Below are 144179 nucleotides of genomic sequence, written 5' to 3' on the forward strand. Positions count from 1 at the left end.
ATTCTACTCCTGTCTGAGCCACATAATGAACATCTCGAAAACAAAAGCACCAGCAAACAATACGGTTTTGCAAATAACAAATCGCCCAATTGGTGCAAAAAGACACCATGTGCCGTCTAATTTCAATGTCACATGGTCCCTTTTAGCACCAAGGGGGGCGAAATGATGGTTACTTGGTAAGACAATGTCGAGCTTTAAATCCAAGAATTAAATTGCTATAAAATAGTTGCATTTGTTTAGTCATTTGATTAGGCTAGGTAAGTATTAGGCTAGGTAATTTAAATTTCGTCACAGTCTCATGGGTTCCCTAAAAGTCGCGGAGCCCTGAGGCAGTTGCCTACTCTGCCAAATGGGTAATCCGGAACAGCTTAGACCTGGTTTAGAACGCCATAGGATCATCATTCTGTCGTCATTGAACAGAAACTTGGAACTCGAAAACAAACGAGGCACAAAGAAGAAGCAAATCTTGCAGTCTCCGTTGAAACGCACATACATTTCTCTTGGTCAACTTGAGGTACATAAAGTCCAACTTGTTGACGCTCTCAAATATTAAGCTACTTTTTATATTGGTAATATTAGTAAAGAATTTAGCCCATATAAAAGTATCTCTAAAATCTTTGCGCGTTTTATAAATAAGACTAAGGTTCATACAACCAAATTGTTGTCCTAAGTCTAAACTTATGCTCCCGATGTTACCATCTCCATTATCACCTTTTAAAAAGATTAACAACGTTTCTGTCGTGTTCTACAACATCGCAGCGCACTTCGTCATGCGCGGTCCTGATCCGAAAATGTGTTTATGTTTGTGCTAAAATAAACAGAAACAAATATAATATAAAATGACATGCAATTGGATCTTCTCTAGGAATAAAATAAACAATGGGGTGTCACTCGGTTTGCACGTGTTGTTTTAATTAAAAGAGTGGCTTCCCTTGGTTCAGTTTAACCATTTGCCATTACGCGTTCCATAATGAATGGTTTGTTATTCACAATAAACATTTGCCTTATTTTGTAAATGACATATTCAGTATATTTACCAAGATATCTTGCTTTTTGTGCATAAAGTGAGTACAGTTTTGTATTACATAATTACACAATAATGATTGATTTGAACAAATCTGTATGAAAGCAGGGAACCAAATTGCACAAATCAATATATCCTATAAATTATCATCATATAAAATTGATAAAGTTATAAAGCGTTACAAATGCGAAATTAATGAATACTTTTGGAATGATACTGTCGTTTTTGTTATATTTTATTACAACACATTGATTACTAAAATCAAGTATACCATCACAGAGTGTAACAGTGTCAGTGAGGATGGCTTAGTGTTAATAGCCTTTAAATCTAAATGACACTGGTTCGGCCTCGCCTGGAAGCCTTTTAAAAGTTTTATTTCTAAGTTAAATTGTATTCTTGTTATTATAATGTAGCTCTACAGACCTGTGGTTAAGATCTAGAAATTAAGGCATTTAATGACACATGAAAAAAGCCGCAATCTGTGGACAGGTCCGTTTAAACATTGTAAAACATTGTAAAAGTATGAAATGGTCAATTATTCTATACTTGTGAATATATATAATTTATTTAAATATATGGGGGATAGAACAAATATTTCAGGAAATATAGTGATACATCATAAATTATAATCACTTATCAGAGCTATGTATAGCAAAATAAGTTTGGCAATATTGGCAAGCTACTTTTTTTATTGGTAATATATGCGCTGGTTCCAATGGGAATATATGTCTCACTTTGTGTTCAACGTCTCATTTAGTGGACAAAAGAGCTCTTGTGCCAGTGATATTACTACTGACTACTGTCAGTGTTTTTTTTCATTCAAAATCAGGTCAAGTATTCGGCCCCATTCCCAATAAATAAAAGTATATATTTCTCTCAGATGGGACCTAAAAATTCCCATTAAAAAAAATAATTGTGTTTATCTCCCATCCAGCTATATAAGTTTACCCTTATAGTAAATATAAACTGAAAACACTTTTATTCTCAATTTGAAGCATTGTTTTGCAAAACATCAGCAAGACTAATGTCCAAATTTTAATTCAAATGCTGCAAATTTTCTTAATCCGGGTCCTATGAAAATGTGCATCTTTTTATATTGACAAATGTAAGGCGGATTAGTCATTTAATAAAAAATTTACTTAGTTCATTAATTAAACCAATATACCACCAAAAACAAGAGTATCACGTTATTGTTTAGATAATTTGAATCATGATGAAATAACTTATAGCTTTCCAATAATCATTGTATTATGTCTAAAGCATTAAACGAACAAATTCTGATTGTAAAGCATTTCTGTCAATCAAGGTTAAAAGAAAAGTTTTAAGTATGAAACTCTGTGAATTCTGGATGAGATAACTTATAATAAATTAGCTGTTAAAAAACGACAAATTTACTAAAATCAAAGGCCATAACTCTGCAGTTCATTTAGTGGTTTGGGTGATCATGTTATTTTATTATCTCAAATGTTTTAATTAAATTAATTAATGATTGAATGAAAACTCACAATAGACCAAGAACAGCTCACATACTTACATGTATGTTAGAGACTTCAAGTGACAGAACTATACAGTAACGATAATGATTTGGATGCTAACCCAAACTGCATGATTTAATTCTATTCATAATTTAATACCCTTCATACAATGATTAATTTACTTAAGTGAAAATCAGATGAAAACTTAAATATTAACAGGAATTGGAGATATTTCAAGAAAAATGAAAGCTTAATGGCCAAGTAAAAAAAGCCAATAAGATAAGCAAAAATTATAATAGACTCAAACGGTGAAAATAAAACCAAACAACAGACAATTCAACATGAACAAACTGAAACAGATATTATACAAAACGCCTTTAGTAGGGAGCATAAAAACTGCCATTCTATTGTCACTAAATGGCTCGTGGGACGCAAAACTCATTTGTTACAATTGTTAGTCAATACTGTCATGCTTAGAAGATTGGCTAAACAAGACATATCTTGAAAAACGGACAATTATCTGAAAATGGGATGTACAGCGTCTCTTAAACAGGTCTTTAATCCCAAAAGAAGACATTCCAAATTGCAGGTTATTGCCATCATGGATGTAACATTTTGTTTGAATAAGAAAATTAGTGTATTCAGTTTTCTTTGAGTAAACATTACAAGTTTAATGAAATGCTTAAAATTCAAATAAGTGTTGTATAGGCATGTATTCATTTTGTATTGCTACCCATAAGAACTCATAGTTGCTGTTTTTGTGCCGTGTCAATATGTGATATACCAATTAAAAGACTCATTTTCATTATACTGACTCTTTAAGATTGCCACTTTGGCTGTTAAAATGCTATGTTTGATCACCTTACAAAATGTACAAAAGGTTAATTATTGTACGCTATTGACAGATATTGTGCAAACTAATCATCATCTATAGGTGTTTATTTCTCTATTTGCTATATGAAATTGGATTAGGTAGTCAGCGTTGTATAGAACATGCAAATGACAGCTTTACAGCATTGAAAAGGCTTTTATAATGATGAATATTTGATCTGCCATTAATAATATTTTAATATCTTACAAGCATGTTGAAACCTCTCCCATTATGGTTTCTTATCGGGAATTTCATGTACGGGTATTAAAGACATGCATGATTCCATCTGGTAAACTTAAATAATATTTGTAAGCACAATATGTTAATAGAAACTCCTCTTTTTTGTGCACAGGCTTACCTGGGAAGATACTTAACGCACATTAAGCCCATAACAAGATATAAATACCAATGCATATAAGGAAATGTGTTATTCATGACAGCCAACATCCAGCTGAACAAGCATATTAACCCACTTATGCCTAGTGGACTCTCCCATCCCTTCTAAATTGGATCAATTTATTTCCAAAATTAGGGATGTCTAGTATATTTATTTCTATATTTCGATTATTTCTTACAGAAATTCCTCTAAGCAAACAGCGGAGACCCAGATGAGAAGCCGCATCATGCGGTGTCTCATATGGGTCTACGCTGTTTGCCAAGGCCTTTTTTCTAGACGCTAGGCATAAATGGGTTAAGGTTCTCTGGTAGTGGGTTCAGTGACTTGATAACTAATGGCGATTGACAATAATAATGTTAATATGAGTTGCCGATAAACAGTTGTCACTATAGGTGGGAGCAGTGTGATTTGATATCACAACCTCGGCACATAGTACTTGTATGAAGGCATATCTATATAATTTATAGAATAAATATTGTTTGAAGTAATAATGTCTATTAACCAAATGGAAGTATTTGGCTGAATATGTTTAAAACATAACAATATACGTATTATCAAATCATTAATCCAGATGTGAAATAGTTGGTAATTGTACTATTAACAGATGCACTCTGACTATTGAGATATTTGTAGAAGCAAAATGTTAGGCTGGGGATAATAAACGCTTTAAACATTTTATGAAGACCATATGCTTTTCTTTCTTGCATTCATTGAAGAAGCATTATATGTATTGAAGCACTTAAAGACTGTAGTATACCATACATAATTTCACTTTAATAGCATTGAAGCAGCCAATATGTAGCCAATTTTGGCTTTGTTTATTACATCAGAAATGTGATTATCATTGAGTCACAAAATTGATGATAATTATACATTGCAAACTTTTTTGTCTTTATTATTCTACTTGTCTTTATACATGATTGTTTAATTCAGGGGTAATGTATTAATTGAATCACGGCTGATCAGGTTTAGCGTATTTCAAGATATGAGCTTGATAAACTTAATGAGCCACTGTCTGGAAAAAAATGGTCTTTATGCATATTCATTGTGTCCTACAAGATTAGCCTCTGTAGGCTAATAAGGGACAGCACTTTTCCCTTGTATAGTATTTTTTGTTAAAAAGATGTCTTCTTAGCAAAATTCCAGTTTAAGAAGAAAATTTTGTTCTCATGTAACAATTTTGAGTATATTGACAGATGTGTATTGTGAAGGGCATTATGATACCAATGGGTTGACATCAAACATAGAATAAACTTGGTTTTGCCAACATTCATATGAGTTTTAACCTAGGAACTACAACAATATGTCTGACTGCAAAGCACTTACAAATGATTTTACATAAAGGTTTAAAATATTAGAAAGGCTTACATGACAAGGCTGCAAGAAATGATAATTTTTTTATATGTGAGTGGGTTGCTAATGGATTGTTTAATTTTTACTATTTAGCTTTTATAAAAAAAAAACACACCCAAGATCAACCTTGGGATCTGAGTTTAACATGGAAATGCCGTAACAAAACTACAAGACCTTTGACATTTGTTGAAAAAAAGAAACATTGATCTGCATGTTATCTTGAAAAGTAATGAATTCACTGAATGAATTAGTTTTACCTCATTTCTACAAAAGCAACAGAAACTTCTTCATTCTTATAAAATCTCTTCACTTTATATGCGGTATTTTTTTCATTTCGTGTGTAAGTGATATTCTGAATGAACTTCAGATGGTCATTTCTGGTGTTAATTTACAAAAGTGTACCATTACTTATATGTAGCACACTCAAGCACAGATTTGTTTTAAAGGGGCCTTTTCACAGATTTTGGCATTTTTTAACTTATTCATTAAATGCTTTATATTGATAAATGTAAACATTGGATCGTAAAAGCACCAGTAAAAAATCAAGAATAAAATTAAAAAAAGGAAAAGAACATTGCCCGGAGCAGGTTTCGAACCAGTGACCCCTGGAGTCCTGCCAGAGTCCAGAAGTAAAAACGCTTTAGCCTACTGAGCTATTCCGCCGAGTACACATTCTTGACGTATTTTATACCTTATATAAGCAATCTTCGTAGTTTCACAAAATTTAACGACAAAAACAGAACTCTCCAAATTATTCAATCGTTTCGCGTTGCAACGCTTTATAATTTTTAGGTTTTAAAATCGTCAAAAGATGCATATAATGGCTATATTAGAGCATGGTAAATGTTCAGTATAACTGTTTCCTCACAAATATCAAAACTAAAACGAAAATTTGCGGATCTGAAACAACTTTTTTCAATTTTGTCAATTTACCAAAGCGTGAAAAGATCCCTTTAATTGTATATTTTCAAATGCCAGACATCAAAGTTAAGGTATTATATGTTTAAGTACTAACAGCGTCTAGTTGATGATTTCAGCGCGAGCCCCCATAACCCTGGATGATGCTGACACATGCTTACAATTGCAATAATGATTTCTTCCTGGCAGTGAAGACGCTTTGAATCAGTGTTTTAATGTTTCTTTATGTTATTTCTGCACCAGTTATGCTACAAACTTTAAGTTGTATTTGATCCATTACAATTTAACAAGGCACTGAAGGCAATAATTTATATGCCAAATCGTTTCCAAAAATAAAACCTGAAACCACACAAATTTAAATTGGTTGAAGAGTTACCCGTTTGGAATGTTTTAACAACTTACATGATTGCTATTAAGTACATTATTTTGCTGTTATGTTCCAGGTGGAATAATCTTTCAAAACATGTGCAACAATATGCAAACATCTTCTCCATGTTTTTTTTTCAGTTTTGTATTTGCCACTGGTTGCACGATGAGAACAGGTCCTCAAATTCAGGCTGTGGATAGGCCACAACCACATGAACCACCATCTATTAAAACCTTGTTTAGGATTGACCAGTTAGACCAAAGCCCCTGTCCAACTGGCACCATGACAACAAAACACTTGCTGCACTTTTTCCCACAACATGACAGCCTCAGGAGCCAGGATCTGAGTGGAGGAGACCACAATGCAAGGGATGTTCTAAGGCAGTCTGGAAGACTTGCAGCAACCTTTACGCAGAGAGCCGGCGTGCCCATCAAAGTGATTGACAAGAAGAAGACATTTCAGTTCATCACATGGAGGAAAGTCAGAATGAATCATTTTACAATAAGGGTTTACTCTAAGGTAATTCTGTTATCAAACTTTAACTCTTTCAGTGCTGGAACCGAATTTTGAAGGCCATTGCAAACAGTTTGGATCCAGATGAGACGCCACAGAACGTGGCGTCTCATCAGGATCCAAACTGTTTGCTATTCTGATAGTATTCTTTGGAAAAAAATCGAAGAAAATGCTAATTTTAGAAATTCTGCAGACGACATTTTAGCAAACGACAAATTTCCCAGCATGCAAAGGGTTAATGCACTTACCAGTGAGTTACCGGGGAAGCATAGGTATAGACATCAGGAAGATTTCTCTGATTGAATATCACTTAAAGTGGGAAATAACTTCAGTGTATCATAAAAAGGGTTCACAAAAACTTGAGTTTAGCCGACTTAATTACTTTATTTTTAATAGATGTTAGTGGAAACAAACTTGTTTTTTCACCTTAGCCAAAACTATTTATTTTGAACACAGTCATATATCCATATATAGCGCAGTCATTAAAATTGTCATGCTTTCCATAAAAAAGATGAAAACATGAAAATGAGCCTTACATTCAAATCATATCATATAGAAGTCAATCGATTGTCAGAAATTCAGCCAAATAAAATTATGACAAAAATATTTTCAGTATGCATTGGATATTATGATTTCTGGTAATCTATGCAAACCATCCTCTAACTGCTGCAGCAGTTGCTTAACATGGGAATTGTCAGCCATAAAATGCATTATTTCCAATTTCTGTTCATGTAAGTTCGTCTTCAACGATGGCACATTGACCCTCTTGTTCTGATCCAGACACAATTACAGCAGCTTGCGAGACAAATTTGTCTGCTAAGATTTAGTAGAGTTTCACCTTTTTAGGCAAATTTCTTAGGTGTTATAATGGTGGACTTAATCACAACTGATCACAATTTATGGTGTTGTCTGCATATAACATTTTTCAATGGCATTTGTTGAATGAAGGTCGAAAGGCACGAGTTGAAAAATAGTGCTGTGCTGGCATTTTTTTTGCAGTTTGTCCACCATTTTTAGAAACAGGTCAGGAGTTCCATCTTATGAAAAGAACCGTGCTAAATTTGAGTATTTTTACGGTATGTATGTACAACTTATCCCAGTACACATGTTCACAGATGTTATATTTCAGTCTTCAGAGGCCATAAGCAGTAAAGCTATTTTTATGCCCCCAGTAGGATGGCATATAGCATTTGCACTGTCAGTCCGTCCGTCCGAAAACTTTAACATTGGCCATAACTTTTGCAATATTGAAGATAGCAACTTGATATTTGGCATGCATATGTATCTCATGGAGCTGCACATTTTGAGAGGTGAAAGGTCAAGGTCAATGTCATCCTTCAAGGTCAAAGGTCAAACAACAAATCCAAGGGAAGTAATAAGCTTTAAAGGGAGATAATTATCTGTACCTGGCAAATGATAATTTTTTTTTAATTTAACTCAAAGCAGCACAGTAGGGAGCATTGTGTTTCTGACAAACACATCTCTTGTTTTGTTATGTGAATGAAACATATTTACAATTTCTCTTACTCATAGTTTGTTTGACAATTTTCTGTAGATACATCGCTTATTTCTTATTTCTTTGTATACTAATAACTTTGATACCTATCTCCTAATCATTGTAGTACTTTCCGCTACTTACGTTTAGCACACTAAAATTATGTGTGTAGTATTCCATTCACGCATCATGTTTTGGTATTTATGTATTTATTTTCTGTTTGCATAATTTTTTTTAAATAGTTTCAGATGCGGGCTTGGTTTGTGATTAATTTTGGGGTTGGCTTTGGCAGGCCCTCAACCCAGTTAGAATCCACATCCCACTGCAATGAAGGTTCGAATGCGGTGATCTCAGTTTAAATCCTTTTATGTTTATGGTAAGTGTTCTGTTATAATAGTAGTGGGTAAGAACAAGAATTTCGCTCTTGAAAGAGTTTCTTGAGTTTGATTTTTTCATAGGTTTTTATTTAACATTATTTATTAATCATTTACCATGCCTGCCCAGCTCAGTTGGCAGGGCCCTGGGTTGGCCATCATTGATTTGTTAGTTTAAATACATACCATCCCTCGTAAATTGTGAGCGGCCATGAACGTCGGGTTTAGTCAGTGAAATGATTTCTATGGTAATTCTTCCTTTGCAATGGTTAACAATTTAAATACGCTTATTATCTCAATGAAAAGTGTTTGCTGTATTGACTTATGATAATGACTGAAATATTAACACACTTTGCAGAAATTCTAAACAAACAAACATAATTTATTCATTATTAAACCTTGAGATTTTTTGTTAGGTTCATCTTTCAACAAAGACATGATGTAATTTTACTTTTGATTAATCGTGTATGCTACCAAATGTTCATCCTTACACAATTCTTCAGTTTCTGCAGAAAAGTCTGTTTAGTGTATGTTCAGAATTTAACAAATAAATTCATTTCAGGAAAAATCTTCATCTTAAAATGGTTAATATTTATTTTCCTACATAAGACATGATATAGAATGTGCTTTCATTAAACATTTAAATAAATACCAATCTTTAAATATGAAATTAATTAAAATTAAATAGAATTTGATTAAACTGGATCACATTTTGATTGATATGTCAAGTCAAGCTGATTCCATAATTCAACTTAAAAGTAACGATGGACAATCTTATCTGTGACCATTAACTGCTCCAAACCCTGCTAATCATTCACCAAATTAACATCTTAACAATGTTTTGTTACAGAAAAATGGGCTTTTAATGTGAAAGGACGTGTATTTGCTTAAAGGCCTGGCTTCCTTATGAATCATTTATCAGTTTTGTTTTGAACATGGCTTACTAATTGTGCAAATTAATGAAATCCATAGGTCAGAGTGAGGATTTTTGTCCGGAGGCATGTTGAATATACTCTATTAAAACGCCTTTCCTATCTTATTTGTATATATTGTGATAAATATTCCCCACCTTTTGTCATTTGATCGTGCTTAGTTAGTTTTGGATTTGTCATACTTAGTGAGTTAGTGGCATATACTGACTTTTCTGACTTCCCTACAACGGTTGTTGCAAGGTTTGTGTTATACATGTATTCAGTGATATGTTTTTTGGCAATTTACTTTTTCAGTATCTTTGAGTAATATTTTCTGTTGTTTTTGTTACATTTAATTAGAAATATATTGTGAATTTTAGTACTTAAATTCATTATTTTAGTGATGTACTTTTTATGTGAAAAATATATTAGCACTGTATGAGTTTTCCAACTGATATAAAAATTTATTATAAATAAGTTTACACAATTTATAGAAAGAAGAGCTTTGTCACAAAACAGCTGTCCCTTACTTTGTTAATGTTGTCGCAGTTAAAGAACGTTCATAAGTTTTATTAACCTAGCTTAACCCTTTACCACTTCGATTCGTTTCTTTACGCATTTGTAGTCCATTAGAAAGTTAAATTTAATTAAAGACTTTTCTTACTAGATACAAATTTTAAAGGCTTCATTTCCAACCCTAAGATACTGATGAGCAGCAAAAAGCATAAAACCTGAACAGACTGCGAGTTACTCGCACGCTGTTCTGGTTTTATGCTGTTTGCACATAGCCCTTTTCACTTTGCTTCTGAGAACGAAAGGGTTAAGTACTGTCTAAGTAATGTCAGGATGCAGATCTTGGGTTTCAATGATCTTTGATACCAAAGAAACCCTAATTAGGTCTGATGAAAAAAAAAAGAAAAAGCCTACTGTTTAACCATATTGCAATCTGTCCACACACTGACTTTTATCAACTTTGCTATTAAGTACTTCTTGATTTGTCAATTAGTTGTCAGTGTGTTGCCAGATGCAATTTTTCATTCAAATTTTGAATAAGATTTAAGCAGTATGTAATGCAGCTTGATAAAACAGTATTGCGTATTATCTTTGTTAGCATTTTATGTTATTATTTCATGCTTTTTTATTGGACAAAAAGTGTTTTTTTATACCACCCATTTTAGAACAAAACATCCAACTATTGTATCTTGACATATTTTTCTTACAAACGTCACCAGATTATATTAGATATGGGGTCGACTTTAAGTATTAAATTGATTATTCATGTTGTATGCCTTTTTATGGTGATGATTATCGATGATAACAGAAAGGAAGGCTGAACTGAAGCAAAGAATCATCTAAATCAGGGTGGTTGTCTATAATGACTAATTTAAGGTGCAGAACTGCCACAACAATAATGCATTTTAGGTAAATCTTTTATTTTCAGCATATTTATACAGAGTGTATCAAATAATAGTAATTGTTATGTCCGTCTGTCTTTTAGCCAGAGTCTGAGGCTGAGGTTCTACCGTTTGGTATTTAACTTAGTATCACTGCTCACTATTGCAGAATTTAAATTGTATCTGTTAATGTCTATTAGTCATATCAAGGAATGTACGCAAACTATTTGGGATTTTAAATTAACCAACAGTGTACATTAATGAGTTTATAACTGTACAAAAGACAATAATTTGTTATTGAATATACCGGTAACTCTTATCTCATTTATTTTCCAGTTGTACTTTTTTCTGAGCTTTCAATTTAGTTTTTTTAGTCATCAAAGTTTTATCAGTTTGAACAAAAAGTTATTAGATTACATATAAACGCTTTAATTTAAAAAAATGGTCTAAGACAAGTCAAATGCATGAAACGGTATATCTATTTTGTCCTGTTTTTGCATCATCTGTTATTGACTCTCACAGAACATCTCTCATATGTCGATTATAATTGGTTCCCATTGTTGGTCTTCCAGACACAGAACACGTCTTTCCGATCAAATTAGTTAACCTTGCAGGACATTGCACTGGGTAGGCAACTGGGTCTCCATTTTATGTCTCACCTAATATACAACAGTTATTGGTATTCACAGATGCTACCTGAAAAGTACAGCAGTCAAAGGAAATAAAGATTTGTTAACAAGTCCCTTTACTGTAAAACTAAATGTTTTGTGGTACCACTGGCTGTAAAAGAGTTTTAGGTTATTTCATGCGCCCCCCCCCCCTCCCAAGTATTGAATTCAGTGCAGTAACAACAAAAAAACGACAAAAAACAACAAACAGCAGCAATGTGAAAATACTAGTTCAATACCGGGTATTAAGCTTTGAAAAACATTTGTATTCTTAAAAAGACATTGTATGTTTTCTTTCCTGAATTGCATTGGCCCTTTACAGGGTACAATACATTATTTATTAAACGTATAACTTAACTGTTCCTGGTGCATTCTGTTCATATTTGCATAATTCATCATAAGTGGACAAATCAACAAACTTTTTTAAGTATTGGTAATTGTATTTGGAAACTGGGCATAATGGGCAAGAATAGCAAGCGCAAAAGTACAGATGTTACCCAATTTATTTGATCTAATGAATTAATTCTGTTGACAGTGCGCTTTTTGTTGAATTGCTAATGACCACAAGAAAAATACAAGCAATTGTGTTAGTTCTGTAGCAGAATGTTAGTAGAATTGAGAGACTTTGTATGGGTGTTTTTGCAAGCAAAACTTTCAGGTGTTTTTGAGTTATTTATGATTCTTTTTAAAGTTTTTGCACAATCAAAAATCAAAATATAACAGGACTGTTTGTATTGTAGTTGTGTTTTGGGACATCAACTAGTGCAACTTGGACATTTACCAGCCAGCTGCCATTGGTCAACACTTGTGTAATATTGTAGAGCTTTAAAAGTTAAAAAGAAAGGACTTTGTGTTGTTGTTGTTGACTGAATTGCCTTCTTTTCATGTCAGATTGGTTTATTGCTTTTGTTCAGAAAATCATGAAAATCATCTCAACAAATCCCTGTATCAGTCAACAGATGCAAGAAAAGTTTCCAATTTCAGGCAAATTATGTTAGGGCTATATGTGAGTTTCTGGCTGCAGAAAATGCAAATCTGACTGCTGATGGATGTAAATTAAATTTAAAATATTGTCTTGAAATGTCTGAAACTGTTTTTTGTCTGCGTGCAAGATAATGGTGATTTATTTGCTTACAAATCCAGCTTTGTTCTGGCTTTATGTCCTTCACCTTTGCGCTATATAGTGATGATTATTAAATTTGTCATGGCATTTTAAAATTGGCCAGAATAAGCATAGTTTATTTTGAACTCTATGCAATTATTTGCTTGCATGATATGGCTATTCTATTGCCTGAGTATTCCCCCCAAGATGTGTTACGAAAATATAACAGTAAAAACATCAGGTCAATTTTATGTTGTGAAATGGTTTATGATCACACAAGGGACAAATGTTGAACAACAGTTTTTTCTTTCTTTCAATCATTACATTTTATGGGTAGGCATTATTTAACAATTTAGAAGCCCCACAAGATTAGGAATTTAAGAAATTACCAGTATACTGGTTGTTACGCAAGATGCTCTTTAAAAAGTTTTATTTTAGGTAAGCTTCATAAATATGAATCCTTATACCCATAAAGTAGATTGCTATTTCGAAATATAGGTTAAATAATTATTGACATTTAATTCAATGTTTTAAAGAAGTTTTAATATTCTGTTTTTGTAACATAATTATTGATTTAAAAACTAAAGCAATGTTTCAGATGCAGGAATAATAGAATAAATTTAATCAAAAGCGCTATACAAATGTATATTCAGACATCATTTGCGTTCTTAAAAAGTATTTTCAATATGCATTTCATGCACATGAAATGCATATTTTATACTCTTTGGTCGAGAAGGGTATGAAAGTAACCACTTATTTCCCAAATATTTTTCAAAGTATTATAACTATTTAAGCATTAAGAATACTGTTATATCATATAACAAATCTAACTCTGTCTACAAAATGATTGGGTATAAGAATTTTCTGCAATTATAAAAAAAAGTCATGTTATTACATATTATTATTTATTTTTGCACATAAAAAAATGAATGTGAAATAGATCAGGCATTAGAGAATGAAGCAAATACAAAGAATTTCTGACTCATCTCAAATCCTATTAAAGGTCACTAAACTAACTATTGTACCAAGGTTCATGCCATTCAATTTATTAATTTACGATTTTCATAGCATAAAAAGGCAAATTCTAATAGTTATCAATCAATGTTAATTTGTTCTTACAATTTTTTACAAAATTTCAAGATATATAGATCAGATTTCTAATAATGGGAGAACGAAAATGTGATTTTAAAGTGGTTTCTAATGGTTTGATTTTACAAAGTGGAAAATGACCAGCCACCTTGTCAATATGCATTTATCTTTTGGGCTTAAGAGGTTAACCATTAAAAGGTAGGTACTGAAATTGTGCATTTGGTTACCAGTAATATAGAATAGGGAATCTTTCAGCTCTTAATATTGGGAATTGAATCTGATTATTTTATCAAATCATGTAAGTAACGAATGCATATGGATTGGTTTAAAATCTTTGTTCATATCATAATTGTGCACATAATTAACAAAATAAGTTTTAATTACTTATCAACAACATAATGCCAATTTAACAATTTTATTGATAAAAACAAACACAAAAATGTATTGTTTACCTTTAACATTGATGTTTATACAAAAAATATGTAAATATTTTTTTTCATATATGACAGTAAATATAGAACCTGATACCTTTTTTACATGTTACATAATTATGACGTTTATAAGATTATACTTTATTATGCCCCCCTTCGAAGAAGAGGGGGTATATTGCTTTGCTCATGTCGGTCTGTCTGTCTGTCTGTCGGTCTGTCCGTCCACCAGGTGGTTGTCAGACGATAACTCAAGAACGCTTGGGCCTAGGATCATGAAACTTCATAGGTACATTGATCATGACTCGCAGATGACCCCTATTGATTTTGAGGTTACTAGGTCAAAGGTCAAGGTCACGGTGACCAGAAATAGTAAAATGGTTTTTGAATGATAACTCAAGAATGCATACGCCTAGGATCATGAAACTTCATGGGTAGATTGATCATGACTTGCAGATGACCCCTATTGATTTTGAGGTCACTAGTTTATAATGCAAGATACAGCTTATGCATGTATACCTGCTACAGCATGAGATGCAGCAAACCAGTCAACGTTCACTATACTCGCCAGCAGCCAGTCATTATTTGCTAATTACCAACAGCTAAATCATTGTCACATTAGCTGTCAGAGATGTGGTGGTTATGGTGGCTGAGTTGTCATATTTTGGACAATATACGTCAAGGACTGCATGCATGCCTTTGGCCGCAGGTTTCATGCTAGACCAACTGGAGGCTGATGGACATCATGATCATTAAGTATCTGGCGAAAGAAGTATTACAATGCTTATAATGTAGAAAAATAATAAGTGAGGTATTTACTTAAAATGGTCAGTGTGCTGGGATTTTTTTTAATCTTAAGATTCACAAAAATGCATAAACATGAAGAAAAAATCTTTGTCACAATAATCATGTTTGACCTTGCTACAAGAGCTGCAATAAACCAATGAAACATGATGACCATGGTTATTTTTAATGACTATGGAGCACGAAAAGACCATGGTTGGCCACCAAAGCGGCCAAGGAACATGTTTGAACATGTATAAAACATGGTCATTTTAAGGTTATCCATGGTCCTATTATCATGGTACATGTATACCATCTTTTGACTGACAGTGGGTTAATTTCACACGCATCTGCGTTTTAAGGCTGATTTTATTAACTTTTTGGGGTCATATTCCCTATATCTGTGAGTATAAATTAAACCAATTAAGTCTTAATTCCCTATTGGAGGTTTTCAAGAAAAATGTGTTCAGTGTGAATTTGTAATAATTACTGGTTTATTTGTATTCAGACATGAATATTTTATTTAAGTTTCATGAATACTTACTGAACTAATAATAAAAAAACATGATCCCATTTCCGATGAAAAGTTTATTGACACTACAGTTTTCAATTTCTGTGATATAGGTCATAATCCCAAAATGGTGAAAAATGCCCTCATACAATCATTCTCGGGGGAAAAGGACACAATGCACTTGTTTCCATTCATATTACTTCCCAGTGAGGATAAACCTAATTATAAGTTGTTCATTGGACTATTAACTTTTCACTATAATTATTACTCAATAATTAAAGCATACATTATTATATTTTGGCCATTATCAAGCCATGTGAGACTGTGTTCTATTATACCAGCACCATCAGTTCAGTACCCACATGAGGAAAATGAAATTTACCAATGTTTGCCTTGTTCAGGTGTCCCAAATTCCCGAGTGGAACATCTGAAATCTACAAAGATGTTTTATTGTTCTCACCGAACTTGTAAAGGAATTCCATTAGCTCTTTATTACAGTATTATTGACCAGTGCATAAATAATGAATCAAAATCCAGAGTTAGTTCACTTAGTTTACATGTCACTGGTATTTCTATTGCTGGACTGGTTGGCTTATTGAGCAGGAACCAGTTTGTTCTCATAATCAACTATCAAACAGAAATATAACCCATTTATGCCTAGCGTCTAGTAAAAAAGCCTTGGCAAACAGCGTAGACCCAGATGAGAAGCTGCATGATGCGTCGTCTCATTAGGGTCTGCGCTGTTTGCTTAAAGGAATTTCTGTAAGAAATATTCTAAATATAGAAATAAATATACTAGAGATCCCTTATTTTGGAAATAAATTGATCCAATTTAGAAGGATGGGAGAGTCCACTAGGCATAAATGGGTTAAAATGCACATTTTAAGGAAGTATATTTTTTAAGGCATTTACACACTAAATATTTTGTCGCCATATTGTCAGAGCTATGAAGCTTTTACTGCACTGCAGAGTGTTTCAAAGCTTTAAAATAGTAAACTACATGACGTTTATTTCACAAGTAATGTAATTGTATGAAAATGCACCTTAATTAGGTCCAAAATACTACATTAAAACATGGTGAACATCTATGGGGATGCAGTTGCTACTTTAGTTTCTATGGTTACCATTCCATGTTGGGGAATGTGTCTGTGTTCCCTTTTCATGATAAAACACCCATTTATCTCTGTCAGCTTTAAGAACAGAGCAGGTTTTTATCAGTTTGATATTTTCAAGTGCAATCAGATCCAAAAAAGAAACATGGATGACAAAGCTGATGTGAAAAATTGTGATTGAATTGTCGTTCAATTATATTGAAACTGGGAGCATCTGCACAGTGTTGATTGTCTAGTACAACGTCCTGACATTGGCAAACTAAAACTAGATACAAGTGCCTGGCCTCAAAAACAAGAGTTTGATGTATGAAAGGTGCACTTTTTTATAGAACAATAAAACTAACAATGAGTTGTTATTTGAAAAAACATCTTATAATAAGTTACAAACAGCGCTTGCCCATTTTGTCCACCAATGATGTATAATTTTAATTCAAATAATATTAAATAGAATTTGGCTATTTTGAAAGATTTTGAAATGTGTCAACTCTGTTTGTACCCCATATTAGTGACTTTTTTCAAAATCTAGCCTATTCTTAAGTTAAGTATATTGCCCACCTTTGTTCAAATGTTTTAATATAGATAATTTTTTCTCAGATTTTTTTTTCGGGCAAACCAAACACTTAAAAGAGGTCATGGGCTGATATGCCACTTCCTAGTGGTACATGTTCATACCTGTTTAATTAAAAATGTAAAATACGGTCTCTTTTAAAATGATGTTCTGCAAAACAGCCATTGCACAAAGTGTTGTGATATATAATTTAAAGTAAAAAGCTATGATATGATGTTGATTTATGAAATATAAAGTGTTTTTATTTGCTCTATGAAATGATTTTCTAAGTTTCTAAAACTGGATCATTGAGTTTGGATTGACACACAGTGTGAGGAGGAAGTTCAAGCACTGGCACTTCCAAAATAATTAGACCAACTGGAGTTGGAACAATTCTTTGCATGTTAGGGGCCAATAAAAGGACCATAAATTCTCCGCCTCCCAAATTCTCCCTGCCAAGCTGTAATTGGAATTCCATCAGCTTTCATATGAAATGGCTAAGTTATGACCATGTTAATTTGATTAGTGGTCCGAAATACATGGAGTGCTAGTTGTCATGACAGGCCATGCCTACAGAAATATGATTCATGACTCTGCTGGTCATTTTTCTTTGCTGGCCTTTGTGTTTTGGGCTGATTTGTCTTCTTTTTAGTGATGAATGTTTCAGCATTGATCTGTTGTCAGTGATCAGAATTGGGTTAATTGAGGTGTGACTTTGGGCTTAATTTGGTCCGCCTGGTGACGTCTTTTTGGTTGTTTTTTGTTGACTCCACTTGTGTACTCTGTCCTTATAGGGCTGTCAGTGATTTGTCCTTTCTTTTTTTGCTGAATATTGTTTCTTTGATCTTTTATTTTAGTATTTAGATAGCATCTGTGATGTGTGCCACGATCTAATACTGCTGTGAATGGACATTATCAATTGTAACCATGATGTATTTTTTGGCAAATTGCTACTAATATTTGCAGGATGCTTGATTTGTAAATTAAATATTACTTGTAATAAATCTTGCTGACTACTAAACATCTCCCTGGAAAAATGAGTTTAACAAACCCTAGTTAATTCAGCAACTAAATAAGGCGGCAGAGTATCAGATTTTGATTTATTATGCTAGGTTGACATAGCAAAGGATAAAGCCCATGTGACTCTCCTTTCTTTGTTCACATATATTCTTCCATACAATGTAATTCTACTAAATGTGAATGCTATAAACCTTGCATGGGTGATTTTAACCCTTTACCACTCAGATACGTATTTCGACGTGTTTGTAGTCCCTTAGAAAGTTATATTTTATTGAAGACCTTTCTTACTAGATTCAAGTTTTTAAGGCTTCATTTCCAACCCTCAGATACTGATAAGCAGCAAACAGCATAAAACCTGAAATGAGGCTGTTCTGGTTTTATGCTGTTGGCACATTGCCATGTTCACTTCAATTCTGTCAGAGAGATAGAGTAAAAGGCCCTATTTCCACTTAGTTGACATACCATCTGAAATTGTAGGACATCAGAGTGTTTTCACAAAGTTGGACATTTTGAACTTTGCATTTTTTCTTTTTCTATGCCCCCGGATCGAAAGTTGGGGGGGGGGGGTTATTGTTTTTGGCCTGTCTGTCTGTCATTCATTCATTGTGTGTGTCCCAAAACTTTAACCTTGGTTAAAGTTTGATAACTTTTGCAATATTGAAGATAGCAACTTGATATTGTCGCAAAATTTAGAACTTCGATGGTAGCAATAAAAGTTAAACCTTGCACAAATTATCTTAACTAAATTTTAATTTAGTCAAGAACCTGTGGTCTTATTTACGGATGCTGCCACCAGTCCATTCGGACAAATTTCCATGTAACTTGTACACTAGCCGAGCTAGTAGAAATTAAATAAGTCATTTGTTTCTACAACTACAGTTTATTTACACATGTGTAATATACACACATTTTATTTCAGCATTTCCAACAAAAGTCAAACATTAGACATTTAAAATATATACACCACGTCAGAAATATGTTAAGTTTAGATACATTCTAAAAGCTCCACAAACAACAAAAACATCCTTTCCAAAATCCCCCTCTTCAATATAACTTCAGGTTTATATACTTAACCCCCTACCCAAACTCTCAGGTTAACCTGAATCCTCGGTTACCCAGAATCCTCGGTTAACCTGAATCCTCGGTTACCCTGAATCCTCGGTTACTTTAAGAGTACCTGAAATTGTACTTAATCATGGACCTGACCATTCAATACCGAGGGTCAGATACCCATTGATAAACAATTATCCCCCATCGATAAGCAATTATCCAGAACTGACCTGATAATGAGTGTTGTGGGTGTACCTGAGTTTACATAATATATTGTAATCTACCTGAAGAACTATCACCTATAGATACATGCACATGTTTTATGTAGTTAAATATTGATACCAGTATTATTGAATAATACCTCAAAAAGTGAAAATAATCATTATTGCTATAAAAACATTTTAGATGCAAAATAGTAAAAGAATCACTAATAAAGTAGCAAATGTATGATTTTTAGATGGTCGCTATAGCGACCGTCTAATGTGCTTGATGTGAAATTCAGGTCGATACGGCCTAGGTATGATTCACCCAATACCCGCTTGCGTATCCGCGCAAGAAAGAGTTGTATAATTTATGCAAGAGGTTTGAGTTCTCCAATTATGTGTATTCACAAATGGAAACATTATATTAATATCGTGTTACATTCAATATTTTCGAACGGTGTTTTATAGAAAAGAATCAATAAACAATGATCGTATTGTACGTGTCGCGGAGGAGATTGTTTATGAATGATTAAAATAGTCCACTTTCTGCTGCGTGTGCGTGACGTAGTATTTTCGCTCAGCTCATTCATAAATCTGAGGCTGGCGATAAACGAAGGGGAGTTTGTGTGAGAATAACGCAATAGTATAAGGTTACGCTTGTTTATATTCACAGGTCTCAGTTAATAATACGTTGACCACGAGTTCAACAATTATTACAGGGATACGATAGACAACATAAAAAAATGTTTCATTATCGCTGAAACTGTTAAAAACATTTAAATATAACAATAATATTCTCTAAAAAATGTAGTCTTGCTGTTTTGAAATAAGGTTTGGAATTTTGTTTTCTAAATAACTTAATTGAAAACAAAAGTTTATTTATAGTGTTTTTTACTTGTTAGTCGCGTATTTACCGCATTATAATGTGTGTTATAATAGGCAAACCATACATAAGTAAAATTCAAATCTGCCTTCGCACATAGAAGGAATGGATCAATTAGGTGCTGCGTTTCCTTTGCTTACTTCAGTTAGCGGTCAATTATTTACGTAATAGCAATCACAAGGCTCCGGCTTCAAAGGAATTGCGGAGCGTTCTTACATAATAAAAGTCGTAGTCGCATGGTATTTGCGTTTTGCGTCCTATTTGGTCACGTGGTTCTTTTTCGCGGGTGTTTTGGCATTCATGATATGAAGCTATTAATAGATGCGCCTGTCGATAAACAAAGGAAAGTTTACGGGTTATAACAACGCAAAAGGTTACGCTCTCGCATACAACTCAATGACGTAGTACAGGTCGTAAATTGAGAGATTCGGGAAAAAGTTTACGCTTATTAATATTCTCAATTTATAAAACGTTGAACATAAGTTCAACAATAACTTCAGCGATATGATAGACAAAACAAAGTTTCATAATTGCTAAACCCGAATATAACAAACAATTTATAATAATAATACGAATGCAATAGTAGAAGGTTAGTAGAAGGTTAAGCTTGTTTATATTCACAGTTCTCAATACATAGACAGTTGGATATGAGTTCATCAATTACTACAGGCATACTATAGGCAACCTCGAAAATGCTTTTTAATCGCTAAAACCGAAAACAACTTAATATATTATATTAAATATATTTATAACAATAAATGTCTTTTAAAAATGTAGTCGGCGTAAAATAAAGTTAGCAATTTACTTTTCTAAATAATTAAATACAATTAAACAAAAGTTAAACTATTGTATTGTGATTTTCACTTGTAAGCTGCATATTCACCGCATGAAATGTGTGTAAGCATTGTCAAACCACACATTAGTGTGAGTAAATAAAAAATATACTACGGGAGAGCACTTCATATGTGTCCTCATATGCCTTGTTATGAGTATCTTTCTTCACTATCGAAATATATCGTATGTTTATATTTGATTTAAACGCAGTTTTCTTTCGACACATTTAAATCACACGTCAATAGCGCCGTCATGCGAAAATGGGTCTTATGCGTTTCGGCAAGCGTTTGTTAAACCTAACCTGTGCTTTTGCGCAGTCAGGCCATAGGCGATGCTGTTCGCTTTAAAATCACTCAATATGTTATGTTTCTCCTAACCAGAAGGAGGGATAGCTGAGTGTGCTATTTATATGATGGGCACATATGGAATAAGACCCATTTTCGCATGACGAGGGTCATTACTTTTTGATACAAAATTGAATTGAAAATAACAAACTTGTTAATAATGGCAGCCTATCCACACATTAAGGAATGATTTCCAGACGTGCTGACCAAGTACGGCAAACATTGTGGTATGATAATTAAACGATTTTATCTTATCGCGACACTATACTATTTCCCTAATGATTGTTTTCTCATCTTGGAGGCGAAAGTGAAATTCTGCGAGATGGATTGTAACGCGTAATTGTAACAGGGCCACAATTTGTGTCGTTTGAGCATACAGAGAGTAGTCCGGAATTCCTTACACTGAACAGTGCTACATTCTTTGAATTGAGCACATACGCAGTGATGTAGCAAAATTTCAGAGGTTGTATCTCGAATCAGCTTTTTAAATATTCGAAAATATTCATGCGTGTCTGTTGGCATTATGTAAAAGTCACTAAGATGAAAACTGAAACAGCTACGCCTAAAAGCGCATTAGTGCTCTATACCTATGTTTATGTTAGCGTTGTTGACACCGTGTGAACTGCTCGGGTAACAAGTAAAGCATAAACAGCAATGTTTATATACTTTTATTCTCCATAAACAAAATACGAAGATTATTGTATATTTTGAATTTGTATATGGTGTCAAAAATCAAAAGTTTTGTTCACGGAACTTTCATTATGAATTTATATTCTTGGTGAGATAGTCATTTGATATTAGAAAAAAATATTCCTTTAATATGATGGTGACTGCAAATTTTCTTTATATTAAGTTCTCGTTACCATTTTCATCATAATTTCTATGCTTTCAGAACTTCTAAAAAGCATGTTGTTTTAATTTTGTCTTAGTTATTTTTATGAAATAATAAGGATGATAAAAAGTGCACACAAAACTCGACCCGTGCGCTATGACACACACTTTATAAAGTTGAATGGCGTGTGTTCATTTCAAACTTGCTATTGATTTTCAAAAATGAATTGCGTGTTAAATTATGCAATAGCGAACATCTTTAGTGCCTTCAGCGCTTTGATTAAAAACTGCAACAATATTTGGCATGCATGTGTATCTCATGAAGCTGCACATTTTGAGTGGTGAAAGGTCAAGGTCATCCTTCAAGGTCAAAGGACAAATATATGGCTTCAAAGGGGCGTCAAAACTTTAACCTTGGTCATAACTTTTGCAATATTGAAGATAGCAACTTTATATTTGGCATGCATGTGTATCTCATGGAGCTGCACATTTTGAGTGGTGAAAAGTCAAGGTCATCCTTCAAGGTCAAAGGTCAAATTTATGGCTTCAAAGCAGCACAATAGGGGGCATTTTGTTTCTGACAAACACATCTCTTGTTTTATGTGTTCTTCAATATGTTCATGATGAAAATCAACATTGTTACTATGTTTGTTTTGAATTAGTCCCTTTTTCTTTTGCACCTGAATCCAATTCATATCCCAATATATGATTGTGTTTGCAAAGATAACTTTTTCAGTTATCGTCACTGAATTACCGACCCTTGAAGTCAAAATCGTGCATCATGATAGCAGGTCTTCCGGAGAAGTACCCAAGACGATAGAATCAATTGAATCAATGTATAGGTATATTGTATTCAGAACTACTGAATTTCAGCTTAGTCCCGATCCAAGACAAAGGTGTGACATGGGAATCACAAGTGCCATTGTCCAAGATTGAAACATATGGATCAAGCATAACGAGTGTCAGTCTGACGTCCACTCAACATTATGTGTCAAGAGCGATATCTAATTTAACACCTTTGAAAAATCATCGAGAATTCACTGATTTTGCAAATATTGATTCCTTTTCCAAACATCAGGAGTTTCACATTCACAAGTGCTCTTTAATAGGAGTCAAAAGAAGCTTAATGGAAATTCAGACATACTTGAAATTTGAACTAGCATAGAAAAACAAATTTAACCAAATTAAATATTGGTGCAAATGTTTTTCTAAGGCATTATGAAGGCCTCTAACTTTCAAATGGCTGACATTTGTGATTTATTTGCCTTTCGGTATGTAGAATCAATTTCTGGGTTTATTATTGAGTACCATTGTTAATTGAAGATCGCCAATACTTGTGTGGGATTCATAGGAAAGCAACAAAACCGATGCTCTTTAAGAATAATTTGTAAATTAAACTGGAGCTGTGTAATTGTGGTTGAGACATTAATTAATATGGTTCTTTTATTACTAGGTGATTAACTGTTTGGCATGTAAGTATAATTCATATTTTCTTTTCATATGTAAATATTTCCAAAAATATGAGTACTAGAAATTGGAGATGTGATTATTTATTTATTTTCAAAATTATTCATGATAAAAATGTTTTATTAATATGAACATGAAGCTTCATTTTAAAACAAATTTATTATGTATTGCGCAGGGTGTGCCTATACAATTTATGTCTATAAAAATTACAAACGTATAATATTCATTTATTCAAATTTCCAATTAGTTTCTGCATTATTTAATGATATTGTAATACAGATTAATTATATCAAACCAATTTCAACTGATTAGGTTTCAACTGATTAGGTGTTATGTTTGTGATTTATTCATAATATTATATTAAACATTTGTTGTGTAGCAGAAATAACACTTCATACCCTATTTTGATACATGAACACCATTTCTTTCCCTATGATTGATACTTGTATCATCTCTAATAGAATGCAGTGGGGCTTGCAAAGATGAAATCAATCATTTATCATTGCCTACATAAATATTGCTGGGCCATGCCATTCATGCCCTCACAAACGCCAATTTGTAACTTTGTACTGGAAGAAAGGTACTCAGAAAGCCCATTATCATTGCCAATATAGAGATTATTTCCAGCTAGCAGCCTGGTCAGAAGTTCATTTTGTGGACAAAAACAGCAAAGAAAACATTTTTTAATTTCCAGAAAGTGCATTTGAAGGGATTCCAGCTTTACCAATTGCTAGAAAAATAATGAAATCTTATTGATTATACATTGATCAAGATCAGTGTAAAAGATGAGTGTCATGAACTGAGTTTTTATCCTCTGTAGTAAAAGTTTACAGAGTCTCATAAGTCCTTTATCATTAGTAAATTATATTGACAGTTTTCATTAAATGGCAGCCATTAAAATTTTGAAATGAAATCTGACTCTTATCAGTGCATGGTAATCATCTGGATGACCACAATGATCTGTGTTATGTAAAAGCTCTTAGGAAAAGTGATTGAAATGAAAGGGCAAATGTCCACTCTCAACAACACAGATATATAAAAGTAATTGGCTCATACGGATGTCAAATGTATACGGATGTCATATGTGCACAAACTTTTACTTAATTATAAATAGTGCAATTTTGTTTACATGTTTGGCTAAGTTCCGAGAAATTAAATGAAACGCCCAAAGAAACACCCAAATAAATTAATTTGTTTTCATCACAAAACAACAATAAAATGCATAAATGGGTAAAATTAAACAAATAACACCTTCATCCTACAGAAATTTGTTAATCAAATGATGATGTATTTAAAAATATGCATGTAAAAAAAAAAATTACAGTCAAAACCTGGCAATTATTTACACCATTTCCTATATATTGTCCCTTTAATTATCCTGAGCCCGTTTTGTTTGATGTGAGTTTTGCATGGACATAGAAACAACAATTATGCCCCAGGAACTTATGATGACACAATGAGTAGGTGGGATTAATTCTATCTCTTACATCAAATGTTAATATGGAAAAAAAAAATTCTGAGTGTTTTTTTTTATGGAAATTAAATGGAGGAGAAATGTCCCATCAGAAGGACAGAATGAATAACTGCAAATTTTGTATTTGTTTAAAGTACCTAAACTAAGCAAAATAGAAAATCATCTGTTTTGTCTTCAACAAGTTTTAGTTAGTGTGAAAAAGTTCTTGACAATCTTTGCTGTGCAATATAGTACTGTGACCTGCCTCTCACCTAGGGCTAGGGTTTAATTCTTGTTTCCAGAAGAATGTGAGTTGGGTTGGTGGTCACCATACCGCTCAGGTGGGGTTTCCTGACTGAGTACCCTGGCTTTCCCCCACATTACAAGAACACACATAAATGAAAAAATATCTTTCAGTAAAAAGCAAATAGCTGGAAATTGCAGCTCTATTTCAAAGTTGTCCCTTTTCTTTCGTGAGTGGAAAAGTGATTAAGGAAGGAGTATTGGGCCACACTCTGAGTCCTCACATATTGCAGCCTTACAGGCGGAAGGACCTCATAAACTTCGAAACACACACATGCAGTATAGAGTTTAAGGATGAACACCCACTAATTGATGCAGATTTAATTCATACCACAAACAGACACAATTTCTGTTTCAGAAACGAATGCATGTAGAGTAACTGCCTTGTTCTAAGAATAACTTACTGTTCTATTGTTGAAATCTCCATATATGGAATCTAATTTTATTTTACTGCCACTTCGCAAAAACATTTATTGTTGTCTTCAAAGAAGCAATTATTCAATGTAAGATATTCATTCGCAAATTAAAATACCGAATTGAAACACGGGGAAAATATGTCAGAAAGACCATATATTGATGTATCATGTTGATTGGCAACCACTTTCATATTCATATAGGATAGTTGTTGAGTGAGTGAACCAATTTTTTTTATTACCATCTTGAGAGCAGAAGTTTCCTGGTGATGAGGGTGATCAACAAACAGAGTGACAGACATCTGGTTCTCCAAGCTTGTTTTCACTGACATTTAAGTATAATCTTTGTTTGGTGTTTACATTTTAGAGAAGAGTCTCCAATAAGATTGTAAAGGTAGCAACATTCATCCTGTTTAATGTATGTGGATGTTATTTGGCTTTGAATTGTTCAGAAAGACTGAATTGTTCAGAAAGACCATCCACATTGACAACATATTTCATAATTATTCGATCTCATTAGATTCAAGTTACAAGTGTTTTTCACCAGCAAAAATAAATTAACGTCAATGCTGCATATTTCTTGTTATTTTCTAAGAATACAATTATTTTTGAGGTTTCAATGAGCTTTCTTGGCTGCTAAATAATGTTCACATATTTAGTATCATTGCTTAATTACGTCTGCTGGTAAAGTCTTATATAAACATTATATTGTTTATGATAATTACAACAAATTAAAATAGTGACTACAGTACACTGTGCAAAAAATACTGTTCATGCAATAATAACCATTTCTTTGTCAGATTGAAAAGTTCTCTCAAGGGCAAGGAAGCAAGCAAAACATGTAATTGTTTGTATGCTGTGGTCATCTGAGAGGGATAGAGGGTCAGCAAATGTTTAGAATGATTGAAATATCTTAAAATACACATTACTAAGTACAAACCGATGTTCTGAACATCTGAAGTATGATTATATGGTAACTTGGCCCTCTTGACTAGGAGCCGAAGAGTCAGTTAATTGTTTGCCTAGATGAGTTAATTGTTTACCTGCCTCTGTAAATTGCATATCTATGATGGGGGGAAGTGTGACCCTCATAAAACTGCCATCAAATTGGCTTTGGACTGTCAACAAAGATGAAAGGGGTGTCTGGGGGAAGAGAAGCTGGAGCAGAGAGAGAGCCACAATGATTGTCCTCTGACCTGTCCAGTAGTGTCCAGTATGACAGTTTACTGCACAGTGGCGTTTGTCGTAATTGTTATTTTGTCACATGTTGGTTTTGTTGTTTTTTGGAACTCCTAATTGTTTGACCAACAGCTGTCGCAAGTCGGTTTATTAGCACTGTGTAACAGGTTGGAATTATTTCACTTTCTGCTTGATTTGTTTTATATTTATCTATTTTGATATTTATTTTACATATGTTTTTAAATATTTTTCCTCTTTATCTGTTGTGTTATTATGCAATACATGGATATCAGTTATGAAAAAAAAACTAAAACAAAAAATAAATTTATTTATTGAGAATATTAACTATTAAAAGTTGCTTCAAGTCAGGTTAGTGATACCAACACAAGGTAATTAAATATATTTATGTTTAGGGGTTACTGTTTCTCTCACACAAAGTTATTTGTTTAAAAGGGCTTTATTTATTTTTTATACTTATTTAAAATATCTTATAAGTATTATGATAAATAAAGCTCAATCGCATTGTGGCATTTGAATGTGTCTGCTAATTTTTTTTTAGCTACATACAAGTAAATACTGGGATCATCAGATATGCATTGATGTTAGAATGTTTAATCTGTTATTAATTAATATTTGGGATTTTGCAACATATTAATTAATGACAATAAATTTTGAGTTTAGCATGAGTGATTTAACTCAGTAAGCAGGGCCTTACATACTTAAACCCTCTGCAAAGCCTACTTTTTATTTAAAAAATTGCTTAAATAGAATGGGGTTTTGAATTACAGATTTACTATAAGACTGAGTGATTCTTTGGACTTAAGTGACTTTAATCCCCTATATGTGCTAATAGACATCAAACATCAATTGTGTCTGCGTATTGTTGTGTGTGGGATTTTGATTCCGACTGGATTAAACATTAATGTAACCTTGAAGATCAGTTCTAAACAGGAATTAATTAGTTGCTCTATTCTTGATCACATAAATTATTCATGCTCATTTGCATTACAATTGGTTTATCAGCTTGCGAGCTAGATGATAACAAAATAATGTACTTATCGAACCTATTTGAAATGATCACAACCAATGGTACATGTTTAATGGAACCAAAAGGCAATTGTAATTCCTCTCTGACTTAATGCGGTTTTAAGAGTATTATGTTGCACTGAATTGTCTGAAGAGTTTGATTGCCTTGTACTGCATCTTTCTTGCATAATTTACATGGTTAAATATTCTGTGTTAAATACTATAGGTTAAACCATATATGTGAGAAAGGTACTGATATTTTAGCACACATTAATCACTGCAGCACCTCAGGTGTGACAATTTTCATTACAATATAACATATAGCAGCCTCTGAAATAATATCAGGTGTGGTAAATGTCACCCAAATGTGTAAAAATGCCATAAAACTGAAATATAACTGCCATTGTTGCTGGACATTTAGCTTGACCTGCTCTGGCTGACATCCTTGGTTTCATATGCGCAAATTAATCCCTTCTTCGTTTTAAGCTCCACTGGCCAGAGGCAAGCGGGGCTTATGTCATGGTCCTGTGTCCGTCGTGCGTGCGTGCTTCCGTGCGTGCGTGCGTTAACTTTTTCTTTAAACATCTTCCTTTCCTAAACTACATGTCCAATTCTGATAAAACTTCTCACAAATGTTCCTGGGGTGAACCTCTTTCAAATTTGTTCAAATTATGCCCTTGGGGTCAAATTTGACCCCACCCCGGTGGTCAATAAATTGAACATATGCTTATATAAAGCCTATTTTGTGCAAACTTTAAAATTCTTCTTGTCCATAACCATTGGGCCTAGTGCTACCACATTTGGTATGTAGTGACATTTAAAAGTTCTCTACTTTGTTTGTTCAAATTATGTCCCTGGAGTCAAATTTGACCCTGCCCTAGGGGTCACAAAAATGAACATATGCTTATATAAAGCGTATTTTGTGCAAACTTATAAAAACTTCTTGTACATAACCGTAGCGCCTAGGGCTACCAAATTCGGTATGTAGTGACATCTTATAGTTCTCTACTTAGTTTGTTCAAATTATGCCCCTGGGGTCAAATTTGACCCTGCCCCAGGGGGTCACAAAAATGAACATACGCTTAAATAAGGCCTTTTTTGTGCAAACTTTAAAAATCTTTGTGTCCATAACCGTATGGCATAGGGCTACCAAATTTGGTATGTTGTGACGTCTAATAGTCCTCTACCAAGTTTGTTCAAAGTAAGCCCCTGGGATCAAATTTGACCGCTCCCCAGGGGTCACAAAATTGAACATATGCTTATATTGGGCCTATTTTGTGCAAACTTTAAAAATCTTTCTGTCCATAACCATTGGGCCTATTTCTACCAAATTTGGTGTGTATTAAAATCTTTAAGTTCTCTACCAAGTTTTTTCAAATTTGACCCTGCCCCGGTGGTCACAAAAATGAGCATATGCTTAAATAAGTCCTATTTTGTGCAAGCTTTAAAAATCTTCTGTTCATAATTATAGAGCCTAGGGCTACTAAATTTGGTATGTAGTGACATCTAATAGTCCTCTACCAAATTTGTTCAAATTATTCCCTTGGGCTCATATTTGACCCTGCTCCGCGGGGTCACAAAACTGAACATATGCTTATATAAAGCCTCTCTTGTGCAAACTTTAAAAATCTTTCTGTCCCTAACCAGGGCCTAGGGCTACCAAATTTGGTATGTAGTGACATCTTATAGTTCTCTACCAAGTTTGTTCAAATTATGACCCTGGGGCCAAATTTATCCCTTGAAGGCTCCCATTAAAAAGTTGTTCAAGAAAATTAGATTCGTAAAAAAATATGGCCACAGGAAGTCGTTGAACTTTGCATGTTTATGCGTTTTTGCTATTTATTCATTATGGGATGAATAAACTATTTTCTTCTCAAACTAAAAGTTTATCAAAATACACTTGGAATAACTTTTTAATTATAAGAGATAAATGCATACATGTCGAGCGTGAAAGGTAGACCAACATATTAACTATCCATAAATGTTAACCCTTTACCAAACAACACATTTAGGACTGCCCCAAATTGAAAGAGATTGCAGACGAGAAATAATATTGTAAAGGACTATTTATAAATTGGCTGGGTGGGGTAGAAATCATTGTGATAAAAGTAGAAATTGCTCATTATGAGCAATTTCTCCTTTTTGAAACCTGAAGTCCTGTTTTCAAAACGAAAACAAACTCTTCAGAAGGAGTGCCCCAGTGGGACAAGGGATAGAAAGAGAAAGTCACATGCTTGAATACATTTCAACCTATGCGCATTGCACGCTTTTTTCGCATAAAAAAACAGTGGAGCGATACAGGGCCATCATGACCCTCTTGTTATATAAATGTTGCCATTTTTTATGTAAATTTCTATCATGTCAAAGATTATACTTTCCAAAGTATCAGAATATATGGTTGGCAAGAAAATGTCATTCCTTTTGGAAAAAAACAACACCATTATTGATTTTTATATGAATTGTAACTCTTCATATTAATAGCTTAGAAATTTACTTAATAGCACTGAGTGGCATGGCATACCTTCAAATTGATAATGAAATGAATAATTTTAACTGTAGTTTGAAAATTCTATACAGCATGCACTCAACCATGGATGCTTTTTTTCAGACTTACAGCATGTAACTGTCGTGTCGGGACTTCCGCTTTTTCTCTGAGTAACCCCTTTCATAATGATAATTTTCAGGATGAGAGATCTGGTTAGCCCTAAAGTAGATGTCATATGAATGTCATGATTGTTGTCTAAGAGGTGAACTTAAATAAACAAATACCAGAATGCATATAAGAAAAATTAAATAGTTGTGTTGGCAACTGCTACCCATGCACAGTAATATCTCCAAAATATTACTGAAACAATTATAATGTTTTTCTTTATTTGTTTTCTTTATTTCATATTATTTATATCAATTCTATTGTTTATAATGTTATAAATCATTACAGTACAAAAACTGTTCTCAAACATGTAATGGTGCATACATGTTTACTGCAAGTTTTCATTTTGTTCTTAAATGATTTATTATATAAATATTTTATTCTAATAAAATTGTCAGTGACATTTTTGTATAAAACTTTTCTTTGAAGTACATATTAGTTTTCAAGTCAGTAGACTTATAATGTGTGAAAGAACTGCGTAAACATTGTATATACCAACTTGTATTCCAGAAATTGTGATAAATGGATTCTTAATGGTGTCGTTAATTGAGCATCATAAAACAGGAGCTACTAGGTAGGAAATTAATCAGGAATTACGCCAAAACAGTTGCTGTAATAGATGATAATGTGATACAGTAATTGCCGCAGCTGATAAGTGGGTACCAGTCTGACTTAATGTGTCAGACTGGTTTTCTACATTGGCTCAAACAAACCTGATAAGCCAGCAGGCTTTTGACAGTTGGAAAACTGTTAAGATGCAATATTATGGTTTATATCTACTTAAATTTGCAATTCTTTGTTGAAATCATGTGCTTATCAGAAGGTTATCAAAGATATGACAGAAGGGATCAGAAAATGAAAGACCTTGTGTCTGTCTGTCCGTACGTCACTCACTCTGTCTTTCACTCTGTATGTCTGTCTCTCTGTATGTCTGTCACTCTGTATGTGACATAGTGTTATCAAAGAAGGAGCTGGATAGCATCACATTATCATCTGAAGAGTTAGTAGTGATTAACCATGGAATGTTATTATATTTATCTGATACCATTACAAAACTTAAATATATTTATAAAAAAATCATTGAGTTTTCTTACCAGTCTGCATCTATTATATTCATGCATATGATGTAGAGATTAGAAATTGTAATTGATTCTCTTAAAGTTTCCAAAAGTGATGTTACTTAATGATAATTAACCCTTTCCCATTTAGAAGCAAAGTGAAAATTGCTTTGTGCAAACAGCATAAAACCAGAACAGCCTGCGAGTAACTCGCAGTCTGTTTAGGTTTTTTTGCTGTTTGCTGCTCATCAGTATCTAAGGTTTGGAGATGAAGCCTTAAAAACTTGAATCTAGTAAGAAAGATCTTTAAATATAACTTTCTAAGGGACTACAAAAGCGTTAAAATACGTATCTAAGTGGTAAAGGGGTAAACAATTCAAAGTAAATGATTATTATTTGATGACATTTCAAAAATCTAATAATGACTACAATATCTGCTTTGCAAGTTTTTTTCATGCTTTAGTGGAATCAGTAAACAGTATAAATTCCATGATGAGTGCTGTTGCAGGATCATATTTTTTTGTAAGAAAATAAAATAAACATATGAGTATTCTGATTGATAGCTTCAGTTGACAAATTATTTGTTTATTTATCTTAATTTACATGAAGGCAGATTCCGTCATTCATAAGACTCAATATTTCAGGCATTTCAGAACTATGATAAAAATCGCGATACTGTTCTGATGTATGCCACTTTGTTCACAGAATTGTCAAAAGGCAGTAAGCAAAAATTGTGAGGGATTCGCCACCCATTTTTCATTGCTAGAGCTATAAATTGCATAATTGCAAGCCTCACTTTGCTTATCAGGTAGATTACCTATTATAAACATCTCTGACATAGCAATAATTCTCACTGCATTCATATCATGTCAATCAGGCGATAAGCACTTTTTTTAAATGGCTGATTCAAATGGTGATTACAAGTTTGTTTACTTGTAGATGTCAGTCATAAATTAAGTGCAAATTAATTGCAGCAGTTTACTGTAGGCATAAAGATGTGCCTTATTTTGGATTATGTTTTGCATTTTTAATCCTAGTTATGCCCCAGCTCAAAGACATTTTGGTTGTTTAGGATTATGGTTTGCATTTTGAAGTCCTTTGATCTCATTTATGTCACAGAAATGATGTAGCCTTATGAGGCATTGATTGATTTATTTTGGAAACAAGCAAAGACAAAAAAAACAAACAAACATAAATTCAAAAGTGTCTCATTTTTTCTTATTTTTGAATGCGCTTTGTCAGAATCACTAACTTGCTCCAAAACTAAAATAAATGTTTTTGTATAATTCATAATTCTTAAAATGAAATCCCCTTAATGTTGGAGGTTTTCAATAAATTGTTGAAGTTGATATATATAAATATATTCTTTTTTTTTTTGAGAGAGAATAGTATGTTATTAAAATTTAAAAATAATTTCAAAAATTGCCTGACCTAAAAATTTAGTTAATTACAATTTCCTTTTGCCAGATCTATATTTCTTTGTTACATCCCACATAATATAAGCAATAAACAAAGATCACTCAGTCGTAAAAAATCTGTTCCAATACAATTTGTATTAAAGGCAGGAATTATATTGCGGTCAGCCACATTATTTCCCATTTGTTTGGCCTCTGTCTCCGACCGGGCGGAAATGTTTGGGATAAGTAAGGCTTTCCTAATATGTAGTTACAAATATCTCTCGGTTTTATGGTGAACACGTGGATAGTGTCAAATCCACCCATCTCTGGGTTTTACACACAATTCACCTTCATGTCTTTGGTGAGAGTTTGCTAATACTGATGCAGCTTTTTTAAAGTATATGAAAGTATTTTCTAATACCGTATTTTACCATGTATAGCGCGCTACCATGTATAACGCGCATGCGATTTTTTAAAGCCAAAATGGAGAAAAAAAAGAATTCAAGACCAAAAACCCGAAAATTTGGCCGAAAATGGCCGCCATTCTTATATTGCGCAATCATTTAATCTGAGTTTTTCGGGCGCTTAATTTTTTGTTTTAAAGTAGGGAGCGTTTTTACGATCAGGGGCATGGGTTGGATAGCACTATATTTTTTGATAATTTTTAAGATTATTCTCTCGTGAACACCGATATGTCCTTATTGCTGCGCACTGCGCATGTTTTTTCAAGACCCCTGCGCGTTAAATTCGAACCACCATTACCTATTACTCACATTTGAACAGTGTAACATTTTCATTACCTGCCGCTCACAACATCGTATGACATCTTCTTCTGCAGACCCGCAACATCGCAATGTCCAATTTTACGCAAATCGTCCGTGGATCCCATTTTATTTTTCATCGACTTAAATATTTCCCCATTAAGAGATGCTCCCCATTAAATCCAGTTTGACCCGGTATTTTGCGCCTTCACTGCGTCTAGTTGATATTATAGTGAGACAAACAATACACCCGAACGCTCAATCCAATACAGTTGGCGTTATCGGCGTAAAGCCATTTGACAAATATCATTTGTTTGTCTCTATTGAAAGAAAATAAAACGAGTCTATATCTCTATTGTTGGTTTGTAACCTACGTAGTATACTCGCACAGTAGCATATTTATGCAGAGATCGGAAAATGATTGATAAACGTATTCGTCGTTTCAATGCTTAGGGCCAAGTAATTTCGGCAAATCGGAACTCAACCTACGTAATACACTTGCTCAATTAACCGTTGAACTCCACCTCCGTTTTCTTCAAAAGGTTCGAAGGCGGAGCTTTGCACGTGCTATTATTTAATTGGACGATTGCCATTGAGGAACAAACACACAATTGGTTCGGCATGTTGATTGCTAGACAAAGGAAGCCAATTTTGTCGGCGAGAAACTTGTCGTTTTATTGCTTCAGACAGGAAGCGGCTTTCCTTTGATGACGTCAAACTGTCAATTCACATAGAGTGCAAATTTTCGGAATTGCTAACATTAAACTTTGGATTAAATTATCAAAATAAAGCAAAAGCGAAGTTGAAAAATATGATTGAAATAATTAGCCTCAGTTCAAATAAGACGTTTTGCGTTGTAAATCAACGAGTTTTCATGACAACAAAAACTACAATACCGCGACGCACGGGGATCGATATAGCTCGATTTTTTTAATGAACAATCAATGAAGAAGTGTGAAAACACCAACAAAGACATTTTTTTCATCTTTTAATTTTTGTCAAAACTGTTAATTCCCCGTTCATTCCTAACCTTTCCCGCTATATGTTGTTTCGACAACGGCCCCTTCAGTCTATAACATTATAGGGTGTAGTTTTCTGCAATAACAAAAATGGCGGCAATTGTGAAGATTTACGATTACGAAATGGATTTTTTGCAATTTAGCAACCAGGAAAGCGTTGTGTCAATGTATTACGCGCACTGAATTTTTATTTTGAAATTTGAAGGTAAAAAACCGCGCGCTATGCATGGTAAAATACGGTAATAATGTCATGATAATATTTAAATAAAACCTGTAGTTGCCGATATTTGATATGGAATGTAAATAAAAAACAAGATAACTTACTAAAACAAGAAAATAGATTAAAAAACTACACTTATGATGATTATTCATTTTAAAATGTACACCGACAGAATTGCATGATTAATCATCATACAGTTTTGTAACAACCTCTAAAAGGAGAGTTGCAATCTTTTCAAATGGCATGTAAGCCTGAATATGCATTTACAGGAATAATACAGTTAAATCAACTGAAAATTTCTATAGCATGAATTGATTGACTGAACCTGAGAAATTTGATAGAGAAATTTCAGAATAAAAACTAAAGCAAGCAACCAAAACAATAGATAGATATTATCAGTGCGCTGATAGACATTATCAATGCTGACATCTAAAAAGATAGCGAAAATGAAAAAACTCAGAAAGAAGTAAGAACACAAACAATTATTTATGGAATGAACCTGTTCAAGCAAAAAGCGCCTGTAGTTTTCATAGAATGAACCTGCTTGCTGGATGTAAATGTTTGTGAAATTAGCTTGTTTTGATGTACCTTTCTATTTTCCTGATGACATGTTTTGAAATTGCATGCCATGATTCCAGAGTAAATAGACTGAAAGATTGAAACATTCATGTAATTCTGGCATGTAGACACATGGGTAGAGCTAGTTGGTGCATTAGGAATGAGGGGATGTTTGTTTACATTTCAAAACAAAAAAAAGATGTGTTCCAGAGAAAAAAGATTTTCCAAATATTTTGCTTTATTATAGATGATTTAATAGGCTGTTGTGTCAAGTTTTGTACTCAAAGTTGATATACATTGAAATGCTGTATGGTAGGCATGGCTGTGTGGAAAAGATTATAATTATAAGCAATCCTACCTGATCATATATTGTTTTACCAGTAATATTTTCAGCCTTCTAAGCTAGGCCTTTTATAATGTATGTGTGTATGTCTTTAGACCTTGCAGTCAAGGATAACCCATGAAAAAGCAAGCACTTATATCCAATGGGGTCCTTTTGGTTTTGCTGAAGAGACAGCAAGCAGAAGAGAAAGTATTGGTATACAAGAAATCCGGGTGCGATACCCTAGCTCTTTGCCAATAGATCCTTTGGTTCTTTTACGTGTTCAGTGTATAGCACCGATACACGCAAGAATAACCTGGGTTTCATACCAGTACATCTCTAAGTTGGGTGGGAAACACTTGAAGCATTTCTGAAATTTCAAGTGCCCCGGCCGGGAATTGAACCGAAGATCTCTGGAAAGGTAGACCAGAGTGTTACGACCACCACACCACCCTGAAAATGCCTTCACAGCATTTTTCTCTGCAGTTTTACGGCAACATGTTTATCTAACTGGACATCAACATCGGTATCTTCTAATTATAAACATTCTGTGCTATTAATGTGTCCTGATTCCACTTGCCACAATTAAAACATTGACCCCCATCCCTGCAATAAAGAACTGTTACCCAATCAAAACTTCACATTTATAGAGCTCTGTTAGAGAGCCCTAATAGCTTTTTATAGGCGAAGTGTTAATGGGTTTTTGTAGTTAATTCATGTAATCACAGGATAACTAAATTGCACTTGTAGATAAACACCATGCTGGAGCCATGTAAATATTTGCAAAAAGAGACACCAGTTTTGTAATAGTTTGTGATTTATAAGATTCATTTATCTGAGGAAGGATTCTGCTGATAGATTTCTAACCAAGAAAATCTCATTGATTGGGAATCTCTCTGATAGCACCATGGTTATTCCCTGCATTTGCTGCTGTTATAGTGTTCTCATTTAGATGATGCCTCACGATCTGCCATCTTCCAGGAATTATTGAACTTTATCATAAGTGATTACAAATGTCATCACATGCTGATAGGGCAATGGAGAAACAGCTATTTGCAATTTGAGTTTGATTCGTCCTGTGTTGCATTTTGTTTTTAAAGTCATCAGAGGAAAAGAATGCTGCTAATCCATGAACAAATTCATGGCTCTGGTTTTTCAAATCATCGGGTGAGATTTATATAAATAATTTTGTTATGAAATGTGTTATTAATGGTCTGTGGTGGTATATCTGTATTTTAACTCGTGTTAATTGTGTGTTACCTAAGTAATCAAAACAATCCCAAGACAGCACACACTTGGGGTCTCTAGCACACTCTTGGGGTCTCTAGCACACACTTGATGTAGTCCATATAAACGGACTCCCAGAGCCTTTGATAATTTTTGCTATGGTGGCTCCGGGAGTCCATATTCACTCGTTCATAAAGACAAAAGCAAATCTGCGCACAGATTTCATGCGCATAACTAAACAGACGTCGTTCGAGACAAATTGAGGAAAATAATGAATAAACTTCATAAACATGTGAAATTTACCTGAATGGCAACCTACGGATGTTATACTTTGCATGCACCCTATAAAAACACGACAATGTTTCAACACACTTTTCTCGCTGACATGTTTATGTTTAAATTTGAATCAGTGTATTCTGTATCGAATACCACATCGTTATCGACGTTAATAGGCTCTAACACATAACCCGATGTGCAAAATATTGGTGTACTGCGACCTAACCAATATTGGTTTAAATTTCCAATATGGCGGATACAGCGTATGAAAGAAAAACTAAGTCAATAAAAAACAATTATTTCTTGCTTTAATGGTACCATTTGGATGAGTTTGTGGTTTAGACAGGTAAACTTTAATAAGTTCTTGCAGTTTCAGTGTTCCTTAACCCTTGCACCGTTGATAACATTTTGCACCCAAGGACAAGAGAGAGCCCATTGCAACTCTCAGCAGCTGTTGGGCTATAAAGCTGAGAGTTGAATTATTGCAACTAACACTTGGGGTCTCTAGCACACACTTGAAGTCTCCAGCACACACTTTGGGTCTCCAGCACATACTTGGGGTCTCTAGCACACACTTGGGGTCTCTAGCACACACTTGGGTTCTCTAGCACACACTTGGGGTCTCTAGCACACACTTGGGGTCTCTAGCACACACTTGGGGTCTCTAGCGCACACTTGGGGTCTCTAGCGCACACTTGGGGTCTCTAGCACACACTTGGGGTCTCTATCGCACACTTGGGGTCTCTAGCTGGAAATCAATGGTTTAGTCAAGCAGCTGTACAAGGAGCTCAGCTCCTTGTAGATGTGAAAAACACTTAATCAGGAATGGGCTGGATTTTGGAAAAACCCGCTAATCTGTGGTAACAAACAAAGCTGACACATTTTGAATCCTCTAAAATCACACACCGTATCAACTGTTAGTATCTGAATGCAGCTATTATGTTCGGATAAAAATGGTCAGCATTTTGTGTTTTATTATTTTTCAAAATTGGATAAAAAAAACATTGCTTAATAGTGGAGCCAAAAGGACATGTGGTACCAGTATTGTCTTATCTACTGAATCTACCTCATTAATCCACTGCAGTTCAATACTACTGCAAATTGAAGATTTAGGAGAATTCAGTAATAAGTCCAAATTTGTCTTATTCTATATTTTATAGTGTCTTGAAAATTTATTAGTTCAGGTTGGTCACTTTTTCTTCCGCCAATAAGACTGAAGCAGCACCAGCTTGGAATATACTTTTGTAAACACAGTGTTTTCTGACCTTTTTACCAAACAATACTTTTAGAGATATCACTTAGTGTTTGCGTTTTATAAAAAATGTTTTTATTTGATATTGATTCCATTTTCATCAACTTTAAATGACATATATGTAAGTGGTTCATTGAATGAAAACCAATTGTGACTTGAATAATATTGATTTGTGAGCCAAAATTGATTTGTGAACCAAATTGTTGACTTTTGCTTAAGTCAGGTACTTTTCAATAATTCTTTCCCAGAGGGGGGGGGGGGGGGGGTCATACATTTATATAATGTTTAAGTCAAGTTACCTGGGGGCCTCCACTGCTGTGACCTTACAAAAGTGTTTTACCTGGAGATCATTTGGAATGTAAAAATTCCAACTGGTTGGAATCTAACCCTTTGCATGCTGGGAAATTTGTCGTCTGCTAAAATGTTGTCTGCTGAATTTCTAAAATTAGCATTTTCTTCATTTTTTTTTAAAGAATACTATCAGATTAGCAAACAGTTTGGATCGTGATGGCGTCTTATCTGGATCCAACTGTTTGCAATTTAGGCCTTCAAAATTCGGTTCCAGCACTGAAAGAGTTAACCCACTCATATACACTGGAATACAAGTAAACTTTACTTCTATTTAATTAGATGCTCATTAAAGAATGATTTCTGGCCAATCTGGCCACTGGTCATTTTCATCTACTCATACATGTAATACTGGCCATCTGGACTTCAACTTGGTACTTAATATACATATTCCTGCGTATTTTATTGGACGTGAATCTAAAAGTTAATTTTATGCTGGGAGGGAGAAGTGCTTGGTTTATTCACATTAGGAACGGCTCTGTGGTTAATTTGGTATCCATTTTGACCAGAATTTCTGTTGAATTTTAAACTAAAACAGAATTCATAGTATGATATAATATACATTTAATTAAGTTTACATAAAATTTCACGCATGCAAAAAATTACGTAATAAATTCAGCTGTATCCTTAATATTTTTAAGAAGTTCTCAATGGCATAATGTTTATGTCCCAGGCCACCACTGTAGTGGGGGACATATTGTTTTTGCCCTGTCTGTTGGTTTGTTGCTTTGTTTGTTTGCATCCAACTTTTACAGTTGCCATATTTTTTGCAATATTGAAGATAGCAACTTCATATTTTGCATGCATGTGTATCTCATAGAGCTGCACATTTTGAGTGGTGAAAGGTCAAGGTCATCCTTCAAGGTCAAAGGTCAAATATATGGGTCAAAATCGCTTATTTAATGTACACTTTTGCAATATTGAAGATAGCAACTTGATATTTTGCATGCATGTGTATCTCATGGAGCTGCACATTTTGAGTGGTGAAAGGTCAAGGTCATCATTCAAGGTCAAAGGTCAAATATATGGGGACATAGTGTTTCACAAACACATCGCTTGTTTTTTATGATATCAGTCAATTATCCATTTATTGATGTTTCAGCTAAAGCCTTAAACATGATACAGTGAGGCAGGGAAATAAGCAATCAAGAAGCCACGCACAAATTAAAGTTTTGTAAGTTTGTTCATTCAATTAGTTTGGATCCAAATGAAATATTATATATATAAGCTGTTATTTTAAACACAGATTTCTTTACACCAAAATGCAGTTGGTAAAACAGTTGGTATTGTCCTAAGCAAACAGATTATTTTGCCTATGAAAGATTGTTATAAAAAATATCGGAGCATTATGCTGTTTAAACACAAATAATGCGTAATAAATAGTATTATACAATATTTAAATGTCAGTTTTTTTAATTATTTAATCATTAACCAAGCTTGTGCTTGAATTTAATACATAATGTGCAATTTAACAGCATGCTTGTGATATAGAAATTAAACAAGTATTTTGAATACTATTAAATAGTCATAGCATAATGAAATAAATAATTGTTGTACATAAAATGGCTGTATTTTATCATTCAATTTCAAACCTAAAAAATTTCAATGCATTGTGTGCAATTAAGCAGCATGATTTTTAGATTAAAGTATGTTTATTGTTACTATTTTTAATAATGTTAAAAATGACAAAAAAGCACCAAGTAGATGGGATTACTCCATGGAGTTGACGTTTGTAATTATTGATGCAGTGCCTAAGTCTGGGCAACATTGAATTTATAGAAGAGCTGCAGTCCTTTAAACCCCACAGGACATTAAACCCCTCAGTTTGGCATTTTATTGTCATACATTTAAATTTCTACATTCCTTCAGAGCTAAAAAAGCGCAAATAGATAATATTTGGAAATTTAGGCATAGGGACACAGCTGATTTGGAATTTAGGCACAGTGGAATTTCTGGGCTTAAACTCTTTACCACATAGGTACGTAATTTGACGCATGTGTAGTCCCTTAGAAAGATAATTTTAATTAAAGGCCTTTCATACTAGATTCAAGTTTTAAAGGCTTCATTTCCAACCCGAAGATACTGATGAGCAGCAAACAGCATAAATAAAACCTGAACAGACTGCGAGTTACTCTGCTGTTCTGGTTTTATGTTGTTTGCACATAGCAATTTTCAGTTTGCTTTTGAGTGGGAAAGGATTAAGGCTCAGGGGAAAGGTGTGAGGTTTGCTCTGTCTAGTTCAAATTATTGCCATCCAAATATTTTTAGCATAGGGGAATACATTTCATCTTGGACTTTTATTCCATCCTTGACATTTAGCAATTACTCGTCCTATGTTTTCATATTCTGATAGCAGATTCACTTATTACAATAAATAAGCCATTAACATGCCTACATAGTTACAGTCTAAATATTAAATTGACAAATGCTTTTAGGGAAAATTAATCATTCTTTGTCTATTATGGATGACAATTTTGGGAGGGCAAATGTCCAGTTGGGCTTTTGTACAGAGGGACTTATGTCAGACTATGCTGAAAATATATGGAGGGCTGATTTCTGAGAGGTGACCAGTGTTCCACATAAAAATGATTCATAAAAGTATGCTGAAATGAATGTCCAACGTACAAAAAGGGAAAAGAGAGCTCAATATTCAACTAAAGCGTGAAAGTAACAACAAATGGCATAATACAAAATGAAATGAAAGCATAATATATGAGCGAACATACTGATAATAAAATGATGCATATAATAACACATGCAAACACATAAATGTAATGCATTGTGTGTAAAAGCGATCATAGAGGTAATGTGAAGTCTCCAGTGTAAAAACAAATGTTGATATAACATGATTATAATAAGTACACGAAAGGGTGGTGGGAAAACATAAACTGACTTGTTTAAGGTCACAGAATGCGGCCACAGGACAACACCATGATGAGCTCGCTGAATTTCACATGGTTTTTAGGCAAGGGCAAGGCAAGTTGCGAAAGCTCAGTAAGGGTCACAATGCGGACATTTGGTTGAACACTATTACCCGTAAATGCTTAATCTTTACTTTTCCTTTTGAACTTTACATTTTGTTCATTCTCTTTGACAGTAATCTGAAAACTTTGCCAAAGAAATATAAATTGGTCGGAAGAAATAAGGACTGCTTTTGAATTTTGTGTTCTGTTTCAGCAGGAAACATTCAGATGACTGAAATTCGTCGACTCTTGAGCATAGTAAGCCTAGATGGAAGTTTTTCAATTATGCGGTATAATTATTATGTTATTCAGTGAAGAAAGCAATTATCAAATGTTTTCTGAATTGATTGAATTGGATTTTGTACTCAAGACAAAGTTGTTAAACAAATCCCTTTTATTACCCCAAATTGGAAAAGAGAGCAGTTATAGAGGCAAGATAAAACTGCCATGGTTACAAATGAGTCTCAATGGAGACCCTTAATTAGTTGAGGCAATTTAGGGCTAAACCTTCCTGTTCCTGGAACACTTCCATCTGGTATGAAGTATTCATTTATTTTATTTCATTAGAAATCCAGAAAAAGGTTTATCAAGATAAAGATGATATTTGGAATGTTCTATTAGGGATTGGTTATCATAAATTATAGGTTAGAAAGCACTCTTTGTAGGTTACAAATGATTGCATGTCGCTAACAAGGTTTTGCTTAAGCTATGTTCATGGAAAAATTAAATTTATTTTTTAAAAGGGATGAGTTTAAATGTGATCAGGTTGTCGGACCTCTTGGCATTGATCAAAGTTTTACTCTCAAGTATTTGCTTTATTGTATACAAAAAGCTTGATAAAATTGACCTGTGACCTTGACCTTGAACTTAGGGTCCGCGTTTAGGTTTCGAAATCTGCGTTTAGGTTTCGAAAAATGCTCATAACTTCTATGTCCCTTGAGATATAACTTTCATATGTGGTATGCATGTGTATATGGACAAGGCCTTTCCATACGCACACAAATTTTGACCCCTGTGTCCTTGACCTTGAACTTAGGGTCCGCGGTTAGGTTTCGAAATCTGCGTTTAGGTTTCGAAAAATGCTCATAACTTCTATTAAGCCTTTATAGGGGGCATTAATGTCATCCTATGGTGACAGCTCTTGTTTTTAAAGTGTAATCACAAACTTGACTGTACATGTAAAAGCCAAAATTTCTAATTGTAAAAATATCACAGAATTCATTTAATTTGAATGCCCTTATCAGTGTACATGCTTTTTGTATGGAAATGAAACACTAAGCTATTGTTTAAAATATTGACCAAATATAAAATATGTGTTTGGCATATACAAAGCTGCATATCTGTTGACAATTCAGATCTAGAGTCAACATTAATATTTACCTGATATTCAACAAATCAGACATAATAGCTGTTGTAAAGGATGGTGCACTTATTCATGAATGTTTTATTACCAATTTAGCATTGATGTGTTAATTTGTTTTTATCAGTGTAGCACAAGATCAGCCATTGTTGTGGATTTGTCAGACTGTTGCAGCAACTTTTATTTGAGCCCTTGTGGCAGTGTATTACATTATCTCATTAGGTGTGCATCTCTCAAATTGCATCCTGTTGCTTTTTATGACCCCCCACCCCCTTGTCCACAACTCCTAGTGTTTGATGGTTTATAATGACTGTCCTGGTGTTCTTCCGTCTTTCTGTCTGTCTGTGAAAGAATCATACTAAAAGTAACTGTTTCTTCGTGCACCACAACTTGAACTTTCTAAAACTCTCAGGGGTTTCACTGGGTCAAAAAAGGTTGTTGCCACTTTTATGTGATGTAAAAAACCTCTACATGTCTATATATCAGACCCTTTAAATATAGTCAATGACATCAATTCAGAAACTGAGACTCTGAATGCCACACAGATGTTCCCTTTATTCTACCCAAGCACCCAAACTCACTTTTGCCTTGACTTCAATTTTATTTGTTTAAACTATACCATAACTACCGTAGGTTTCCTCGTATAGCGCACTCCTGTGTATAGCGCGCAGGCTGTTTTTTAAATGCAAAAATGGAGAAAAAAAATATTGAAAGACAATAAAACCACCAAATCGGACCTAAAATGGCCTCCATTTTACTATTGCACAATCCAATAATTCGGGGCATTTTGGAAAGCTTAATTAAGCATTCAAAATAGGAAGCGTCATTATGATTAGGAGCATGCCAGGGTTGCATAGCACTATACTTTTCTGACAATTTTGTAATTTTCTAGCAAAAGATTAACAGTCCACGTGCATTTCGTGAAAACGTGAGAAAATGATAATTAGTGTACATAGGTGGTTTTTCCTCGGGGAAAGCATTGGCATTAAATTTGAATGTCGCATGGGAGACAGGTATACAGTTGTTCAGGTATGCGGGCGTAGCACTTTATTTTGACAGTTTTAACGAATGTTTGAAACGCCACTGTTGAATGTTCAATATTTATACACACAAAATGCGATTGCATATTTTCACGTTTTCAAGTGTCAATTAGTGTCTCAAATGTCAATTAGCGTCTTTACAAGTCGAGGCACATATTACTCAATAACATCTGCCAATTAATTATGAAGTGCGAAATGACTCCTTTTCACACCTACCGTTACCAGCAAAAAAGACCTCGTTCGCACCTACCCTTGCCTGCTCTCCGGAATGTCGACAACAGTCCCCAGCGGAATTCATCAATAAAGAAGTGTAAAAACACAAACAAAGAAATGTCCGCAAATTTTTTCAAACAAATTTATTTTTTACCAAAACTTCTACCGCGTTCATATCTACCAGTAGCGACATGTTGTTTCGACAATGGCCCCTCAGTCTGTATGATTATAGGGTGGTTGTTTTCTAGAAAAATAAATGGCGGCGGGCCATATTTATTATTTACGATAACAAACAGATTTTTACCAATTTAATTTTAGCAGCCAGGATAGCATTGTATCAATGTAAAGCGCGCACCAGCTTTTTAATTTGAATTTTGGAGGTAAAACACTGCGCGCTTTATGAGGAAACCTACGGTATACCATAAATATGGTATGTTTATACCTGACCCAAGAGTGACAAGTTATGTACATTTTTAATGTTTCATCATACACTTACTTCAGTTAATCCTTCATGCTACAGCATCAACCAAGGGCATACTATTTTTGCTTTTTGTTTTCTTTTATTTTTCGGCGTAAGCTGTATTAAGCCAGCTTTTCACCTGACCTGACCTTTGTAAGTGTCCAATGATATTCAAATAAAATTTCCAGCGGCTAGGTACGAATGAATACACTTCATTTATTCCATTGGCTGATTTGAGAATAACACCAGAACATTGGAAACATATCCACGTCTTTGTAACATTGTTTTACTGCATGAAACAATTTTATCTCTAATGAAAAGGCTCAATAGATAGAACAGTTTAACAATCAATTCTCGACATAAATACAGTTTGTGCGTGCACCTTTTATTTTCAGAGAATTACCAGCGCAAAAGCGTTTATACTAAAGGCTATGTTCTCATATTTAGTACTTACTTCCATATTCATGTCAACATGTTAACATGTAAAAGTATAAAGAGCAGTGGAAGCGAGGCCTCACTTTAATGCATTGCATTTCAACCCGCGAGGTTTCGGTCAATTCGCGGCCAGTGTGTGAAAGTCAGAGTTTATATACAGTTCATCACCGGAGTTCGCAGCCAGTAAAATAATCGTTATATAATAACAGTGAACTAGGTGACCTGGAATTTTCTTTAGACCAGAAATATGTTAAATGAAGATATTCAGCAATATAATTAAGATTTGTCAATAATAGATTATTAATGTGTTTTCAACAATACAATGATAAATATTATTTTAGATTAATTTAACAATAATTATTCCACCATATTGACTATTGTATTAAGCATGAGCGCGATGATTCTCGAAACTGTTAATAATCGAATCATATAGCAATGTCCGACAAACAACTTAAACAGGTTTGTTCAAAGAACGCGCCTATAAATACTGATACTTTGCGTGTGGCCGGTTGACTCATATGTTTTAGTTTAACTTCCATTCTTCTTTTGGTTTTCTGTTTTGTATCTAAAGGTTTATGACCAGCAATATGTAATAATGTAAAATAAGCCGCGAAAACTCCGCGTAACATCCCTTACTGCGTGTGATGCAGCTAAGAACTGCACAGAAAAAGACATTCGCTATCATTGATTTCATTCATTGAACTATCAACGCCGTTCATCTTTGTTAAAGATATTTCTTGTTTTAGATAAAAGTGCACTCAATCTTTACAGTTTCTAAATTATCTTGCATATGAACATAGTATACACATTTCTGTCTGGCGAGTGGGTAGGTTTGATTATTTTTGGCACCTATTTCCTAAGACTAAAAGCCATTGTTACAGATGGTCTCTTACAGTGCAGTGTTTTGTGAAAGCTATTAACCCTTTAAGTGCTGGAACCGAATTTTGAAGGCCTTTGCAAACACTTTGGATCCAGATGAGACGCCACAGAATGTGGCGTCTCATCAGGATCCAAACTGTTTGCAATTCTGATAGTATTCTTTGAAAAATAAGCGAAAAAATGCTCATTTTAGAAATTCAGCAGACAACATTTTAGCAGATGACAAAATTCCCAGCATGCAAAGCTATTAACAAAGGATTGATTGCACATTTTTCCTCCAAAATCAATCCTGGAGGCTCCACCATAATTCTCGAATTACCAGCAAATGTAACTTTTTTTAAGTTGATGTAAGTGAAATTATTACGCCATAAAAAAGAGAAAACATTGAAAAAGACTGTTATAGGTTCGTTTTCATTAACTTCTAATCCATAATGTGTCATAAATACATGTAAACAGCTATAAAAGTGGGTTAGGGTTTTTAAATGCAGTGAAAAAGAGGAATACTTTTAAATTGAATTTCTGTCAATATGTTGTTCCCTAGGAGATGCTCATTTAGCTTAATTGAGTTTTAATTGAATTCACTTAGAACAGTTTGCGGTTTTCAGTGTTTAATTAGTTTTTTAGTCTGCAAGTTTTCCAATGAGCAGAACACTTTTTGCCTTGTTTTGTACTGAATGATTGTGTGAGTTTTTTTGTTGGTCAGTGCTGTTTTTTACGTTAATTGTCATGGTTCAAAGTTTTTAACATCTCAGACAATGTGCTGGATATATTTGCACGATTTTGCATCTAAATAACATTATAGTTCAGGAAACAACCATGAACATTTTATAGTTATTACATTTAAATGTATATTACCAGTATTACATTTACCGGTACGTTCTTTCAGCGCATTTGCATGTAAATAGAATTCTAAAGCCCAATGTAGGAGTTTATAAAAAAGGTTTTAAAAATGATCTTCAGGAAGCTAATGAAGAGGAATTGCATGTTAAATTTGATGTCCTGAACACTTGATGTTATTACTAAATTATAGAATTTGTCAGTTATTGAACTTCTGGTTTCTGCAATTTCTGACATTTATTGTCAAGGTGAAAAGTGCAACTATTGCAAGTTGCTTCACATGTGTACATATGAGGCAGTCTCTAGCAAAACCAGTTTAAATGCATGTGTGTAAAGTATCGTCCCAGATCAGCCCGTACAGTCTGCACAGGCTAATTAGTGAAAACACTTTCTGTCTAGACTTGATTACCAGTATTGTGTACAAGGGACTTCTTTTAAAAGAAAAATTCCATAAAAGCGCAAAGTGTTGTCCATGATTAGCCTGTTTGGATATCACAGGCTTATCTGGAACGATACTTTTAAGGACATGCATTAAGTCTGGTTTACCAAGAGCATGACTCATGTACATGAATATCATTTAGTTAGATCATCCCTCAATATGTTACCATGTGCCCTTCTTTTTCATAAGGACATTTGAGAGAACCTTTATTTCTTAACCCTTTCCCACTTAGAAGCAAAGTGAAAATGGCGTAATGTGCAAACAGCATAAAACCAGAACAGCCTGTGAGTACCTCGCAGTCTGTTCGGGTTTTATGCTGTTTGCTGTCATCAGTATTTAAGGTTGTGAAATGAAGCCTTTAAAATTTGACTCTAGTAAGAAAGGTCTTTAATAAAATTTTACTTTCAGAGGGACTTCAAATGTGTTAAAATATATATCTAAGCGGTAAATGGTTAAGTTGTTTCCCTTTAAAACTATGCATACTGGTATTTGAGTGTTGAAGACTTTACAGAGATTCCTTCCAATTTCACACCAGTAAAAACTATGAAGGAACCTATTGCTAGTGGATTTAGGCCTTAAATTGTTGGAAAACAATTTCAGGATTGTTTATAACTTTATGACGGACTATTCTAAGCTGTTATGGTTTATTGGTGCTACCGTATTTCCCTTGTTGAAATATCTTGGGTGTAATAAATACTGGACAAGATAGCAATCAGATGTATTCTTATTTCATTTATTTCTGATTCCACTGATAAAATCCCATTTGCTGTAAGGGTCCAATTAACGTATAATTAAGGTTCTTAATTGTATTTAGAGGAAATATTAACTCACCCGCTGCTCCTTTCGGGGGCCTCAGTTTGGTCTTATCAGTCACGTGATAATTAGTTACTGGTTTGACCGGCTGATTCTGTCTGGGGAAGTTTGCGCGCAATCTCCGTCAAGGATGCTTGTTTTTTTTGTGTTGCTCAATTGTGTCTTTAACCTATTATCAGTTTTAACGGATTAAGTGTTTTTACTTAAATCTTTGGTGTTGAAAAATGAACAACGATATAGAAGCTACGAGTGGCTTTGCTTTTGAAGCTTGGATTACAGAACTAAATTTACCCCGAAAAGTGTCGCAGATCTTACGTCAGGAGGAACTGACATCAAAAGAAACATTGTCATTATTAAGTGAAAACGACCTTAAAGGCTTAGGATTACCTCTGGGTTGTACGAAGGTGATCCTTGAGCAAGTGAGAAAATGGAAACAGGGCGAGATTAGTGATACTGCTGGCGAGCAACCCAACGATAAAGAAACGCAAAACGAGGTGACGCTGGATGGTTCCGGTAAGTTGCTCGATGAGCTTCTTACTCTCCCAAACATAACACAGCTTCCTTCAAAAGAAAGACACAGTAATGTGCATAATGGGTCTAGCTTTATGGACCCAAGATCAATCCTTACCATGAAAGCAAATACAAAAAAGACAGTTCACATAACACAGTTCCTGTCGGAGAACAGCAAACGACGGAAGAATAATAAAAGGAAAGAATTCGTCTTGCACTCAAGCGAACGTGAAACTATTGTCTTCAAAACTGAAGATGAGCATCCCTATTTGGGCATTCAAATGGAGGAATGGGGGGCAGCGAATATGCGAGTCCTTAACCACCTTCTTACGGTGAACGACATTGAAAGAAGCGAGGTGGAGTTTTACCTCGCATACACTACCAGAATTTTTGAATTTGCAGAGTCCTTCGAGTGGAATAGTGTGCTGAACTATGATTACCACTATCGTGAACTGCAAGCAGAACATGGATTTAAGTGGGGAACATACTCCCCGCATATGGAACTCCAAATGCTAGTTCCTAAACGACCAAAACCGTCAGTTCCGGTCCAAAATCCAGCGCCAAAAGAGGACTGCAGGATATTTAAGGCGAAAGGTGCATGTCCGTTTGGGGATAAATGCCGTTACAAGCACGTGAAGGCTCTACCCTCAAACAACTCTCGCCAAGACGCTACAAAAAACCAGTAGTCCGACCGTCGACCTTGAAACTCCAAGCCTGGGAACAAAATCTGCCGGCGGATTATAAGGATCGTGAATTTATACTTTCAGGAATCAAGAACGGTTTTCATGTCCTGGACATGGGCAAATTTTCTCAAAGTGCAGAGGTGGAAAATTATTCATCGGCCACAAATTTAAATATGCGCGCGCGAACTGAGGCCCAAATTCTCACGGAAGTTGAGAACGGGCATTATAAGATAGTCGATGAAAAACCGCTCATCATTTCTGCACTTGGAGCCATACCAAAATCTGATTCTTCGAAAGTAAGATTAATTCATGATTGTAGTCAGCCGACAGGATTTGCAGTTAATGACTTTGCGGACGCAACTACCTTTAAATATCAATCAATTAAAGACGCCATAAAGCTAATCACACCTAACTGTTACATGGCTAAATTAGACCTTCAAAATGCTTATCGAAGCGTTAATATTCATTCCTCTAATACTCAAGCTACAGGTTTAAAATGGCGTTTTGGAAACAATAAACACTTCACTTACATGGTAGATACAAAACTTCCCTTCGGAGCAAAACTGTCCCCTTATATATTTAATACACTGACCCAAGCTGTACGAGTGATTATGAAAAATAGAGGTTTCAAAGATATCATTGTGTATTTAGATGACTTTCTCTTAGTAGCAGACACATACGACAATTGTCAAAAAGCACTTCATGAACTTATGAAATTAGTCCGCGAATTAGGATTTCAAATCAACTACAATAAAGTGGAAGGACCGTATCAGAAGCTGACATTCCTTGGGCTCGTTTTAAATTCAATTAATATGACTATAACGGTACCGGACCAAAAAATCACGGAAATACACACGCTCCTGATAAATACACTGCACGCAAGGAAAATTACAAAAAGACGGATTCAACAACTAGTCGGCAAATTAAATTGGATAACACAATGTGTTTACGGCGGTCGGTTTCATATGCGTCGCTTAATTGACCGCGCAAATTCTCTTCGCTCTAGTGGACATCGTACTTATGTAAATAAAGATATGAAACTTGATATTATGTGGTGGTTGGACTTCATGAAAGTATTCAATGGTACAATGCAGATGATAGACGATAGAATGCCTGTGTCAGTCAGCATTGACGCATGCAAAACTGCATGCAGCTCGTTTTTCCAAGGGGACTTCATACATGCACCATGGACTCCTCAGACGGCATTACTTCCTATAAATTACTTGGAAGTACTTTCATTGGAAATTGCTACAAGACGATGGTCACGTGCGTGGTCCAACAAATTGGTATATGTACATTGTGACAACATAACCGCATGCGCGATCATAAACAAAGGATCTTGCAAACATCCAACTCTGATGGATTCGCTTAGACGAATCTTTTGGCTGAGTGCTATTTATAACTTTAGAATTCGTGCTGTTTATTACCCTGGCCGTTTCAACACTCTAGCTGACAGGGTATCAAGACTCCATGAACCAAATGGGTTTTCGCGGCTAATCGAAATCATGGAACAATCGGGTTTTTCTCTTTACAGATAGAAGCGGTACAACGGAAGAGTACCTGGATCGGGCCGTTGAATATTTCTACAGTAACGCTCTGTCGTCCAACACGAAACGGACCTATTCAACACATAGATCATCCTATCTCAAATTCTGCGAAAAGTTCGGATATGCCGCTGTTCCTGCATGCACGACGACATTGTGTCGTTATGCTGCCTTTCTGTCAAAAACGTTAAAGTTCAGCTCAATCAAACAGTACATGAACATTATACGCTTACTTCACGCAGAATGGAACCTGCCTAACCCGGTAGCAGACAACTTCAAACTTAAGTACACGATGCAGGGTATACGCCGTCATATTGGGGACATAACTGTGCGCAAACAACCTATAACACCGGAACTATTAATAATCATTCTGGAACGTCCACCTTAATGAATCCCCCTCCCCCCTGAATGTGATACATGCAACTATTGTGTGGCTGGTTTAAGACACTGTGTGGGCTACTGCTATAATTGACATCTTGGTTGATATAGGTTTTTGTACTTATGAACAGTAAATTCATAATTTATGGACAAGTGGTCTGCAGTAGGGAAATCTTTTATTCTGCTTTTTGGTGTACCAATTCTTTATTACACACAAACACAACATAGTTTATTCAATATTTAAGGAAATGTGAACATTTTTAAATTGCGTTATTATTTTAAAGAGGCATGGTATTTTATATACACAAAGAAGTAAGAGCCGCATCGTTCGAAAATGGGTCTTTAAGCGATATGTTGCCATGGTAGCTCCAAACCAGCTTGTGTATCAACTCAGTTTGAACAGTAGCTACCTGATATAAAGACATGTGAGGACTTTCTTGGTCACATTAACTGACAAGGTAGCTCTGTACCAGACTTTGTTTATCGTGCAGGCGGGCTGATCTGGAGCTACCCAGGGCATATATGACATAAGACCTATTGTTGCATGATGCAGGTTATATATAGAGAGTAACAGCTTTCTGCCTGATTGCTTTGTAATATATCAGGTGAGGATTAGAATTAAATACGGCTACAGGGGTTGAAGAATTTTTCCAGAGCCACTCGCCCTGCAGGGCGAGTAGGCCTGACAATCCACTCGCCCTTCACTTTAATCTACTCGCCCAGCATTAAAAAAATAGATATCTATATTTATATTTATGATCAACCAGAACCTTTTAAACCTACTTAACATAGTGACACTAAACTGCAAACAAATTAACTATACTCAAACCCAGTTAACTCGCGGGAAGGGTTGAGTCGCGGTATTTCATTAGCGCCATCTGGAGGTTGTTTATAAACAAACCTGCGTGACCTACTTGTCAAATCTGACAGAAAAATCTCTCGCTACAGATTGGAATTGATTTTTGGTAATTGAATGTCATAAAACTCAGACTTTAACAATATTTGAATTTTTATAGTTCACTTAATTGTGATAACGAAAAAATACGACATTGCCTGAAAATAACTGTGCTATTTATTGTATTTGATGTCTTAAATTCCATATATTTAAATAGTTATATACTTTATTGTTTGTTACTTTGAAGAGTATGTCAGAGCTTTGATAATTCATGTTTAATTTAAAATTGGTGCTGTTAACCGCGACTCTACCGGGAGAAAATATAAACAACAATGGTGGACAGTGGTGTTGGAATTGTTTGTACGGCAGTTAATATTGAAGGATTTTCGCCAAAAAAAGGCAGTTGTCCAATAAAGTTAAGTTAAATATGATTGTTGTTAAAATCATTTATCTGATATATGAAGATGGTTCCTAGACGCAAGTTAATATTCCTCAAGTACCGCGAGTCAACCGTGTTGCAGTATACATTATCAGATGGATTATATTTGCTTTCCTTACGTTTTCTGCACCTCTTTCCTTTTCTCAATTCTTTCCGCTTCTCGATTTGACGACCTTTCTAATTCTTTCTGTTCCCCGTCGCGACCACCTTGCAGATATTTTAAAATAGAACCCTTTTCCATATTTCAGACGAACTTTTACTGAAAAACACGCTTGATTGACAAACGGTTACAATATGGTAAATTTTGCCTAAGGCTTCTGATCACGAAATTTGGAATTATTCTGTTTATTAATATATTTTTTCTGTTTATTTTTAATTAAATATAAGAAGTGTTATAATTAACCAGTGATGTATTATTGTTTGATTGATATTTACATTAAAATTCACGGAACGACCAATATATTTAACAGTTTTATTCATTTTTAATCGATTAGCTAAGAGCACTGACAACGACGAAAAGAGCGCAGCCGATTTCGAGAATTATTTTTACTGTGCCCGTGACGTCATTTTTCATTGTCTAAACGAAAGTGCAGTTTCTTTGTGTACTAAACGTTTTTTTGTTTGTTCGAAAAATTTTCGCAATTTGTATCGATGTGGAAGGAGTTCTGGAACTGAATTTATATTTCTCAACTTGAAAAACAGCACTCGCCCGGTCGGTGGAGTATTTAACAAATTTTACTCGCCCGACCGTCAACTTCACTCGCATATGCGAGCGGTCGAGTGGATTCTTCAACCCCTGGGCTACTTAAAATATGAAGACACAGCAATTTTACTATTTGCCTCTGATGATATTGTTTAATATGTAATAATAAAAGATCCACAAAGACAATAACAATACAATGACTAAAAAGTGATTGAGTAGTCATAGCTGTGTGTATAATAAACTTTTGATTAGTCTATATTTAAACATACTCAAAACAAACATGAACATCTATTTCACAGGTGTTTTCTATGTGGTTAAATTAAACAGAGGTAAAGTCTTAATTGAATTTTCAGCCTCATTAGTAGACATGGATGACTGAATGACTGATCATTGTTTGTTGTTTTCTCAGGCACCATGGCTATCTACTGGATCAGCTGATAAATGCAATGGTCCATTATTTATTCTGTTTGAAAGCTGCCAGGTCCGTTTAGTACTCCTAAGAAATCAAATTGCGTGGCTTACTGACTTTTCATGCCCTGCAGCCATTGATCATTCTATACATAATGATTAATGATCTGGTTGTTTGTTTACCCTTAAAAGGGTAAACTTAAAGGGTTTAAAGGTAAGTTACTTAATTTTATTCCATCATTTTAACAGAAATTAGCAAAAATTTAAAGGACTTGAATTTGTTTGTGTTTTCATCTAAGCTTTTAAATTATTCTTTAAATGTACAATAATTGATTCAAACTTAACAAAGTCTAAAGATCGCTGTGGTGTAGTGGATTTGGAGTTCGTCTTGCAAATGGGAGGTCATGGGTTCAATCCATATTCTGGGAGCTTTCTTTGGTTCTCCCCAAAGACACCAAGTACTGGTTCTACCCATTAAACGGACTCAGAGGTGTTTCAATAAGCTGAAAGCTTTCATGCAATCAAGGTAACATCAATTCTAAGGTTTAAACTGAACTAAACAAATGTGATCATAATTTGTTTGAATATTTTCAACCTGCAATTCACCTATTATTTTTGTATATGTAAGTTACCTTTTTTCTAATAAGTTTATAAAATCAAATGAGAAATATCCACACTTGCTAATTAATTGAAACACTGGACACTTACATTGTTTACCAAATTTTTTGTATATTGTGTTGCCTGAAGCACATTTCCATATGAAGATCTTTGTCCAAAAGTAAAGCAGACATTCTTACACGGACACATTGATGAATAAAGAAGTTACAGACCCCTTAAAGTCCTGGTTGTTTATTGTTGTTAGACAATATGTAATTCTCTAAATGTGAGGTAATTATGCCATTTCTTCCTGTATCTATGTCCAAATGTGATAAAGCCGATGTTCCTTGGAGTGGATATTGACAATTAAAGCAGTAATTGGCCTTATTTCCCATGGATTTTTTTGTGTTACAGAAATTGCCCTGATAGCTAAGAAAGCCTTGCAGTTTCTACTGGTATCTTTGTCTCCGAAGGCAATTCCCGCTAACCCGGGACTATTAACTGTTATTGAATAGGGAGAATGGCAGACGGAAGTGTCAGAGTGCGTCTGTAAGTGGCATGAAATGGACATTGCATGCAGATTGAGTCTTTAATTCAGGCAGATTATGCGTAGTCCAATGTAGAGGCCAGTGTTTTAAGTGCCATTCAATTCATTACTTCTGTAGACAAGACCCATGGGGGTCCTGCATTCAAGATACTTATGCCATTCTTGGAGCACTGCATATTTGCATTTCGTGATATGGAACAAATACATAAAAAAATTCTTAGATGCGTCAAACAATTAAATGGGTGCTTTTTCAATCCCGTGGGATGATACTGTAACAGTTGGTCCCTTGGCATCAGATGGCTGATGTGTTTTTTTTGTAATCTTGATGAGACATTTCTAGCACTTTTATATTTTGATGCCATCCAGAGATATTTTATGATCCAAATATTCCCATGCAAAGGGACATAAAGACTGAAGTCCCCAGAAAACAAAAACCCTGAAACAGAATTGTTTTACTTTTTTCTCCAAGTTAAGTTTTCTTGATAAAGTTTTCACATCTTGCTATCTTGAGAAAGATCAAATTACCATGATGTATAAAAGTAGCCAGAAAAAACCCTTTCCTGGTCTTGTCAGGAGCTAACCTGTCCGCTTATGCCAGTACAAAACCTTGCGTGACTTTATAGGTGACAGGTTAGCTGCATTGGCAGCTGACCAGAATGTCCCAATGTGCCACTGGAATGAAACCCATTTTGCGAGATTCAGGTCATATTTAAGTACAATCAATGTCAGACAGTCACTACTGGGGCAAGTCTAGCTGGGCGGACACCTTGTCTATAATGTTTGACAACAGATTAAATTTTTATTTTATTCAACATTAGGTAGGTTACCTTCGGTAAGGTAGGTCCAAAAAAACTCCACCATGCTTTTATCTATTTATGTATTTCTCACAACTCTTGAAAAGCACTTACCTGGGATTCATCTTTGGCACATGCATCATTAACAGGTGTAACATTTCTGCAATTATATCTTAATTGAACACATATTAATTTTGTTCAATCGTCAGATTTGATTGGATGAACATGCCACACATGCTTCTGCCATTGCATTTGATTATTTGAAGGACTTCAAAGTTAAACAACAGGGCTTTGTGGTGATAAGAGATACCTTTGTTATGATTGCGGCAAAATGGGGCCACTTTATTTATTGGATAATTATCTTTTAAATCTGCCAAGTATTTATAAACTGTATTTACTTAAGTGATGAATATTAAAATCGACAAATAGCAACAAGTTATACATAATAAGACATTATAACCCTGTGGATAGAGATTTGATCATAAACAGTTTACTTAAGCAAAAAAACAACTACAATGACAGTTTATGTGGCTTGTTCCTTCAATTTGCTGATAACGATATTACGAATTATGCAACATACTGAAAAATGCATTCAGTTACTTATTATCAGAACAGAACAGAACAGAATAGTTTATTTTTATCAATAACAAACTATATTTATGTTTGAAACCAAATACTGTTGAGCAAATTCAAAAGCCATCACAGATATGCACATCCAAACATATATGATAAGAATGCTTTCTTGGTGTTCTGTTTTTGGCAGACATTTCCAACAAGATGCATATGTGTCTGGTGCAATCGGTTTAACTTGCACCTAGTTCACAGTAGATGCAATTTTGTGATTCACAATTGACCTCTGCCCTGTCTTATCTACCATTCTAGGCGGAAAAAAAATAGAAAAAAAAGGCAACAGCACCACAAACATCCCAATGTGAGCGATAAATTTAGAATTGGAATGCATACCACAATAAAACTCAAGAGGGAACTCTTGGTCTGTATAGACTCCTAGGCAATAAAACTGACGATAGCGCTAATTGGAGCACCTCCATAATCATGGCTACCTGTGAACTAGGAAGTCCGAAAGATGAACCAGGGCATAAAACATAAAACGGGTCATAAAACTATACTCCTCGCTGTCCAAGAACTGATGAATAGGCTAATAATGAGGCGGTATTTGCCTTGTAGATGCTTCTCATGATGCATTTGGAGTTTCTATTATATATTTTCTCCCTTTGGCATATCTTTATATGAACATTCTTATTTACCAATACCCTATCATACTTTAATACCCACTTCATTATATGGTTATTGCATCTGATCTGCATTGCCTTGGATAATCCTACTGTATTGCTATACTACTTAAAACACACAACTGTTATTCCTGGTTTAGATAATAAATAAAGGAACATGCCTTTACGGTTATTTAGCAAATATTTTATTAATTATTACCATATTGGAAATACAATAAATTAAATGAATTATTTTTCCCCCAATATGATTATAAATCTGATAGTTTTTCATAAATTGACAAAGTGCTTGCATGTGTCATTACAGTTTGCTGCCTTCAAGGGATGAGAGAACAGCCACCACATGACGCAGATCATCAAACCAGAAAAAAAAATCACCTCAGATTCAGGTATTTCTTTTTAATAATTTCTTTCAAAAGGTACTACATGTATTTCTGAAATGAATGCTGCTCACTGATCATTTCACAATTATGTATCTTTTTCTTTAACCTTTGTTAATATTTGTGGTCAATTCACTGACATTCAAAAGCTTAAACATTCTTACAAGATCATCATCTTTTTAGCTCATGAACTGGTTTAAAAAAGAAAACAAATATGGCCATGTTAGATTCACTATCGCGCTAGCTCATCTCCTATTTCCAAATTTATGTATTAAAACAAATAAATTAAAAACAGCAAGAGCATAAGAAATCTTAAATTACCAACAATGTATGCGGATAGTCTTGCAACAAAGGTTATAGTTGCATATGACTAACATGGGCTATGTAACATAATACTTTATATATGGGTATATGGGGTTAGGAATGCAATACACCCCTTAATTATGCAAATTCATATTATTATTTTCCATTAGGAAGTTACCTTGGAAGCGAACGAAAATAATATTTGAAGTTGGACGTAGCCAAAAGTGAGCTTTCTAATCATGGAATGGGAAACTTTTTGTCTTCATTGAATTCTTGATCAATAAATGTGCCACACACCTATTGCAAGTATTACATACACGAACCAATTGTATAATTATCATTAAAAGGATCTTCCTTCATGGTATTTAAATTATGACAAGCTAGAAATGTATAGAAAGAAATGTGAACTCTTCAACACTTTGTATAAATGAGTCTTTCCTGGGAAAACAGGGCTTAATGCATGTGCTTAAAGTATTGGCCCAGATGAGTCTGTGCAGTCAGGAATGACGGTCTCCGCTTTATGGTATTTTTATCTTGAAAGGATGTATCTTCTTAGCTTAAATCCAGTTTAGTTGGGAAGTGTTGTCCCCAATTAGCCTGTGTGAACTGTACAGGCTTATCTGGGATGACACTTAATGCACATGCATGAAGACCGATTATCCGAGAGTGATGATCAAATGAGTCGCCTTCTGAGAAAACTGGGCATAATGCATGTGGTTAAAGTGATGTCCCAGATTAGCCTGTGCAGTTTGCACAGGCTAATCAGGGACAACAGTTTCAGCCCAAATTGGATTTTTGCTGAGAAGAGACTTCATTTAAATGAAAAATGTCATAAAAGCGGAAAGTGTCGTCCCTGATTAGCCTGTGCGGACTGCACTGGCTTATCTGGGATGACACTTTACGCACATGCATTATGCTCAGTTTTCTCAGAACGCCACTCAAATTTATTGTGCATTAGTTAAGAATGACTGAACCAAATTAAACAATATCAACAGTAAGAGCAAACTGTTGTATATATTGAGATGATCATAATTAAAAGAAATGCTTAAATGTCATTGCAATACCAGAAGTCATCACTTGAAGCACATAGCAACTGTTTTAGTCCAAAGGGTCAACTGACACCAATAATTTGTCTATTATGAACTTGACATGCCTCAAACTCTGTTGATGTCTTGGCCCCAGCTGTACAAACAGAACAGTTATTATGGCCCTGCCCCTGTCATCATGATCCATCTTCTGGGGCCATTAGCGGCTGATTGTTCTCCCATTAGGGGCCAATTATCTTTGACATGCATGAAATGGCAGGGCACCCTGGTTCTTCATGGCTTTCTGGGTCATTTGATCTTCCTATGTCATGTGACGTGGTGGAATTACACTGCCATTTTTTTACAGGGTGTTTTTACTTCAGTTTTGTTACGCAACTACAAGAAAATCATAGTACTATCATGTAACTTGCTCTTCTTTAAGTTTATTACCTACTCTTCCCATTTTCAGCTAGTTTTAAATCAATTTTCAAGAGTTTATGATTGATTGTGCATCGGGTTCATTCTGAATATGAAATGTGTGCAATTTTCCGGTTGTATGCATCCTGTTAGATTTGATTTATAAAATACACTTCAACAATTGTGTCATTTAATTTGCAGATTTTTTTTCAATTGAACAGAGCAAGCAATGAAACTCCAGAGACTCATATCAGGAGAGAAATTATTGTTGTTCTGATCCTTTACTTTTTTTGACAGAACATTAACTATTAATATAAAATATAATGGGATCATATATTAAAGGCCTTGGAACAGTAAATGCATGGCATGGGGTGTAAACTGGATTATCTCTTGAAAATAGTTTTGGTAAAAACATTTCTATTGCAATCAATATAGCCAAGAAATATGAAATATATAAAAGCATATCACTGTTGAGTTTTTCAATCAAAAAAACATTTGGTTTTCATGTCAGCTGTGAACCATGGATGGAAAATGTGTAAGTAATAGCAGTGCTGACAGACTGAGGGGTGGAAGGCTGTCTTGTCTCGGTGCCATTGCAGACAGGTCTGTGTAAACATTTAAACACATAGGGCCTGAAATGTGGGATCCTGCTGAACTTTAGGTCCAGGGACCATGTTTGTATTGCCAGAGTGCTGATGGGTCTTCTGCAGGTTAAACAAAACAAAATTGTGTGTTCTTGTTAGTTTTTTTTCGGCGTAAGCTGCATAAGCCAGCTTTTCACCTTAGCCTGACCTTTGTAAGTGTCCAATAAAATTCCAATAAAATTTCCCGCGGCTAGGTACGAATGAATACACTTTATTTATTCCATTGGCTGATTTGAGTATACCACCAGAACATTGGAAACATATCCGCGTCTTTGTAACACTGTTTTACTGTATGAAACAATTTTATCTCGAATGAAAAGGCTTAATAGATAGAACAGTTTTACACTCAATTCTCGACATCAATACAGTTTGTGCGTACACCTTTTATTTTCAGAGTATTACCAGCGCAAGAGCGTTTATACTTAAAAGGCTATGATCTCATATTTAGTACTTACTTCCTTATTCCTGTCAACATGTTAACATGTAAAAGTATAAAGAGCAATGGAAGCGAGGCCTCACTTTAAAGCATTGCATTTCAACCCGCGAGGTATATCGGTCAATTCGCGGACATTCAGAGTTTATATACAGGTCATCACCGGAGTTGGCGGCCAGTAAAATAATCGTTATATAATAAAGACGCTATCCGTGAACTAGGTGACCTGGAATTTTCTTTAGACCAGAAATATGTTAAATGAAGATATTCAGCAATATAATTATGGTATGTAAATAATAGATTCTTAATGTGTTTTCAACAATACAATGATAAATATTATTGTTGATAAATTTAACAATAATTATTCGTCCATATTGCCTAATGTACTAAAGTGATATTATGAGCATGTAACAGTTTATAGGTGTCTATCGCAACCGTTGATTATTTTTGATGTTTCTACTTCATATACACTTATATTAATTAATGCAGCATCATCATACTAAAACAATATACCAGAAAGAGAAAAATAATGCATTTGAATATCAACCGTACTTTCGTTTGACAACTGATCATGCGTTTACGAGTTGAACCTAAATTTAGTTTTAGTGCAGATTTGTTCATACGACACAAAGACACGAAATTGTTTTACGGATCATTTCAGCTTACAGGACTGGGTGGGTCACGTAAGAATATCGAATATAAAATATATTTTTTATAAACAACTGGTAGCAAGGTGAGTTGCAGATAATTAATCAGTAACCACATTTTAACTAACTATTTTGATCTGTTAATTCTTTTCAGCTCAATTCAACAGTGCAAAATGCCCATAATATCACTTTAAGCATTAGCACGATGATAATTGATACTGTTAATAATCGAATCAAATAGCAATGCCCGACAAACCACTAAAACAGGTTTGTTCGAAGAACGCGCCTATAAATACGGATACTTCTCGTGTGGCCGGTTGACTCATATGTTTAAATTTCACTTCCATTCTTCTTTTGGTTTTCTGTTTTGTATCTATAGGTTTATGACCAGCAATATGTTATAATGTAAAATAAGCCGCGAAAACTCCCCGTAACATCCCGTACTGCGTGTGATGCAGCTAAGAACTGCACAGAAAAAGACATTCGCTATCCTTGATCTCATTCATTAAACTATTTACGCCGTATATCTTTTTTAAAGATATTTCTTGTTAGGATTATGGTTTATGGGAGCTGATAAGAGGCCTTTGTCCCACATGAGACCATGGGCAAAGATGATGATGGTTTATGTTTCTGCTTTGCAAATTGTTGCACTGATGCCTGGAAAATGACATTTGCATAAATAGAACAAAGGAAATATTTTGTTTACAACTTTCTGCTACAGGCCCACCTGATAGCTATGATGTGGTACGAGGTGGACACCTTATAGGAATGATATGCACATGTGGTATCTATGATGTATATAGTCAATAGCTATTTACCTGCGCACATGATAGCTAGGATTGATGCACATGATAGCTATTACATGGGCATGCAATAGCTGACCTTTGACATTATCTTTAGTATCATTCATTACAAAAATGGACCCATAAGCTGTGTGTTCAAGTAATACAATGGTTGACATTTCGGAAAGTTTCATTGTTCAATTACTGCGTGAAGACACAAGAGCTATCATGCGCAAATGTGATAGCTATCGTGTTTGAAGGTCATATACTTTGCTTTTTAAATGCAGTTTATTTTATTGTCTTGTATTTCTTAGGTATCCTCGAGTGCCCAATTTCAACGCATACAAGCAGTTTGTTGAAGTTTTTTTGCTCAATATAGGGATTAATGTAATTAATTTTGTTATTTCATTACACATTTACCTTTTATTTACACATTTTAGATTCAATTGATTGTGTTATCAACAAAAATTCGTTGAAAAACGAAATGACCAAAGTCTATGTAACGGCGGCCATATTTGTTGAGAGTGCCCTAAAACGATGCATCTGATTGGTTTCCTGATTTCAATGTAAATATCACTCCTGTGGAGACTGAATGCATAAAGTATTAACTCATGATTGTTGTACTTAAATTTGTATCACTGTAAAAGCAATATGGAACTGAAAAAAATTAAATCAATAAAAGTTTTATTTTAATTTTGGGATGCCAAACTTTCTGGCAGTGGTCTTAATAGGGGACCCTGTTAGCAAGCCCTTGTCATAAGCTGTGTTTATGGAAGTAGGTGAATATAACCTGTACTTCTTTCGTTGAACCTACAATTATAATTAAGTAATGAAAATAAGTAATAAAGTTTATAAACATAATATGCAATTATCAACATACACACTTGCTACATGTAGTTAAAATTGTATTACAGCAAAACCAAAAACTTATCCGGACTTCAAATCAAAGTTTACGCGTACACCCTTTTCATAGTGAAAATTAATCTATTTATAAGATGTTTTGTCAAATGGCAGTCACGTGACTTATGAATGAAATAGTGAACTTTTGCAGACGAAACCGGTGCATTATCCCACGGTCTTATTTACAAAGACAATTGGGTGTAAAGTGTTCAAAAGTTTTGCATTAAGTAAAATACATAAAAATCCATAAATTGCAAACCAATCAACCATATATTACCGTTTAACCCAATATTGTCCACATAACAAACAACAATTGCGTAGTGTACCGTGTGCTATTGTATGACGTAAACGGATTTCGCTTATGTATCAAGCAGAGGCAAAACAAAAATCGCGTCGAATTAGGCGAGCGTCGATTCGGGTCACTCAACGATACATTAACTATATTGATTTTCATATTATTACAACACCCTGGAGACTCAAGTAAGTTCATCCTCAACTAACTCCAATGTGTAATATAGGGAATGTGGGTGTAGGAAGTTGTTTGTTTCAATAAACCTGACGGACAATAAACTTTTTTTTCGTATTCTGGAATAATTGTTAAATTAGATATGAAGTTTGCAATAATGCAATAATAATCATGTTTGCTATATAAATTAACTTTTCATTAAAGAAACATGTTTATTCTTATTAGAGTGGGTAATCATAAAAAAATAAGAACGCAAGTTAAGCGAACCTACCAACCATTATTTTGTTGGTGATGTTATTGGAACCTAATCCCATTTACTTTTTGACCTTCAAATAAAAAGGGCAAATAAAAGAAAAGAACCAATCTATAATGCTATGTCTCAGTTAAAATCCGGTAGTGAAGAGACATTCAATTTAGGAGACAGGATGCAGACCTCGTCAAGGTCATTTCCCAAGACCATTCTCTAAGCATGTTAGACTGGGACATAAGCCTCCAGACATTGTTCTGACAAAGCTTCTCGGCATTGTACAAGATGATGAAAAATTATGTGGGTGAATCCAATATTGTGGATTGGTGGAAATTCATCATCCATCACATGGCATCTTGTGGAGAGGGAATCAGTGAAAACTTATCACCTTAAATGAATCAATGATTTATTGACATAGGAATGTGTCCTAGTAGATGGCCATAATGGGTCTGTCAGCGCTCCCATTGTCTGAAAAGCGTTTTATTAAATGCAGCCATAAGACTTTCCCTGTCTTGCAGGTTAGTATAATTCTTTAGAGGCGCCTCTTCTGCGTATATATGTTAACAACTGATGTAATTATTGCATGATTTACTGGATTTTCATTGACATTGCCATACAAAAATTGGAGCAGCTAGGGTTTATGGTCAGGACACGCTAATGGTGCAAGTCTCATTTGTGGGAATATGTTTGGGGCATAATTATGAAGAAAATCAGTTTTGTCATCTTTGACTGTGAAAATTATTATAGCAACATTTTTTTTCTTCTTTATTTTTATTAGCCAGAAACTTTCATTTATAACTTACCTGTAAGTTTTATTGCATAACTTTGATAAACAGCCAAATTGTACATCCATGTTAACAATAAACTAAACTTTCTATTGTTGCCAAAAAACAAATACATGTGTATCTGTTAGCAACATCTTCTCACTGAAAAAATCAAAATTACATTTTATAAAATGTATTTCTTGGCATATGGAGAACTTGAAGTCAATGTTTGAGGTTTGCACAACATATCTAGTGGTGAATAAGTTAGATGGGTTTTTTTCAACTGCAATTATTGGTATTTATAGATGGATTTCATGAGCTCATTTGGTTAATGTATACAACTATAAATGGATAATGTATGACATATTTCTTTTGTTGTTTTGTTTTGTTTGCTATGACCACCCTGCTTTTTCATTTTTATGCTCCCCGAAAATTAGTTATATATACTGGCATATAGTTGCCAGTTTATCCTTCCTTAAAGCCCTGTCACACCAGACTGGTGTCCTTACAGTGACCTAAGACTGTGTTTCTGGCAATTTCTGATTGTCGTAGTAAGGACGCCAATGACTTTTTTGGTAAAAATGCTGTTGTTCGCCTTCCGCATTCGTACTGCCTCCTTACGGCGACCAAAGCCGATTATACAGCATCTGAGCGGCGTCCTTGTCGTTTTTACTGCGCAATAGTTTCTCATAGCGCCTACAATATTTTTACCGATCTCTTACATATTTGGCATGTAGCTACCTTGCATGGACCTCTAGGCCAAAAAAAAAAAAAGTCTTGGTTCAGGGAACCCGACCGACCCTATTTTTTGCCCCCGACCCTAACGATTTTTTTGGTCCATGGAAAAAAATCTGATGGCGAAAATGCTAAAATCTCGTAAAATTTCATTGAAAACAGCCACCAATTAAACCTGGATTGGTTTTCTATATTTTTCTCTTTGTTTCAATGAAAGTGTTCGCAATTTGAACAGTGAACAATAACCGGTCTGCACGTGTATACGAGACATCGCTTGACCTTATTGTTATTGAAGTGCGCATGCTAGCTGGCTAATCAACATTGAGCTCGCTTACACATGAAATGACGTTGTTAAATGAAATGTAAAAATGGGTGGAGCTATGGAGTAAAATTCGGTCATTCATGCGCAGACACTGTGCACTTTGAATACACAGTTAATATTGTCGTCTGCAAACAAAATAGCGGCCGGTCGCAAATGTCGTATTATTAAAGATTAAAAATGAAAAGAAGCGTGACAATATTTTAATTATTTCCAAGCTGTCTATTGATCTGAATTTAAAAGTGATAATTAAATAATTAGTTCTATGTCGATGATGTTACAACTTTCTGCCAATTTCCGATCGAAATGAAAAGATGATAATTAATTAATTTGTTTGTTTTACTCGCACACTATGCTAACTGACAGCCGCGTATTTTAATCAAATAAAAATGTGAAAAACACGCGCGGTTTAATTTTAATTAACCTTTCAAATTTTTAACACATAGGAAGAGTCATTCATCTACACTACTATAAAAATGGAAGTAACCACTTTGTCTCTAAAGTCGCTAACATGGCGTCTTTAACCTTAAAGCGTTGTTGGACGAAAAAGAGTCATAACAAAAAAAAATAATTAAAACACAAAACACTAGAACATTCAAAGAGTCATGGAAACTTGACAACAATTGGCTTCGCTTTGATAATGAATCAAAATCAATGTACTGTGACGCCCTTAGCCTGTACAAACCAATAGCAACATTCAAATTTATGTACACTGCTCACTTCCTGTGCGATGCGCTCAAACCCATTGCCATTTTATCAAAAAATGTACCAGAAGAAAGACTTGTGCTATTCTGAGGTTACCCTCCTTTTGACAGCCACTATTCAGACTCTTGAGCACCTGTCGGAGACTAGGTCAGGTCTCATGATGAAAAAAATTCTGAAGGTCACACCCCAAACAACAGAGACTGATAAAGATGGCTTGTTCACTTTTGAATATGAAGGTCACACTATCACAGACAGACAAAGAAAAAATGGTTGGCTAAAAGAAATTTTGGGCCAGCGCTAGCCCTGAAGAAGTGCATAAAGAGCTAGGAATATTGAATAATATACAACGACTAAATACCACATGTGCAATATTAATCATTTGGTCAGTGTTTAAACAATCATGGGTGCATTAACTGACCCTTTTTCACCCTGAAATCAGTCGACTGGTAAAAAAAAAAAAAAAAAAAAAAAAAAAAACCTACCTACCCTCCTACATTTTTCTGGCCATGTTCCCTGAACCAAGACTATTTTTTTTTTTGGCCCTACCTTTTGATGAGGTTTGAGGTCACTGGGGTCAAGATCACTGAGGCTAGATTTTCTCAAGGTCAAACAAGGGGAGCATCCATCGTTTTCAGCGATACTTGTATTATGATAGAAATACCCTACATAAATTTTTCACGTAGTAATATAAGGATAATTGAAACATATATTATGGTAAATGCAATTGGTAACAATTTTATTTGCAAATGACATATTACACAACACTTTTCCATTACCATATCCATCTGTTATTGCAGACTGCATCAAAGCTGTCAGTCATTGAAAATAATCACACAGAAAAATGTTCAATGAATAAATAATGTAATTAGTATTCGAACATCTATCATTTGTTGGTGTTTTCTTGACATTTTGCAGTGTTTCGTAAATGTATTTTTGAATGATGGATGTAAATAAAGCAAGGGTTAAGCGACCACGAAAATGATAACCACCCATTAATTACCATGAGTACTACTTATGGGGCCTAAAGATGTTTACATAATCAGAAACGTTAAGGGAAATCTGTCTCTGATAACAGTTTTGGAGGAGATTGTACAATTAGATAAGCTATCTTGTACTAACCAGGGAGCTTGTGGCTTTGTTTTGCAGGATATTCTTAAGGATGAGAGAACCCAGTTGTCTTCCATTTTTGTTTTTTTGTAACATTTTTTGTTGTTTTAGGTTTGCTAAAACATGATGCATATAAAGTACATGCTTCCTCATTGTTGCCTAATAATATTGTAGACATAATCAAGGAACTAGGTGTAGTGTATTGAAGGACCAAAAATGAATGAGCTTTGCTCTGGGAAAATGGGGCTTAATGCATGGGCCTAAAGTGTTTTCCCATATTAGCATGTGCAGAATACACAGGCTTATATAAGGGACGACACTTTCCGCTTGTATGGAATTTTCTTTTCAAAGGAATTCTCTTCTTGACCACAATCAAATTAAGATGGAAAGTGTCGTCTCTGATTAGCCTGTGCAGACTGCAAGAGCTGGTTTGGGATGACATTTTATACCCAAATGCATCAAGCCGAGTTCTCTCAGAGTGAGGCTCATAGTTGTTTCCGATAAAACTCTTTTTAATGTATAGAAACATATATTTTGAGGCATAGTGTCATCCCAGATCAGCTCACTCAGTGCCGACCTTACGATTAACCCATTTATGCCTAGCGTCTAGAAAAAAGGCCTTGGCAAATAGCGTAGACCCAGATGAGACGCTGCATGATGCAGCGTCTCATCTGGGTCTGCGCTGTTTGCTTACAGGAATTTCTGTAAGAAATGTTCTAAATATAGAAATAAATATACTAGACATCCCTAATTTCGGAAATAAATTGATCCAATTTAGAAGGATGGGAGAGTCCACTAGGCATTAATGGGTTAATATTGAGCAAAAGTTTTCTAGTGTACGGTCTTGGATTGTGTATAAACCTATTTATTTTTCCGTGATTAAACAATTTTTTTAAAGTTTTACTGACACGTATGGAAAACAATGTATACACGATCTTGAGAATGCTCCTGGAGTGGGGACTGATCCTGGGACATCTAACCACTAAGGTAGACACCATATCCTCTACACCATCAAACCACTGCATGGATTAGCCATTGTGGACTGCACAGGTTGATCAGCAAAATTATATAAAAGATTAAATCCATGCATGAAGCCATTTAACCTATGACCAGAGTGCCTCATAAGTTTATTTTAGTTTAAAAAGTCCATCACAAGCAGCCTTTTCTGAACTATTATGTGCACAGATAATGTTCTCCAAAGAACATATGAACTTTTTAGAAAAGTCTGTCCACCATTGGGACTATAAAGTACATAGAAGTACTTTATGTCTTCGTTGATCTGTTAGGAATGGAGTCTCAGTGTATTGTTAAGCCCCTTGGCATTGTACTTAATCAAATACCAAGTCTTAATTTATTTTCCTATAAATGTAGATTAAATTCTGGTGGCATTCACATCTTTCCTGTGGCACACTCCTTTTCCAGACATTACGACCTGTGTAGGACAGGAGTCCAAAATCGGGACCAGCTGTTCTTATAGTGTGCACTCTTTTCATAACCCATCGTGGCAGGCGAAAGTTGACCATAAGCTTCTTGGGAAATTGTGACATCAAAAGGTTAATTTATTATGTCAACAAGTATCTGTAGGTTGTACTGTTACAGTCATATAAGCAGCGTTGTGTGAAGAGGTCATGGGTCTTGTCAGCCATATGTGGCAAGCGTGTCTCCAGACTAGCCTGCACACTTGTGCAGTCTCGTAAGCAGACAGGGTATAGCTCCTGACGAGACTGCACAAGTGTGCTGGCTGGTCTGGAGCTTTGCATTTGGCGTAAGATGAATTTTCACAGGACGCAGCTCATATCTGGTGCATTTGCATAGCATTACCTTTTCAGTAGCGGTACATATGTCCAAAATAACGATCACACATTTCTAGTGCGCATTTGCCATATACTCTCTATTGGACATTGTGGGAGGTGATCATAAGCGGCTTGCGTTTAGGACTTGAAAATGTTAATATAAGAGATTTGTAAGTACAAGTGCCAATTGACATTGAACCCTATGCATTTGACACATTATGACACACAATTTGATAATATAATAAGTATTACCTTTTTTGTACTTTTTGTATAGTTCACTTACAAATGATGATTAGCCCATTAGAATTTTTTTTTTCTTTGGATATTCTTATGCAGCCTCTACTGACCCAATTCCATTCGTTGTAAAATATGAAGAGTTTGTCAGATGTCTTGAGTGATTGAACCGTCTGATTGATCCACTAATCGGTTTGTTGTAATACTCCAGGAATCTATTGTATGGACAGGCAATTAGCAATTGATTTTTGTTGTGAATGGTTGTTAAGTGAAATACAAATTGATGTGATATTGCAAAGGATGATGTTTTGAATGCATACAGGAATGATTGAATGTAATGCCTGCTTTAAATTATAATATCAGTACTTTCATCTGTGATGGCATGTCATTTAGGTCCACAAGTGTTTAATTGAAAAACTTGTAATCTTTTAAGTATTATATTCTGCTTAAAAATAACCCTTATGATAAACCTATTGCACATAAAGATTGGCTCAATAGACATTTATGGGCACATAAAGATTTATTTCTGATCTAATCCCCAGCAGGATAATCTTAACATAAATGTATGTCTTCAGTGTAAAGAAAAAACAACTTGATAATTCAATCTGTCAACAAGAAAGGCATAGTACATTTCAATTAAAATAAAAAACACAATAGAAAGCACTCCAGAGGTGCAATTGAGAGCGCACTTAACCTTTGAAAAGACATTTAATTTTCCAATCTCTCCAATATGAATCTGATAAAAAAAACATGCAGAATCCACTCTCATCATTTTGTTATTTGCCAATTTCCCAGATAATTGAATAGTATCTTCACCAATTCGTTCATAAAGGTGCTTAGAACGCCAAAACGCACAAAAACACAAATATAGTACCGGAATGCCAGAAAAACCATAACTAACAAGCAAATTCGTTTAATTGATATCCCCCACCAATATGCTTCTGGACACAAAAGTGTCATATTTGACACTCAAAAAAGCATTTTTTCAATATACAAAGGGCCAAAACTCTGTTATTACGCCATAACTCCGTTATTACAGATGGTGTACAATTTCATTTGGCGTGAATCATCCTCTGATCCATATATATACTCATACCAAGTTTCAATGAAATCTGCCAAAGCACTTCCAAGATATGGCTCCGGACACACAAAAAGAGCATTTTTTCAAGCTACAAAGGGCCATAACTCCGTTATTAACAGATGGTGTACAGTGCCATTTGGGGTGCACCATTCTCTTATCCATATATATACTCATACCAAGTTTCAATGAAATCCGCCAGAGCACTTCCAAGATATGGCACCGGACGGACCGAAAGACGGACAGACAATAATATCCCTCCGCCTATGGCGGGGGATGAAAAACAATATCCCTCTGCCTATGGCGGGGGATAATTAATCTGCAGACAAACATAAATTTGCCCTGAACATTTGAAATTTGGTTTATGTTTGATAATCCCTGTCCATGCTGGTTGAGAGTCTCTGTCATTGAACATTAAAAACTCATTATAAAGGGACAAAAGTTACCTAGCCTTTTAATGACTCTGGTGGTGTATTTGCTTTTGTTATATATATGCAAATTATATTCTTATTTGATACCTATATAATATATAGTATAACTGTAAGATAAACAGTTATAGAGTTGTTGAATATAGTTGCAGGCGTTATCGATGTTTTCATTCTGTTAATTAATAAACAGTTTAAATTACTCATAAATAAGTTATGAAGCACATCATTATCTCATGCACTTGTTAGATCATGTTTGTAAATGCAGGATAGGCTAGGATGACACGAAATCAATAATAATTTATCGGTAATTATTTCAGGCTCATGTTTCGCAAATAACGCAAACATGTTGCATTCTTTTTAAAATGATTGCTTTTATGAAATAATACCATAAAATCACTCAAATTGATGTTTTCACTAATTAATATCATAGCCACACGCTAACCACCTGTGCTCACAAATATCATAACTACAACGAAAATAAGCGAATCTGAAACAATTTTTTAAAATTTTTGTCAATTTACCAAAACATGAAAAGGCCCCTTTAATTTAAATGTTTTTTTTATTGACTGAGGACAGTGTCTGATGTGCACACATTTTGTAGCATGATTAATGCATGTTGAACGGAAATACCCCTGTCTCCACTGCACATTAATAAGAGGCATATCATGTGACCAGTTCCTCATGCTCACATTGCACCTGCATGTTTTCTTCAGCAAAAATGGACAACATTTGTGTTAATTAAGTTTGTAAACACAATTGGTCCTATGGTCAATAATTGCCTTAATTTCTAAAAAAATAATAAAGTTGTTTGTTTTTATAGTGCATAATGAAATGAGTTGAAATATTGTTTATGGGTTATAATTACTCAAGCTCAAATGTACTAGCAAATATAATTGTTGTCCCAATTTTGACGTGGAGAAGGCTCGCTTTATAAGGCGGTTCAATATTCATAGTCATTATTAAGTTAAGGAGAATTTTTCATTATTACCTTACAGAGATTTTTTTAAGAAATAACTGACATAGTTTTATTTTGTTAACATATTTATTGGATTCACCATGGAGATCTGTCCAACTGTCTGTCCGCCTGTACGTAGACACAATATGACTTGTTTGAAAGCCTTCTTCTACAAATGCAAACGCTCAACATTCAAAATTTCAAGACATTTTGCACATTATTGCCAGGGTAATGTAGGTGATCAATAGAGGATTTAGTAACCCTCATGACCACTTTTAATAGGAGCAATATTCCATTTTACCCAAACAAATATTTCCCAGAACCATTTTGCATTAATATAATAGTGCTGTTAAATTAGTTTATAATCTTGCCTCATTCATGATCCCCAACCATCTTTCTATCCTAACAGCATTTTTATTACAAGTTTTACAATGAAATCCAACTAACACTATCACTATAGGGTTCAATAATGGAACCAATTTAAGAACATGCATCAAATTTAATTGCACATAATAGATGCTGCACTGTCAGATTCTGGGTCCAAAGATGAGCTGTAATGCAAGCTCTCAATTATACCATAATTTAACAGCAAAATAAATGGAAGAATTGCCACAATCATAACAATTGGTTGGTCACAGCAAAATTTAAACTATCAAAACTCTTTATATTATTACATTTAGCTTAGGTTAATTTCAAGTTTTGTTTTTGATGCAGTGGTTAAGTCATGATTTTGGCTACATGGGTACTCCAAAACTAAAAAATTAAGTCAAATAATCTTGTTTTAGGAGTTGATACAAACATTTTCGAAATGTTTGTTTTAAAGAGAATTATGGTCTTTCTAATACTCATAATTGCATAAGCATTTTATTGTGTTACAACTAAAACTGTCTTATCTTTGAGTAGTTTTTTTCCCCAGCCAAAGGTGGAGGGATATAACATTGGTGTTGTCTGTCAGTTTGTCTGTCCTTCTGTCTCAAACTTTTTATGCCCCCGGTAGGGTGGCATATAGCAGTTGAACTGTCATTCCGTTTGTCTGTCTGTGTGTCCGTCCGAAAACTTTAACATAACTTTTGCAATATTGAAGATAGCAACTTAATATTTGGCATGCATGTGTATCTCATGAAGCTGCACATTTTGAGTGGTGAAAGATTAAGGTCAACTTTCAAGGTCAAAAGTAAAAAAATACAATACAAGGGAAGTAATAAGCTTTAAAAGGGAGATAATTTCTAAACCTTCCAAATGATATATTGAAATTTTATTTCAAAGCGGCGCAATAGGGTTGTTAGTACTTATCTCAGAAACTATATAAGATATCCAAATGAAACTTTGGGGATTTGCATCCAACTATAAACTGGAATTTCAGGAATTTCTTCTTACAATGAGTTCTTGCCTGAATCCGAAGAAGCATATTAATATTTATGTAAAAAACGTTTTAAAATGTTTATAACTGATACATTACAGAAACAACACATGTTATGAAAAGATTCATCAAGAAGAAACCACACTTACATTTTGAAATGTTCTTTCTGTCAGAGAGAGAATTTTCTTGGTGAAATGAATTAAGAGTTTTTAGAAAGATAACTTTACTGTTATGTGGCTTGGGTTATAACACATTAATAGGAGGTTTGCATCATTAAGTGGGTTATAATTTTAATAGAAAGCGCAAGAAAGTTTTTGTTTTTGTTTTATGTGGTTGTTATCACCCAACGTTATCAGAAATGTTAGGCTCAATAGCTGATTCCATTAATACATTTTTTGTAAGCTCCCATTTCCTGTTTGTAAGAAAAAATGGTATTGCAAGATTTGGAACAATTTAGTCATTTAGTTTGTTTCTTTTTTGGTAAGTTGAAATTGTTATTATTTTTGCAATGTGTATTTGTTTTTACTAATAATGGTGTAAAAATGATCTCTGTTGAACACCTGTAGTCGTTTTCTGCAAATCGATACATGCACAGTATTAGGCTTTTAGAGTGCATTTAGCTGGTTGGAAGACACATGCATTGGATGGTACCCAGCTTGTTTCTCAATATGTATCCTCCATTGACTTGTCAATTGTGGGTACCAATTGTTGCACAGTTGGTCTAGATGCGGATAATGATTTGTATATTCTCCTTTTTGCTTCACAGAAAAATGTGTTTTTATATAAAATAAAACTATAAAAATTAGTGTTGAAAGAGTGCTTGATAACTTGTGTCAATGCTTTCAAAATCCTTAAAACAACATGACAGTATTTGTAAAGTAAATAATTGCATATGTGTACATATTCTCTTGGTCAGAAACGATAAAGGTCTGGTTACGTATTCATTTTTTTACAAATTAAGTTAATTGCATTAATTAATGTTTTATTTCCATCTTTAATGAAAAGTATACTGTTTGATTTCTATAAACTAAATTATTTGAGAGATGGCTGCCTCTGAGTGCTATACCATTGTGGCTGTATGAAAATTGATAAAAGGATAGACACAAAACAAGAATCAAATAATTACCTGCATATATCTTCTAAAATTATAACAAACGGTGTATTGTCAAGTTTGGCCTTTTTTTCAGACATAAAAACAGCACGTGATATTGATTTCAAGAAAGCTATATTAAACTACTTTAATGGTCATCTCATAAAAATTATTGATGTCTTCAAGCATTCAAAAGCTGAGTCAATGTTCAAGTAATTATCAAATGGCTTCATACACATTCTAAAAAATAAGAAGAAAAAAAGGAGAGAAAAGGTTAAAACCCATTTATCCAAGTGCTGTTAGTTAATAAATGTCCATACTTGTCTAATTTGAAGGCAGAGCTGGTTTATTTATGGTCATTTCAAAATCTATACCCCACAATCATTGACTTCCAGCCTATGATTGATGCAAGCTGTGATTTATTGACTCTGGTAACAGACCTCCAGTCTGAGTATTGTTCCAAAAGTTTAATAGTGTTTTAATAGCGTGAAATGATTAATTGACAGAAAAACACCTGAACTTTGTATTACCAGTACTTCGACCTTTGAGGTTAAAAAAACATCGTGTTTTTATGTTAACATTAACAACTTATATGTTGGGTGATTTGGGAAATATTGATTCATAGAGGAATAAAGACATCAATGATGTGAATATTATTCATAAAAAGAAGTTCCTGAAGACAAACAATATGTTTTTTTACAAAGACCATCATGTAAAAAATAACATTTGATTTTCATTTAAAGGTTTGCACTATAAGATAGTCAGCAATAAGTTCATTGTGTCAAAAATATTGTAATAAGGTAACACAGGTTAGGGAGAATTAGCTTACACACACGATTAAATAAAAAATTATTTCTAATTTCCATGAAATAATTTCTTTATATACACAGAGGCTGATGAAATTAAATGATTATAATATATGTAACATGTTATATATGTATTCTAATAAATTAACATTTTCAAAGTTCTAATGTAATTATTCAAGCAGAGTTAGCCCCCTTGTGCATGGTATAATGCATTTTCAGCATTTTCAATGTTCTCTCCTTGTAATAGCAATATCTGAGATTAATCTACTTTTATGTTAAGTAAATTGAACAGATTTTTCACCTTGATAATACAAAGATGTTACTAAAAACCTTTTCATGCACAGCCGATTAAACAGCTGTTTGTGCTGAATCTTCCTTCAATTTATGTATAATTAAGGTTCTTAATTGTATTTAGAGGAAATATTAACACACCCGCTGCTCCTTTCGGGGGCCTCAGTTTGGTCTTATCAGTCACGTGATAATTAGTTACTGGTTTGACCGGCTGATTCTGTCTGGGGTAGTTTGCGCGCAATCTCCGTCAAGGATGCTTGTTTTTTTTTGTGTTGCTCAATTGTGTCTTTAACCTATTATCAGTTTTAACGGATAAAGTGTTTTTACTTAAATCTTTGGTGTTGAAAAATGAACGACGATATAGCTTGGATTACAGAACTAAATTTACCCCGAAAAGTGTCGCAGATCTTACGTCAGGAGGAACTGACATCAAAAGAAACATTGTCATTATTAAGAGAAAACGACCTTAAAGGCTTAGGATTACCTCTGGGTTGTACGAAGGTGATCCTTGAGCAAGTGAGAAAATGGAAACAGGGCGAGATTAGTGATACTGCTGGCGAGCAACCCAACGATAAAGAAACGCAAAACGAGGTGACGCTGGATGGTTCCGGTAAGTTGCTCGATGAGCTTCTTACTTTCCCAAACATAACACATCTTCCTTCAAAAGAAAGACACAGTAATGTGCATAATGGGTCTAGCTTTATGGACCCAAGATCAATCCTTACCATGAAAGCAAATACAAAAAAGACAGTTCACATAACACAGTTCCTGTCGGAGAACAGCAAACGACGGAAGAATAATAAAAGGAAAGAATTCGTCTTGCACTCAAGCGAACGTGAAACTATTGTCTTCAAAACTGAAGATGAGCATCCCTATTTGGGCATTCAAATGGAGGAATGGGGGGCAGCGAATATGCGAGTCCTTAACCACCTTCTTACGGTGAACGACATTGAAAGAAGCGAGGTGGAGTTTTACCTCGCATACACTACCAGAATTTTTGAATTTGCAGAGTCCTTCGAGTGGAATAGTGTACTGAACTATGATTACCACTATCGTGAACTGCAAGCAGAACATGGATTTAAGTGGGGGACATACTCCCCGCATATGGAACTCCAAATGCTAGTTCCTAAACGACCAAAACCGTCAGTTCCGGTCCAAAATCCAGCGCCAAAAGAGGACTGCAGGATATTTAAGGCGAAAGGTGCATGTCCGTTTGGGGATAAATGCCGTTACAAGCACGTGAAGGCTCTACCCTCAAACAACTCTCGCCAAGACGCTACAAAAAACCAGTAGTCCGACCGTCGACCTTGAAACTCCAAGCCTGGGAACAAAATCTGCCGGCGGATTATAAGGATCGTGAATTTATACTTTCAGGAATCAAGAACGGTTTTCATGTCCTGGACATGGGCAAAATTTCTCAAAGTGCAGAGGTGGAAAATTATTCATCGGCCACAAATTTAAATATGCGCGCGCGAACTGAGGCCCAAATTCTCACGGAAGTTGAGAACGGGCATTATAAGATAGTCGATGAAAAACCGCTCATCATTTCTGCACTTGGAGCCATACCAAAATCTGATTCTTCGAAAGTAAGATTAATTCATGATTGTAGTCAGCCGACAGGATTTGCAGTTAATGACTTTGCGGACGCAACTACCTTTAAATATCAATCAATTAAAGACGCCATAAAGCTAATCACACCTAACTGTTACATGGCTAAATTAGACCTTCAAAATGCTTATCGAAGCGTTAATATTCATTCCTCTAATACTCAAGCTACAGGTTTAAAATGGCGTTTTGGAAACAATAAACACTTCACTTACATGGTAGATACAAAACTTCCCTTCGGAGCAAAACTGTCCCCTTATATATTTAATACACTGACCCAAGCTGTACGAGTGATTATGAAAAATAGAGGTTTCAAAGATATCATTGTGTATTTAGATGACTTTCTCTTAGTAGCAGACACATACGACAATTGTCAAAAAGCACTTCATGAACTTATGAAATTAGTCCGCGAATTAGGATTTCAAATCAACTACAATAAAGTGGAAGGACCGTATCAGAAGCTGACATTCCTTGGGCTCGTTTTAAATTCAATTAATATGACTATAACGGTACCGGACCAAAAAATCACGGAAATACACACGCTCCTGATAAATACACTGCACGCAAGGAAAATTACAAAAAGACGGATTCAACAACTAGTCGGCAAATTAAATTGGATAACACAATGTGTTTACGGCGGTCGGTTTCATATGCGTCGCTTAATTGACCGCGCAAATTCTCTTCGCTCTAGTGGACATCGTACTTATGTAAATAAAGATATGAAACTTGATATTATGTGGTGGTTGGACTTCATGAAAGTATTCAATGGTACTATGCAGATGATAGACGATAGAATGCCTGTGTCAGTCAGCATTGACGCATGCAAAACTGCATGCGGCTCGTTCTTCCAAGGGGACTTCATACATGCACCATGGACTCCTCAGACGGCATTACTTCCTATAAATTACTTGGAAGTACTTTCATTGGAAATAGCTACAAGACGATGGTCACGTGCGTGGTCCAACAAATTGGTATACGTACATTGTGACAACATAACCGCATGCGCGATCATAAACAAAGGATCTTGCAAACATCCAACTGTGATGGATTCGCTTAGACGAATCTTTTGGCTGAGTGCTATTTATAACTTTAGAATTCTTGCTGTTTATTACCCTGGCCGTTTCAACACTCTAGCTGACAGGGTATCAAGACTCCATGAACCAAATGGGTTTTCGCGGCTAATCGAAATCATGGAACAATCGGGGTTTTCTCTTTACAGATAGAAGCGGTACAACGGAAGAGGACCTGGATCGGGCCGTTGAATATTTCTACAGTAACGCTCTGTCGTCCAACACGAAACGGACCTATTCAACGCATAGATCATCCTATCTCAAATTCTGCGAAAAGTTCGGATATGCCGCTGTTCCTGCATGCACGACGACATTGTGTCGTTATGCTGCCTATCTGTCAAAAACGTTAAAGTTCAGCTCAATCAAACAGTACATGAACATTATACGCTTACTTCACGCAGAATGGAACCTGCCTAACCCGGTAGCAGACAACTTCAAACTTAAGTACACGATGCAGGGTATACGCCGTCATATTGGGGACATAACTGTGCGCAAACAACCTATAACACCGGAACTACTAATAATCATTCTGGAACGACTAGACATGTCCACCTCATTCGACTCATCCGTGTGGGCTGTAGCCCTAACAATGTTTTACGGCTTATTGCGTCGCAGTAACGTTTTGGTCTCCAGTGATATGGCCTTCGACCCCCACAAACATCTCAGACGGCGTGACATAACCTATCATCAATGGGGTATTATGGTGCACATAAGATGGAGCAAGACAAATCAGTACCAGTCTAGAACCTTTGATATCCCGCTCCCGCGCCTTAAGCAGCATCGCTTGTGTCCTGTGCAGGCTATATTCCATGCCGCAAAACTTTCCGCGCTAGCAAACAATGACGGCCCAGCCTTTGTTTATTTGAAGGATGGCCATACTCAGGTTCTAACCAGTAATCTGTTCATTGGTCGGATTCGACAGTGTTTGCAGGCAGGTGGTGTGGATCCTAGTGAGATTGCGTCACATTCATTCAGGCGCGGTGGTGCTACTTTCTGCTATGCCATCGGGCTTCCCCCAGATGCAATCAAACTACTGGGCGATTGGCGTTCAAACTGTTATCAGAACTACTTATCAAATGACACTCGTGCTAGGTACAATATTATCCAATCCATGCAAAAAGTAATCCAGGAATCTTAATGTTAAAAGAGTATACCCCTTCTATCTACCCCTACTTTGGGAGTTTGGGAATAACATTATCTTGTTTGTTGTGTATGCATGCATATCTTTGAATTGTTTACAATGCTTGAACATGCGTTATTACCAATGTGTGTAACATGAATATATTTAATTTAATTATTGCATTACCTTTAGCGCGCATCTACTTTGATTTGCCATGTTTTGTTATTATGCGCGCTTTTAGTTTTGGAGCTATAGTTAGTAGTATTAATAAAGCTCTCCTTACCCCTCTATATGTGTTGTTGGTCTTTCGTTTAAGTATAATTAAGGTTCTTAATTGTATTTAGAGGAAATATTAACACACCCGCTGCTCCTTTCGGGGGCCTCAGTTTGGTCTTATCAGTCACGTGATAATTAGTTACTGGTTTGACCGGCTGATTCTGTCTGGGGTAGTTTGCGCGCAATCTCCGTCAAGGATGCTTGTTTTTACCCACCCTCCTCCCTTTGACAGTAACTGCGTGGGTTTTCGGGAATAACATTATCTTGTTTGTTGTGTATGCATGCATATCTTTGAATTGTTTACAATGCTTGAACATGCGTTATTACCAATGTGTGTAACATGAATATATTTAATTTAATTATTGCATTACCTTTAGCGCGCATCTACTTTGATTTGCCATGTTTTGTTATTATGCGCGCTTTTAGTTTTGGAGCTATAGTTAGTAGTATTAATAAAGCTCTCCTTACCCCCATGTGTTGTTGGTCTTTCGTTTAATTGTAATTGACTGTTCTTCCCAGGCATCTACTATGTCCAACTATAGGCTAGAAATTCACTAATGGTCTACACTAATAACAGTTGGCTCTCTATACGCATTATTGTTTAACCCTTTCCATGCTGGGAAATATGTCGTCTGCTGAATTTCTAAAATTTGCATTTTCTTTGATTTTTTCAAAGAATACTATCAGATTAGCAAACAGTAAGTACGTGGCGTCTCATCTGGATCCAAACTGTTTGCAAAGGCCTTCAAAATTCAGTTCCTGCACTGAAAGGGTTCATAATAATATTATGGTGAATGCAAGTATTGGGACATGGGTGTACCCAACTAAAATATTATACACCTTTAAACGACTATCACTTTCATCTTATATAATATATATAACTACATGCATATTGCACCCATAAATACAAGGAATCATAGGAGCTAGAACTTTAATTCAGTGATAAGAGTAGTGTTATACTAATTAAGTCTTTTTGTTATAAAACTTGTTTAGAATATGTGTATTAACATTTTATTTACCTATTCCGCCTGAGATAAACTACTACTTACACTCTGTTTATTGTCCTCTAGCGGTTTCACCGGAGGGGACTTATGGTTTGCGCTCTGTGTGTCCGTCAGTCTGTGAGTCTGTCACACTTTTCTGGATCCTGCGATAACTTTTAAAGTTCTTAATATTTTTTCATGAAACTTGAAACATTTTGTTCCTACGTCAAACATTCTGGTTGCTATGGCAACAAATAAATATATATATATATATATATTTCTGACAATGGTGGAGCCAGTAGGGGACATAATTATATTGCTTGGCAATAGTCTTGTTTACTCTGGCTGAGTGAAGAAGTTAAATCAGAGTTAAGAAAAAAAATCTTGGTTTCCCCTATTTTACCTAATAGATATAAGTTTGTACAGACAGGTCATTAGAAAACAAACATGTTGTACTCCAATGTCCACTTGTTGACAGGTACCTCCAAGCAGATGTGTTTTTTTTCTCAGACTCTTAAGAACCGTGAATTCTGATGAATCATGTCAGGATCCTGGGTTAAAATCACCCTGAACACTCTGGTCACACTGCCTAAAAGTGTGATGACCTTACAACTCATTAAATATGATCCATGGGTGTCAAAATGTATGTCTTAGTCATGCTAACTGCTATTTAAAAGTTTTTGTTTGTGGCAAAGTTTTATTTTGAGTAATTAATTATGAGTGTAATGTTAATTTGTGCTCAAATAGCAGTTTGTTGACATAGTGTCAGTCAGCTCTAACTTTTTAGATCATGACAAAGAAAAATAGGAGTGTTTACTATGAAAAATTATCACTGCTGGAAAGGCTCTCAGGTCTACAAAATTAAGATACTTTCTATATGGGCTATGATTGTCTCCATTGAATTTTGCCCTATAAAAAATACAGCGGATCTTGACCCCCCCCCCCCCCTCCCCCCTCCTCCCCACACCCTGATATGTTTCCAAAAATGAATTATACAGCAGTGGCTATTATTAAATTGTGGTGGCTAAAATCATAAAATTAACAATTAAGTTCCAGTTATTCTTTCCCTCATGATGACTCAAAGTAAAATCATCAGTGGTCAATGCTCTCCTCTATAAATCACTGGACATGAATTCAGTCATTATGATGTTCGACTGTTTTGGGGTTGAATGTGAAACTGATGTATCTACTTTACTTTCCTTTGTAAGATACAGTAGTTTCATGTTCAACTCTCCTAAGTTGCCTTGGACATTACCAGCACCCTGGGTCATGACATGGGCAATGGGAGACCTGGAATGCTGGTAGTGTAAACTGAACTAGAAACAGTAGACATGGAGAAATATCTGGCCATCAAGCAGCTGGAACATTTTAGAATAATGGGAGATTTGGGTGAAGACATTGTTTATCTTGAAGCCCATGTTTTACATGTCATCATAAATCTACTGCTGGTGGCCGGTGGGTCAGTACTTGAGAATGTTGCTATATTTCTAAAGAAATCATTCATTTAAAGCCACAATGCTTACATACCCTCTTTATCCATTTTGCTCATAAGCCTTGCACTTGGCGAAATGATCCATAGGTCAACATGGCATGGCTAGTTTATTTCCCAGTTCTGATTACTGGGGAGATTGATAATTATTTGTATTCCATGTCATTTGCTCACAAATATTGCATGCCTATTCACCTGAATTATTGCTGGCATACCTTTGGTCTGCAAGTGGATTATTTAACCCTTTGCATGCTGGGAAATTTGACGTCTGCTGAATTTCTAAAATTAGCATTTTCTTCGATTAAAAAAAAAAAGAATACTATCAGAATAGCAAACAGTTTGGATCCTGATGAGACGCCACGTTCTGTGGCGTCTCATCTGGATCCAAACTGTTTGCACAGGCCGTCAAAATTCGGTTCCAGGACTGAAAGAGTTAATGAAAATTTGTGTTAATGCTGTTTAGGTATTATTTCCGTTATCTGAAAGCATTATCCATACATTTGATAGAATAGTAATAAGATCAGTGTATAAATATTCATTGATATTATTATTGCATGTTGTATCATTCTGGCTGGATGGTTTTTACTGCTACATCATTGATCATTGTGTATAATGACTTCTAGAATTGTTAACAAATTATTATCTTATGCTCAGGGGACTTGAAATTGTGATTGAAATGACAACAGTATAAATTGTAGAAACATGTTTGGTTGTTGATGAAGATTTTGATGCATATCAATATGAACCTCTTTCTATTGTATTGTCATTTCATCATCCTTATGTGTATGTGCATACTGTTACAGACCAATATGACTTAAACAAATCTGGCAATTAATAATAATACTTGGCTATGGTGTACAATATGTTAAATGAAAGGTCCCTTGCTTCATCCCCTCAGGGGAAGCACTCTGACCAGATTAACTCCAGCCTTGCTGTGGGAAAACAGGGCTTAATACATGTGTGTAAAGTGTCATCCTGTATTAGACTGTGATTAGACTGTCTGGGCATGCTTATCAGGGACGCAACTTTCTGCTTAAACTGGATCTTCTCTAAGAAGAGACTTCCTTTAACCGAAAAATAAAAAAAAATATGGAAATGTTTGTTCGTGGAGACTGCACAGACTAGTCTGGAACGGCACTATGCAGTTGCATTGAGGCCCATTTTACCAGGCACTATGCAGTTGCATTTAGGCCCATTTTACCAGGCACTATGCAGTTGCATTTAGGCCCATTTTACCAGGCACTATGCAGTTGCATTTAGGCCCATTTTACCAGGCACTATGCAGTTGCATTTAGGCCCATTTTACCAGGCAATATGCAGTTACATTTAGGCCCATTTTACCAGAGCAAGGCTTTAATTACACCATAATGGCAAGTACTTGTTTATTTTCCATGAATTTGATTCACTCACACTTAAATAATAGGGTTACACTCAACTTAATTGATTTTTGTTACCGTATTTTACCATGTATAACGCGCTACCATGTATAACGCGCATGCGATTTTTTAAAGCCAAAATGGAGAAAAAAAGAATTCAAGACCAAAAACCCGAAAATTTGGCCGAAAATGGCCGCCATTCTTATATTGCGCAATCATTTAATCTGAGTTTTTCTGGCGCTTAATTTTTTGTTTTAAAGTAGGGAGCGTTTTTACGATCAGGAGCATGGGTTGCATAGCACTATATTTTTTGATAATTTTTAAGATTATTCTCTCGTGAACACCGATATGTCCTTATTGCTGCGCACTGCGCGTGTTTTTTCAAGACCCCTACGCGTTAAATTCGAACCACCATTACCTTTTACTCACATTTGAACAGTGTAACATTTTCATTACCTGCCGCTCACAACATCGTATGACATCTTCTTCTGCAGACCCGCAACATCGCAATGTCCAATTTTACGCAAATCGTCCGTGGATCCCATTTTATTTTTCATCGACTTAAATATTTCCCCATTAAGAGATGCTCCCCATTAAATCCAGTTTGACCCGGTATTTCGCGCCTTCACTGCGTCTAGTTGATATCATTTGTTTGTCTCTATTGAAAGAAAATTAAACAAGTCTATATCTCTATTGTTGGTTTGTAACCTACGTAGTATACTCGCACAGTAGCATATTTATGCAGAGATCGGAAAATGATTGATAAACGTATTCGTCGTTTCAATGCTTAGGGCCGAGTAATTTCGGCAAACCGGAACTCAACCTACGTAATACACTTGCTCAATTAACCGTTGAACTCCACCTCCGTTTTCTTCAAAAGGTTCGAAGGCGGAGCTTTGCACTTGCTATTATTTAATTGGACGATTGCCATTGAGGAACAAACACACAATTGGTTCGGCATGTTGATTGCTAGACAAAGGAAGCCAATTTTGTCAGCGAGAAACTTGTCGCTTTATTGCTTCAGACAGGAAGCGGCTTTCCTTTGATGACGTCAAACTGTCAATTCACATAGAGTGCAAATTTTCGGAATTGCTAACATTAAACTTTGGATTAAATTATCAAAATAAAGCAAAAGCGAAGTTGAAAAATATGATTGAAATAATTAGCCTCAGTTCAAATAAGACATTTTGCGTTGTAAATCAACGAGTTTTCATGACAACAAAAACTACAATACCGCGACGCACGGGGATCGATATAGCTCGATTTTTTTAATGAACAATCAATGAAGAAGTGTGAAAACACCAACAAAGACATTTTTTTCATCTTTTAATTTTTGTCAAAACTGTTACTACCCCGTTCATTCCTAACCTTTCCCGCTATATGTTGTTTCGACAACGGCCCCTTCAGTCTATAACATTATAGGGTGTAGTTTTCTGCAATAACAAAAATGGCGGCAATTGTGAAGATTTACGATTACGAAATGGATTTTTTGCAATTTAGCAACTAGGAAAGCGTTGTGTCAATGTATTACGCGCACTGAATTTTTATTTTGAAATTTGAAGGTAAAAAACCGCGCGCTATGCATGGTAAAATACGGTATTTTACATTATAATAATGTTTTTATCCTACATGAGATCATCTGCAAATTATTTTCCAAATTGTCATTTGCAATGATCATATAGTGTGAACATAGTTATGAAATAAAATAAGGCTTCAAAGCATATTTTATTTTGTTTTCATGTAATTCTTGCTAAGAATAATTCCATATGGCTAATGGTATTCTAAGTTCTACAAAATATTTTAAAATTCAGTGTTTTTAGTGAGAAAGCGCTGTGTGACCCAAAGTGTTAAATTTAGAACCACAAGCGAAATTAGTCATAATGTGACTTTACTGTGTAGGAGATATGTCGGTACATTTATTTGACTGTGTTCAGTCAACAAACTTTGCTAGCTACCAGTGGTAAATGACCACTTCCCTTCTAAGCTTTGTTGTACTCGCTTTTAATTTGACCAAACAATTTTCAGATCATCCTTTCCCAGTACCAGAACTAAATTGTTTTGTAAATAAACAATTGATTTTAGGGATTGTTAACTCCTTTATTGCCATTGTAAATGGCTCATTGTCCAATTCAGCTACTGTGGTAATTTAAACTGCAAACAAGATTGGATGAAACTGAAAACTAGCATTTTAAAAAGGGTCATAGTGTTTCATTTCGGGATAAAAGTCAATAAGACGTTTCCGCTGAATGAGAACAAGAATAATAAAGCCGAGATTTGTTGTGGACACTAATGTTTACCAAAGAGGCAACCTGATCTGGTATCAACATTGTCTGTGGTGGATATGCGAGCCTTAACAAACGTTAGTCACTCGAGCACATCTGTGGCTAAAGAAGGCGGAGTTGCAAGCTTAAATTACTTATAATGCTTGACTTGGTCTCTTTTCTTCCTTAATGTTAGAGAGAGTGTTGCATTTTATATTATGTTAGGCATGTTTTCAGTGATGCCTCTCAACAATACAGCATTGTTGCGTGTAACTTGATGCTGATATCCTTAAAATCTTGCCAAAATGATGTAACAATCTTGGTTTTTCGCTTTCTTTAAATAGGGACAAAGATCAGTATGGATATGTTAATAAAAAAAAAGAGAAATATAACCTTCCAGTTGTGACTTCAAATGTAATGGATGTGTAACCTTCTGTCTCAGTATCATTTGGGTTTTGATGAGATTATATTATAACAGGTTTCACATGGTAAAGAGGGTAAAGAGGGTGGTTATTTAATGGTAAAGACCCTTGACAAAGCTCTCCCATTATGTAGAGGGAGGCAGGGTGTAATACTTTCCCCTCTATTGTCCACCCCAGGCTCTTGTTCATGTCTGGGTATACAAAAGTGTGATTCAGTCACATTAGTACCTGAATAATCATTATTTATCTGTAGTTTATCTGTGGTTTATATATAGTCTGTGTGTTTGTGTGTGACATGAGGACATTAATTTGTACATAGTAGTATTTAAAGTCATATGTATATAATGGCCTTTGGTATAGTTGAAGGCAACACATCTTTGACAGATATTAAATGCATTGTGTTATGAACCTGTACATATATTTTAAAACTCTTCACAAAGTGTATTATACAAATTTTTTTAATGTTTAAGTTTATAGTAATGAGATTAAAGCATTAATAGCATAAAATACATATAAATTCGTTTTTGAAAGAACTAATTTTGTGCAATTTGTATTTTTTTTTATTAACTATTTTTGTGGATGAGAAACAAAAGACAAAATGCAGGTGTACAAAAGGTTTTGTAACCTACATCTTAAATTTCAGTAACAAAACTCCAATAACCAGTGAATTGTTTCAATTACAAAATGATGCATTCAACCATCTGACCCACAATTGTCCCAGCAGACAATATTTGTTTTTCAAGACATAATGACCCCCTTTTGTGCAACACTGATGACTAAGATTACTCATTATGGGCTTCCTAGGGTGATTGACTATGGTCACTAATTATATTTGGACAACTGGGAGACCAGATGTCTATGTTTGCATATAACCATGAACGTGTGCATAATCTTACTGGGACAAGATGTCCTCTTGTGATCAAATGACACTTGACAAAATCATAAATTTGAAGGACTATCTAAGGACACTGATCTAACAGTAATATTTAAAATTGATGTCTCAAGATGGTGAATTAATTACCTAATCATGCTTAATGTTGAAACACATAGAAGAAGATTTAATGGAAGTCTGTCCTATGTATTTGCCCCTGGACAGTTATTAAACAATGTCATTAGTGGTAACTGTTGATTTGGCAAATGATGTTTGTTTATTTTTCACCCTGTTTTGTTTAGTCCCTTCTGGTCATTGTGTCAAATGTTGTTTTGATGTAAAAGCATTAATTAAGGGGATGATAATTGTTTTTTGTCTACAAAAATCCTCTTTGCCTTTAGCTGATTTTTGGTCCTGATTGTTTTTATTTAGCTGTGTACAGTGTCAGTTGTAAGAAAAACAAAAGTTCCATTTAGAAACAAATTCATTAGTTTTATTGATTTCAAAGAGCCATTTGACACTGTTTTGTTTGCATAGTTTTTTCTGATTATTGACATATTAATTAATGAAAGTCAGTATGTAATTGAAACCATCCATAGCTAGTTTGATTTACTGATGATGTCAAATAAATCCAAAAGAGGACTAAACAATCCGTTTTAAACTTAATAATTAATGATTACTAAAACATAATACGTCTGCGAAATCACTGTAAACCTAAAGCTTTTAAATAAAATGGATTATTGAACATAAAATGTTTGAGTTTATAAAATCAACCCATTATAATAACACTGACTGTAAAAATTATGTTATTGTGATTTTTGTTTAATCAGAATTTTTAAGATATAATTTGTAATTGATATAAGAAATAAAAACTAATTTCAAAGAAAATTGCACTTGATCCATTTGTTCATTTAAGAATTTTGTATGATGCACCGTTACTTAATAACAATAACAATTATTATTAACTGCTAATCTCTGATTTTTTTCAAATAAAATTGGATTATTTCTCTTTTAATGCGTCCATATCACACCAAAATCAAAATAACATCAGATTTTACAAATAAAGACAAGTTTCTTTGATCGTATCAAGAGGATTAAGGCAATAAATAGATCAGAAAGCACAAGTGTAAGCTTTAATTATGCAATGATAAAATAACTTTTAACAATATTTTTAAACTATACAAGTTTTTTTTTAAATACTTGTATTGTGCTATGTGATTTAACAAATTAGATTAACAACTTCTTCTGTTATGCTGGTATTATTTTTTTTATACCTTGTACTTAAATCTTTAAGTTGTTTACTTGAATTTTAACATATACCTGCAGCATTAATTTTTTGTTAAGAGTTGAAAGAGACTTTCTGCAACAGAATGCATTTGGTAAGGACATGAAAAACATGACTTTCAAATTCAATACACGGATTTATCAAACATAGTTGGCAGGTAAATAAAAAACTTAGTTGTGTGTGCTCTATTTAATTGATGCCGATTGGAGCTGAATGAACTGCTTGCTAAGTGTGAAATGAAGTGTGTATTTCTTAACAAGGTGTCGTAATGACTTTAAATTTAGCAGACAAACAAGAAATACTCGAAAATAGCCAGAGAACTCAAGTGTCAAATGTTCTCACACTTTTGTAGCATAAAGGCCCCTGTGAAAAAATAATGTGATTTTTGCATTGCAGCATATTTGAGAGAGAAAAGTTTATTCATTATTAAAATGTAATTCATGTTCTGGAGTGATAAAAATTGTCAGTTCTTGAGATTAAGGCTAGGAAAAAGTTATCAAAGTTTGTAAGTGTCAGATGTGATGGTTTTATTGAATATTTGGTAGGAAAGTTTGACAAGTAGAAAATGATTTTTGTTGAATATCTTACCTTCTTAAGGGTAATGATTTATGCTTGATTTAGTTAATACATAGACATAATATTTAATGATGAAAGTGAAACAACAAAGCTTGTAATTTCATCAATTTTTATTATAATAATTGATTTTTAAATTCATCATAATTTTTTGGTGGTGCTTCAGAATTACAATGATTTAGTTTAAAAAGTGAAATGAAAAGAAAGGTAAAAAAGTCAAGTCATTTTTTAAATATGATTTATTAAAACGAAAATGCAAAAAATGGCTTTAAAATTGTGTGGGCTAATATATAAGATGATAATGTAAGTACATGTTTTACTTGAATTTTGTTTCCTTTTCACACCATATATCCTCCATTCTGTCAATATGAACACCTTCTGCCTTTCAAGATGGCATCACATCAAAGGATTGATGGATAAGATAACAGTTTTTGGTGACAGATTTTAGCCTAGGTCTTGAATTTGTGAGACAATTAGTACTCAGGGGTAATGAATAATGACGTAAGTTATATAGAACTTTTGCCTTATATTTTGCATTCACTTTGCTGATTTTCTATAAAAAAGGCACTGATTTTATATTATCGATATTATTAAATACCATATACAGACTTAAATACTTTAACATAATAAACACATCTGCAAAATTAAGCAGTTTTGTGAAAGTGATGATTGTACAAAGTTTTGGATGCTGTAAACAGTTAAATCTTACAGGGTTTAAATTGTCACTTTTGAGCAGCTCTAATAGTTATGTATAAATGTCAATTATTAGAAGTTAAACTCTGTTTCAAGTGTTTAATTTCTTTAAAACTTTGTTATAACACAATGTATGGATTTTTTAAAATTTACAAATAGAAATACAATTATATTTAAATTATATGCAGTTTATTTAGGAAAATATTATTGCATGTTATAGATGTATGGTATCAAACAAATTAATGTATTTCATTTTAAAATTTTAATTTTAACTTAAAAATACAGATATCTGGAAATTACTTTTAAAATTTCCTTTCTCTTGCATGTGGTATTTATCATTAATCTATTATTTTAATAGCCAGTAGAAGTGGCAGACTTCTTAACATCAATTATTCCTTCTTGTTTACAGGAAAGAAAAGAGACGAATGACCAATGACTCTTTGTCTATGATTAATGACAGCATTACAAGATAGTACAATTAATTACAAACATGTGCCTTAGATTAACATTTGATAAACTTTACCATGAAGTATTTAAATTTATGGTTAAAACTTTTTAATTTATGTGTTTTCAGCCCAGGGCAAGAAAATAGACAGATAGAGGGAGGTAAAGAGCATATAATAAAGGACCCAAAAGACAGCTAAAAGCCCCCAGGGAAAAATTAACTGGCAAAGTCATCTAGTTTGAAGATCAACAACCACTATGTGAGAGACAGTGGTAGAGAAAGGTGCTAGAATCCCCTGCTTCTCTCATTGAACCAAATGGGAGCAGTACTGAAAAGATAGTGATCAGTGGAGTAAAGAAAATTACATGCATAGTTATAGCATTGTAAAAATAAAGGGTGTCATAATTAGAGAAGTACAACCTTAATTGAGATTTGATATATGTGCAAGTTGAAATTAAATAGACTGAGAAATTTCCTGTACACTTGTTAAATAATTTTATGAGTCTGTGAATGCATTGGACTGTAACTTGTGAATGGGCAAAGCGATAAGGATAAATAAGCTATCGGGTATTACACTCACCAGTGTTGAGCACAGAGCTTGAATGGTGTGGGACTCAAGTGGATTGCTAGATCTATGCTGCTATTGGAGTATTAAAGAGGGAGCAAAGAGAAAAGACTGCTTTTATTTGAATAGTGGTGAAGCGGAATATTCAAAGTTGAGTGCTTAGGAGCAAAGGATTTAAATTGGCGTAGCATTAGAAGGAACTTGTACATTCAAAAACAAAATTATTGAAGTTTATTTATATGTATACATCTAATGCAATGGACTGTAGATAGGGAATTATTGGATAAGCTTATGGAAAGGATGCTGGTGTATTAACAGTTATGAAGTAATTTGTTGCAATTGAAAGCATTTATACTGAAGAGAGTGGATTTAAATTATATTGACAATAATATGAAATTTTGAATTTTATCAATAGGGATAATGCAGGAAACTAAAACAATGGGTTCTAAATGGAATACAATGGTGAACTTTGTGTTTATGTCAGCATGTATTGTTCTTGTCTGCGCTCAAGACGTTACATATCATATAAATGAAGAGCTTCCCAACTCAACGCTAATCGGAAACGTCATGAATAATTCGAATTTGTTTAGTGCCATTGGAGGAAGTAGTTCAGCATCATTGACATTTTTCACCACTGAAACAGAATATTCCCGCTTCTTTCGCGTGGACGAAAAGAACAGCAATCTTTACACCAACGGCATCATTGATCGAGAAGTGATCTGCGAATTCTCTGAAGTCTGCATGCTCGAACTTCAGATTGTGGCAAAGTCAACTCTGGGCAGCTTTTTCCACATTTTGAAAATTCACATCTTTATTAATGATGTGAATGACCACTCTCCTGCGTTTTCACGACAGTCGTTGACTATCTCCATATCAGAATCGGTCTTAATTGGTAAGTCCATTGAAATCGCTGGAGCAAGAGACAAAGACACTAGCGCAGAGTTTTCGCTGAAGCAATACCAGATGAAACCGAAAACAGCCGGGGAGGACCTTCCTTTTTCTATTAACTTTGTGAAGCATTTAGATGGCAGCTCTGTGGTGAGATTGTTTGTCATTAAAGGACTGGATCGTGAAACTAAAGATACTTACACCTTTGATATCATAGCAGAAGATGGTGATGAACCCCCTCGGCAGGGAAAACTGAGCGTCACCCTGAGAGTTTCCGATATAAATGACAATGCACCTTCTTTTAGTGCCCAGACATACAACTGTACTGTGAATGACCAATCAACAATTAATACTGTGATAATAAAAATGAATGCAACTGACCCTGATTCTCTGGACAATGGGTTGATTAAGTACAAACTGAGCAGCCATCAGTCTGCAGAAATATTCACTAACTTCCAAATAAACGATTCAACGGGAGAAATCAGCTTGAAGCAGCAACTGGTGTTCTCTCCAGGAAAAATATTTTTCATCATAGTCGAAGCCTACGATAATCCTATAGACGGCCAATCGTTATCTACCCAAGCCATCGTTCGCGTGACTGTTCAAAACAGCGGCAATAATCCTCCAGTGATCCAGATCAAGCTTCTGTCACAGAAGGATACAGCGGAAGTTCCAGAGAACGCGAGCATCGGGAACGTGGTGGCGTTTGTGGTTGTTGTGGATCATGACGTTGGACAGCAATCCATTGCAACTTGCATCATCGTGGCATCAGACTTTGACATCCAGAGAATTGACATGAGCAGGTACTCATTAATTTTTATCAATATTTTATGGAAATGAAGTTGCAGTGGATTAAATTCACTTTGTATTGTTTCAGTTTGTTAACACATAAAGCTCATGCATTTTGTAATTCGACTACTTTTACTTCAGGTATTAAGGTTGAAATATCTGAATATTTTTTTTTACACATTCACATATAATTCTCAAGCAGTTTTAGTTGGAATTTGTTTAGTATTTTCCACAATATTAATAATGAAATTCACATATAACTTATAATATAATGATTTTCTTTCAAACTTGCAACACATTTGAAATATAACACAAGATACCTTTAATTATTATCTAAGGCGTGCTTTAATTACTTTTAAAGTACCCTTAGTGTGTTTATGTGATAGAAGTAAAAATAAAATATAATTGGTGATTGTTATTCAATTTAATTATATTTTGAGTTCAACTTCGAAGAAATGGATACAATTTATGTGACTAAATCTAAATCCAAAATCTACAATTAAATATGTTGTGGATATTGTCAGACTATTGTTTACAAAATCAATTAGTACTTGTCTTAAAAATAATTTTTATTCAAAAAAATAATGATTCTAATTTTGCACAAACCCCTAAAGGATTAAAAGGTGCCATTTCGTGCAAAAACAGGGTCCATCATTCTGACAAGTAATATAAATACTCCAGAAAGTTTTGTAAGTGTATATTAGGGCTGGGTTTTGATCTGTTTCTTTGTAACATATTTTGTATTATATAATAATAATTAATATTGCGTGAGTGTTGTGAAATGTGTCATTTGTTCATTATTATTAAATGCCTAAAATTTCGGTTCTATCATGATCCGTGAAATAAATATTGTTTAAACCAAATTAATTTACTTCAAGTTTAAGTTCAGCATAATTGTTTTGACATTGCTGCTTAAATTTGTGTTCACCATGAAATGGGTGAAAGCTTATTAATGAAAATATAGCAGTGCTAAATTAATTAAATTTTTAGGCACATGAAAAAGAATTAAATTTCATAGCACATGAAAAAGAAAGAATAATGTTTCTATTAATGTTTGAGTTAAACTAAAAAAAATAAATAAAATCAATGAAAAATAGTTTGTGTTCATTTTACCTGACTTGACCTTACTGCCACGAATTCCTAACACCTTTTTATGCTCTTATTTTTTCAGCTACAAGGTGTTTGTTAGCCGCCAGCTAGACTACGAGCGCTCCCACTCCCAGAATGTGACAATCCACTGCCAGGACAACGGGGCTCGTCCCCTCTCGACCTCCGCGTCCTTCACGATAAACATCCTCGACATAAATGATCAGACGCCCAAATTTACAGAACAGTTTTATTCAACCAATGTCCGAGAAGACACATCTGTGGGAGTCTCAATACTTGAAGTAAGTGCCAGTGATGAAGATGCAGGAAATAACTCATTGGTTGATTTTGAAGTTGCTGATGGGTTTAAAGATGTTTTCTATATAGAAAGATCTGCTAAGAGGGAAAATACGGGTGTACTGAGAGTTGGAAAGCCATTGGATCGCGAAATAAAGTCGTCCTTTCTCTTCCAAATCTATGCAAAAGATCGCGGCACTCCCCAGAGGACCGGAACTGCTACAATCAGTCTTCAGATTACTGATGTCAACGATGAAAGACCAAATTTTACGCAGATGCCTTTTGAGTTCTACGTTTTAGAAAACTTGCTGGCCAACGCTGATGTTGGCAGGGTGACTGCCATAGATAAGGACCTAGGCATGAATGCTCAGGTTGAATTCAAGATGCATCCGGACTTTGAAGGAAAGGTTCCTTTCGTAGTGTTTGCCGATGGCAAAATTAAAACAAATCATGACCTTGACAGGGAGGAGATCAGTCGCTACGATTTCAAGGTCATCGCAACAGACAAAGGTAGCAGTCCTTTGAGTAATACTGGAAGTGTGGTCGTGAAAGTATCAGATGCAAACGATCACGCTCCAGAAATTTCCTTCCCGAAACTTGGAAATAACACTATGTATGTTCCACATTCTGTTCAAGCTTGGCATATAGTTAGTAGGGTCATGGCAAAAGATGGGGATGAAATCAACACAGGGAACAGTAAACTAAGATTCAGCATCGAAGGAAGAAATGATTCCAATTTGTTCCAGATCAACCCAAACACAGGAGAAATTCAGATAACTGGTCCATTGCAGCCTGCAGACGTTGGGAAAATATTTAGACTGGAATTGTTTGTGTCCGATTATGGACAGCCTAAGCCACAAGTTGCAGAAACAGTCATGTATATCATGATTACTTCTGAAAACGCGACAATGGCTGCAGCTCAAACAGATTTGCTGAGTAACAAAAACGTCCTCATTGCAATAATTGTGGGGGTTGTGACAGTTGTGTTGTCGGTGGGACTCGTGGCTGTGATATGCGTTATACGAAAAATCGACCGTGAACGCAAGTTGGAGCAACAGATGAAGAATAATAATCAAATTACTGTGGATCCGGACATAAATGGGCGACAAGTGTTCGATGGAAGTATAACAGTGTTTTCGTTGCCCTCCGAGGATAGTTTGATTGAAAAGAAGAAGAAGGAAGTAAGCTTCTCGCTAGAAGATGATGTGTTTTCAGACGATGACCTCATACAAAAAAGTGCGTTGGAGAACGGGCATAGACATTACAAAGTGAGTAATACAGTAGTGGTGTTTATACCTGATTCCCCTAGCATGTATAGAGTAAAAAGGGTTATTTGATCCCTTTAAAAACGCTCGGTTTGTGACAGATTATGGCAACATAAGTGCTCTTTTATTCAGATTGATTTTTAATGCGAAAAAATTACATTAATCTTGACTTGAAAAATAAATTACCCATTTAGGAATCACAATGGTTGACTTATTGTAGTTTGAGGTCAGAAAACACTAATTATATGTTGCAGAGTACATGAAAAATTTATGTGTCAATTCTAAATTACCCACATGATGAATTTAATAAAATAATGCATGTAACTTTTGAAAGTTTTTTTCTTTTGATCTCAACTTGTTTTTCTTAGTATCAGTTTGAAGAAAGTAAAACGAAAACATGAAAGGTATGGTAATTAAAAGCAGGTGATTATGTGGTTTTATGGGATGGAAATGAAAATATGAAAATTAGAATAAATTGCTGTTAATAAGGATTAGTCGGACTGTCTTATGTTCCAAGAAAGCGAGAAACAAATATTAACATGTCTTTACAGCCAAATAATTGGAAATCACACATACACAATTGGAACAGTTTTCAACATGATATTTATTTTATCATCCATAACCTTTACCACACATTTCTCATTTGTTATATTTGCAACATTTTCTACATCTGGGATTTGTTTTCTAGATTTTAAATATGCTGTTATAATTCTCTGTAATTATCTATGTATCCCTGGGGTGATTAGACTGGGCTCACCGGTTGTTTTCTGTGGATTAGAAAATTGGAAACCAGTCAAATACAGCATTAAAAGAAGGCATTTATTGTGTGACCTGAACATAATTGTCTGAAATACTCATTCTTCTACAGTCCATGAAATTATACCGTCTGTCTTTCATAAAATGTGAATTATTGATGTGCTTTTGTTTTGTACATATATTTAACTTACTCCTTATGATAAATTATATAAATTTCAAATGTCATAACCTGGTGTTGTGTTTTCTTCCTTTTTCATTCATTTCTGTTGGTTTTATGTTTCTTTTTTGGCTGTGCTTCCTCTTTGTAATTTAAATGTCCATATATTTGAGTGGACTATTGGTAAAAGTAACTTTTTCATTATGAAATTTATATACATCTTACAGAAAACATTTAACATAATTGTTAACTAGCATTGAATAAGATGGTGTTGCTAGTGGGATCACATCAATTCTATAGCATACTGTAATGAATGTATCTTAATACGTGTCAATCACGAAACGAATGTACAAACAAGCTTTCAAGATGTTTTGCTGATTTTATGAGAGTGCATTGTTTCTGTATCAACTTAGTAGACCTACTACTCATATTGATCATAATTAGTGCTAATTGTTCAGTGTTTTTTCTGCACATGCCACTCTTCTGAGACTAAGATTGTCCACAGACTCTTTTTCATGTGTCAAAACATCATGGCACCATTTCGTGTTATCCTAACACATAGCTGCACTAATGATTTATTACAAACCATAGGGAACCCTTCCACAATCATCATTATTACTAACCAATGATATTCCCCTAATTAGAGTTGCAGGACATTATGCAATAACCCACTATCCCCCTTCCCCCCCTTTGAAAATTACCTATTATCTTTTTACCTTCGCTTGTGTAACGCCCCTCACTGAATAAGTATAGGAGTCTGTCTAAGCCACTGTATCGGGCAATAAGGGTGTTAGGGACATTCACAGCTGGGACTGGGGCTAAAACCTGGTTATCTGGCTAAGGACTTTACCCACAATATTTTGTAACACTGAACTGGTTGATTGGTGAGGGTGTTGACAGCATGTTGTGCCATTGAAGAATAGTCCTGCAGATTTCCCACATTAAAGACTTACACAGAGGAAATGTTGAAACATATAGGTGTTAACAACAGTTGGATTTCAACACATTGATGGGTTCACTTATTTGCTATTGAAAATGATTAAAATAATCACAGATATACAAGCAAATATAATCTTTTGATTTTGATAAGTTTTGGATTGTTTGGGTTTAATAATACAGACAAATATATTTTAATTATGTATATGACACAATAGTGTGCACAGTTTAAAGTAAATGAAGCTTATGTACGAGTTCATATCTACAGATTAAAATATTTTTTAAAAAGCGCAAGTTTATGTTAAAGTGAACTTACGATTACTGGCTGATTTGAAGAAGGAGTAACATTCACTAAAAAATTATTATTAGAGTTTCATTATAGATGTGCCAAATGTGTTTCGTCTATAACAAAAAATATCAACATGATTGTATAATATTTCTGAACATGTCATTTTGTATTTTTCATTTTATTTGGTGGTCAAAAACAGTACAAAAAGAGCGGTAACAAATATTTAAATATTCAATTATTGACAGATGTAAAATAATAATATTTGCTGACCACATTTTTGTGTGCTGAAATATATGAATCATTATCGCCATGTGAAAATATTCATTCAGTTATGTACTGTATAATCCTTAACAAAATATTGTTGTAGAATCTGTTATCCAAATATAATCTACAAACAGAACTATGAAAAAATGCTTAATACTCCTTAAATGTTCGAAATGAGAATATCAGCAGCATTAATTCTTTAGTTAAAGAAAGTAAGACACAAATGTCAAGCGATTTTGTTCTCAAAAAAGAGAAATGAAAACAAAAATATTGACAGTAATGCGTTTTTTTTCACCCACCATTGGGCGGCTAAGTTTCACTTGTATGGGGTTAGAAAAATAGTCTGAAAATTCCTTCCAGACCTAGAGATATACACTGAGCTATGATAACATACATGATAGTCTTTATTTCCCATAGGCCTGAGACTGAAAATGCTCTGGAACTTGCTACTAAGTCAATAAACATTGAGAAAGTTTTCATGGGAATTTTTGGGAGTGATTTAGGATTTATTGAAAAGTGCTATCTTAAGATCTCAAATTTCATTGTTTTTGTTTGTGGCAATTATAATTTCTTAATGAATAGTATTGTTGTTCTCTTTCTTTTCCCTCTTATTACGTATATTAATTTTAAACACTAAAGAAAACGTGGAAGATTCCTATAATTAATGGATTATAAATATATCATGTTAACAATTTTTGCATGAAAAACTGTATAAACATAACACTTGCAGACATTTATATTTTAATTCATTTATATATATGCAGAATATTTTATTATTGCAATTATGCCTGTGTCTTAATACAGGTAGCTAATATATTAAATTCATATTTAAAACTTCAAATATTTTAATAAAGTCTTCACCAGCTTTTAGTTTCCTTACAAATACATGGTGTGTGTTAGTTAGAAAATATTTTCTCTGTACAAATTGTTACTTCCATGGAAATATAATTTCAAAAGGCGTTTTGGGAATTGCGTCACCATATTTGTTTTCAAATTCACATTTAAAATTTCGTTCGAAAAATATTTCATGAAGAAAATCTTAGTGCTTGGCACTAAATTGATAGTATGCTAAAGAGAAATGTATTTTAGACTTGTATAAAAACTGTGTGGTGTTTCATTAATACTCAATCAAGTGTTAACTTTTGTAATGCAATTAAAATTATTTATGTTTTTTGCCCTGTGATGACAGAGCTAATCAATAAATGTGTAAACATGTAAATAAATTACATAAACAATACTTTTTTATTTTTACCCAATTTACAATGTTTATAATGGTGAAAGTTTAAATGAATGTAACCAATACCTACCAACCTAACCTTGGTTACAAAATACAACAGCATGACATATTTTTATAAATATTTAAAAAATACTGAACCTTTTTAGGATTCTCAGACTTTTGGACCTTTATTATATTGAAAGAGAGAATTCTAAATAATTTTAATTTTTAAATCAAGATATGTTTTTAATAAAAGAACAACTTTTTTTTTTATTCCTTTAATGGCTCAACTTTTGTGAAACTTTCCTGTAAAGGCTTTGAATGGGAAGTCAAAGAGTAATTAATATTTTAATTTATCCTGTCACATGCCTTTAAATCAGCCCGATAACCAGGTGACCTAATATCCCAAAAGATATTAGGCTTGTTGACCATGTGACCTTGAATATCTGTCAGTTGCTCTCCGGAGGCCCATGCGCATGCCTTTATTATTTTCTATTAATTAAATATACTTTTTTTCTATTAAAAAAATACCAAATACATGTCAAGTACTGTTTGTTTGAACATTTTTTTAAACAGTATAATTTCGTCTTTGTATATTGAATTAATAACGATTAACTCAATTTCTGTGTTGTTTAACAAGATGGAAGCTAGCCTAAGCGCTTTGCATGACTTGACGTCACAATGTTTTTGTTCGCGCGTGGGTTTTCCCATATTAAATAAAATATTTAAACACAAAATACTCTAAAACTAGATATTTTAGAAACATTTCAACGAATGTTGTAAATGTGACAGTATAAATAGAATAATAGGTTGGTGAAGTGGGTGGAGAATGGTTATCTGGCTTTTTGGAGGATCTTATCGGGTGAGCCAAAAATTCATCCGGCTTGCCACATAACATGATTCGCCATCCACATCACCAACCTATTATTCTCTATATATTTTTTAGGAAAGTCCAGCTGTTTTGTTCTGAATTTGCTTTTAATTATGGGTATAATTAGATTGTATTTTCTTTTGGGGTAAATTGCTTGTTTGTGGGATAATGATCAATTTATGGCATTATCAAGTTGGTTTTAATTGGTCATCAACAGCCACTACAATTGTTATACGCTGACGTGAAATAAACATGAATCATGTACGTTTGAAAGGATTTTAATAGCCATCAATACTCTGTTATGTATTTAAATTGATCATAGAAGAATTAAAAACTTAATTCAGCTCAATTGTACACTAGCCTTTTTGTTAAATTTCGCACTGAATTGGAACAGAATGATTCCTTTGAATAGTAGATAAATTATAGAGATATGGAGTCACATAATTATATGCCTTTCAACTTTTAGGATGGCTTCAAGATTAACACATAGATGGACAATGAAATTCGAACGTTTTTTGATTTCCAAAATAAATAAATGTCCCATGCTCATTATGTTTTCAGCATTAAACGATAAGAGCTCATATTCATAGACTTTAATGATTAATGGCGCAAAGGAGCCAAATTTTAAATGTCAAACATTTTAGAATCGAATGTCCCCCACTTGGTTGAACATTGACCATATAAAATGTAGTCGTAATTATGAAAGTGGCTGGTAGTGAAAGCAATCCTTTAAGTTTTTTTTCTTTTATTTGCTTGCGTGTTTTCTTATAAAGCTTTTGTTTAATTTAGGTAACTGTCTCTCTTCTGATACAAATGTTGTAGTGATGTTACAACTTCTGTAAAAAAAGAATACACAAAGCGTTTTGGTTCATTAGCAACTCTGTAAAACTCTTAATTAAAAGTAGCTACCACAGATTTCTTTTAGTACTAAATATCAGACTAATGAAACATTGAGTCAGTTAGAATGTTGATTGATGTTGCATAACTGCAAGAAGTACATGTACATAAGTTCGTCATTTTTGTTAGCAAACAATGCTGTTTGCATGAGAATCTGCGATTAAGACCTGCATATAGGAAGCAAGCCCATGTCTCCCTCTCTATTTGTTTAATAAATTATTCCTTTCAAAAGCTCGGCATGTGACATTCACATGATACTACTTGGTTCTCTAATTGCACTTTGTTGTCATTTTATGTATCGCATATGTGAAATTCTTGAATATCCCGCTCCCTTTTCCCACAATTTAATTTACATTGAGCTCCAGAAAAGCATACATCTTGCTCAAAGATTGGTATTTCAGTATCAGAAAGTAGTTTTGATCTCTATAATGCTCACTTAATCCATGTCATTAACTTCATATCCTGGATTATAGTTCTGGGAACTTAGTTTTTAAATGGTTTCCCATCTGAAGATTTTGTGGATTTAAAACCTTGCTGTTTGTGTAATTAAAAATTGAGTCCAGATCATTTGTTTGAGACTTTTAAAATTGTTATGTTAATGAATGTGTTGTTTTTTTGTTGGTGCATTATAATACAAAAAAACAACTTTAAATGTTGACAAAGATTTTTTTAAAGAAAAAATAATACTTGTATTTGATGTCTAAACAGTTACAGCACCCAGCAAGCTACTGGCCTGATTCTCTCCACATTTTAAATATTTACCATAACCTTAATGGGTGTAAGTTTGGAAAGTGTGTGTAAAGGAAGTAGCCAGTAGAAATTTTAAAATCTGAAGCCACCCCTTCAGTTGTTTTTCCGAGGGTAAATTGATTGGATTACACAAACACATGTTTTTGTTTACGATTACAGTAAAAAATGCATAGTTAACTGGCCAATTCAGTCCTTAACTAATAATAATCTAAGAGTCAATTATCTTTGCTAACATGATATCAGTATCTTAAAGTGTCGGATTTACTATGTTTTTATTCTTTGTTAAATGAAATATTTAAATGCAAGCATTTTTCCATCATATTAATTAAATACATAAATTATTCAAACTCGAGTGAACACTTTCTTATTGGATACAAACTTGACTGTTTGTGCAACAAATAAGGAAGTAACTTAACAACTTTTATTTTCAAAACTGAGCCTAAGGCCTCCAATAAACTCAATGTTCAGCTACTGCTGTCAATAAGTTCAATATTGATTAATTTAAAACTCGATGCAATTAAACTACATGTAACTAATATTGTATTGATGTCATGAGTAATATAAGGATGAACATTTTTAATGCCTTATAATTTATTTGCTTAATATATATATTTTTTTTTAGAAAACGCTTAATGAGAGCTGCTTCATGAAATAAGTCAAATTCTTACACAAATGTAGCTGCAATAAATGAAAGGGGTCTTTATTTTAAAACACAAAAATGTTGAAGCGTGACCAAACACAGTTTTTCAATAAAATAATTTGTTTAGCTGATTGTCTTTTTTCATCTTCATAGTACAATTGTCATAATCTCACTAGCGGGATTGTGTCTTAGATTGATTGCATGTTTCAGACTTTCTTCTTTTGCAGTATTTAACAGTCTTTTGATTTTCTTAAAGAATCTTTGTACTTCGGAGAGAAATTATGTTTTCATTATTGACTAAAGTTTTTTGTACCATGCATTGAATGTTCATTTTGCTTTAAATGCTATCCATTGATTTTTTTTCTCCAACAGAGAACATCTTTGTAATACAACTGTCAAAGATTCTGTCATTCTTGAAGTGAACTGAATTCTTCACAAGGAGTACATTGCATGATGGTTTTGTAGTTTATTGACTGTTGTCCTCACATACCTCTAGTTCAAATGCTACATGGAAAAAATGTCTGCTGTAACATGAGAGCCAGACAGTTCACTCCCAAGTTCATGTTAAATTACATTTTCCATATTTAAAGTGTTGAATGCAATTCCATCTTAAGCATCAATGTGTTTTTATCCCTACAAAATGGGAGATTAAGTGTTGATTGGTTCCTTTTTTTCCAGCTGTGCTTCATTGACTGGTCTTACATTATCCAGGCAATAATAAAGATTTAGAATAAAAGATCTGCCTAATTTTACTTCTTCTTTAACTTAGTATTATCCATTTCTTACACACCCACTCTCATTTCCTTTCTAGTGATGGTATATCAGTAATTTAAATGGATTCACAAGACTTGCAACATGTTAATCTGTAGACAATTGCATTAGGTGTTGACTTGGTTCCAAAGGGAAAGATGGCAAAAGAAGAAAAACTCGCTGCAATAGACTCCAAGTATGTTAATGATGGCATAATAGGGGGCTGATAGTTTTTCCCTGAGGCGCGTCACACTGAATTGGTCAGAGGAAGATTGAATTAAATGTAACACTGTTCGTGTCATGTTGGTACAAACATTTTATAAAAATAGCTCAGTTGCTGGAAAAAGGGCAAATCACTTGGTCAAAGTAATGAAAAAGCTTGTGAACTTTAAAGGTTACATTTGTTGCCCATCTTTTAGAAACTTGGTCAGAACATTTGTTCTTAAATCATCTTATGATTATAACGGTAACTAATACTATTTGATAATCTTTTTTTGCCAAATAATTAAAATAAGGCCATTATAGTTTCAAGCTTTTGTAGTCTTTTTTATTATTTTGAAGGTAGACGGATTGGAATCTTTGTGTAACATCCAGTCTTAAAAATGTGTGCTTGATTCAAGGAAACATATTTGACAGAACTTTGTGGGCATCTATTTAGTGTAAATTGAGGCAGAAAGATTTGATAAATTTTCGTGAAAAACATTTGGCAGATATGAAGTTTTATCTGTTGAAAAGACATCAGCAAGATCATGTTTGCCAAGAATCATTAGTCTTGAAATCTTGTACCTTGGGATGTTCGTGCAACCTAATCATTTTTACATTTTTCTTTAAAAAAAAAAAAAGAATATATATTATAAAAATCCTTACAGCCATAATAAAGATTTTACTTTTTATTTCTAATTCAATCAAACGCAAATTTTATTATAATGGAAATATTTTATGTATTTTTTTTAATAAGCTGCAATATATGAAAATGTATCGAAGGTCACATGTGGCCAGCATTATAAGCTCCAAACCAAAATAAGCACACAGTCTTGTTAGGAGCAACGCTGTCAGCTGATGAGACAACAATGCATGACTTCATATCAGTACCCTTCATATCGACCAGATAAGCTCCTGATAAGACTGAGGGATTTCGCTGGCTCATGGTCACGGGATCCGATGGCAGTATGTGGCATATGGCATAGGAACCATTTTCGCATGAAGTGTATCAAATCTTTGTTTTATCCCTCTGGAATATTAACTATGGTCTATTGATGATTGCTGTTTCCACTGGATACTGGTTGATTTGCTGCTATCATCAGATCTGGAGTTGAATTCCCAGAGTGGTCCTAGTCTGTTTATCTGTCAAGATATTTCTTCCAAAATGTTGACTAAATTATAAAAAGTTGAACATATTGGCTTGGAAAAACTACCATCCAATGTTATGGCTGTGCAATATAGCTGACGGTGTGATTTATGGGCAGTTAGTAATGCGAAATTGGGAGAGATTCCATGTAAATATTTGCTAAAATCTGCTATAAATTGGCGTTGATTCTAAATAATGATGTGACGGAGAAGAGAGCAATTTCTCTTAGCATGGGAAATAACTTATTGCCGTCAAAAAACACTGGATCCGACTTTGCTTTTTGATCAGTTTGCTAGGACATTTCTGTCTGAAATCCTGTTTCTAAAAGATGGGCAGCAAATGTTTGGAAATATTATGGTCCTCAGAGAAACAAGGTCCTCAGAGAAACAGACAGGCAAACATGATTTCTTGGATGCCTTTTAGAAGACAATTGGTCAATTTGTGCACCAAAATGTTCATTGTGTCTGCCTCATTGTGTGAAAAGGGGCGTCCATTTGTACAGGGCAAGTGTCGGCAAATTGCTACTCTACCAATTTGTCATGCATTTCCAATTTCGGTAATTAGGATCTTTGCAGCAAAGCTAAATTAACTCCATGGCCTGCTTTGACTTCTTCTTTACACTGCTGCCACAGAGTTCAATAGTTACTGATCTACAAAGGAGCATCCATATGGTTTGGTCATTTGGGAACTTTTGTTTTCTATGCATTATTTATTTCATTAAAGACCCAAAAAGATTTGCAACCCTTTGTTTTGCGGTGCATTCCTACTGACCGAGACTACTAATGATTTTCTGATTAGAAACCCAGCAGCGAAATTAATCAGTCTCGTTAATGGATTGGACCAAAGTGTTTCACGGCCCATTTTCCAAAATATCCTGTAAAACAGTTACAATTAGCCACAACAACTAGAAACCGATACATGGCTATTTAATTGTGGGCAATCAGAGTATAAAACTGACAGTAATTAAAGCTGAACAGAATAATCATTTGGGTATTATTCCTTGGCTGTTAATTCTGGGACTAAATGTAGTTCTGGTAATGTGATCGTGGAAACTGTTCTTGATTACCAGCATAGATAGGAAACAATTGTCATAAAACTTATTTTTCACAATCAGATCTCGATGGAAAAGTGAATTATGTTGGGCAGTTGCTGGTAGCAGTTGGAATCATTCTGCATGTAAATTTCATTAATGGACCGGCACTTTCGCATTACTTTAGCATTTGCAAATCTTGATGCCAAAGTGGTTTATATGACCAACTTGCCTGTTACAATTCAGATTCTTTTGCTCTTTAACGATTAAATTATCTGACTTTTGGGTTTCAACACAGAAAGTCACTTGTACCCATCAATTCAATCTGCAATCCCCTCCAGTCCCACTGTTAGGGTTGCCATAGTTATTGTTGGGCGATTGAAATCATTTCAACAGGTGATGAGGGCCCCATGGTTTGCCCATTTGCTATGGTCATTGAGAGGGTGATAAAGGGTCTTTGCTCAGTCAAAGATGGCAACTGGCACTCCCCATAAAATGGCCATTAACTCTGTTCAGGCTTGAAATGACCATAGCATGAAATGTGACATAAAATGATCCATGCTGGTTGATCATAGGGGATTGTAGATGTTTGAAGTTGGAAAATTACTCAGGTATATTTATATACCAGGGTTGAAACATGCAGTTCGTTCTGGACATTTTTGATTCTGATATATATAAATAATGTAGATTAGCTCAATGCATTTGTTTGCACCCCAGGTGACTTTCTTTTGAAGAATTTGTGATGCTTGAAATAACCATGTACTCCACTAAATAACCATTTACTCGCGCTCTATTTTGAATAAATTGGCTGAGTTAATTGGTGCAAAAACATTTAATAGTGATTAATCTACATTAATTATCCTTAAAGTAAGAAGAACATATAGTGTAAAGCAAGTTATGGTCACGGACAAACAAATTAATACAAAATATATTTTTATTTGGGTGGTTTGTTAAAAATAACGTGTTAAGCAATTATTTAATAAATACAAATAAATAAACAATCTTATTTTTGAAAATGTTATATCATATTTACAGTTGATATGTTTCTGCAACAAGAACTAAATAAATGAAATTTTGTTTGATTATGTAAGAATCATTAGTGTCTTTTCTCATGTCATTTTTTTATGGGCTAAAATACAACTGTTTGTTGTTATAATCTTGACTTAACCTATCAAGATTAGGCCTTCCTTGGTAAATTCATGTACTTAAAACTAAAATCATTGGTTTTGGCTATACACAATAATACACAGAAACTTATATCATTATAGTAATAGCTTAAACTAATTGTTTCTGTATATTGATTATCAGTGCTCCAGCTAGGCCTAAATTGAAGGGGCCGCCCCGCCCTGCCCTTCGGACCTGCCCTTCCTAGGGCCCCCCCCTGCCCTTTAAAAAAAAAATATGATAATTTATAAATCTCTTATTACATTGTAATTAATTTATTCCCCATTGAAAACATTATATTATAATGATTTAATAATAATGGGTATTATATAATCTAGCAATTATTAATAACATATAAATTAACATGCAACAGGAAGCATTCCAGAAACGCCAGCGCGCTCCAAATTGCCCATTTGACGAAATACTGCGTGTCGAAAGTGCCCTTTTGACAAAAAAGCCCCCCCTCTGCCCTTTTCAAATTCTAGCTGGAGCACTGATTATGATAGAAAATAAATAAACTGAATTAGAGAACAAAATGGATTGTCATTCTGAATGTAGAACAATAAAAAAATGATGACTCAGGTTTAGGGCTGTCACGATTCACCGGTATACCGGTATATCGCGGTGCATGTCGTGAAAAAAATCGCACCGCGGTACGGCGTTGCCGCACCGGTTTTTTTAATATTATTATATTAGCACAGATATAAATACATTACATAATTATTTTGATATATATATCGTTTTGAAAAATGTAGAAGCGGTTCAAAAGGGCTAAATAAATAATCTGTTAATATCCAGGTCAAGCAAGCGCTTCCACTTGTAGATGTTTAACTTTCACGTTTAAAATACGGCGATGTATGGGTCCGTACCTTTTTTGGAATTAGGGACAGATTTCCTTTGCAAATAAGTTCATAATTATCCAAAAGATGTTTATTCTATTTCTTATTTTCTTTCTTTAGTATATCGATCGTTCAAAGCATGGCACTTCCAAATCATGTTAGCTTAAGATTCTGAATAAGTCGAGGAAGAGTCAGAACGCTACGGATTTTCAATACTGGGCCCGCTGACTCCGCATTTTGAACATGCCCTTGAAGCGTTCGATTTACACAGATCTTAGTCACAGCTATTGTAAACAACATGGCGGACATTTTAGAAAAAGACGCGAACAATAACATTATAACAATGACTACTTCTATCAAGTTTATTACAGTTTCTTTTACAGTTTCTAGTCATACTATGATACCAGTGTTTTCTGATTATTGAGTTTAATAAAGTTTGTAAAACTTGTTATTCTGCTGTTTTCTTCACAGATACATATTCTGTAAAATATCGCGGTACGTACCGCGATACAGTGTTGCCGTACCACGATATACCGCGGTACGCTCACGGCGTATCGTGACAGCCCTACTCAGGTTCATATAATATTATTCAAACCAATGTGAAGAAAACGCTTTACTGTTTAATATCTTGCATCCGGCAATGGCGTTGACTTCTGTTTTTTGGTAAGCAATTGTTTTTCTTTCACAATGTTCTTCCTGAAATTGCCTCAATTATGCTGAAACTATAATATTTATTATTCATTGAATTGTCATGCTTTGAACCTGACAACTTGCGACTTAAAAATTGAAATGGCTTAGTTTACCAAAAGTAAGACATAATGGCTTTGCTAATTTATGTTGAAAAGATTTCCCATGAACTTTAACTGTGCTGTTAATAGACATTCAATAATTATCACCCGTCAAAGGCGGAGGGATATAGAATTTGCTTTGTTCGTCAGTCTGTTATTCCCTCAGAAGGTCCGTCTCTGACACAACACTTCATGGCTATATCTTAGAAACTTATAATATAAGATTTCAACTTAAAACTTCATGGGTGCATAGATATCAATAAGAAGAAGTGTCATGCACATGAGCCATAACCCTTCACTTTCTTAAATAAGAATTATTGCCCTTTGTTTTTGTTTTATGATGAAACTTTTCAGGGCTATATCTCAGATACAATACAAGACTTCAACATGAAACTTCATGGGACTGTATTGGTATCAATGATGAGAAGTGCCATGCACAAAAACCATAACCCAAGAAATTCTTAAATTAGAGTTATTGCCCATTGTTGTTTTTGTATTGTTGAACTTTTTAGGCTATATCTCATAATTCAATATGAAACTGCATCCGTGTATCGATATCAATGAGGAGAATGGCATCATATAAAACCAATTACCCTACACTTAAATATTTTTAAGGATTATACCATATACAGTGCCCCAGATAATTATTTGGGAAATAGGGTTTTTACCCATTGATTTTAAAAAATAGGGTGATTTCGGTCTTGAAATAGGGTGAAATGAGTTATAAAAATTCATACCTTAAAATCATTGCTGCTTTGCCCGTTTAATAAAAGTCAATCTTGGTCACTTCAACGTATCCATTCTGATTCAGATTACTTTTATTGAAGCTAACTTGTATTGATTCAATAAAACTGTAAACTATTATAATTAATTTTAATAAACTGATGTTTCATAACATCTTTAATTCTTGAAACTGTCCATAATATAACCTTTAAACTTAAAAATTCGATAACACGAATGATTTGTCACTTAATTGCACTTGCTTTCTTTGTTAAAAAAGTTTGCAATCGATTTATATTTTGGCGCAACAATCGCGGACGTCTTTCGGCCTCTCTTAGACATTATTATTTTGTATCGTTATAGAAACTGAAAGGACAGACGCTTTACAAATACATGCACAATGAGCGACGGATTAAATCAAATTGAAAACGCATGTTTGTCGTAAATAATTTGGTCAGATGCTGTAATTAACTATAAAATCTAGTCCGCAGAGCGTTTCAATAACTTTGAATGTTTCCTGCTCCTTCAAGAAGACGCTTGCTGAATAAAAGCGACATCGCATTACGATAATAATTGCAAAGAGGATATACGTACGCATCGAATTTTAGGAATTTGCGTAAAAGTCAAATTGGTTGCGTTTTCAATACGCACGATATTGTATATCTTTGTGTTTTTAAACATTTTAATAGGGTGAAAGACGCAGATACGCAGCTTATCTGGGGCACTGCATATATCAAAGGATTTGCACCCATAATCCATAAACAAACTTTATTTTGGCGGGGGATATCAATTCAACAAATTTTCTTGTTTTATACTTTTCTGTTCAAGCAGGAAACAGATTGTTCCCACACATATGCATGAACAAATACATGTACTGGTTCAGTAAGCTCATGAACTATTTATAATAGGTTTCAGACTGCAGTTAAAAACAAACAGATCATGTCAACATTTGTCTGTGACAGCATATCAATAACTATGTTGAGTACTATATATGTAAATAAATGTTCTCTGAAAACATGCCATATTCACATTTTTAATACTGTGTTTTTTCACTTCTCTGAGTCATGTTTTAAAGAAACCCATTGGTTAAATGTTTCCATCATCAGTATTGTGTCTTCTTCAGAATACATTGCGCAGGCATTTATGCAACAACTTTATTACAATAATTGTTACTGCCTGACAACCGAAACCAAAAATCTTCCAGTTGCAGAGCTCTAGAGTCAGTTTTAGAAATTCTAAAAATCAATTTTTGTATGCCAGAAACTGTAGTAGGTGGTATGGTAAATATTTAATGACTTGAATTTCCAATGACTGACAGCCATCCTTCCAATGATTTTAAATCATCAAATTGTTTCAGTCTGTTTTATTATCCTAATGACAACAATTGTCTGCATAATTAATAACTGTAAATGATCTCTGATAATCTTTGATCTAAATATTTACCTATATTTAAAATTCCAAACTGTCTAATTATCTCAGTAACAAAGGCCAATCAAAATAGCCTAAGGGGTGTGGTCACTTTGAAGTCCATTGATTTACAATTGTATTTACCTGATTAGAAATTTAATTACAAGTCTAGCACTGCAATATTGCATACATCAAATAATCTAATTGCCTATTTATTGCTGCATTTAAGTTTAACTGACCATGATTACTTTACTTAGACCATATTTCTTTACTATAATTGACATGGTTTACTAGTATTTAAAAATCTGAATGTGTGTTTGCATGTGTCTTTGCTGATTATATTATAAAAAAAGGAATATTGAATAATAAGACTTTTTTATTAACCTTTTAAATCTCCTAGAATTGGAACATGAGCTACATGATGGGCAAAATAAATGGCCCATTTAATTTTAATGTATAATCATACAAAAAAATGCATGAATTGATTTATTTTTTCCAATCATTTAAAATAGGCAAAAAACGAATTTAATCCACTGTCAACTTCCTCCCAATTGACAGTTTTATAGTGGTTTTGCTTTTTATAGGTCATTTAAGTGAACAAGCAAGTAGACATCACGCTGTGTCCTGTTCAATATGTTCACCCTATTGACAAGATCTATGGCCGCCACTGGACAGTAAATTTGTCTCGACAGATTACCACCCTGTCACATGATCGCATCCTTAATAGGAGTCCTGTGGTTTCAAATCTGCTCCTCTGACCAACGAATTGCTGGCCAAACAATAGTGGCACCCGCGTTGCTTGTTTTTATTGGTCTTGTAATCACTTCTTCATAAAGACAACATTTTCAAGAAGCCTTGAGTAATAATTGGCTGAGTACTTTAAATGGGTTTAAATAACCGTGTCATTTAGTTTCAAACTTGGGATGAACCTTGTCTCTGCAACATTTTCCTTATTAAGTTGGTCACCTGCTCAACCCTCTGTAGATAAATCTGTCTCAAATGACATGCAAGCCTTTAATTTTGAAGAGTTCTTTATGACAACAATTCCATTATTGAACCCAATGGTGCACACTAGGGACACCAGACAGACTATAAAAAAAGAAATTTATTAAAACTCCCTAATAATTATGAAACTTCTCCCCTTAGGACATTATAATTTACAAACAAAAAACATTTTTGTATAAGCGCGCATGTTTTAATCAAGATCTATTAACTTAATTGCTCAATATAATAATTTTCATTAATGCTAAGGGGCTTTGTTTCAAAATAAATCCATGAGTAATCCTTAATTTCTTTAAGGTGGGCTTTAAATATTTTCCTGAAATTCCTAGTTGTGCACTTTTTGCAGGAACAATTTCATTTTTAATTGTAGAATATTCGACAGCAAGCAAAACATGGATGACTTAAATAAAAAACCTATGAATATTTGATCAAACGTTTATTGAGGGGAAATGAATCAAAATGGTCCCTGTTTAAAATAAAAAAAATCTTTTGGATGCAAAAATATTTAATACAGGATTGCGCACTCTAGGGACAGCTTTTACAAGCTGCAAAATATGGAAACATTTAATGTCATCACAAAATCCAATAATGCCATCTTTATAGGAAACAGACAAGTTGATTAAGCAGAGAATTTACCAAGTGGAAGCCATTAAATGCAACAGTTTTTGATGTAATTGTTCAGTTTTATGACTTGATATGTTTCTGATGGTGCTTTTTATTGAACACAGCTTGAAAATATGGGGTTAATACATGCTTCATGTGATGAAACTGATGATCTCTTTTTAAGTTGCTTTCTCAGACATACTGTTACGCTGTTATACTGTAGGCATGTTAATGGAATTCTCTAACTTGTTTAATTGTTTGAGAAGATTTTTTAGTAATTGAACAAATTCTAATGTAGATGTTTCAAAACGTTTCTTGGACTTGAACATGATTATTTGCTGATGGCTTCAGCAAAAACCATAAGGTTTTAAACATGTAGTTTTTAAAGTGTAATTAATATAATTCAGTTGAACATAAGTCATTTCCCTGATTGTACTACTAATGATTTTCTTTGAATATGGCCAAACCGTAATCTTTGGATTTTAAAGTAATTTCCTTTCTCTAAATAGATTTTGTTATTTATATATATATATATATATATATATATATATATATATATATATATATATATATATATATATATATATGAATTATGGGCATATTTTGTTGTGGCCTAAACAACGCATAAAAAATTGCCATCACAAAATACATATATCAATTTCCTCTCTGCATTTCAGGCGAACCATTCATTCCTGGCTCCCGGCCTGAAGAAGGTGGAAGACAATCATAGTGAGACATCTGGTGACACGGGAACCAGCGATAGTGGACGGGGCGGAAGCGATGAGGAGATGCAAACCTCCATGTCCCAATCACCTAGGGAGAAGATGATGGGTAGGTGACAGCTTGTTGCCTTATTTTAATAGATTTATTTATTTTGCACACGTCATAATTTTTTCACATGAAATGATTGATCGGTATTACACTTATGTTAGACCCTGAAAATAAAGGCTAAAACTGAAATTTAAAGGTAGACAAATCTTGCTTCTTGTTTCATCTTACCAAGTTTGATTTCTGGGGACGGTCTTCAATGACTGTTTATGACAGGAGCACATTACTGACAATATGAAGTAACACAAAAAATCATATGAATATAATTATGTTAAATTAATGATTGGTAATGAATATAATTATGTTAAATTAATGATTGGTAGAAACAAGGGCATCGGTCCAGATGCATGGTTGTTAATCTATTTATGCCTAGCATCTAGAAAAAAGGCCTTGGCAAACAGCGTAGACCCAGATGAGACGCCGCATGATGCGGCGTCTCATCAGGGTCTGCGCTGTTTGCTTAAAGGAATTGCTGTAGACATCCCTAATCTTAGAAATAAATTGATCAATTTAGAAGGATGGGAGACTCCACTAGGCATAAATGGGTTAAAGTGAGTTTTAAGTCAGGCTGAGTAGGTAGAGTGCAGTTCTGCTGGACTTTCAATTCATCAATTTGTAAGTTCAATCCCCTGCCTTGCTGCATATATGTGGGGATTGGACATTAAATAAATAATAATTTATCATTCTTTCCTAATACCCTTTTATTTAAAAGGGTTAAACTTTAGTGTGAATAGCATAAGGTACACCTAGGTCATCATAACTGTGTATGACACAGAATCTAGTTAGCAATTTTCGTTAAGCATGATCATGTATGCAAATTTATTAAAAACACTTGAATAAAATCATATTTCAGGGGTTTGGGAAAGAAAGTAACAATGTATTTTATCTGATACTGACAAGTAAAGCAGGTTCAACGTACAGCTCCACTCTCATCATTGATTTTTATGCCCCCGAAGGAGGGCATATAGTGATCGAACCGTCCGTCTGTCTGTCTGTCTTTCCGTCACACTTTGCGTTTAGATTTCGAAAAATGCTGTTTCCACTTCAAAATTGTCGTATTCTGTGCTGTTCGAGAAACATTTGGGAGACTTATTATGCCCCCTTCGAAGAAGAGGGGGTATATTGTTTTGCACATGTCGGTCTGTCCGTCCACCAGATGGTTTCCGGATGATAACTCAAGAACGCTTAGGCCTAGGATCATGAAAGTTCATAGGTACATTGATCATGACTGGCAGATGACCCCTATCGATTTTGAGGTCACTAGGTCAAAGGTCAAGGTCACAGTGACTCGTTCTTGGATGCAGTTTAGGACCACATTTGCAGATTATATTATGTACTGGTGTCGTGGGGTCTGTCCACCAGATGGTTTCCGGATGATAACTCAAGAACGCTTACGTCTAGGATCATGAAACTTTATAGGTACATTGATCATGACTGGCAGATGACCCCTCTTGATTTTGAGGTCACTAGGTCAAAGGTCAAGGTCACAGTGACTCGTTCTTTGATGCAGTTTAGGACCACATTTGCAGATTATATTATGTACTGGTGTTGTGGGGTCTATCTACCAGGGCTAGCGCTGTCCCAAAATTTCTCTGAGTCAACCAGTTTTTATGCCCCCCTTCGAAGAAGAGGGGGTTTATTGTTTTGCTCATGTCGGTCCGTCCACAAGATGGTTTCCAGATGATAACTCAAGATTGCTTAGGCCTAGGATCATGAAACTTCATAGGTACATTGATCATGACTGTCAGATGACCCCTATTGATTTTCAGGTCACTAAGTCAAAGGTCAAGGTCACAGTGACTCGAAAGAGTAAAATGGTTTCCGGATGATAACTCAAGAATGCTTAGGCCTAGGATCATGAAACTTCCTAGGTACATTGATCATGACTGGCAGATTTTCAGGTCACTAGGTCAAAGGTCAAGGTCACAGTCACTCGAAATAGTAAAATGGTTTCCGGATGATAACTCGAGAATGCTTATGCCTAGGATCATGAAACTTCATAGGAACATTGATCATGACTGGCAGATGACCGCTATTAATTTTCAGGTCACTAGGTCAAAGGTCAAGGTATCAGTGACTCGAAACAGTAAAATGGTTTCCTGATGATAACTCAAGAATAATTAGGCCTTGGATCATGAAACTTCATAGGTACATTGATCATGACTGGCAGATGACCCCTATTGATTTTCAGGTCACTAGGTCAAAGGTCAAGGTCACAGTGACAAAAAACATATTCACACAATGGCTGCCACTACAACTGACAGCCCATATGGGGGGCGTGCATGTTTTACAAACAGCCCTTGTTAAGTTTGTTCTGTATAAACAGATTTGTAATGTGTGTGTGATTCTATATTTCAGATTTTACTCGGCCTCTGCCACCGATGTCACACCAAGAAATTATACCATTTTCATTTAAAAAGGGCCTATCAACACCTTTTAGGGATTTTTCAAGGCCAGTTGGCTTCAGCCATGAAAGAGGCAAAGACATTGAAATGAAATCACACGACCATGATCGTCACAGACCAGTACTATCGACAATGGCGGTTCACACGCCAACAGATTCTCTCGACCGATCTCGAAATAAAGTTGTGCTTCTTCAAACAGATTCTGGTATACACAGTGACACAAATTCAACTGAAGGTGAAAACCATATCAGAGACTGCATGGTTTGAGACTAGAATTCTCCATATCCATGTCGCTGCCATTTTTGTTTAGAGATTATCATGAACTTGCTATTTATAGATTTAATCTTTAAACATTTTGGCAGAGGGCGGATTTGAAATCTTGTGATAATTATAGAATACTTGTGCAATTTTGTTGAAGATATAACTATTTGTGTGAAAAAATCTGGTTCTTCCAAACATATATAGTTGAATGATGTGAACATGTTGCATTAATGAATTGGGAATTAGCTTTTATCAAAGTATTATGACTGTTTAAAGTATTTATTGAGTCATGATTGCATTATATTTATTTTTCATTCAATTGTAATCAATTCAGTATTGTATTTAATTTTAATTAATATAATTTTCCTTTGTTTCACATCATGTATGTATTATATCCACAATATAACATGGATATAAAATATTTTGAACTCATTATAGTATTAATGATTTATAGTTATCAATTTAAGTCTTTAGATAGCTGAGAAAACTTACAGTTTAGATGATTTGTTTAAAATATTAATTTATTCACGAGAAAAAACGTTCAAACTAAATGATAACTTGTTTCTGATTTATTTGTACATTTAAAATAAAGAATTGTTTTTTAGCTCACCTGAGCACAACGTGCTCATGGGTTGTGCTCATGGTGAGCTTTTGGGATCGCCTTTTATCCGTCGTCTGTCGTGCGTCCGTCGTCAACATTTTACCTTGTGAACACTCTAGAGGCCACATTTCTTATCCGATCTTCATGAAACTTGGTGAGAACATTTGTCCCAATAATATCTCGACTGAGTGCGAAATTGGGTTATTCTGGGTCAAAAACTAGGTCACTAGGTAAAAAAATAGAAAAACCTTGTGAACACTGTAGAAGTCACACTTGATGCCCAATCTTCATGTAAATTTTGCCAAAATGTTTGTCTTAATGATATGTTGGTTGAGTTCAAAAATTGTTTCGACCCGTTCAAAAACATGGCCACCAGGGGGCGGGGAAGTATTCCTTATATGGCTATAAAGAAACCTTGTGAACACTAGAAGTCACAATTTTTGCCCAATCATCATGAAACAGGGTAAAAACATTAGTTTTATTGATATCTCGGATGAGTTCGAAAATGGTCTAGATCGGTGAAAAAACATGGCTGCCAGGGGGTGGGGCAGTTTTCTCTATTTGTATATAGTGTAAACATTTGAACACTCTAGAAGTCACATTTTTGGTCCAATCTTCATGAAATTTGGTCAGAACATTTGTTTCATGGATACGACGGTTGAGTTTGAAAATGGTTCAGATCGGTAAAAAAACATGGCTGCCAGGGTGGGGGGTCTTTTTCCTTATATTTATATAGTAAAAAAGCTTGTGAACACTCTAGAAGTCACATTTTTTGCCTAATCATCATGAAATTTGGTCAAAACATTGGTTATGTGGATACCTCGGAAGAGTTTGAAAATAGTCGTGAACATTTGAAAAACATGGCCATAATTACAGAGGATTATTATGTTGATGATTGGTTGGGGATGAAGTGCAACAAACGTATTTTTGCCATCTGAAAACCCTTTATTAAATAATCTCAAAATTTTAAGTAGTAATATTGATTTCACAGAAAATTACTTAGGGGAGAAACAACTGTATATAACAGTTTAGAGTCAGGCCCAAAATTCCTGTGCTGGCTACTTTTCACACATTTTGTTGCATGTAATTTAATGACTGCAGACCAATGAAATAACCATTAGCCACAGCAGGTACCTCATTATCTCTGACAGTTGCTTGATGCCTAACCCCTTGTTTACAGCCCTTTCCAGTGAACAGCATGGAACAGCAATTGCTATACAGTGGTATCAATATAGAGATAAACACATAAATACATTTGTCTGGCATTTATTTTCGTATAAAAATCAGCATGCTGACTGCATAAAAAGAACAGATTACAACATTGAAGCAAGCTTTTGAAATAGCAAAATTATGTACTTATATATTTCCAAGAAAGGTTTATACAATATATATAAATTCAATGGGCGTGATATTTCATATTTCTTAGCTTTAAGTACAGTGATGCCTGATTGAACTTCCTCAATATGGCTATTATTTAACTTATAACTATCACAAAGTCCCAGTGTATATTATGAATATCAAGAAGAAAAAGTAAAGATATGTACATAAAAATATCCTTTACAGCTTAGGCAACAACTGTTGTCAAAATTCAATTATATTGATCAATAAAAAATAGATTGAAATATTCTCCAACTTTACTGTTGAACATTTATTGACAAAAAACTATCGTGTCTACATGTACACATATCATATCACAGATATACTTTGTTCAAGAATTAAAGAGAGAGAGAAAATGTACTTAAAACCAACTATAAAGAGTAGAAGCGTAGAGGAATTGTTTAAAAACAACACTCACAAATGTGAATAATTAACAAAAATTAACTCTTAAATGAAGTATGAAATTTCATTTTAAATCATAAATACAGATTTATATACAAAATTCATGTAGGCCTACATGGATGATTTGTGAAATACAGTATTATGTGAAAGTCAGAAATACCAATATTCTAATTAATTTTATATACAGACATCATGTATGATATGTGAAATGCAGCATTACTTGAAAATCAGAGTATCATTGTTCTAAATAACTTTGAATGGAAAAACAGTGAAAACATATTTTAATAATAGAGCACACTAAGTCTGTACTACCGCCTGTCTGCTCAGCACTCGTCCTCTTTTGAAGATTTTACACTAAATAATTGAACTATAAAGTGCAAGTTAAGTATGTACGCCCGTCTGTATGAAGTACTTTTATTATTTTGAACTCCACCTTCCCAGAATAGTTTAGTTCCTTCGGGTCTCAGGTGAGCGCCTTAGGGCCCATGGCCCTCTTGTTTCAATACTGACTGTCAAACATTATAAAATGTGAGTAATTTTAGAAATTAACAAGGCTAGTTATGTGAACATAAGTGTTGTTTTTACATGACATTGTAATGATCTGGTTAAGAACAAATTGTCTTTATATAAGATTTTTATCAAGATAAAAGGCAGTGTTTCCTATTGTACAGCTATTTACCATAAGATTATTACATATTCTTAGAAATTATTTGAGAGTTTACTAATCAGGGCTTTTCATAGCATGATTCAGACGGGTTAATTCAACATTACTGTAAGCATAGATAGTGCCATTTTTGCTGATTGTTTTATTTTTCTGTATGAATGAAGTTCATTTGTAAATTAATTTGATATTGACGAAGACATTTAATATATTTTTACAATGGAAGAAAAAACTTTTGCATCGTAGAAACTTTAGAAATACATCTTTGTGGATTTAGAATTTCTCATAACTGTCAGTCAGAATATGGTTATTTTAAGCTCTCTCCAGATATGTTTTTCATGTTTGTGTCAATGAACTATGATTAAAGAATAAGATAAAAACATAAACTTGCAGTTTGTGTGTTTCCTGCAGAGATTATTCAAAATAATTGGTATTTATTGTTTCTTCACTGGGTGTTAAGAAGATATAAACTTCCAAAAGTGTCCGTCACACTAGGGAAACACCGAACATTATACACCATGTAATATCTGGTGACTTCGCTCTGTACCATAGTTTTCAATTTAAAACTTAATTAGAGCAACTAAATAAAATTGGCCTGTTTTGTGCTTTTGGAAAATTGAGATTTATTGAAAAATTGGTTTATCTATCACTGCATGGAAATTTTATCATATTAAGAAACATTGGCTGTTGAATAAAAATTGTGCATATGGGATTCGTATAATCATGTTAAACTTGTGAGTGCTGACAATTCTAGTGATCTGCAGTATTTTGAAAATGCTAAAATTAAATCAACAACTGGATGTTCCTTTCATGAATGTTGTTTTAGAAACACTCTCTTGCTAACAAAAGGGTTTGAAGAAATGAAGTGAAATATAATTATACTTGTAGGCTGTCGGAACATTGAAACACGCTAATATTGAATCAATTCGTGTTTGTCTGTTTTGCACAAAAAATAAAATAATTGGGAAGTGATTGTTCAAGATTTTTCATAAGGCTGCCAAAAATAAATTGTTTGTTTCACTAACATCTTTCAAAATATAAGGTGATAGATACGCCCAATTTTTTCCCTTTAACTTCTCTTACTATACACAAGTTATTTACCACTTGTAAAAAGTTATTCAATGAAATATTTCTCCCAAGGTGCTTTGCAACATATTTCCTTTATATGTAACAGTTAAATTTATTAATATGATCAAATGAAGTAAAAATGGTCAATCACTCAACAAGTAATAGAGAACATTTTTTTATTTGGTCAATAATACATTACTATTCTACCATCCAAATATATTGCCCATATAAAAAGCAAGTTGAATAAAATAGGATAATTAAGTATAATATAATTTATTAGTACAATCCTCTTTTGGACTTTGAATAAATTAAAGAGTGTTTGTATATTAGCATAAAGAAATTGTAAACTTATTAAATTATATTAACACCATATGTATTACTTTAACCAAGAAATTCAGTCAATGAAGAACAAACCCAAGCCTTAAAAGGATTTTTAAACGAAAATAATTTATTCATTCTAAGCAATGTATGTTTTAACCAATGATTCATGTTAAATAAAAGTCCATTTGTGATCCAACATATTTTGATTTGCCAAAAAATTATTGAAACCATACCTCTGTGGGTGCATAAAATATTCATGAATTCTTGACTGAGAGGAAATGATTCCTAATTTATAATGATTTCATAAAACGTCTACATACATTCATAGACATTGTTTTTGAAGGTGTTTTCCCCCATCAACATATCACTTACCGGTGCTTCATTAAAACACTGTTGCCACTCAACTGTGCATGTAAGGGAACAAGTGTGTGTTTATTTTGTCTTCTGTCTTTTCTGTTCACACAATTTCTTTCAAATATTTATAATATATTCTACATGTCGTATTAACTTGCCGAACGTGTTGTGGATTTTTAGGCCAGTTGATGAGTGTGATCTATAATTTATGCAGAAATGTTTGTGAGTTCTTCATTACTGGATGGTTCGTGTTTTCAATTGTGTAGATAGATGGATATAACAATGTTACATTGATATTGTTATATATTACTGAGTCATATTTGTTTCTGGTATTCATGTATATTAAACGTACCAAACGTCAAAGTCATTGTGGACCTTTTTTCTGAAATTGCACTTACACCAATTTGTCACATGTACTTACACCAATTTGTCACTCTTTTTACCCCATTCACCATGTTCACAGACAGTGGATTCTTTATCATACCGTTTGATACGGGTTTCAAATGTATTTTTCGTATGCGTGAGGTTATAAGTGATACCCCTGTATTCCAAGATTCGTTTTACAAGATGAAACTCAAGTGGTGTCATATAATGAGAAAATGGGAAAGTTTGTAAATCTACGCCTAACATTTGATCTCAAATACAATGCACAATGCAGGTGCAATAACATTTAATTGGGACTATTGCTATTTATTTATAGTAAATGAGAAATCAGCCCAACAAGCGAATACACCGTTCACATGGACATTTTAAACGGTTTTCTGAAAAGATAATGTCATCTAAATGGTCAATGTCAATATTCAGGGTGCAGAATCAACGGGGTTTTCAGGGGGTTACACACGGGCTGGACAGAATGCAAAAACACACGTTGAGTACTTTACTTTTGCAAATATATCATGTTCTTGAAATACATTTGCAAAAATCTTTAGTGCATAAAAGACAGTTTTTCTTGCAGTTTGTGCCAATATCTTAAGGTATAAGAATAAATCCTTTAATACGTCTGAAATCGGTGACAAAAATTTCACGTTGCGTGATACACAGTCGAGCAACATGGAGTTTTGGACAAGAACACAGGCTTATTAAATAAAATAATTATTTTGTATTTCACATTGCCATAAGCAGCATAAACATCTGTCTTTTATGCACTAGTTGAAATGTTTAAGAAAAATTATTTAAAAAAGATATTTGGAAAAAAGGCAGCACTTACCGGTGTGTTATATCCATTTACGTTTAATTGAGAAAACCCAACAAAGTCACGTGATCCTGCACCCTGTATTCGTAGAATGAAATTCATAACTGGAGTGCAGGACGAAGTGACCTGAAGCAGATGCAATGTTTCTTAATTTTCAATAACATGTATATGACCACGCCCATTATATCAATACGAGTAATGCTTGAAACATACGCACGTATATTATAAATTGCGCCTTATAAGAATTGCGGTTCCCCATCTTGTCGTTTAATTCAAATAATATTGATAGATCTTTGCTTTATTTATTTTTCCAGCGGAAGTTCTACGAAAGTGAAATTAATTTCTCGCGTGCCCTGGATACCACGTGAAAAAAAGACGTCGCGTTACCGTATCAATTGTTTTGGGACAGCAATATTTTATGTTTCATAGCGTTATTAAATTGTATAATATAAGAGCAAATATGAAAACATGTGTTTGTTTCTGCACGCCATGTTAAAATCATACTACCCACTATGTTGTTATAGGCTGCGTACATAATTGCATGTACGTTACGATGCTTTCAAGTGAAATAAACAGGTAGTTTTGCACCAAACGACACGTGAAAAATATACGTTTTCACATGCAGTTTTCGATGATGGTCGAACATGTAGGCTTATAACAACGTTCGCAATCCTTGAGTATTTAAATATATCGAAAATCCGAAAGCGCAGAGACTTTTAGCGAGAAAAGAAAAGCATATCAATTGGGACATTTTTTTATCGCACGTATCTTAATGACGTCACATGTCTGCAACATTATTCCTAAAAAATATATGTGCTTTACCAGGTTAATCCATTTTAATATTTTAATTCTTCTTTTTAATTGCTCAACTATGGGATTAAAAAAAAACGAACAAACAAAAACACCCCTCGTTAAGCTTATGAAATATAATGAATTACACACTTACTACAATTAAATGTAAAAAGCAAGTAATATACATAACATGGATGCACATTTGTGTGTGGTCGAAATTAAATTGTATGATCGTTAGATAGCGGTTTCGATCTATGACATTATATTTATTTTATTATCGAACACTGGAAAACGGTCCAACTACCAATGCAGGGGAGCATGTTGGTTACTTGCATCGTTGCAATTACTGTATTTTTAGAATTCGATATGAAGAGGCACTGCACCGAGTCGTTGTTTACTGTAAAACAAGCGCCTGTCTCTCAGCAACCTGTTTGTGATTCGTGTTAACGGCACTCAAACCAATTTGACGCAAAATGCCAAGACGGCATTGATGGCGGCGTTGGGTTGAAGCAAACGCGTCTGGTAGAGTGATCTCCAGCCTCTATGAGTCTTCGGTGCAGACATTCATCCACGCGGTTATGCAATAGCGGTCATGTGACAAAATAGAACCCGAAATAAATATGTTTACAGAAACAATCAAACAATGCAGTCACCAACAAATCATACGATTTGCTTTTGCTGAAATATTTAGAATACAATCATTTCTTTCTAAAACTATTTTGACAAGCTTCGCATGTTATCTATTAAAAATACTTTTATTATTTTGTTAAGAGTATGCAGGCATTTGGGGTCATTTTAAAGAACGCAAAATCATTCTCTAGAATCAAAATGCAGCCGACAAAAACAGACTTCGGAAATATTTTAAACGTCACGGGCCGTTGCGGTATTTAAGTCTAAATACTTAAGATCGAGATACTGCTGGTGGAATGCTGGAAAAATAATCAGCGGCGTACATCAGTCAACCAGAACATTGGAAGCAATTTGCGGAATAGAAAACATCGTCGTTCTGACAGATCATGAAAACAAGCAGACGGTCGCTTTACACATAAGGTCGGCACCGCACAGTGAGTGACATGCGCGCGCAGACGATATGGTGTCGCGAACTTGTTGCTTACAGTGGTCTCACGTAATTGCATTATGCCACTCAAAACTGACGTTTCCGGTTCATCTGCAGTTCTAGCACAGCTCTCAGAGTGACGTGCGCGGACAGACGACCTGGTGGCGCGAATTTCCACGCAAGGGACTAAGGTCACTGAGGCTTGCGTTTCCGGTGCATGCTATGTCATTCGTAATACACGAGGGTGGCACAATGTGCATTGGAGATAAACACCACATGGCCAAAAAGCTGCATACATGACAATTAAGCAACCTTCAATAAGATTGGACAAAACAGAACAGAAGAACAGATAATTTATTAAAACTTGCACATAGTACATCGTCTTCATAATATGTGTACTACATAAGATACAAAAGGTCTCGTGTCAACATGGTAATGCCAATGTTAGTAATACATGTGTAATCTTAGTCAAATAACTAAATTTCAGTAACAATATATATTTATAAAGTAGTAAGCAAAGGGCATGTAATCTAATATATTCAAATAACTAAATTTCTGTAACAGTATACATTTATAAAGTAATACGCAATGAGGATGAACAAAAAGACTATTGTGATCCTTCGACAATATTAAACAGAGTTTTTCGGAGAAACATAGCTTCTTTGATGTATAGGGAAAGTTTGATAACATCTTCTCTTTTACACGATTTCATAAGTCCTAAAAATTTAAATACAGATGGATTTGTATGATATTTCGATTTGATGTACTTTTTTCTAACTGTTGTGAAACTTGAACAAACAAGTACAAAATGGTATTCGTCTTCGATGTCCCTTGTGTTACAGCAAAGGCAATACTTTTCTTCTGGACAAAACAACAACAATAAAATATGAATACTCAAATACATGTTATTACGTTAAACATTCAGTACAGTCTATTTAATCTCATACTTACGTTTAACATTCAATACAGTCTATTGTATGTTGTTTAACAAATATTTTATAATACAAATGTTAGTTTGGCTTGTACAGTTCATTTATGAAATTGTTATACACTATAATTTGTAAATACTAGAAAGGCTAATAAAGTTGCCACAAAAACACTACAGTAAGCACATTGCAAATTATTAAAACCGTAACTACAAGTACACCGAACAAAAGCAGACATACATTTCCAATATGTTGCCTACTAATATTACATGCAAGAACATAACGTATATCATAATTATCTAGCCAATGCACACATTAGCATAACATAACTAATTATTTTCTCACAAAAATACTTAATTAAGATAGGAATTACCAATATGCACCTGCGATAGTTATGCCAGCTGTACACTGCAGGTTCTGGGGAAGGACCTTTCGTTCCGACTGCCGAAATGTTAAACAACCAGATTCTAGCTAATTGTATGTTTTGAAATGAATTTAGCATAACCGTAGTTATGCCATTGATCGAAAATACACGAGCTACATTTGATTTTCCCGTGTTTTCTGATTTAACCCATTTATGGCTAGCGTCTAGAAAAAAAGGCCCTGGCAAACAGCGTAGATGCGGCGTCTCATCAGGGTCTGCGCTGTTTGCTTAAATGAATTTCTGTAAGAAATATTCTAAATATAGAAATATGTATACTAGAAACCCCTAATATTGGAAATAAGTTGATCCAATTAAAAACGATGGGAGACTCCTCTATGCATAAATGGGTTAAAATACAGAGTTTAGCCTCGTTTTAGGAAAACGGGGTTCAATGTACGTTCGTAAAGTGTCATCCCCGATGCAAATTTTAAACGGAAAAAACATAAAAGCGGAGTGTCGTCCTTGATCAACCTTAGCGGACAGTTCAGACATGTTAATCAGGGACGATTCTTTCAGCACATGCATTAAGCCCCGTTTTCCAACAAGAGCGAGGCCTAAATGTATTAGCGTGACTTGCGAAAGGCTTACTTAGTGCAACATTAAAACATCACCAACTAAAAAGCATACCAACAAAAACATAATCGGAAACTAACGACATTTATAAAGAATTAGACAATTTATATATAATTTTAACACAATCAGATTAATGCTGACTTTATATGTAAATATCGTTTACAATAAATTTATAAATTCAAACAGAATTATTATTTGCGTTCATTATTTAGTTAACTTTTTTTCATAACATACCATGAACAGGCGTAATTATAAGAATTATAACACCATTCATGAGAGCAATGATTTGTAATAGCGTTTCACCAGCGTATCCAGTTACTAAAGCACGAGCGTTCACAAGGAAACACGTGGTGTGACAATCCACGCATGAAATTCGCGGATTATCGAATTGCCAAGCGCAAACGATATGAGTAACTGTTGTGAAGCTTTTCCCAGAAAGTGCCCCACATCTGTTTATCATATAATTTTGCCTGAAAATATTTAACCTGCGATTCCGGTTTCTTTCTGTTTGGGCCGTGCTCTGTGAAAAATGGGTTTAATGCATGCACGTAAAGTGTCGCCCCAGATTAGCCTGTGCAGTCTGCACAAGCTAATCAGGGACGACTCTTTCCGCCTAAACTGGGTTTTTGCTAAGAAGAGACTGTCTTGAAGCGGAAAATATCATTAAGGCGGTAAGTGTCGTCCCTGATTAGCCGTGCGGACTGCACATGCTAATCTGGGGCTACACTTTACGCACATGCATTAAACCACATTTTCACAGAGCACGGCCTATTTACATGTGTACACACGTTCATTTGCTCGTTCTTAAAACAAACCATACACCCTTCGACTGATCCATACCTCCTTAGTTTCTTCATTCCTTCTCATTGTGTTCGTGTGTGCGTTCGTTTCCGAATATATTCAAATCGAATAACCAATAAAATGACAGTTATTTAACAGTTTTATTGTTTTAGAGGAAATATTGCTCAAGTCGCAACTTGAATAAAACATTTTCAGCATCGACGTCTCTTTGATAACGCCATAGCCCGCAAAATACATCATAGGTATATTGCATAGTAAAGCGCTCAGTGAAACGGCTCATTGTCTGCAGATGAGGTAACATAATGTGTTATGTTAATAAAACTGTCATGAGAAATTTTCCGTGAAAATCAGAAAGTTTGTTAATATTTGCTGAAAAGCGCGGTTTATGAAGAAAATATATCTCCCGCTTAGTGGGAGGGCGTTTGCATTTTTTCGTAACATAGAAAAGCAACTGTGCAAAACCGTTTATGTAAGAGCATATATTGGCAAAAAGAGAGGTCCCGTAGCTTTACACTTGTTTAGAAGCGCACGTCACTCACGCGCCATTTAACTAAGAATGGATTGCTGATTGTCACGCGCAGGCACGAGACGCACGTGTAGAAATTAGCCGGGCATGCAAACAGTACTGAAACGCTTGCATGGAATGCATTTGAAATAATTTAGGGCTGTCTAGAATGTAAAACATATGTCATGATCCGCATTTCTAGCTTTCGTTTTCTTTTGTACGAGATCATTTTGTTTCGTTGAAGGCGAGAGTTGTTGTCTATCGAGATGTTGCGCCTTGGATCTGAATCAAAAGTTACTACGATGCATGTACAACAGTTACTACATGCTAAAACTCTTACATTATTTTGATTTTGTGCGTCTTTGCACACACAATTGTCGAAACCCACACTAGATATTCCGTAGTAACACTATTTATCAAGAAGCAAAGCGTTTTGGAGTGAAGCTGGGTTCCGACGATGCGCGCACACTTATATACGTTGCTTTTATGTTTATATTGTATACTTGTCCACATGAGACCGGGTCTTAAATATTCTATGCTCATAAAACTATAAGTTAAACAAGAACTACATTTTGTATGCCCCGTTGATTTATTAGTCCTTTAAAGGGGCATATAAATGGTTAAATATAAGATTTGATCAAAGGACATTTTTGGACTTATCGATGTACACGAACAGAAGAAGAACAATTTTATTTTTTAAAAGCTATATACAAATGAATATAATACTTAGACGTTATTATTAATTATTGTTAACATTTTAGCCCTCAACATTCAGCAAAAAACATATACTACAATCTGTTATTTTATACTCTCCAAAGAAGACAAACAGAGGGGCCTGAAATAACGCCTTTGATTTCCTGCGTTGATATTCTTATTTGCACACTTTGTAACACTTCACCATCGAAAAGAAAACTTACATCACATAAATGTAGATCACTAATAAAACAATTTTCTACACTATATTTACATATTGTAAAAGTAAGAAAAAGAGAAGTATTTCATCACATATACCTTGTTGTTACTCAAAACTCAATTAATTCTAGAAGATAACTAAAATCGATATAATGTTTGTACTCTAACTCTGTTTAAGAATAAGTCATTATATGCAATACACTACATTTTCAAATTGTTATTTTTTAAGAATTATACATATACATTGAAACGTATACAATATGACAGGAATAAATGACATACACACTTTGCCTCTTTTACATAAAACTGAACCAAAACTAATAATGTTGTTTTTCACCATTGTTAATATCAGTGGATTATATATATATTTATTTATATATATATATTTATATATATGTGTCTTTTTCTGAGAAAACTGGGCTTAATTCATGTGCGTAAAGTGTCGTCCCAGATTAGTCTGTGCAGTCCGCACAGGCTAATCAGGGACGACTCTTTCCGCTTTAATGGTATTTTTCGTTTAAAGGAAGTCCCTTTTTACCGAAAATCTAGTTTAAGCGGAAAGTGTCGTCCCTGATTAGCCTGTGCGGACTGCACAGGCTAATCTGGGACGACACTTTACGCACATGAATTAAGCCCCGGTTTCTAAGAACAATACACATATATATTACAATTAAGCTCAGTTCGAAATAAAGTACCTATTTCCCGAGAACTGCGAATACCAACCGTAACGTTAAATATTTTCTTATCATGACAAAACTGTCCACAATTGATCCACAGCGTGCTGTATAGATAAAGGAAAATATATATGCCACCGTTACTTATTATGTTACTGCAAAACAATCAAAATAACACTCGTTTTCTCTTGTATGTTGAATTTATTATAATACTTAACAAGTTTTGTTCAGATATGTTTATACTTTACTAGTGCTTTGCAAGCATGTCAAACGCTTGGCTTTTTTCTATATTTGCGAAACATGTGCCTTTAATCAATAGTACTGTACAATTGATCATTTATAACGTTTCGGTGAAAAAAGAGCGTGTTCTTTAAAAAGGAGAATATACGTATGATAGAAAATAAGTAGTACTGTTTTCAGGGGAAGCTACTGAGTTGTAATCACGCAAAAGCTAAATACTATTGACCTCCCTTTGGTATTATTGGCAAATACAGTATGATGTTTTATTTCAACAGCAAACACATAATTTTAGCTCGGCACAGATAGCTCGATAACAAAAGTATTAGTATTAGTAACAGCAGCAGCAATAGCAGCAAAAAAAGCAGCAGCAGTGATAGGGTAAGATGAGTAGAGGTAGAAGTATATGTAAATAATATTCTGGCTTTACAATTCATTTGTGCTCGGTGCCATAAGGCGTCAAAAGTTGTTTGTTTTCCCCGACTCTAATAATTCGTGCTTACCCTAAGTGTTTTTTTTTCTTTGTTTGCGGTTGATTTTTGATCGTGCTTGTTACACGTGATCATATTGAGTTATATATCATACATAAATAAGGTTGCATACCGTTTTGGTATTCTTATTGTCGATTTGCAAGATTTAAGTCAGTGGATGTCATTTTTAACTTGAAAATTAAAGGGGCCTTTTCACAGATTTTGGCATGTTTTGAAGTTAGTCATTAAATGCATTGTATTGATAAATGTAAACATTGGATCTAAAAAGCTCCAGTAAAAATTCAAGAATAAAATTAAAAAAAAGAAAACAAAGGGTAACCTCAGCTGGGCTCGAACCACTGACCCCTGGAGTTCTGAAGTAAAAACGACTTAGACCACTCGGCCATCCTTCCTGAAACAGCATTAGATGTATTTTATACTTTATATAAGCAATCCTCGTAGTTTCACAAAATATAACGACAATAACAGAACTCTCCAAATTATTAATTCGTTTCGCGTTGCAACGCTTTATAATTTTCAGGTTTTTAAATCGTCAAAAGATGCATATAATGGCTATTTTTGAGCATGGTAAATATTCAGTATTACTGTTTCCTCACAAATATCATAACTAAAACGAAAATTTGCGAATCTGAAACAACTTTTTTTTTTCAATTTTGGCAATTTACCAAAACGTGAAAAGGCCCCTTTAAACAATTTGAAAATTCGTTAAACAACGACCACCGACAAATCTGCATGAACTACCTAAACTATTTTTATTAAATCGTAATGTAAAAAAGCAAGGTTTTTTGTCTGGCATTATGCGATTTTCCTTTAATATGAAGCAGCAAGCTGGCATTTGTCAAACACATCAAGAATAACTGGATGGGTGTTGCTTTTACAAGGTTTGTTGTTTCAGGAAGACTTAAGTCAAGATTAAATTTCGAACTGTCCTGAAAGGGTGCAGATAAAACGTGCGATACTCATTAATATTCATTACATAGAGATTTCAAGACTTAGTTCTGCAGAAATCCTCGTCTTAATCTTGTTATCCTATAAATATCTGCTCCGTTTGACACTTACGCAGGTTTGAAAAATATCAGTCACCGCGCAGCGCGCTTCCTTTGACAGTTTTTTCGTCTTCCGGCTGACATTTTCCCGTGCAATGCACGTGGCTGCGAAATGACCTGCCACGCCCTTTTCTGCAAAACGTATTCTTATCGTAAGACGCTTAATTGACGCTGAATGGGAACGTTTGTGGCGTCGAAAAGGACAATCATAGCATGCGCGAGTAGAGGGCGCTGATTTCGGTCATTCCATCGTGCAGTTTAATGCCCAATTAAATGTCGTAAACCCCTTTACACTTTCCGTGCATGACTCAAAGCGTTCGTTTATGGGTTTATGGCGTTTGATATAATTAAGAAAATTACATGCTGAGGTATTTTATGTTCTCTCCGCGTAAAAGCTATATAATTTCCCCGTAGCGAGAATGCCCATTTTCGCCCGTGGGCCGATTGGTCTCAAGGGTCAAACCGAGTTGAGCAAAGAAAGTATAAAATTGTAAACCAAGCATCACCAGGTCTTACTGTGAATAGACAACAGTAGGGACAAATTTATGGGAGTCCCTAGGGCGGGGCTTTTTGAAATAGGGTGCTGCACATGTAAGAAGACCCCTGTGTCAAATGATTCAGCACAATGCTCAAACGGTCTGCTATAATTAGCTCGTTATTTCATTGAAATGAAATACAGTCTAAGACAGATTTTTATGTTTTATGATTTCCTGTCGAGTTGTACACAAAAGAGAGACGTTCACATTAATGTCGCATTTACGGATGAATTCAATCGAGTTATTTTATTTACTGGTCCGAGATGTTTATCCTCACCTCGTGATGATATCAACAGCAAAAATAGAACCCAATTAATTTTGTATTAAATTCATTTATATACATGATTCCACCTTTGTAAATACACGAACATCGTATTTAAAACATACTGGATAACCATTCTTTTATAAAAGTTATTGATGAAGTTTGAAACCTTAATAATCACACATAACCATTAGTATCAATTCACGTATGTTCGTGTTCAACATTTAAAAACAACATTAAATGGGTACTATTATTTTAGTTAAATAAATCAATCTATAACGCATCAATAATTATATTTTAAACACGATAAATCATGCAATTGGATGAGCGAATAAAGATTCACAATATACTCAGAATGAATTTCAAGAATGTTTTTTTAAGATTCTAAATTTGAATGGATATTTGTTTATTATTCACACTTTTTGTTGGAAGATTTTAAATTCTCAGAATTGATTCAAAACTTAGCGCGTCTTTCTTAACATTAATGCAGCATTAGCATTACCCGTGTTCCAAACATCTGACAATGCATTACGGGCTCATCGATCAGGCTTAAATTTCACATTCACTGTTTTAAGGCACATCCCAGCCAGAATTAATTTAGACAAGGTTTTAAAACAATAACACATTTCATGTGGATTACTGAAGTAGGATATATTTTTTTTACAACAGTTGAAGTTAGAAGTATGTTTGTTGAAAACCTGCAAGAAGAAAACGTTTAATATACACGGCTTTGAAATGTACACTACCTCTACATGTTTTACTTGTCCGTATTGATGCCATGCAAAACAAAAATTTCCCACGATCAATCTTCGCATTTGTATGACCCTTCGACCACGAATATGCACGTACAAATGCACGTTCTCTTAAAAATGGGAAACTGGCCTGACATAAATGCGTTGATAGCCAATATCTCACACGAATTAAAGTCATGGTTAATAAATAGTGGCACTGCGTTCCTTAAGCATTATACACTAGTTCATAACTATCGTTGCCATGATAACATTAAGTGAAATATTTGAAACGTAATAGATCATTACATAACTACATGTAAATCATCCCATCATAATCATTACATTGCAATAACGGTGATGAATCATTTTATATGTAGTGTTCCTCAGTAAACAAATTTAATGTCGAAAGAACTGCAGCGAAACACGTCATATCATGCTAGGTTCTATGTAAAACAAATCACTCATTAAACAATCGGACGAATGTATATAATATAAAAACAAAAGTATTTTGATATTTTGATAGTGTTTTGTAAATTCATGTGTGACATTATTGGTGTGTGGTCTCTAGTTAACATGTCAAAACCATGCTAATAAAAAACATAATATCATATATCAGCATTATGTAAGTGCATCGTTATCCGTCAGCATATGGTTTCCGGCGTTCGGGGTATAAGTTAAAGAGTTGTCATGTAGCTTTGAGCCTAGGTACACATACACCCGGGTCAACGAACTCTATATGTTTTGATTATCCAATACAAGAAACGAAATCTGTAATTGAAGTCGACAATCTAAACATGTGCTTGGCTTAACCTTGCCTGACGATACCACGTGTGATTATTTTTTCAATCAATTCTGAGTTTCAAAAAACTCAACCCTACGGGTTTGTTTAGTGTTTGTATCCTAACAAATATTTTATCCAGTCTAAATAACTGACAGGATATAGTTACGCATTTCTTATGTTATTCTTCGATATTTCTGAAACCAAATATAATCATGTAGATCTTCGAAGTCAGGTTTTTGGGTTCTTTTTTTTTATAGAATACATGCACACTATGCATCGAATATTAGGGATTCTTGTTGAACCCGTCCTGCATTAGACTTTGAAACGTTTCCTCATAGTTTAGTTTATAATGCAAATTCTTCTTCATTTACAGTTTAAGCCAATACAAAATGTCATGTTAAAAAAATAAACTAAACCCTTGCAATTTGTTGTTTCAACAACAAATTCTTACAGAATTCTGCCTTAGCATAATGACACCGTCGTGCATAGCTTTTTGACGATGCTGCGAAGCAGCTCGTCTAAGTTATCATACCATGAAAAAATTCTTCACAATGGCGACCTATGTAAAAGACCGAGCCAGTCCGATTGAGATAGTTCGATTTTTCTAATCGGATTACCTCGCTGATTATCATTGATAAAGGTAAAAGAAGCTCAGCTATAAATAGCACAGCATATTCTGGGAAAAATATTTAATAATAGTTTGAAAACGTTAAATCAGTTATATTCAAGCCATTATATGTTTATAGATCAATGAAACAACTATGCATTTTCTGTTTTGTATTTGACATTTGTAGTGATTCTGTAAATAAATTGCGAATGAAAACGGCTATAATTAACGTTTAACGCGATCATGAGTGTAAAGAAAACGAATTATTTCAAATCTGCCATTTGTAAACGTTGTAGCGAGTATGGTATATATAAACAGCATAATAGCCGTTTAATATCTATGAAACTCGCTTTTATGCGTGCGTTCTCATTTTGCATATTTAATAACATAAATTACAGAGCCACATCAGTGCACATACTATGTTTGATAATTCATTCGTTTGTTGGATATTGTTTGCTGTTTTAAACACATATTAGGTCATATCGCGGAGATTTAGTCAACCTTACCATGTGTTCATGGGCGAACTCACGTATTCAAGTACTCTTACGACTATGTGCTCATACCTATTTTCGGGAATCAACATGAAATTATTGCCGTACTTAACGAGCAAACATGCACGAGCTTATTGAATTAGAGAAAAAACAATAATCAAAAGAGAAAAATTATGTGAACTCACGTCCGTACATATGACATCATTAACTTAGGAAAGAAAACAACGAAATATAAAGTTTGGTATGATATACATGTGAAATTAAAGAGCATGGTGTAATTAAAGATCATGTCAAGTTTTGAATATATCTGCTGAAACGTAATGTTATAACCCACACACGTTTTACTGTAACAGAACGTTTGTTAAGATAAGTGGTAAAGAAAATACACGTCGAATATATGTTTAAAGATATTTCTTGTTATATTTGATCGAGAATGTAACCCACCTTCCAGTTTCGCTTAATGGGTCAAGTTCCACACGGGTACTACTTCCCCGTACCCCCAAATTTTGTTTTCTACCCATTTTTTTTACCCATTTTTTGGCATAATTTTTGTACCCACAATTTTCGTACCCATTTTTGTTTCGTACCCAAAATTTTCGTACCCACTTACACAATTTTGGTGATGAAGATAAACTTAAATTGATGCTTTATATCCATCCTCTTCAAAAGCATCGTCACATCAGTGCTGTCAGTACTTTGATTTCGATGAAGGCACAGACGTATGTTTTTTAAATAACATGTTTGTATTTATGAGATCACCAAGTAAGTTACTGATATTTTCTAGAAGAATGAACAAAATTAAATAACAAACTTCCTATAACAATCCCAAGACATCAGGTTTGTTAGGTCGTCCAAACCTGTTTTTCGTTAATGTTTTATATTACACTCTATTACACAATACGCATAAGAAAGGTTGTTCAAAAGCAGAATAATATTCTTCAAAACACACAAACAGCTTTGTTATTTTAGGGTAAAGGTCCTCTAAGAACCATAAATTGTACTGCTACATCAAACTGCTCTTTTAGAAATGGCATGCAGAAACTCATCGAGCTCTGGAAATGTGCGTCATTACCGATCTATCTACTGATAAAATAGTTCATTGTGTAGTAATGATTTTATTTGTCGAGATAATGATATTCATTTTATAACGCAACGCTTTTATGTTCCGTTACAAATATTGCAAGTGCAAATTGCTCACATGGTATTTGTGAAATCTATTCATAAAATATATGTGCATACACATTATTGATTAAGATACCATACAATGTAAAGTTTCTGAACGTAATCTTACTTGTATGCGAAAAAATCTTACATAAAAACTTACTCATTTACTACTATATAATTTTAAGAAGGATAATTTACATGTTAATAATGCACACAACCTTTAAGAAGATATGCTTGATATCTACTCCAAAGGTATTTCTGCAAGTACAAAATAGCATTGATAACAATAAACCATAATCTAATTTAATGTAAACTTGTTTTTTGTCCTGATTAAAAGCCATATTGAAAATACCCAATTTTGTTATTCTGCAAGTATAAAACACACATTTTGGCAAAAGACTGTTAATGAAATTCGGGTAACGTAATTTTGCGATTTTTATTTCGAATCTCATTTATCTTCAGTCATCAAAAAGAACCACCCGATTATTATCAAACTAGCCCGTTCCATCAACATTTTTAAAATATCAGACACAAATGCGAATGCATTCCAAAGATATGCTTATCTGACGATCATGCAATTAACTTGCAATAAATCAAGCTGGTGTTGCATTGTTCGTTTCGCCTAAACTCCGCACTAAAAAGGACACACGGAGACATAATAAGAGACTATCTGGCCCCTGTCGAATTGCCAAACCGATTTGGAAAGGTTTCCAAAATAAAATGTCTTTCTTGGAAAACATTATATGGTGCCAAAGTTTGCATATTGTTTTTATAAGCAAAATGCATTACATATATATTTAGGTAAAGAACGACGTTAAGAGTTACTCGGTGATTACTAAATGTTGAATATAATGGACTCATTGTTATATTGTTAACTTTCAATTTATGCAAATAACTACGTCCTGCTCATGCCGCATGTTTGTTTTTGTTCATGAAAAAAGTTCGCGAGGATTTACATATTAAATACTGTTATTCAAGCGCATGAGGTAATACACTATCAGTACCAAAATGTACATTTTACAACAAACTTTTTTATGGATTCCCTTTTCCACATCTGCTGCGAAATATATTAAACTGCAATACATCCATTTACTCCTTTACTTGAGTGGTAATGTATTTATGGTCTACTCTTTGCGTTCTTGGAATCCAGCCCCATAGATTTGTCTTCTGTGTCGTCTGTCAGCGACCTGCTGACTTTCTTAGTGAATGTGAATTGCATTCAGTTCAATGTATAATTGGCAATATATGCGAACGAAACATTCTTGGTTTTGGTTGTCAACAAAGTTTTGCTCAGGCGCTGTACACGACAAATTGTCGGGCTCTCGAGAAGTAAATTATGCTCCCATTTAGGACTTGTTCCGAGTTATTCAATGATTTGTTGACATACAAATTCACATTCAATACTGACGAATGATATGGTTGATCAACAGTTGAAGTTTGCATTAGTTTGCATTAAACCGAAAAGAAGAAAGCGTTACAAGATTAATATACACGGTCTTGAAATGTATAATACATCTACATGTTTTACTTGTCCACACTGCAAAATGGAAAACTTTCCCACGGTCGTTCTTCACTGTTTTATGGACTTAGGCTTTGTAAGTGGGATTAAAACGTTAAAATTGTCTTAAAAAGTAAAATTGATTTCGACATAAATGCGTGTCAAGCCAATATTCCTTACAAGTTGCGGTCTAGTAACAAAGTGGAACTCCTTTCCTATATAAACTAGAATGCGCTCGTATATTTTAAGCGTCAGGCACTTTGATCATGTAACGAGTAAGACAATTTGTCATTCTAAGATCATAACCTTCTTTGCCGTTAATATATAAAGAAAAAATATTAGAAAATGCAACGGATCATCACCAACTGTTTGTATAATAATTTCACATTTGCTACATTTACGTTGTAATTACAATACTCAATCACTTGCTATGTTCATTTGCTTAGTTATAAATATCGGAAAAAAACAAATGCAACAAACCCCACTCAATTGTGAGACAAGATGTCAAATTGTGCTGTATTCAAAAATATAAGTTTGCTTATTAGGTTTATGAAATGCTAGTAATCTGTTACAAACATAAAAGTTTTCATGTCACGAATATTTATATCTATGTAGAACAAATCACTCATTAAAACTAAATGACAAATATACACAAGAAATCAATTTTATATTGTTTTATTGAAGTATGTGCTACGGACCTTTCAATGTTGTGGGGTGGTCTCGAGTCTACATTCCATGACAAATATCATATTATGGTATTAAATGAGCCCGTCAATAACCAACGCCACATGGTTTCCGGGGTTCTTGGTGTAAGCACAGGAGTTGTCACGTAACGGTCATCGAATACATCAATCCGGGCCAACGTACTCAAGGTGTTTTAATTGGCCAATACAAAACACAAAATATGTAATTTAAGCCGACAATATAAACATCTGCTGGGCCTAACCTTGCGTGGCGGTAAACGTGTGGGTATTTATTCGAACAAATCTGAGCTAGCAAAAACTTTACCCAACGGCATTTTTGCTGTTTAGAGTTTGCCTCATAACACGTCTCTAACATGTCTCTAAACGTCTTAATAACTGATAAGTTAAAGTTACGCATTTCGCTTATTACCCTTCGTTATATTTGAAACCAAATATGATCGTGTATATCTTTGAAGTCGGCGTCTGATTTCTTTTATTATACTACAAGAACATAATGCAACGAAAATTACCGATTCCTCTTGCACCTTAATGGCATGTTGACCTTCGTACGATTTCACAAGTTTTAATTTAGAATAACAATTCAACTTTGCAAATAGTTCAAGAAAATAATGATTTAAAAAACGCATTGTAAATAAGACCATCGCAACTTTGTTCTTTGAACAACAACCTCTTATAAAACTTTATTAAGGAACAATTGCATTGTCGAAGAAAGCATGTCTGTTTGCGTTTCAACATACGTTTGTTTATTTTCCTTATTCGATTGCAAATGTTAAACGTTTTTTACCACCAGTTTAATTGTTATTTGAACGTTATCCGTAGATGTCAAGTTAAACAAGTCTTGGATTACGAATGCATCCAACAATTGTTTAACTCACGTTATTGTAAACTCATCAGATACAGGCAATACATATATAAGTTGTCCGTTTTCACTGTCATTTACCCCAAAATATGGTCAGTAATTAGCCAAACCTTTTTCGTGTGGATCTTTTATTATACAAATCATTTTCCAAATACAACAAGGATTTAAATGACAGAACAATCAAACATCGCCTTGCAACATATGTTCTTGTATGTGATCGTTTTATGTGTGAACATGATTGAATCTAGCACATATTATCGAACACTTTATCCGTATTACTAAAATGCTTTATGTTTGCTTTTGGGCCTCAGTTCCACCCATTAATTGTACTCTACATAAAGCCCATAAATTGTACTGCTACATAAATCCGACTTTTAACGAATGACACGACGAATCTCATCGAAATCCGGAAATGTGCGACGTTACCGATCTATCTACTGATAATACAGTTGAACGTGTATTAAAATTGTTTTATTTGTCGTGATATAAGTTATCATGGTTCAATTCTCTCTTTAGTTTCGTTAAAACTAATGTTTACATTATATCCGTGTAAGTTGTCCATTTATTCTGAACATTGCTGACAGTCACTAAAAATATATACTTTTACAATTAATGGATTAACATACCATACGATGTATGGTTTGAACATAGTGTTACTAGTATGCCAAAATATAAAAAAAAACTATTAGATAAACAGTTTGATAATTTTAAACATACTTTTCATGTTATTAATTCACACATACTTTGGAAAGAAAAGCTTTATTTCTTGACACAACGTCTTGCTGTCAATTCAATCTACCATTTATAACAATAAAACAATAATTTTTTAGCAGTACATAAACAACCAAGCAATGTAATATGGAACTTTTACACCCATTATGGCTGCTTCTTCCTGTATTTGTGCGATGATGATCTGAAATATAAACTTTATGATGCAATATTTTAAATCTTTTTCTATTAAGAAGGAATGTAGTTGACACTTGTTCATAGTTTCATTCTATCGTTCCTCAAAAAGTTGTAACTTTGTTGCTCTGGTATCTTCAATACCATTGAGTAATTAAATGGTAATTAAATTGAATGCGTTTTAATTCCCTTTTATTATTGTTTAATTTGAGTAACAATTCTATGAGGTTAAATTTTATTTACACTTAAATGTCTTATGAATATTGCTGGGCCAAGTGTGAGGTTGAGCGCTCCAAAACCGCTTTAAACCCCCAATGCTTTGCATTGACCGTTCCAAGGCGGTGACCATAGCTTTATTCTTATTTGTATTTATGTTGTTTTGTATTGTGCTGTATTGTGCTGTTTTGTACTGTTTGGGCAATCGGTCACTTGTCTTAAATAAAGGACCTACTAATTGTTTATAATAATAATTCAATACTACTCTAGCAGCTGGAGTTTCACTTCTTTATATTGAATTGCACAACAGTTTGATGTGTGCTGCGTGGATGCAGTAGCGTGTATCCCCGTACATATCTTCGATGTTGTTATATTTTCAGCCTTCAGAGGCTGGTAGCGGTATTGTTTTTTTTAATTATTTTTAGAAACCTTGTATAAGACCTTTCTTATACTTAGATTCTTATACATTCTCTGTACTTATAAAGTAAACGTGTATGTTCATCAATTGAGAGTTCTGCAGGTTATACTGAATTTTTACAGACCATTATCTGACAAGCTGCCTTTTTACTCTTTTATGTATATTGACTTTGCAATGTGTATTAATGTCACTATAAGATTGGTGGTTTCGCCAAATAAAAAACCTATGGACAGATTGATAACAAAAAAACCTAAAGTTGTTCTCTCCCCATTGAGAATTCCGATTGCACGTAGTATTCATTTGCCGTTAAATTAAAGACAGTTGCTTTTTTCTAAACCTACAGTCAAATTTAGTGTACTTCGAACATCTTTCATTGGAGATACAATGCGGCAGGGTTCTAGTTCGCAGCGTAATCAAGCTCCGTGTAATCGGTATCCTACAATAAATAAGTGCAACTCCAGGAAGTGTTTATGTTGCAAGTTTTTAAATATGTCCTCTTTTATTCTTTCATCTCTTAATAACCGCAAATTTTCAGTTAACATTAAATCCGATGTCTCATGAAATTCTATGCATGTGGTTTATGTCATTACTTCAAATGTACCCTGTTGTGGTGCGCAATACGTTGGGCAGACTGGTAGATCACATTTTTAAAATTAAAAATAACAAAAAATTTTACAACTTCATTTACCAGCACTTTAATAAAACGGGTCATAGCGTTACAAATATTTCAATTCAACCTGTGGAGCAACTTATTTTTAATAATAGTACTTCAAATCAGTGCCGATTATAAGCAAGGTGCATGTCGGAATTTGAATGGATTAAACGTTTGCAATCAGCTTACTCACTTGGATTAAATGATAATATTCTAAATGTTGGAGCTATTTCTAAAAATAAATCGATTAATTCATTTTCTCTGTTTAGTAAACGTCTAAAAAATAAACGTTCACACGGCATTAGGAAAAATGGTAACTTAAGGCGTAAATTTAAACGTCTGCTTTCTTTAAATGACTGCTATACATTATTACAAAATGGGGGTAAACATAAATTACTTAGTGCACTTTGCTCTCTTTCTGTTTCTTCGTTGGCGCATATTGATAAGGAATGCAAACTTATTTTACTTCAATCTGACCCTCTATTTGAATGTGCTTGTATTATTGAATCTTTCACTGACTACTTTCTTAAACCATTTATTGAAAATGCACTTAACAACACTAGAAATCGTATCAAAATTGAGTTTTGTAACAAAGGTCTTGATTTAATTGACCTTCCAAAAATATTCAATGATAAAAATGTACGTCGGTTGAGTCCAATTAGTCTGCTGTGTCGTCTGTCAGCGACATTATCAATCTCGCTGGCTGATTTTCTCAGGTGGTACTTGTTGAAGGGCATACTTCACGGAATACTGTTAGGGCCATCGTGGTTACACATTAAAATCCAGATGGCGACAATGCGATAGTGCGATAGTACGATGGCAAGAACGGAACTCCGTATTTTCTCAGGTGATACTTGTTGAAAGGCATAATTAAAGTGCGTTGCAGTCAGGTTTTGAATATTTGTCCAAAGAAACATTTTTGGTTTCCGTTTTCAACAAAGTTGGAGTGTTTTTGACGTTTTATATTACAATTTGTTGATATATTGAGTAATAAATTATGTTCATACATGTATAGAATCAGTATCTATAAATAGACCCACATTGTTTTGTTATCTAGATACAATATCAAGAAAGCTAGCATATGAACAATATCATTAGCGTTGCAAACGAATCAAAAAGCTATAACAAATGGACTTAACTCCGCGCTATTTCATTGTTTGCAATATAGAAATGTATTTTGTTTAATAGAACGTATTTTTATGCGTTCATTTTGAGATTACCCTCCCGAAAGATAAGCGTTTACCATGTAATAAAACTATTCCTTTAAATGTGTCATATATATTCAATTTTATTGTATATATACTACCTACAAACATATTTACTAATTTTTCCCTTGCACATTTTAGACAATGTGTCGGTACATTTACAAAAATCTGTACTTTTTTACAACTGAAGGTTTAATATCAGCACATGTGGACAGTCCTAGCAATCGTAAAACGCGTAAATACATACATTAATTTACTTATGTAAAGATAACAGAGACATATTGTAATATTTTATTTTGTCACCTTTTATTTCCATGATATGCTATTAATTGTGATATTTATAAAGTAGCTATATACATATTGTATTTTGTTTAATAGAACGTATTTTATGCGTTCATTTTGAGATTACCCTCCCGAAAGATAAGCGTTTACCATGTAATAAAACTATTCCTTTAAATGTGTCATATATATTCAATTTTATTGTATATATACTACCTACAAACATATTTACTAATTTTTCCCTTGCACATTTTAGACAATGTGTCGGTACATTTACAAAAATCTGTACTTTTTTACAACTGAAGGTTTAATATCAGCACATGTGGACAGTCCTAGCAATCGTAAAACGCGTAAATACATACATTAATTTACTTATGTAAAGATAACAGAGACATATTGTAATATTTTATTTTGTCACCTTTTATTTCCATGATATGCTATTAATTGTGATATTTATAAAGTAGCTATATACATATATATATATATATATATATATATATATATATATATATATAGAGAGAGATAGAGATACTATAGGAGAGATAGAGAGAGAGCTGAGTAGATCTATATAATTAGAGATTAGATATATATAATATAGACATATCATATACATATACATATATACATGTACCTATTATACAGTATATATAATCTATATTATATTATATATACTATAATATATATATAATATATATATATATTATATATATATAATATATATATCATATATATATATAATCATATATATCTATATATATGAATACTTTATGAATCAATGATAACACATTTTTTATGAGAAATATAACGATTCATTCGATACATTGACAAAATGCTTGCATTCAATTGTAAAAACGACAACAATTTTTAAAACAAGATCAACAGATACACACGCAAAATAAAGACACAACACTATAAAAATCAGACATTAATATACACACTATGACTCCGTTGTTTATCAAATGTACATGTTACACTGGTGCACTCAAAGAACAAAATGCGTCAGGCAGCAATTATGTTCAAGATATTCAAAATTGCTTAACCATAAGATGGCCGTCTTTTAACACATTCATTACCAATAGCAGCTGCGGGAAGCTAATGTTGCAGCTGAGGATTTCACCAGGTACTAAATGTAGGCTAATTGTTGACCAATATATTGTACGTTATCTCACTATTCCCATTTAGAACAAAACGTCAATACCTAGTAAAACATGTACTGAAGAGTGACGATTTGACTTTTTTTAACGGTTTCATTTTCTCTCAGTATTTTGCTTTGTTTTCCTGTATGTTAAGTAAATAGTAATTAAAGGAGGGAACTCTAAAGAAAAAACAACAACACCTTATTCCCACCAAACGATCAGCTTTAACAACTAACCCATTCCAGTGAAAGAGTTGATTCACCATTTAATTTAATTCTAATTTAAAGTATAATTGCTTAAATTGTGGAGAAAATTACAATGAATACAATCTTGTTTTTTTCCGAGATTTGCCAAGTTGATCTTTCTTTCGAAAAATTCTTTATGAAAACGCTTTACTTATTATACATTGGTACTTGGTTATGACTAACATACATAATTGTAATATTTTTATATTGTCTTATATAACTCGTTCATTGTTTTATAGTTATTTATTTTCCTATAACCATTTTAATTGATTAAATACAAATAACCATGATACAATTATCACGTTTGCATCGTCAGAAGCGATAATACTAGAGAATGTAAACGTACATCACACACGCATAAAAACGTCTGTAAACTATTATGTAGAAAAGAAGAAAATGGCATTACAACAGTGGTTTGAGTCCGTAGTGGGTTGCTTAATCAGTTCTGATAAAACATTCTATATACATGATTTTCTTGGGCGTAGTCCGACTTATGTATCACACGTATCAGATACGAGCAAGACGTTTATAAGAAACTGCATACACGAGTCAAATTAATGAAGCAATTTAATTGCTGCGTAATTTAGCGTTGACAGCGACCGTTTTGGTACTAGAGTACTTTGAGTGTGTTAACATAGAATGTCGTATAAATTGGTAAAGATGATGCTAAGAATAATCGTTAACCGAATTACGACTTGGTTTCTCGTGCTCTCAACGTCGGACCTTCAAGGGCAATTTGAACGAGAACTTCATGATACCACATGATCAACATACGTAATAATAATAATAATACTACTACTACTACTACTACTAATAATAATACGATAAGTATGTATTAATTGGTGAACTAAGTAGTATTCATAATCAATATTGCCATTTGTATTGCATTTTAACTACTCATATTACGTTTTCATTTCTGGTGAACATATTTTAAATGTTAACATCGTTATCACATTTTGTATAGCTTGATGTATGCCATAAATAAAATTCAACCGTGGACAATAAACTAAAAGATGCAGTTAAGACACCAAGAGCATAAGTCCACGATCAATAGATTTTAAGATGATGTTTAAAGATAACATTACCACTCCAGTTTCAACCAAGGACGTGAGGAGACGAGCTGATTTTACGATTAAAATATGGCGTATTTTTTAAGAGGGGCTCAAACGATGCTTTTAAGTGCCGCCACGTTCCTCAAAAAGTCCATAAACTTTTAAAATCACTGAATATTTCGAAATATATTTGGAAAAATAAAGTTAACCAAGATATATATCTAAAAACATGCTCTCAACATTTGTCTTGATAATCGATTGCACATGCAATAGTATGAATGCCTACAGTGGCCACTCTTTTCTTTAAACCGACACTCAATATTCAATATTATATTTGAAAATGTACTTTTGACGCTCAATGATCGACATGCACTATTATAACTAGTAATGATGCTGGGGTTTTAAGAAATTATTAGACAGGAATGATCCTGCAATTGCAGCTTCTTTTATGTTTTATTTCAATATTTGATTATTTTCTACGCAAGGAAACTGTACAAAACTATGTTAAACCTTGCCGTTTTATGACACGCTTAATTTGCAATTTCGAGTAAATAATTTTGTTTTAAATAATATTTTCCTTGCGTACGCACATATATGTACCGGTATGAATTTTGGATGCGAGAAAAACAAGAAAACAAACAGACAGGATACAACATATAATGACGTTATGTACATATTGCACAGTTACTATGTTTTAACGTATACTGTTTATCTGCGTAAAAATTGCACGCTTACAATTTGTTCAACGTATAGTGTCATAGGCGAGAAAACAGACATCATGTTAAGCCAATGACATGATTGTACAGGTCACGCGTAAACAAGGTTGTCATAAATAATGATCCGTTTTAATGTTTATGAAGATGCTGACAAGAAAATGCGGGTGTTTTAATTATTACCAACCTCAAGCGTTTGCCATAGCAGTAATGTGTTTGGATATTCAACTAAACGTTACAATAGTTCATACGTACTACAGAATACCGTTTAAAAAAGATTTCTTAATGTTTTTTTTTACCCTTTATCATCAAGATTCTATTTACGACTGAATGTATGTATCGTCTTAATTTGAGTATATAGTTTCGAATAGTCTGTAATTTTCAATCAAACGAGAATAAAATAATTATGATGAATGAATAAAATGAGTATTGACATAATTAACATAATAAGATTCATACTGACAACGAGTTGATGAAACTGATGAATGAACTGCACCAAGCATGCGGCAATTGG

General features: G+C 34.2%; 1 protein-coding gene across 5 annotated transcripts; it reads left to right on the forward strand.

Annotated features, from left to right (window-relative positions):
• Window positions 1-948: 948 nt before the first annotated feature.
• Window positions 949-119946, forward strand: LOC127879722 (protocadherin beta-18-like). 5 transcript variants are annotated; one of them, XM_052426728.1, is made up of 9 exons: window positions 949-1064; window positions 6546-6924; window positions 7918-7994; window positions 8656-8789; window positions 57918-57999; window positions 90118-92244; window positions 93402-94881; window positions 111983-112136; window positions 114492-119946. In XM_052426728.1, the coding sequence occupies exons 6-9, from the start codon at window positions 90974-90976 to the stop codon at window positions 114803-114805; spliced, it is 3219 nt and encodes a 1072-aa protein (XP_052282688.1). In that variant the 5' UTR covers window positions 949-1064; window positions 6546-6924; window positions 7918-7994; window positions 8656-8789; window positions 57918-57999; window positions 90118-90973; the 3' UTR covers window positions 114806-119946. The 5 variants fall into 5 exon arrangements, with proteins under 5 accessions (XP_052282688.1, XP_052282690.1, XP_052282691.1 ...); XM_052426730.1 differs by lacking the exon at window positions 949-1064 and adding an exon at window positions 60247-60270; XM_052426731.1 differs by lacking the exon at window positions 949-1064 and having other exon boundaries at window positions 6546-7994.
• The last annotated feature ends 24233 nt before the right edge of the window (window positions 119947-144179 follow it).

The sequence above is a fragment of the Dreissena polymorpha genome, chromosome 4 (assembly GCF_020536995.1).
Source record: "Dreissena polymorpha isolate Duluth1 chromosome 4, UMN_Dpol_1.0, whole genome shotgun sequence".
Classification (NCBI taxonomy): Eukaryota; Metazoa; Mollusca; class Bivalvia; order Myida; family Dreissenidae; genus Dreissena; species Dreissena polymorpha.

What these genes read in the sequence shown, in the direction of transcription:
- LOC127879722 (XM_052426728.1), top strand. Translation starts at nt 90,974, where the DNA reads ATGCAGGAAACTAAAACAATGGGTTCTAAATGGAATACAATGGTGAAC. An exon ending in ACGGGCATAGACATTACAAA is followed by an intron (nt 94,882 to 111,982) that starts GTGAGTAATACA and finishes TCTGCATTTCAG; the next exon opens with GCGAACCATTCATTCCTGGC. An exon ending in ACCTAGGGAGAAGATGATGG is followed by an intron (nt 112,137 to 114,491) that starts GTAGGTGACAGC and finishes TCTATATTTCAG; the next exon opens with ATTTTACTCGGCCTCTGCCA.